Source organism: Chroicocephalus ridibundus, chromosome 6 (assembly GCF_963924245.1).
Source record: "Chroicocephalus ridibundus chromosome 6, bChrRid1.1, whole genome shotgun sequence".
Lineage (NCBI taxonomy): Eukaryota > Metazoa > Chordata > Aves > Charadriiformes > Laridae > Chroicocephalus > Chroicocephalus ridibundus.
This window is the reverse complement of record NC_086289.1, coordinates 70,139,264-70,243,867: the sequence shown is the minus strand read 5'-3', so window position 1 is coordinate 70,243,867 and position 104,604 is coordinate 70,139,264. Positions and strand designations below refer to the sequence as shown.

General features: G+C 40.3%; 3 protein-coding genes across 5 annotated transcripts in view; 1 reads left to right on the top strand and 2 right to left on the bottom strand.

Annotated features, from left to right (window-relative positions):
* Positions 1-20,677: 20,677 nt before the first annotated feature.
* LOC134517816 (uncharacterized) lies at positions 20,678-35,301 on the bottom strand. 2 transcript variants are annotated; one of them, XM_063339740.1, is made up of 7 exons: positions 35,135-35,301; positions 27,325-27,475; positions 26,154-26,247; positions 25,002-25,120; positions 23,974-24,116; positions 23,078-23,275; positions 20,678-21,283 (listed from the first exon to the last, which is right to left on the bottom strand). In XM_063339740.1, exons 1-7 carry the CDS (start codon positions 35,164-35,166, stop codon positions 21,172-21,174), a joined length of 849 nt encoding a protein of 282 aa, XP_063195810.1. In that variant the 5' UTR covers positions 35,167-35,301; the 3' UTR covers positions 20,678-21,171. The 2 variants fall into 2 exon arrangements, with proteins under 2 accessions (XP_063195810.1, XP_063195813.1); XM_063339743.1 differs by lacking the exon at positions 35,135-35,301 and adding an exon at positions 32,399-32,743.
* A 10,690-nt stretch (positions 35,302-45,991) lies between these two features.
* Positions 45,992-94,459, bottom strand: SERPINI1 (serpin family I member 1). 2 transcript variants are annotated; one of them, XM_063338817.1, is made up of 9 exons: positions 94,332-94,459; positions 72,251-72,518; positions 70,288-70,518; positions 67,387-67,581; positions 66,343-66,547; positions 58,444-58,541; positions 51,951-52,037; positions 50,584-50,673; positions 45,992-48,790 (listed from the first exon to the last, which is right to left on the bottom strand). In XM_063338817.1, the coding sequence occupies exons 2-9, from the start codon at positions 72,498-72,500 to the stop codon at positions 48,714-48,716; spliced, it is 1,233 nt and encodes a 410-aa protein (XP_063194887.1). In that variant the 5' UTR covers positions 72,501-72,518; positions 94,332-94,459; the 3' UTR covers positions 45,992-48,713. The 2 variants fall into 2 exon arrangements, with proteins under 2 accessions (XP_063194887.1, XP_063194889.1); XM_063338819.1 differs by lacking the exon at positions 94,332-94,459 and adding an exon at positions 76,866-76,885.
* A 6,237-nt stretch (positions 94,460-100,696) lies between these two features.
* Positions 100,697-104,604, top strand: part of PDCD10 (programmed cell death 10) — a 12,961-nt gene continuing 9,053 nt past the window's right edge. The window contains exon 1 of the mRNA XM_063339086.1: positions 100,697-100,834. The gene's annotated coding sequence lies outside the window, so the exon portion shown is untranslated. The remainder of the gene's footprint in view (positions 100,835-104,604) is intronic.

The following is a 104,604-nucleotide window of genomic DNA, read 5'->3' as shown; positions in this document are numbered from 1 at the left end:
GTCCTAAGGCCCTCCAGTGAAAAAAAAACAACACCAGAATCCCACAATAAAATTCAGGCCAGAAATACAGTGTAAATATTTAGTAGTGGACTTAATTAGTCATTGCAGCAATTATTTTAAAGGCTGTGATGAATTCTTGATCACTAGACATCTTTTAAAAGTCTTTCTAGTTCAGCCCCAGCTTGGGCATCACGGGGGAAGTCCTACTGCCTACGATAAACTGAAAGGCCAGCCAAGAGGAGCACGATAGCAGGCTCTAGCCATAAAAATACATGAAACAATAACACTCAGCGCAAAAAATAAAGCCCAGGGGAATTCATTCTGTAGGTCAAGAAATCCTCCAGCGGAGCTGGTACACTATTTCGGCTCCACAACTCACCGCAGTAAAACGACTGCTCCTTGCCCCGTTGCCTTGAACATCTCCGCGTTCATCGGGGAGTCGGATACCGCTTGCGGGCTGAAAGCCAGCAGGTGCCATCAGGGAACGTCGCAGCCCCGGCAGGCAAACAGCAGGCTTGGGATGCAGGTTTTGTCCAAATCTCTGCAATGCCAGCAGGCTCACTTAAGGCTTGATCTTAACCCCAGTGAAAAGTGAGTTGGCTAGCTCTCCTTTTCAAGCAAACATTAGAAAAATGGCTGTGATTAGGAATGAAACACACAGATACGCTTGTCATTGAAGTACAAACTACTTTCTGACAAGTTTTATCCCCTTTTGCCGCAGGTTTTCATGACAAAGGAGCCGCAGAGCGGTCATCGCTAGAAACGACCTTCACTCAGCTTTTTGGAGTCTGAGCACGTAAAAACGTGTTGACTGTGTGCACAGAACTTCTTACTCTCCAACATGCCAGAAATAAGCGTATATTGCTACAGCCAAAATATTTGCAGGGTGAAGGGAATGAGAAACCCGAAGCCGCACATCCGGAGCAAGATAAAAAGTTGCCCTCAGTACACCTGAGACATCATCAGCCTTCGGACACGCTTCCCTTCCTGCTTTAATAGGTCTTCCTAGCTCAAATGCAAAATTATTCATTATTTTCTCATCAGCATCACTTCTAAAGGGAATAAAAACCCAAATAACTTTGTCACGTCTGCTAAGAAAGTATTTTTAAATTTTGAGTAGAAGTTCAGCGTATTAAAGGGAATTACCAGCTCTGTTGTAGTCGGGGACTCAGCTGACACGATTAGCAACACCTTTGCTTGTTCCTACACGCCAAAATACACAACAGAAAATTCACAGGCACGTTGATATCAATTCCTTGAAACACAATCCCTGCGCTGTCATGAACATTTTGTTGGCAAAGCCTCTTCTCTCTGCAGATCTCAAAGCATTCTTAAAAAGTGCTGGGCCCTATGTGAGAGAGAGGCCCAGAGCCGAGGCAGCGCAAGTCATTTTGGAAAGGGGTTTTGAGAGCAAACCTGCGAACAGAGACCAGATTTGGCCCAGTTTAGCCCCAGAGTCCTGCTGCGCCTTCCCATCACGACCAGCAATATTAACCTGTATCTTCCGCGTGTTTTCAGCCACACAGCAAAGTGGGTTTATCAGTTCAAAAAGTATTCTGCAACAGACTTTTGACCTGGGGCTGATCTCTCGTGGTTTTACTCTTGCAGCCCTTGCTCATGTGAGTTCCTGGCCTTCCCTTGCATCATCTCTGATGTCAGCCAGGGCCTATGTGTTTCCTTAGCTCCATATCTACATTTCAACTGGACGAATTGATGCTCCCTCAAAATTGCAGGGGTAGCAAAACTACCAGGACATTTTTTCATCCTAAGTGCTATGTATGTCAGCCACATACGTGACCACAGCATCTCAAATTGCCTGGAAAACACTCGTGGTGCCCTCGAAGCCACAGAAGCAGACCCTCCAGTGAATGTCCACCACGGAACTAACTGGCTAGAAAAGCTGTCATTTTCATAGAGTTGCCTTTAGTGATTAACTGACACGATCCCCAACATTTCCATGTCCCTACGGACTTTCACAGGATGCCCACAAACAGCTCTGCTGCTTCAAGTTGGGTAGGAGCCCCCTTCCCAACCAACCATGCCAAGATGCGAATGCGCCCTTGCTCACGTATCTATGCCAACTCGTCCATCTCTAGGTGCCACCTACAGACTTACAACAGCTGGGAAGTTTCTTCCCAGAGCTTCTTTTATTTCATAAAATAAGCCATTGCTGCCTGCGGAATAATTCATCCAGTCCCACTCCTGCTGCCCACCACCCTACCATGGTCGGTGCTTGACTGAACTGAAGCAACTTTGATTTCTACAAACACGTGAGTCACAGGCGCTGGAAAAAGCTTTGGCGGTAAAGAGGAAAGACTCAAATTGACTACAGCTGGGAACGGCTCAGCCCTTGGCGCCTACATGAGATTTCTCCCCTGCCACCAAAACTCTCGGGTCATTTGTTTCTCTGTTTGAAAACAGACCTCCAGAACGGCCTTGGCCACCCTAAGCAACGACCACCCTCATTCTGCCGTTCTGCAGGCAACACACTCGATCGGCACCCGCTGCGCCAAGCACGGGCGGTTCTGCGTCCCTCTTTGGTCACCCAGCCTCTGTGATTCCCCGGTCACATGTTATAAAAACCTGCTGTCATGGTGCTTTTTAGGAACTCTTCTTTTTTAGGAGAACTGCTTTTTTAGGGAACTGCTTTTTTAGGAGCTCTCCTGCTCCAGGCGGCAGCAAGAAACAAACCTCTCCCTGCATCTGGGGCCTACAGGAAGGATGGGGAGGGACCCTTTATCAGGGAGTGTAACGATAGGACACGGGGGCATGGTTTCAAACTGAAGGAGGGTAGATTTAGATTGGATATCAGGAAGAAATTCTTTATGTGAGGGTGGTGAGCCCCTGGCCCAGGTTGCCCAGAGAAGCTGTGGCTGCCCCATCCCTGGAGGGGTTCAAGGCCAGGCTGGAAGGGGCTTGGAGCAACCTGGTCTGGTGGGAGGTGGCCCTGCCCAGGGCAGGGTGGTGGAACTAGATGACCTTTAAGATCCCTTCCAACCCAAACCACTCTATGATTCTATGATCTGATACTAGAGGAAAACCAAAATGTTGATTCTGGATCAGAGGTACCCAACAAGCTGTTCTGTGATTTCTTTATGTTTCTTTGTCCTTTTCCAAGGGGGAGAAGACAACTGTAAGGATGTGCTTGCTGAAAAACCTTTTGTGTAAAGAAAAATTTCAGGCCTAAGCTCTTGTGGCGTGCCACAAGTTGGAGCCTAGCTGTCAAGCAAGCCACAAGCATTGTGATAAATCAGTCACTGTTTCCTAAATGTTTGTAGGGAATCACAGAATCTTCAAGTCTTCAGCATTACACAGGTGGCTTACGCAATTCATCACACCTCCCTCACACAGAGGATGGGGTCAAAGACCAGAAGAAGATGGTCAGGGCTGGCCCAGCAGTACCTCCTGATACTAAGATGGTGGGAGATGTGGCTCCACAGCCACCCCCGGCTCCACCACCTCTATTTTCTCAAATGAACAGAAATATCTACCATAAAAACCGCTGCCACGAAGGCAGGATTAGGGGACCTCATGCATCAGAGGTCGGGCAGATGGGAGGGTCTGTGTTTACATTAGTATCTCTCTAAAGGCTGCCGGGTTTTACCATAAATTTGCATAGCATCCAATGGAAATGTCAAAAATCAAGGATTTTGGTTTACATCACAAATAAGTTAGCACAGGTGCTCTCCTGAAAGAGCTCATATTCATGTCAAAGCCAACCATTTTGCATTTGTCCATGAGGTGCAATTAAGACCTTAGCTATGAATTGAAGTAGATAAAAAAGGTGAGCTTTAATGAAAGGTTAAACTTCACAGGGAATTTTACACACTGCCTTCTGCCAAGGGAAGAAAAAAAAATAAAGTCCTAGGTGGCATTTTTGGAAAAGGCAGCATCCTTAATTAATGAACAAATGATATTGTAGGCTGTTCATCAGAACAAAATAGCCAAACCTGTGTAAAAATGAGATTACGGAATTAATTCACAGGCTATTTGGGATACGTTATTCCACTGGTGCCAAAGAGAACGGTAAGACCTGCATCATCCCCCTGCCCTGTAGAAAAGACAAGCTCAATCTTTCCTGGCAGGAGCCGCAAAGACCTTTCTAAAGTAGTAATTGTGGTGAATAACCCAGGTCAGCCCCGTGCGAGAGCCTCCCGATTGCAGAAGCCCTGCGCTGGTTGCGTACAGGAGATATTGCAGGTTGGATGTGAACAGCCCTCCCAACGTTACCGGGAGCCAATTTGCCGGTCATTTATTGTGACAGGTGAGAAACGCGACGGCTCCTATATACTAAGCCGAGATGGTTTATAATACCAAACAGTGTCCTCACACCCAAACAAATCCTACCTGGAATTTCGCTTTACTAGTAGTTCTGTACTGTAACGCCACCGAATAAAAATCGGTATCTGGGAAGACAGAGGGGATCAGGATACTCATGTAGAAGTCGGTGCGGAGCACAAACGGCAGGTGGACTGTTGCCAGACACCTCGGCACACCTCCAGCATGACTGACTAAGAGCAACAGCGGTGCCAATGAAAACTGCCGTATTTAAATCACAGCTAACCAGGGCCAGTGCCAGGAAATTGATATTTAAGAAAGATTACAGGAGTTTTGTATTTCACCAGAGGAATAACCAACAGGTATTAGAAATGAACATATGCAAATGCCTATCGCAGCAGCTACACCTTTGAAGGCTTGAGAGTGACCTCATGGCAGGTACTGAGCAGCACAGCTGTTTTATCAGCCACGAAAGGACAAGCTTAATTCAGCAGCAGCCATCGTGCTGGAGTGCCGCTGGGAACCGGGGGATAGGGAAGGGAGGAGAAGAGATGGGCAGAAGGAGAATAACTGGAGACATTGCCAGGGTTACTGCACCAGAAAAGGTGCAGGGATGAAGGACACAAACCCACACGACACCACATTTCGTTGGCTCTAGTGTCCATGGAGCAATTCGCGTTACCTCAAAATTACACAGGTAGGTGTAAAGAATATACAGGTATACAGGAACATATATTACATTAACAAATAGTTTATGCTGAATTGTATCTACCTGAACCTTGGGCAAAAGGCTCTTGTAGATGAGCTTAGTTCTGAGTTTCCAGCTACTGCCTTTCTCCTGCAATCTGCGTTAGACCTTCCTGGGCCCCTCACTACAAGAAAGACATGGAGGTGCTGGAGCGGGTCCATGGAAGGGCAACGGAGCTGGTGAGGGGTCTGGAGCACAAGTCCTGTGAGGAGCAGCTGAGGGAGCTGGGGGTGTTCAGCCTGGAGAAAAGGAGGCTGAGGGGAGACCTTCTCCCTCTCTACAGCTCCCTGAAAGGAGGGGGTAGGCAGGGGTAGAGAGACAGATGTCGGTCTCTCGTCCCAAGTGACAGGAGAAGAAGAGGCCACGGAATCACCATCCCTGGAGGATGTGGAATCACCATCCCATGGTGGAGTCACCATCCCTGGAGGTATTTAAAAGCTGGGCAGACGTGGTGCTGAGGGACATGGTTCAGTGGTGGGTTTGGCAGTGTTAGGTTAATGGTTGGACCCGATGATCTTAAAGATCCCTTCCAACCTAGACGATTCTATGAATATCTACATCCTACCGGCCTCTTTTACTGAAGAGCAGTAACATTAGGGGGCACAGAAGAGACAATTGCACTCCTTTACACCCCTTGGACTTCCAGATGCTTTAGAAGACATGGAAATGGTTCCACTCCTTGTTTTACTGACATGTCAGATGGCCACGTTATCAGATCGATTTGCTTGTAAAATTAGGGGATGTGGTGCAATAACAAAAAAAATGTTGAGATGTTTGCAATCTCGAGATCAATATTTTGATGGGGTTTAAAATAAATTTGTTGAAAATAATGCTGTAGTTTAAGTAAGTCTTTGTAGAAGCATTATAATTCATAGTGATAAATGTGCAAAGCCACAAACCATGTTATTCCTGAAGAGACATTGAGATTTATTCTGGAGAAAGTTTCTTTAAAATTAGAATATTGGACAGCCTGATACCCTTCTGCAGTTTAAAGATAATAGAAAAGTTATTTAGAAAGAAATTTCACATTGGTGTTTTTGTACAGAGATTCATAAACTCTACCAGGAGACATATTCAGCTCTGCTAGCCCGAAAACCAAAAAAAACCCTGAAGGATCATGCCGGTTATTTGGTGGTTCTGCTACAAAGCAAGGTGACTCAGTACAAGTTTGAGGAAAGAATATGCTATAGATTCTATCCTTGCTTCGATTTCCATATTGATTTTAACTGTAATTTAATTAGTAGTTCACCAGGTTATTCCGCACAGTGGTTCCACGCTGTCAGACATTCCCCTTAGGGCTTGTCCTCACAGCAAATGTCATTAAATTCCCTATTTACCTTAGTGCCCGCTACCTTCGCCATCCAGACAAATCTTTATGCCGTATTGCTTCAGTTAACAGGAAAAACTGTTGGTCTTCCATTACTTAAACGTGACACAGAGCACTGTTTTCCTCTCCTTTCTTACCCTGGTTTTATTTATACTATTTAGGTTTCCTGCCTTTAACAGTTGTTCTTAAGGAGGACTGGGTTTCCACTTCTTCAGGTGTATCCGCACAAATGGCACTGCTACCCCAAGCCTTCCCCTTATGCACTAAACTGCTTTATGGAGCCTCATGGATTTAAGCCCTTTGCAGATAACCTTACCATTAATTTAACCTAAGTTCAAAATTTGAGCTGCAAATATCTAATCCGCGTCATTAGTGGACCACCTGCATTATAGGACTTAGAATCAGTGTCGCAAGGAGTGAAGGAAAGAAGTGGGCATTTTCATCTTGTTGGAGAGCAAAGGTTTCTCACCTCGTAAACTATTAACTGTTATAGTACGGAAAAGAGGAGATTGTTTGAAATTTCTCCGTGTCATAGAAAACTGTTAGAGATTCACAAATATTTCAAAGAGCCCTGGCTTTCTAGAAGAGTTCCTTGGTTCTCTGGTGTGCTACAGATGTGGATTTTTTCACACCAGGTACAGCACCGCAGATGCAGGGATACGGATCTAGCGTGGGTTGACTGTATTTTAAGCATGAGGGAAAAATCAACATTGTTCTTTCTACCTGGCGATCCCATGCCTTGCTCAGTTGGTTCATGAGAACACAGAACAACCGCAATTTCACAAATTGATAATCTTTTTTTTTTTTTTTGTGATCGTCTATGCCAAATACACATTTACACCGAACCTGGTCCGCAGGTTTTGCTCGTGCTGCATAGTCTCTTGCTCTGGTCACAGGCAGCTGAATTTTGCTACTCCACGCGCCTCTTGCGGCAAGCAGCGTTCACCTTGAGCAGAAGTGCAGACTCAAGTTCCAGTTTTCAATAGTTTTTGTTTCCTTGCCCGCGTGAAATGGTATTTTTTCCTTCTGATGTTGTTTTCTTGGGACAGTTGTGCCCAGAAGCCAAAGCAGCTGCCAGGTTAGAATTGCAGGGGAGCCGGCAGAGCCCTGCCTGTCTGTTTCTGTTTACTGATCACTCAGCCACTAATTAACAGCCCATCTGTACAGCCACCCAACTCCACCCTGCATCTCCATGGCAAGCCTGGCAGGAGCGGCTGGATTTGCACCCCCCCCGGAGAGCTCAGCTCCCCCTCTACAGCCCACCAACTTCATTAGAGTGGACCCACGCAAGGAAAACACGGAGAAACAAAGAAACCAGGCTTCAGCCTTCCCAGGAGGGGCTTGGGTTGTTCAGTTCCTTCTGATTTCACGGGGACATAAAGGCCTTCCACATTTTCTATTACCGGACCCATATTCAATAATTTAGCCGCCAGCCAACAAACTGCATTCGTCCCCTGCGAGACAGGGCATACATCTAACTGTCAGAGACAGAAACCGTGAACTTGTAGAAAATTTCCCCCATCCCTCACAAGATTTGGGCCCATACTGGTATCACCTCTTGCACAGCATTGATGCGAAGTGATTGATACCTCGTCCCTTTTTAGACAAATCATTTACAATGTTCTCATAAGATGACAGACCGCTCCTTTACTTGCTCTTACCAATAGGCAGCAAACACGCCAACAGCCGAAGTAATGCAGTACCTAATAAAAGGATTAAGTAGAGAGGATTTCTATTTAATATTGTATTAGCAATAGCAGATACCTTCCCTGCCCGTTCTAACTCCCTCACAGGATACAATGTCCACGCTTGTAAGGGAAGCTTATTGACATCCGATCAGTCAATAAATCTGCTCTTGCTTTTTAATGACCCCAAGAGTTGTTTCCACTTGCTCGCATAACCTTACCAACAATTAAAACTCATAAATTAGTAATTGCCTTTAGGGCTTTTTATACCCTAGGACCTGATTTAGCTCCTTTGCAACAATTCTCTTCTAATTGTAAATCAAGACTCAGCCCAGGGCAGGATTAAGCCTCACCAAACTAAACACAGCAGTGCATAACAAATAGCCAAGAGATACAGGCACAACAAGACTCCTTCATGTGCACAAAAAACTCTGAAACCTACAAACGGTAGCAAAAAACCTTCTCAAAGGAAAGAGGATGATCCTGGAATTAGGACGCTAGCTTTGGGATGCGTGGTTTCGAGTCTTTGCTGCTAAATCCTACATATGCCATTTGCAATTAGTTTTCCTTCTATGTTTCAGTTTTCTGTCTGCGTAAACGGGGAGGACAGCACTTTGTTACCATACAAGGACTTGATCAATAAGAATATATTAAAGATTCATATATAAGTGCATTAAAGCATCCATGCTATGCTAATGTCTCCCATTTAAATACTATAAAAAGCTCAGTGGGCTCTTGACTGAACCATTAAGTGAGTGCTAGGCAAATCAGAAACGTCCGAGAAAAAAAACCCCAGAATTACATTCTGCTATGAAACACTGGGCAACTCCTATAAAAATCAATGGGACTGCATAGTAGTAAATTGCCGGGGAGATGAGCTTTATTTCATGGCTCATAAGTGAAAATGAATCCCTAACAACCTGTCAGTCCTGACAGCTTTGCCTCTGGAAAGAAGCGGCTTCTCAGGCGCTGCTGCTGCCGCAGCCTCCATCCCTTGGACTGGCTCCTTGGGGGTGGCAGCTCCTGCCCCAAAACAGCCGCCCCCAAGCACAAGCAGCCCCGGCCTTCAACAGGGAACCACGAGCTGGAGCATTAGCCGTGGGTAAGGACATGCCCATATGATATCTGCTCCCCAGAATACTGGGAGACGGGCAGAAAGGCTCTCCAGCCTCCCAGGGCTGACCCCCCCGAAAGCTGCAGTGAGGAGGATGCTGGCGTGAACGTAGCATCAGTCAGTCCAACCGCGCAAACACCTCTCTAAATTGTGGGGTTTATTTTTATGCGTTCTGCTCTCTACCAAACAGCCGGATACTTTAAACAAACAAGTTGTTCACTAATAATGGTATCACTCCACTTTAAAGAGGGAGGCGCAGAGGGCGAAAGCAGCCTGCCTGAAAACATCCAGAAAAACCTGTGACAAGGCTACAGATCGAAACGGGAGCAGGGCTCCCGCATGCCTTGAGACCTGTGCCCCAGCCCAGGGCCTAAAGAAAGCGGAGAGGTGCAGCGTTAGCTGCCTGGTTTTGTGTTGGGAAAATTGTTAACACATGGCAGTCATCAAATAAGATTGGCAGCAACTGTGGTGCTACAAAATACGTTACAAGAGGAAAAAGACGCATATTTCAGACGTAGACCTTGGTGTCTGCGCTGTGCTCACCGAAACGGTAGGATGGCTGAATTTGAGGTAAAACGCATATTAATATGCAAGATGTCCTGCAAATATAAGTAGCTTTGCTGCTTCCTTAGCTTGCTGGCAGAAGACTTACCCACCCCTGCATGCCAGAAACCTAGCATGTGCCAATAAGTTATCTCCTTTTGGATTACCATACAAATAACTTGTTTTGATGCTGGCTGTTCACTTAGGGGGCATAGTGCCATCCTCCAGATTCAACAATAAAAGCCAACAGGGGACCTACACAAATTAGCACTTTGTGGCCGTACCTAAAACGTCTACGGGAACAAGAGGTAAAATCAAATAAATTACATAAATCCCCACGGTTCCAGAAACAACACTCACATTTAACCATTGCCACCTACTTCTTCACATAAAGAAATTAAAACAGGCCTTTTTATCTGACAGGGAAAAGCACCAACTCCTGAAACCTTGAGATGCCAAACCATCCGAAAGCCAGAATGTATTTTCCCTCAAGCCAAGTTCTTCACCTTATCCTCTCCCCAGACTCGGCACTTGCCTTCCGCTCCCCCCTTCAAGCTGCCAACCTCCTCACGCAACCCATATCAGGCAGGCACTTCCATCTCTTTCTGCCTCATCTTTCAACTATTTTCCTTTTCCATAGCATTTTTTTTTTCTGGTAATGATTTCTTGTTACCCTCCAAAAGACATTTGAACCTGTTTTCCCAACTCATACAGCACAATAAGTTATCAGGAATTACATCAGCTATCAAAGGGCCAATGGACTTGTTCCTTCAAGGGCTAAATTAGTTTTATCACACTTTATCTGGGAGGGGGAAGGTTTAAAAATGTACTCTTCCAACAGGTTTTGTTCCTCATTACGTATACTGAAGCTGATCTTCAGCAGCCACTCAAGGGACCAAGGAAAGTCAGCTGCTCAGCACAGATGGCCTTGAACTAAAGGTCAAAGAAAAGAGCAGGAAAAATGTGGGAAAACTTTAAAACTATTCTTACAGGTGGCAGTTGCTGGCTGGAGTTACCTTTCTGTACAGGCTTTGCTGGCTTTGAAATGCCTTCTCAGTATTACAGCATTCAATTTAATTTTACAGGAATTTTTTTTTTTTTTTTTTTTGCTTTAGCTTTGCTTTTTGTTGTAAGTGGGATTTCTGGTATCCCTCAACAAAAGAAAAAAATATTTTCTTCATTGTGAAAGGATTAGGAAATACAGAGGGCTGAATTAGCTAAGACATTGTATAATATTAAAGCAGCCAGGACTCTCCATTAGACAATAAAAACTTAACAACAAAAGCCCTCAAAAACAGACTACGAGAACTATTTTTCCCTGTGTGTAACATCCTGATCCCCACTGGCAGCTGAGCAAACGAAAGAGCTATAATGGACATTATTACATCTAGGAAAAACGCTGGGTAAAAACCTACTATCTGAAGTCCCTTTCAGCTTGTCAACCGATACCCGAGCAAAATGGAGTCTATCATTTCTTCTACGTTATCACTTAAACACTGCTCTCAAACCACAGCTTAGTGCTGCATTCGGTGCAGCTTATTTCCAATGCGTTCCTTAATACGGAGATTATATGAAAACAGAGAAAACCGGCACCAAATCTCAAACATTTGTAAGACCCATCAGTTTGCGCTACCAATCTGGGCAAAGAAGCCTTTTGGGGACAGGATCTCCCCTTACCTGGGTGAGGCTGGACCAGACGACCTCCAGAAGGGACCTTTCCAACCTCAACTGCCCTCCGCCATGGCACTCACCACAACCTTTCCGAGTCGCCTTGTCCTGACCACTACAGTGTACTCCAGAAACAAGATACACCTGTGAGGCAGGCAATCAAGCCCAGCTGCCTTCAGCAGGAAAAAAAGATGCTTGATTACAGGATGAGCGCAAATACGCAGCATCTGGGGCCATCTGCTAACACCCCCCCCCCCCCCCCAAACCGAGGAATGGAGACATTGATATGACTTTATTTGAAGTGGGAAACTAGTGGGGAGAAACTTGAATTTCACGATTTTCTAGGAAGAAACGGTTAAACAAAGTGCAACAGACGGAGTTTGTGATGAGACACACGGGGTGCGTTGAGGAGCTGAATGCGCTCGGCTCTGCAGTAGTTGTTGGCAGCTCAGTATCTCTGCTCAGAAACGGCACCCTGTGAGTCTGAAGAGAGACCTTTAAAACGAGCATCCGCTTAATTTTAAGAAGCGCTGTAGTAAAGAGATTTTATTCCTTTGGGCATCCTGTGAAACAGAATTCTTTAGGCCTGCAGGAAGCCTGGAAGAATAATTTCCACCAAAAATTCCCCCCCAAATTAGCACAAAGTGGGAAAAAGGCACTTTAAGCCTGCAGCCTAAAGCCAGCTACCTCAGGGAATCTCTTTCAGGCTGGCAACAACAGACTACACCGATAGCAAAAAATCAACCATCGGGAGACCCAGAAGGGCTTATGGATGAGAGGAAGAGCAGAAAATTGCACCTGATTATTACTGTCAAAAAGTTCAGTGTTTCTCTGTGAAATCTGTGTTTCTTTTGGCTGCAGCTCATTCCACTGAAGAAAAAAAAAAAATCGTATTATTTTTCTAATTAATTTTAACTTTTGGCAGTTGCCCTCGGTTTATTGGCCAGGGTTTGGTGGCTGCTCTGCTCTCTAAAGTTCTTATTGTTGGATAGTCCAGGTCATATTATTTTGGCTAAGACAATATTAATTGCTGTGACAGTTTGCAGGGCTCATACAGACATCTATCTAATAGATAAGCCACTAATTCTCTGAATATCTTCTCTTCCAATCAATGGGCTTTGTTAAAACAGGATTATAGATTGAAATGAATAAGAGGAGATTCTATAGTAACTAAAATTAGCTCTAAGGGAGTTACTTCTTCAGGAATGAACCATGTACCAGCTGGTGACAGGCAGATTTGCCCTTCAACTATCTCTAGAGAAGGACAAGAGCTAAATGTATCTGCAAAACCCTATTCATTTTCTTTGAAAGATTGCACCTTGGCTCTACCACAAACAGCACGCCATCCGTACAGCCCCATCTCAAATTAAAGGATGCGTCTCCAAGTAAATTAGAAAAACAATTTGTTTCAAAGAAAGAGATGAATTACAGCTTAATTAAAACTACACAAGAAGGCTGGAGAAGGAAGGATGAATTCAGACCAGTCCTAAGGGAACTCCAGTCCTCACAGAGCTTTGAGAACAGACATTTGGGTACCATACATCATCAGCACAAGAATTTCCATTAGTTATTCCCAGGAGGCACGATTCTGCTCAGGTAGATGGCTTCAGAAATATACCTCTTTACCACAGCGTACTTCCCAGGCACAGAAATCACTCACTCCAAAACAAAAAGGAGCAGAGATTGAAGGGGAACAGGGCATCAGTCTGCTTCTGGAAGATTTAAAGCCACAGCACAAAAGACGTGCCACTCGCCCAGCATGACTGCACCCGTAACTTACAGCGCGGTAGCCAAAGAGGGTGTCTCAGCAGCTGGCCCACGGTGGAAAGCAGACAGTACTCTTGGAAAACAGATAAATGCCAGGAGAATGTTAACCTTCAGCCATACAGTCTTTCAAGAAACATGTTTAACAACTGCTTTTCTCCAGCAAAGTCACATTCAGTAATTAATAACCCAACTTTACAGCCTACAAAAAGATGCGTAATAATTAGCTTACCTCATTTAGCACCGTGTTTTCTCCTCCTCTGTTTCCACTCGTAGGTTGCTAGTTGTCCTCGGACTATTAGGAAGAACTGAGGCTTCAGCAAACCTGCCGAGGCTGGAGGAGCAGATCACAGTTAAGTCCCGTGGGGCAAAGCACTTACACAAAACAAATTCAATCTCAACGATCCCCGCTTTCCCAGCCACTCCGTGCACACCCTAGCCCTTCATCTACTCTTTCTTCGGAGGCTCCAAAGTTCAGTTCGCCAAGTTTTACCTTGTTAGGCAGAGCCCATGGATGTCTTGGTCCACCGGCTGTAGCTCGCTGTGCTTCTTATCTGGGCGTTATTTATACGCCCGTCACCCGTTCTGCTTTGTAGGAGATGGGTGACCTCTGTGCTTAGCTTCCCAGCGAGCCCAACAAAAACCCTTCCCACGTTAGGAGGGCTGCCTCATATCTGGAGAAAGCTGCATGGGCCCCAGGCCTGGAGGGCAGCATATTTTTTAATTTACAGCAGGGGGGAAGGAGGAGAGGGAGTAACAGGAAGACCAGTAGCAACTGGAATATGAGCACATCGGGAGTCCAGCTCACTTAATGATGGGCCTTACAGCATCCATACTGGATTCCTGCCCTTCAGAGGAATTAGGCACATGGAGGAGATATGCTTATAGAGGGAGAAATGGCTTTCAATTATACACAGATGTTTGTAATTAGAAACAGAAACCGAGATTTTTGTTTTCTCCTAATATTGTCATGTAATACCTTTCACTGTAGTTATCTTTAAAAATACCTACTTTCTTTCAGAGGTGGCTATATACATACATGTACTAAGCAAACAACCCCACCAGCCCCAAACCCTGGTCCTTCTCCTGCCCTGTCTAGCCTGCACATACTTTGAAGTTGCTTGACATTAAATACACACACAAATTTATGATGTCACATTATATTTTGCTATGAATGTAGATGTTTGGGATATCTGGGGCTTTTATTACTCACCTGGACTTTCTCCTCTGGTACGCACAACAGAAGACATTAGCTTTCCAGCCATGTTTATAGTTCTAAACTTGAAGATAACTCTGCAGTGTGCACTGCATCAGTCACAACGAAGGCACCGCAATACATCTTCTAGACCACCGAGGCGTCACCTTGTAAAGGTCCTGCTGGAGGGTGCCTCCTTAGCTCTGTCACAGCACGGCCTTTCCAGCCCTTGCCCATGCTGGGTGCTCTCCTCCAGCCCTAGGCAGTCCTCAGCCACCTGCCCCTCCGGTGTATCCCCGCAGCCCAGCTGGCTTCTCTCCAGCACGAACCCTCTCACCAGCCCTTTCCTGCTCAGGCTGCCCAGGCACAAAAACTCCCTCTGCACTGGCCCGTCTCCCTCCTTGGGACTGCGATCCCAAACGCCTGGTCTTGGAGAACCCGCACTACTTCACAGGAGCGCAGGCTCGGACCTGTAATAATTTATACCAAGTTTCCAGCAGGGTTGGTTAAAAAAGGAGTTCCTTTTTCTTCTCTTGAATTACCCGTTATGGCAAGGACACAGAGACCTGTACATGCTGTTATATCCCCTAGACAGCGCTGTGCAGGACTTCTCAGTGCCACACAACTATGCTCAAAAACTCAGACACCTTTCGTCATATGAACGGCTGCCGTGTGGCCCTGCCCGAGCTCACGTGAGCCGTGCTAACCTTACCCTGCATCCAGCACCCAAACTACTTCAGGCTTCCAGGTATCGCATGTGAAGATCCAGAACTTAAAGGCGGACTTAGGGCAGACCTGATTACGGCCTTTTCAATAATTGGCAGGCGTCTGTGGTGTAAATAAACCCGACTAGGATAAATGGGATTACATCTGCAGCGAAATTTGTCCTGGAGTTATTCCAGCACCTTCAAACTGACAAATATTAGGCACCAAATATAATAATTAGGCACTCTGCTAGCACTGTGAGGCTTTTCGGTTCAGAGTGCTTGAGTGTGATACTGTTACAGGAAAAAACTTAGGACACATCTTGTAATCTTTGTGTCGTGGGACACGATAAGCACTTTGAGCACTTCCCTCTGTAATTAGAATTAACATTATATGAGATTTTCTCTATAGGCATACATCTACAGAGAAAGAAAACAGCAGAGGAAAACAGACCGCCAATACTTCAGGTTAGAAGCAGTGGTAAAACATAAAGCTGAGTGAAGGAATGAAGAAGGTCTAAACTCCTCATTCTTTGTCTTTTAGACGCTGCTGATCTCAAAGGTCCTCCATTCCTCTACAACACACTCTGATGCAGACATCTGTCCTCACAAAGAATTCTGCCTTTTAAAGATAAATAGGGATAGCTCATACAGAATGGACATCGTTTGACCGATTTATTTAAACCCACAGAACTTTTTGCTCCACCAACGTTTTCGTTTTGCCTGCACAATACCAAATGCAGGGGTGGGCCTGGAGGTGGAACTGGAGGAAAGTGCAGGATCGACGAGCAAGGAGAGAACAGCCAGGTCTGGGAGGCAACAAAAGGCTCGCAGCAGCCTGAGCGACTAGAGACACCCTGGGCTAGAGTTTCAGGCTCATGGCAAGCATTAGCCCAACATGGTGAAGGTCTTTGCAGCCACAAGAGCGTGACTGAGCTGACACGGAAAAAGAAGCAAGATAAAACCTAGGAGAGTAAAGCTCAAAGATGGGTAACGCTGAGAAAAGGTGAGAGCTAAGTATGACTGAAAAAGGGCTTGGAGCCCTGAGCACAGATGCAGTCTCCTGTTTGATTTTCCTTGAGTTCAGAAAAGATGGAATTTTGTACATTTTACACAGAAAATTAATATTGCATTGAAGAAACATCTGACTTCATCATTCTTGCTTCTTAATAGGAGCATCCTTAAAGTGGCTTGGTGCTCAGGACGTAAAGAGTAATTATAGCAATCTATTAGAAAGAAAATAGACTGTATGTAGAGTAGGAATGGGAAATATAGTGCGTTAACACATAGTAAAAATGATCAGTATGAAAAACAAGCAAAAAAAAACTTGGCCTGGATTTCACTCCCCAAGGCTGACTGCACCGTTTCCTGTAGCTTGACTATTCATGAACTTTCTGGTCATTCCCAATTTGTTACTGTCCATGCTTGTCTCGTCCCTGCTATGGTCATTACATTTATTTTTATAGCTGGTTTTATCTAAAGCATATGTTGTCAATGGCCTTCTTTCCTTATCGTCAGTGCTTTCAATTACATAATGTAGCATGGTACCTGGCAATTCCAAAGCCAATGTTATCTTGGATGATAGATTACAAATGAAAAATGAATGCTCTGGGACATCTTAATAGCTTATTTCCCCCCGTGCTTCCTGCCAGCGTGCCTCTGCGTGTCTCATACATGTATCCAAATAGATCAAAACGTCCGTCAGTATATTCGCTAAATCAATTTTTGCTTCTAGCGCTGATAGCAAGGAAATCATCAAAAATGCTGAAGGTTCTTTACTGAACAGCAAAACTTCAGTGGCAGTGATCGAAAGTTGCTTTACATAGACCAGAAGGTATTTGATTTTAATCATTCAGGAAGGAAATGGTAAAACAAATGAATATACTCAGATCTTCAGAAGGAGGTTCTCCAGGGAAAGGGGAGAGTGTTCTGCTTCTCAAAGGTTAACAGCCTCATAGTGCCCTTTTTGGTAACCTGATCCCTGATTTGCGAGTAGTTTCTTCCCTTCCTTCCTTCCACACAGAAGAATAAAGATGTGTTTCTGCAGCTTTGATGTCACTGGGAGTTTTGCAGTTGAATTAAATGCGGGAAGGACTTTGGTAGTCACTGGTGTTTGGTGAGGGAATAAGCAAGCACTGAAAGCACCGCTGTCCTAGCCTCACTAATACAGAAGTACCACGAACAGAAGCTAGGGCAGACAAAAGACAACTAATCCCCTTCCTGGCCACAGGAATGTGGAAGTTGGTCCCCGGAGGAAGAGCGAGGCTGTTTTCAGCAGCAGCAGCCACAGCAGAGCCGGCCCTGCAGTGGGACACCAGCAGACTGACAGAGCAGAGCCCTCTGCGCCGGCTGTTTGGGGGTTAAGATGATGCAGAAGGACCAGGACCCACCACATCAACCGGATCCTTGCCCACAGCCTATTTCAAAGCATGTGCCAGGCACATTTCTTACAGATACTGTGATCTGAGAGTTGACAAGGACTTCAGGAAGTCACTTGTGAAGTCCTCATAACCGGTGTGTGCTCCAGCACAGGCAGGCTAAACTCTAGGGAATCACTGAGAAGTTATTTACTCTACGTAGATGTATAAATTTGGTCTTGAGCCATTTGCATTAACATTCGTGATGATGAATTACAGGCTTAACTGATCAGCTCTGATTTGCCTCCGATGCCGTCTCTCAGCCTCTGAAGCTCAGTGGAAGGAACTAAAAGAAGACATTTTTGCAAGGAAAGCCACTGGTTTCCTCTTCACTGTATTCACACCTACTACTTGTGCAGCAACGCACAGTCCTGGAGAAGGATATTGGCTTTATTGGTCTTTATTTCCTGAGTGATTTAAGTAATTTGGAACAATATGAACATAGGGTGTTTGTGTTTCCCGTTCTACAAGCTAAACATGTTTATGAGCAAACGGTTTTCTTTGAAATGCTCATCAGCGGTTGATTTTTTCTCTGTTACAACTCTATTTGCTTCCATGACCCATGTCCTGTAATACTTACAGGTTTTTTAAACCCCGCTCTGGAATTCCTGGGATCATAACAAATGGATTAAATGAAAAGTCTTGTTTTCTCTCTGTTCATTTAAGGAATCTGCCTTTTGATTTGATATTGCTCACTTTTTATTTTGTATTGAGAGATTTAGACAGAATAAGAAATGAACAGACGGTTAAAATGAGACCTGGGAACTCAGTTCTGAGCTCTGTCAGGCCTGGACCTGTCCATTGATATTAGGCAAGACTTTGGGAACACTTTGCTAAATTTTCATGAAATGTCAGGTTTGAAGGAATCTTTGTGAATAATTGGAAATTGATTTCATGATCCTTTGCTACCGAGCTCACAGGTGGTAGCTATTATGTTAGATTTCAGAGTGCAATCACAGCAGATGAAATCTCCAAAGCTCTAGCAAAATAAAGGCTCTACTTTTCTTCCATTCCTTCCAGATTTTCTTGAAGTCATAGACTGGGTTTAGATTAGACCACTCCATAACATAACTGTGGAAAAGTAAGAGAGTAAAACTCAAGAGTAATTTGCTGCAGGCCCATTTTTTCTAGAGTGAAGCTGAGCGCAAGTCTGGCAGGAAAAGAAAGTTAGATAGTAATAATCTCATTTAGAACCCAAAATGTACATTAATTTATCCCTGGTTTGGCATGAACTTGAGGCCAGTTTCAAAAAAGTTCCTGCTGCTGGGGTTTCTAGTTGACCGGTAATGTTGAAATGTTTCCAGTGTGCTTCGTTGGTCTTATGGCTGTTGTCCAGTCAACCAGCTGGAACCTAATTGCTCTTTTTTTTCCCAGTTTCCCATGTGACATTGCTGATAGCGAACATCTCATTTAAAGCTCATTGAAGCAAAGTGACTCAAACATTACCAGTACGTTCTTGCTGCTGGATGCACTTTAAATAAAATCAGCAAGGCTCCCCAGATATTACCTCGTATTTCTCTGAGATTTCAAAGCCAGACCATTAAAATAATGAAAGGAAAAATTATGAGAGTAGAACCAATTTCCTTTCCGGAAAGAATAAATCACTGTCTGTGCCTCTTTCTTGTGACTGACCCAGGACACAGGTCGAAAGAGCAAAGCCTCTGAGTGCGTTCCCAGGAGAGACTCGACCAGCTCCTAATTATATGTGCAAGAAGTGGGTGGCAGCTTCAAGAGGAGCTTGTAACTGAAAGGTCTGCCCATGAGACTGGGGCAATTTCCCAGCTCAGACTCACTTGTTAATGCCGAATTCTGGGAAGAGAGCCTAGTCCTCAAGTGCTTTTCGTTGTGATTTGAAGAGCGCTGATTTGAAAGCTCCCCAGTGTCTGTTACCTTGGGAAAAGGCTGCTTCCCTTCCCCGTCTCCAGACACACAGCCTCACAGCAGCCAGCGTTCAGCTGCTCGCTGCCGTCTGTCTGTCTCTGGCTGGGTCCGTAAGGGTGGTCCTTCAGGCTCTGTTTCCTTTCTGCTTTTGCTCCCTGCCTTCCTTCTGAGGAGATCGTGCTTTATCACATACGTCCTCAGTCGAAAGAATACATTTAATCCTTTTTTTTTTTTTAACCTTTCCATTCCCAAACACAACAGTGTTCTTTTTATGTTGATTTTACGTTTCAAAGTTCTGGTCGCCTTGTTGTTTTTGTGTAAACTACATCATCTCTCCTCTGAACCTGTAAAAGCTTGTTGCCATGTATTGTTGAACCGTACCATCTTGATTCTGCGGCATGTTTATGGAGGGCTTTGTCACAGCGTGGTCTGTTCCCATTGCTGGGGTGGACCACACTGGCTGGATCTAGTTATCAAACCCCACGAGTGTGTACAACCTGGGAAGGAAGCGGCCTGCTTCTATGAATTACAAGGATATTTCCTGAGTGTGAGCCCTCAACCGGACACCCCTTTGCAGTGGTCCGTTGCCTTTTTCATTTCACAGATGTAGAAAATACTTTGAGCTAGATACTGTTATACGTTCAAAATCTTGTGATCTAGTTTATGAAATACTTTCATCAACTCTTTTGACTGCTAGGCTGTGGGAGAGGCAAGGACAATCCTGAGAGAGAGCCTGGAAACTTTTCAAGCTGGTCATTTCTCTTGCTCTGATCCAATGCAGACATTAATAGGCAGCTGCTGCGACCTTTCTGCAGATAAGTCATTGCACTGCAGAGCTCTACAGGGCTGAGCAGTCATTACTCCTCCCCGTGCAACTGAACCAAACCGAGCCTGCAGCCAATACACAGCAGAGAATTTATTGACTGTCTCTGGAATTAGGCAATTCTGTTAATTGTCTTCATTTTCCAGGGCTCTGCCATTCTTTTCCTGAACCATTAGTGGCACAGCTATTTGTGTGCCAGCATGAGCTGCCTGGAAAAACAAAAAAAGCTAAAATTGAACCGCAAATGAATCAGAGACAAGGACAGATACCTCTCAAAGATAATTGCATTCAGATATCCTGGGGAGCCCTTACAAATCCCTTTTCAGCTTCCACAGCTCTTTTCCCTCATTGTGGCTTTGGTTTGAGGAACCTCTATTAAGCAACAAGACGTTCCTAAACAATGCCAGCAGTGAGTCAAAAGGCTTCTTTCCTTTTTCGTGATTTACTTCCCCAGTGCTCTCTAGCCATACCAAACTCCCAAGCAAAGACATTTTGCATTATTTTTTTATTTCTAAGGCTCTAAATGATTGGGGTGGCTCTACCTTTCCCATCTACAAAGTGCATTAAAGCGCACTAAGACACTGGTGGGAGATAAAGAAGGAAACTGCATAGCCTGTTCTTTTATTCAGGCTATTTTTTTTTTTCCTTTTCTTCACAGCCTGGATTTTAACCCTTGTACCATTTCCCACAATGGACACATGGTCTGAAATCGGGCGTGTTTTAAGTAAATGCAATGGGAGTCAATAATTGCGAGTTTTTTTCTACACAGAGTTCCTAGACAACAAAGTCACCCAATATTTTTAATACACCAAAATCATGACACTCAGTATATACATTATGTCTTATTTACATGTCATTTATCCATACTCACTTGAAGTCTGTGGTATCACAAACGTGTTAAAAAAAAATTTCTGCTTCAATATCGCTTTGATCAGAAAAAAATAGTAATTTCCATGCACAGGATTTATTGTATCTTTTAAGTGAGGTGATTCTAGCACAGCTGGGATCCTACAAAAATACAGTGCTAGAGTATAGTACACATTTTGAAAAAAAACCTGGTATCTGGGGGTGAACAGTCCTCTGGCAGTTTTGGGATACCATCCAGCATTTTCAGATTTGGCAAACTGGAGAACACACTTAAAGAGAGACAAAAGAAAAACAGAAATTGAGAGAAATAATCTTGGGAAACACTGAGAACAAAGTAGACACTGATAAAAAAACCAAACAGTAGATTCAAACATACCCAAAATGTATTTGTATTGTTGGAAATCTTGATTTGTCATTCGTTGCAGAATTTATCTGATAAAGAGCTAATTAAAAATTTTCAGTTTTCACTCTGTTTTATATCATATATTCACACAAGTTTTATATCCTCAGACTGGGTAAAGCACTGCAAGTACCTACATTTTTAACAGAGTAGAACCAAACCAGTTGTCTAATGCAAAAGGAAGCTGTTAGTCTGGGCTGAATTTCCTAGACTGTTGAAAAGTGAAGGTTCAGACTGCAAGAAGTGCAACGCAACTTTTATCTTCCTGTGATAGAGGAATAGGGCGAATCTTTCACACTTGTGTTTCTCCCAAAGAAAAGAAGTCCTTTTTTTTGTGGGCATGCCAACCTAAATGATTCTGTGATTCTATGATGCCAAACCAAAAAGAACGGCTCTACCTCCAAATATACTGTCCCTTTTACGCAGCCCAGCAGGATCTCTGACCTCGGCCATGAAGACTGCTGATGGAGCCATAGCCCCCCCATAAGCATCTATCGTGGTTTAGCCTCAGACAGCAACAAAGAACCACAGGGTGTTAACCCACGCACAGGGTGTTAACCCACGTGCTGTGGTATTTGCTCCTGTGCCTTTTGGAGGTGAGCGTGGACTCCAGCGCTGTCAAAGCGATGCCTACTGGAAACTCTGAAAAAAAGCCTGCTGGAAAAAGCCTACTGGAAACTCTGAAAGGTTTTTATTAAACACTTTCTTTAAAACTTCTCTTTTTTTTTTTTTCCCCCCTCCCAGGAAGAGATGACATCTTAGACACACGGTGTAAGGTTTATCTCAAAAATATCAACAATGCCTTCTGTAGATGGCTGATGTGACTCTGTTTGTAGTGGGGAAAACACGCAACCATGCAGATTTCTGGAGAGTTCAGAACGAACACGCTTCATTCCCCTTTCTGACCTGTGTGCAATTTTTTTTCTTGGCATCAGGGGTTTGGCATCAAAGAAACCGGGGAAGAACGGAATAGGGGTGGGTGTCAAAACAGGCGTGAGACTTGGAATAAATTATATTCCCCTGAATTCTCTACTCTGTCTCAGATTTGAATTTTCATTTCTAGTGTCCGAGGCAGCTCTGTTAAGTCTACATTACACTGCACCGCCTGCAACATATACCTGCACTGAGTGGGGTGTTTAAGGCAGTGCAGCTTCCACAGTGCTGCCAGAGAAGAGAGAATCCAGAAAAATCAAATGAAAGTAACTTAGTTTTCTCTTGCTTTAGCTCCCGTCTTTCAACACATCCTTCTGATTCCATCTCCGACATGTAATGCAATTTAGACTCCTTTGAGAATACACAAGGGATGCAGTGAGACTGAAAAGAGTTTGAGTAATAGGTAGTTTCTATTAATAAAAGGGAATCTAATTTATCTGCCCTACTCACTGTCTCTAAACTTGATCCATGGACTTAGTTTAGTCCAAGAACTGACAGTCATGTGATTAGAAAGCCTCCTAGGCAGTTTCTGAATATTTGGTGGCTATTATCAGATACGGGCTCACCAGCCCATGTTCCTGGAGCATTTATGATAGTCGAGACTAGGGGAAAATAAAAAAAATTGCTCAGGAGAGCTTGTTGTATTTGAGACCCTATTCCTTTTGAACTTTCTCACAATCATTTCTTTGTATTGTTGAACTTTGGTTGGCTATTGGATGGTAAGACTTACAGTTGTCTGTATCTTTCTTGAAATTCACAGGGATTCCTCTTGAGTATAAGGGATTCAAGTGGAGTATGTCTGAAGTCTGATATTCCACTTAGTGTCATAATGTTATTTTCAGCGAGTGATAAGTGTTGAATCTGAGGTATCTTTGGCAGCTGTTTGAAGGATGTAAAGTGGTTTTTATTGACATTTAGTTCTCTGCATCTGTAAAGTATAAAGCATACGACGTCACTGATCACATCTGTAATATTATATACCTGTAAGCCAACACAGCGATGGCTCTTCACGTAGTCGAAGTCATGGCAACTTAGGGCTTCCAATGAGAGATACAAGAATTTGATTCCTCGAGACCTGCTTTCACCCTAGTTTTACATTTGTGTAATTTTTGCCTACCCATGGACTGCAAGATCAGATCCCTACACTTTATCCTCTCAGCTTTCTTTGTATTGTACACATCATTATTGTTGTTCTCCATATTACAGCTTTCCATGTACCCAGACATATGACAACATAGTAGCAATAAATGAATTGTAAAAAAAACAGTTGTCGTGGTCACATCTGGCCTCTCTGCTTGGGTTATGTTCCACCATCTCTTCATATACATTCCTTCAGTTTTCAACAACCTTCCCTTTTAGCAAAACTGTCACTGAACTTGATGAGACGCATGAATTATCCACTAGGAATAAAGAAGACATCACCTCACCACCTTATGGAGAATTTTCTACCTGGGAATGGCATGAACTCAGAATAGCAATATACTGATGGATTCTAATGGGGATAATACCCCCCAAAATATCATATTTTGGCAGTTCTCAAGAGTCTGCTCCAGCTATTACCAAAGTAAATAAAAGTTTTGATATCTATGATACTGCATAAAAATAGAAACAGGACGTTTTGTCTACCTTGGCAACCTTATGGCACTTAGGTCTGTCAAAGAATTGTCCACCAACCAAAGTTTTTCCACCCGAATTAATCTTCGGAGAATCCTTTTGAAGTTTTCCACCTGGTAAAGATCACCCAGGTCCTGAAATGAAAGGTTCAGCTCCTGGCAAGGAAAAAAAAAAGAGAAATCACTTCTTTTTTTTTTTTGTTTCCCTTGCTTTCTAATAACTATATCATTACATCTTTCAATGTGACAATTAGTTAAAAGGTGAATCTGCTTTATTATGGTGCTTTTATACCAATTTGTGGTGCCAATTGACAAATTCCCCTTAGAATCATAGTGATGCACTGCATGATTCCTTGCAAGTAAAGAAGAAAGAAACCGTCTCTTAAGCATGTGAATCTTACCGCCCAGCCCCTCCTTCCCCATTGTCTGGGCACGCCTGTGTGTGTGCTCTGGGTGGAGAATGCAGGACTGCGATTGTGGCTTATTGGTTTGGCCTCTCGATTCATCTGGAAAAAAGATGCTGTGCAGTAGCCAGATATCGGTGCTCCCCAGTGTTCACGCACAGGGAGAGGCACGATCCAGAGCACTGGATCTCAGTGTTAGATGAAGTTACTACCTGATCTTAGGGAGGTTATAACTGGCTGCTGATCAGAACCAGCAGTAACGTAGTACCTCCAGCCAAAAGAACTGCTCAGGCTGGTATAAGGAGGGAGTGAAAGAGCTGAAATTAATCTGGTCCATTCTCTAGCCATTCATTTACCATTAGGCACTGAGCAGGTAAGGAACATCACTAGTCCTTACATGGCCAATCATAAATGAAGCCCCATCACAATACACGGCTTTTACTGTTTCCTCTTTGCACAGGGCCAGAACCCAAATTACAAGATATTCCAGTGTTTCTTCCAGCTTGTAAAAACCTCCGGTTTACAATGTCGTGGTGCCAACCTGAGCTTTAAAGCTGCTAACTGCAAGGAGCAGCTGGCAGGTCATTATTTGTCTTATTTTCTACTACGGTACAAAGAGTTAATGAGAAAGTTTTACAGCACAGTTTTCCCAGTTCTCTTGCAGTTTCTTTTGCCGCTTCTCTGTGTCAGTTGCTTGTTTTCTTTTTTTCACAGTATGTTCTTCTCCTCTGAGAAATAGCTCTTCTTCTGAAGGCCCTGCTCAAAAAAAAAGATTTACAATAGTGGATGTGATACGGAACTGGCATTTAGTTACTTGCTGAAAGATTATATATACAGCTGGGAAGATATCTGAAATGAAGAAATATATATAATATTATAGGTGCGTAGGTTTCCAGGCTTCTAAGAAGTAAATTAATGTGAAGATTTTTCTACCATTTCTGGGCCCATAATTCAGCAAGCGATCTAAGGTCATGATGATTTGGTACCTGCTTACTAAGTGACATTTCTTCTACAGCTCAGAATAAAAGCTTTTTCTAAATGGCTGAGCATAAGCATCTGAGTTCTAAAATACTGTTCCTGCATATTCTTTCACATCCTATGAGTTTATACACATGGTTATGTATTTATCCTTTAATTGTCCTGTGAAAGGGATATGTTTGTAACTTCCAATCCACTGACAACAGCTGTATGGATAAATAGCCATACTCAAAACATCATTCATATTAAGAACAACACATGCTGAAGACAAAGACTTAAGGTCTACCAAAACGCTTAGAGCTATGGACATCTTCAAATTCTTACCTAAGGCAAGGGCAGTGTGGAATTTTTCCACTGTTTAGCCCCAAACATGCAAACATTGTATTTTAAAATCCACCTTTTATTCTCTGTTCTTGAGTGTGTCTATAGATTGTAATTGGGCCAATTCAGTCTTAAAATTAAATATATGTGCCACCATTGGCAGGACTGGCTTTCACTCTCATCTTCTTGTTTGACTATTGCATGCTGAACGGTATTCAAATGCTAATGAACTTTTGAGAGAAGTAATCAACACCGCATTAAAACTAAAAATTTTCAAATTACAGTTCTGACTTTTGTTTCCCATTTTCAAAATGATGAAGGGTATTTTCCTGGCGATTAAAAAAAGGAAACATGTAAAATATAGGATGAAATCCTGCCCCTTTTCAAAACAATGGCAAACTCCATGATTTAAGCTCATAACATTTAAGGACATACAATTTGAGTAAATAGAGATAAAGCTGAAACATGAATATGCCTTTTTGATCTTTACCTTCTCTCACTCGGGGACAATGAAGTTGATTTCCTCGAACATCATGTTCTTCTATGTCACACCAGCCGAGATACTTGAAGGAATCAGAAGGAAGCTTAGAAAAAGCAAAATAAAGATATAAAAGAAACCGTTAAGGTTTTTCAGTTTCTGGCAGTGTATTTACTTCTATTTCTGGCCTTATTACAGTAGAAATAATATTCATGCATGTTTACAATGCCTTCTGCCTTAACATCATCTGGTGAATAGCGAAATGATATATGGAAGTGAGGATACAATGGCACGCATTTGTGAATGCACATGCACGTGAACACATTTCTGGACAAGCTTACACACGATATATCCTGAAGGCAACGGAGGCACTACATCTAAATCCAGAAAACCTCCCACTGCGGTCGAGATTACGAGATTTCTGCCCGTTTTGCTTTTCCACTAAAACATACTCTAAGATTTCCAAGGCTTTAGTCTCCCAGGAGGGAGCAAGGAACAAAGTCTCTAACTCTGCCTGTAGCACACGGAGTAGGCGTGATTCCTGTCGTGCCCAACAGACACAGCGCCACGATTGCCTACAGTGGGGCAACGTCTCAATGCAACACAGCTTGGCATTTCCTCGAACTTGCAGCATTTCTTTCAGTGGAAACCATGATGGTGGAGTTGAGGGAGGGGGAGAGATGGAGCACGCGCCCCTGACTCATCCCCTCCAGTCAGAGCTGAGCTATACACACATATCCAGAAGCTGGTAAATGTCGTGGGGATTCACCCTTTAGGTGTAGTTTACCAGAGCCCCTTCTGGTTTACTTCTGTGAATTGGCTCAAATGTTGGAGAGAGATATTCTTGCTGAATATCTGTATTGTTACCTTTCATAGCACTCCTGGTTATGACATTTTATAGCAAATGTACACAGCCTCTTCATGATTTATATTATATACTTGACCATTGCATCCAGTTCTCTGCCTAGTGCTCAAAGGCTTCCTGGGCCACTGAGTCAAATCCCTTGCTGCTGCTGACACCATATCATATAATCTTATTTATAATCTGATCTAGCTTTGGAAGATAAAAGGAGGCAAAACCTAATCAGCTTCAAAGCTGAGGAAGAGATTTCAGCCTTAGTTACTCTTTGTCAGTGTCCCTCTTCTATAAACTTGCAATCAGACTGGTAAGCCAAACACTTACAGGGGAAAGTAGCCCAGAATCACGGTTCTGCCTGATGAATCCTCTGGTTTGTAATAAAACTGGTGGAACGGTGTGTGTATCATTTAGGATGGAGCGCCAGGACGAATAGGTTTTACAGAACCTTTGATTGCTTGTAGTCAGACCTGAGGAACTAGAGAGGAGATGTTAAACAAGTAACCAGTTCTGTTCAGAGAAATGCAAACAATTTTATAATGGCAGAAAATACAGAGAAGCAAGGGATAGGACTTACCACCAGACAATAGCCACGTGATCCTGTGGTCAAACCATAGGGAGGGCAATCCCCTTCAGTCCCTTATTGGGACTTCTGGCCTAAGTACCATCTACTTACACGTACGAGGCCTTCACAGGTACGTCCAAACATTAGAAAGAGGAACTTACGGGCAGTTTGTTAGAAATACTCAGTCTTGGAGAAAATGACGACCACAACTTGTTCCGTACATCCCCTTCTATCCTGTGGAGCCCTGCTTTTATGGATCCACATTGAATGAAAAGATACCTCAACTGCATATTTATTTTAATCCCTTGAATGTGTTTTAGTAGAATATCAAGGCTCCAAAGAAGAGTTGAACTTTGTTCAATAAAGTCTTGAAGTCATGTGTTTCTGTGCTTTGTAGTTCACTGCCTAAGAACACATTGAAAAGTACATTTTATGTACCCCAAATGATGCAATTTCTCCAATTGTGCTTCAGAGAGACTGAATAATTTGCGGACTAGCAGCTGCAATTTAGAAATTTATCATGGAATACTTCAAAAACATAATTTTAACTTAGTAAGTGTGTGCATACAGCACTATAATTTGACTTTTACTGTACAAGCTTGGTGAGAGCTTGCCAGAAAGTATCAGATGTCAGTAAGTATCATTAAAACAATTACAGTCAGGAGTAGAAATGGAGAATGAAAATGCAGCTTTAAAATGGTCTAGTGAGGATGGTAATGAAAGTTTCATATCGAGTGTAACAGACAAGGTAAATAGAACATCAGTTAAAATTTACGGTTACAGATTATTGGCAAATAATCATGAAGAGACGTATTCTGTTGACCTTACCGAGATGGTTTTGCCTTTTTAAAAAATCATCAAACCCCAATATTACATCTTTCCTGGTTTTTGCATGAAAATAACAGCTATTTACTTGGGCATTTTTAGAGGTCATCTTTAGGCAAGCAGGCCATTTTCATGTGTATATGCTGCTACAGATCAGCAGGCAAACACACATATAGCAAACCTGTGAAAACAGGACTTACATTTGATCAATATTAAATAAAAAAGAAAAAAAAAGCTTCTGGGAAGTCTTGCTTAGCCCCATCTTGGCATTTGTTTGCTTCTGCTTTCTTATATGTTAAATGAGGTCGTATCAGAAAAACATATAGAAATTATTTTATATTTACAAAAAAGATCTATTATCCTTCTCAGTTTTGGAAGCAATTTGTTAGGATGTATTCAAATGACTATTTATAAATGCAAGACACTTGAAAACCTACCTCCCTGTCAGCTAGATACTACCTCCTCTGCTGAGACATGAATATACATTCCTAGTCCCTTGAAATGTGGGATAAAACATTTCAGCTGGACCATTTACCATGATATCTATTCTGATCTTTTGGCAGAAGCCCACTCACAAAATTCTGTATCGGTGATAGAAAATAAAACATAAATTTCCAGAATCAATATGGGGTAGATATAACTTTTCCAATCAGGTGGGTAGTGAGATTTCTATTGGAAAGAGTGACAGAAGGAAGCATTTTTCATCTCAAAACTGCCCGAGTTTAATAAGCACCAGCTGGACCCTAACATTATGTCACAGAAGATTTTTCTGAAGGAGCAAGTGCGACACTGCTTTTCTATCCCTTGCTTTGTTTTCCTTACTATTTTGCTGCAAAATTGATGCAAAAGAAATGGCAATGAATGAGGCAGGATGCAATTCCAAACAATTACAGATCACACAATACATGAAAGTAATAAAATTTTCTGCCTTGATTGTGAGGCCCTTCGGCTGGATATGAATCTCCAATGACACCTCTGGGAGCAGCACACTAGATTATGTCAAGCATTAGGGGGGAAAAAAATTAGATTCATGATGTCTGTCCAGGCTGAGTCATTTCCTCTCACTTTGCCTGCAGTGAGAAATTGGTGGTTATCATAAATCATAGACCTAAATTCTTCTGAGAGAGGAATTAATTTCACTAATGGAAACCCTCTGTGGCAATACTGTTCCTCCATTCTCTCTCGTCTTGGGGAAGGAGGGGTGCGGGGCAGGTATCTGTGATGTCTTTTAAGCAGAGATACTTCACCATATTTTAAGGATCCTATAAAAGAGATTGGAAGGGAAACTTAAAATTGTAAGGGGGGAAAATCTTGCCTGTAACCAACTTCTAATTTCTGAGGCTGGTCCTCAGCCTGGTTGTTCACATCGTGGCTACAGTTTTGCCACCAATACCAAATCCACGCACAAAATTTCAGAACACTCAAGTCAACATTAAACATCTAAACCCTCCATCTGGTTAAAGTATGCTTTCTCCCACCTAACTGCTGTTGCCAGCCTGCAAAGCCAGGCTTAGCAAATTTTCTTGGCTCCCTCTACAGTCAGTGGAGACAAGTGGGTACGTGCAGTTACCCACTTACTCAGCCCAGACTTGATGCCTATTATTTTGAGCTGGCATGAACCACAGTCCACACCGTCTACATGAGGAGCCTGAGCTTTCCTGAGAGCGGACTCAACTTCAAGGCACCTGAAGTTTGACGAGGAGGATCCTACCTTAAGAAGTGCCAAAAGTGTGCTTTGAAATAGCAGGACTTCTGATCAGGGAAGCTCAGGGAACCATTCTGTTCCACGTAGCATCATTGAAATATATAAAATAGCCATATCACCAAAATAATTAAACAAACAAACAAACAAAATTGTACACAGCAATTCTTTTCTAACACCTTGGAATCCAGAGTGCTGCATATGAGCTGAATAGAGGTAGCGTGGACTGTGGGGGTAAGTGAAAGTACCCATGACTAACCCAATATATTTTATGCTTTTTCCTCAGCGGAAGTCCCAGTGGGGAATTAAGTGGCTGAAATATTTTGTAAACTGGAAGGAATGAGAACAGAACAGCTACTGCATTTTTCAAAGCATGATTTATGAGACATTGGGCCATATCTTGGAAAATCATGCACTCCTATCGAGTTGCCTGTTAGAAGTCACACATTATCAAGATGTCAGTGTCAGTCCTGTGTCCGTGAAATGGGTCTGCTTCTCCTCCCACTGACATCTTGGCAAAATTTTCATAGGCAACAAAAAGCTCTAAATTTTCTAACAGCAGTGCAAGTACATTTGAGTCCAGCTGAATTTAAGGGTGGAATAACAAAAGCCCATGAAGAGCTATAGCTGAGCTACTTCTGAAACTACCGAATTGAAATATATTCTGAGTGAAAAACATTCCTCCTGTGTATTATTTTAGATATTTGGCTGTTAAGAAAAGACTGTCAGTCAAAACGCTCCTTTCTCCTAATATAACTGGCAGCCTCGATAAGCAAACATTTTAGACTCTACAGCACAGGTTCAGCTTTGCCTCCTTGAAAATGGCAAATGGAAAACTCAGCGGAATAGGAGTAAAGATAAAGAAGGTTATAAGCAAACTCTTGCAATTGGGATTTGAAAGGCTTTTGTCCCAGTGTTTTGAGCAGTTCTGGGGTCTGGACTAGCTTCCAGTAGTCTTATCCCCAGCTACTTCTCACGAATCAGCAGCCATGAGCAGGCTTAGCTTTCACTGAACCACCGCTGCTCTCCCCATAGATCTGAAATGCCCGTGATAAAAGATTTGGGAATAAGTAGTAGGGCTATTTATACTATTTCTTCACATATTAAAAGTCAGAATTCCTATGATGCTTGCTACAGCTTCGCATCCCATCAAATCACAGAACATGTATGACGGAAAGGCCCGTGCTCCCGTGTGGTTGACCTCAGTGGAAGTCTGGTCACTTTGCTATTTAACAGCAAAGTGCTCCAGCTCTTTCAGTCCTGCTTCTATGGAAGTGAAAAACACGGACCATTCTAAAGGAACCAAATCTAAGCGTATATTAAGCGCATCTTTAAGTAAAAGAAAAGAAATGAGAAGCCCAAATAAACTAAATAAAGGGCGATAAACCCTCCCAAAGTGAGGAGTTCTTATATCTAGGTCAGAGCTGCTGATTTTGCGTAGGCTCTAAGAGAGCTGGTTATGGATCTGTCCAAACCACTTGCACAAATAGCTGTTTGCTTGCACGATACAAACACCCAGTTATTTATGTTGTCTCAGTCAATTGCACACGCCAAAGCTGATCAACAGAAATGAACTGCAGGCTTAACTTACAAACACAATTTGTATAGGTATTTAAAAGGCAGCAAACTCAGAATTCAGGTTGGGCTTTGTTCAAAATGCACACAATTTACTGCTGCGTAGCAGTTGTTGCTTGTATGCAAACATTTATTATGAGAACTCTCTGAACTTGGAATAGTAGAGGACTTGGACATAGTATTTCCATGCTCTATTACCTTTCAATTATTTTTATACGAGTTTTATGAGACATTATGCAATATTTTGAAGCAGTTCTGTTGAGCATAATTTAGTGACAAACACACCTGTAAGTTATGGTTACAATGCATCCTTGCTGTTAGCTGTATCATCAATTATCTTGCTTTATGCATCATAAAATTGCTCCCAAAAAGACATAATTAACATAATTAGGTCTTATCACCATAATTATACATTCCTTCTATATCAACTAACATTCCATGCAGCTCTTCATGGATCTAACTTGCAACGATACAAATTCCACATCTTAATCGATGTACCTTTCCCACATTCTTACAGCAAATTACACATTTTTCTCGAGACACCTTTTGTCTTTCAGTAATCAGCCAATGACAGCAAGAAAACCCCCATTTTTCTTCCTGTTTTCACTGCACCACAATCTCCATCGTCAACATTTTAAAAAGATACTCAATCCTGTAACACTATCTTTGTTGTCAAAGCATGTCAAGCCAGCTGTGCAATGACTACAGTTACGTCTCCTCTTTCACCCTCCTACCTTTCAGACATGTCTTGCTGTTGCATAAAATCCTCACATCTTGCATAAGGCTATTTGTCTACAGTCAAAGCTTATCTTCCCATCTTTGCCCCTGCATAGAGAGGTAGTTCAACATCCTCTGAAGAGAGGTAACCTGCAAGGATCCTGGCTGGGGCTCTATGGATTCACTGTCTCCAAGGAAACACTGTCACCTCGCAACGCAGTCACGTTAGGAGGTATTGTTACCGATCTCTTAAGCACATCAAACAAATTCCTGTGCTGATCTAGCTGGTATCAATGAACCGTCTTTCCAGAAGGTGGCTAAAGATAGGTTGGTGATACCTGTAGCAAGATATGCGACCATCCAGATGAATCTCTGGTGTGCTCACTCTAGCAACTTCACTTTTCTGAATTGCTTTCACAGGTTTGCCCACATAAAGTTTATCTTTACTTTACCTAAAAGATCCCTTGCTTCATTAATGGCTGTTAAACACCTTATAAATTTATCCAAGAACTTAATAGATCCTTAAAGAGTCTCATATTTTATGTTAGGTTCATGAAAGTTCTTCGTGAGCATTTCTTCACTATGTTGAATGTCCTTGCCTTACTTGAACGTGCTCAGCCATTTTATAAACAATCTTCCAGGCTTCCTTCTTCAAGTTCGCATCTGAGAACGAACACAAGAGACTCTTCTCTTGGTGGGAACCGACAGGTCAGTTTTGTGTCCATTTTTATATTATATTTTTCTTACAATACTAAAGCTACAGAGTCTGAGAATAAGTCTAGTGAAGCTATTCACTTTAAAATGTCTTTGACAGAATGCTCGTTTGCTTCACTCAGGCAAAGCGTAGACGCTGGCAGTGTGCCACTGTTGGAATTGCAGCAGCCCAATATCATTACGGGCATTGGCTAGTCCCTGCTGAAGTTTACAGATGGCTTTTAAACTCTAACGGTAGTTACGGGAACCAAGTTTCAGTGCTGTGCTGTGTAAGGTTATAATAGAGCAGTCAATCATGCCCTATTGATCTGCATCTCCTATATTACAGGCATAGCTCCTTCTTCACTTGAGCTCCTAGGCTCCATACTGACAGAAGAAGGGATAAATAGATTAAGATCAATATGGAAAAAAGTACAGAGTAAACCCCTCTGCCCAGGGATATTCAACTGGAAATACCATATAGTCACAAACCTCAGTGGTTCAGACTTCCTACCTTTCAATTTCTTCACAGAAAAATTATTCCCTATCCTCCCTTTCCTTCTCCTTGGTCATTATAAAGGCTGATCATTATAAAATCTTTCTGTATAGAAAGGCATGTGCTTTCCCCAACACTGACTGAAGTTCTCCAAAACACTCTCTTAGAAATTCTGCTGGCAAACTTCACTCTGCCAGTAAAGTACAGGAGCATAATGTTTATCAGAAAATTTCATCTCCTATGCAAAGGTATTTTGTGGGTACAAATGTTGAATTGTCAGGCCACTATCTGAAATTTAACAATGTAATCATTCCACACAGGTTTCACTAAAACTTTAGGTTTATTACAGGGTGGGCCGAGGACGGGGTATTAAGAGTTTCATCAAGCCATTTCAACATATCTCTTCTCTACCTGCGAAGAAAAATATAATATTTCTTTCTAAATTAAAAAGGACTGTAATTCAGGGCCTTTTTACTTACCATTTTCCCTCTATATATAAAATTAAAGGTATTAGTCCATATCACAGCCTAATGGGCTTCAGATCTTCTACGGCAAATGCATTCCTCATAAAGCATACAAAAAGTTATCTATCTGCTATTTCAGTGAAATGACATATTTAAGACGGTGTTGGCCTTTCCATGACAAACACTGTTTTTCAGATCTTTACAACTTGCCCATTAAAATTCTGCCAAGAAATTCAGCAGCATGTCCTGTCCCTGCAAGGAAGAAATAATTTTTCCCGCTTTATCCAATTTTGACCAGTAATTCCGTCTTTGAAATGGCTGAGCGGGGCAAATACAGGGTGGGCATCAGTCTCCACCAAGAGCCTCTCCTATCAACATTCAACCGATCGGATGCTTCCCTGCATGTCCTACGGATACAGCTGGTGCACTCCTGAAATATGTATGAACTGGGCAGAATGCGTCTCGTCCTGAGGTCTGATTAACGACGGAAACAAATCAAATTATTAGGACTGCTGTAGGCCACAAGAGGCCCTATTGTTCTGGGCACTGTAGAAAGCCAGGAAAGTAGAGTTTGCTCCAGAGAGTTTGTAGTCTAATTGAACAGAGTAGACAGACAAAGAGCAGGAGAAAGGGAATAATATTATCCCTCCCCCTTTTATACAGAAATAACTGAAATGCTCAGACCATGAAATCCTGGTGCTGTGGTAGTCAACAGCAAAAATTTAGTTAATATGAATAGAGTCAGCATTCACACAGGATTCACAGAGACTGACTTCGTTAAGATCAGACTAGATGAACAATCTGGCTTTAAAGTCTATGCAGTGAAATGTCCGAGTTTTTCTGATCTGACATTATGTTAATCATCCTTGAAAAATACTTAAATGACAATTCTCTATTATAACATTTTTCTGATTCAGGGATACAGCAACACTCTGAAAAACAGTTTGTTGATGTAATTTCATATTCTTTATGCAAAATTCTTGTGTTACTTAGTGATAGCTTGATACTTACAGGTGATATCAAACCATTAGGTTGATGCCACCAGTAAAATTGGATCTGACATAGCAACAGCAGAAAGTTAAATTCTATATTGATCTTACCTGCTTTGACTATATCCAGGAATCCATGGCATTCGTGTTGGATGATTCACTTATATAGAGAGAATTTCTTTGAATATTTCATTAGAATAATCTGTATGGATACTCATAGGAAGCACTAGAAAAGGAACACAATATTAAATGCATGTATGCTCATCTGTGCTTCAGCAGATAAGCAGGCACACTTACATAAACTGGTTATTTTCCTGAGTTACCTAGGCAACAAATTTCTTTTTGTCCTGCCCATTCAGGATTGCAGTAAACTATTTGACTCCCACTGGTAGGACTTGGAGAGCATTCACAGGGAAAAGCCAAGTACAGCAGAATAAAGCCTCGGACAGAAGCAGAACAGAGTTAGTGAAACATTTCATCAGGGTTACCAGACAAAAAGGAATCAACAACTGGCTGCATAAATAATTGAAGTGAAAACTATATATGTCTGGTTTTCTAAGGTGTTATAAACCCATGACTTCCAAGAGGGTTGGAGGGGCTGTAACCAAGCAACAAGTACTGAAACTTGGTCCTCTCTTCTGGAAAAACAATGGGCTTGCAAGTCATAATGACAATATCTGGCACTGAAGATTGGGTCTTTCCATTGATTTTATGGTCTTTGGATCAAGCCATAGAGAGAGATGTTCATGGAATGAAGAATGGCATTTTTATTTGGCTTAGGAGAGACTTATTTCAGTATCAAATCTGACTTTTCTAATAAAATGTAGGTCAACAATTTCTGGATGAAGCAGACTTTTTCTGACACTAAAGAAAGATCACGTATAAGTAACGTTTTGAGATTTTTTTCTCCTCAAAAGTATCTTTGCAAAAAACCAATAGACATAACTTGCCTTCTCTTGCGTTTGGTCACTTATCTGGTGAAAGAGAAAACAAAATCATATCCGAAGTGAAGTTGGTGGCATGCAGCAATCCTGTTGTGTAATCCTGATGTGTAATAATGATTTCTGCCATTATATGTCTCACTGAGAGGAGATATATTTCCTCTTTCATCTTAAAACATGGCTTTTTATATTGAATAAAATTATTGCATCCCTAATCCACAGATGCACATAAGCTCACGCTTAACCTCTTAGCCCTTAAGAGTAATGCCACTGAATTCAACTGGAGCAGAATCAAGCTTGTATGTGTGTACAGAAAAAAACCCCAAAGGTATCTGCCAGATATCTGCCAGATTTTTCACAAGAGATTGAACCGAACATTTCTTTACAGAGGTCATGGTTTTGAGCTCATTGAAATTGATAGGCAAAGTGCCATCCATTTTAATGAGCTTTCTGTCAGTCTTGAGTTGTCCAAATGCCGTTTCTGTCTGATCCTCGGAATTTGAAACATCCTATCCAAAGCTGGCAAAACAAACAAGGTCAGACATTTGACGAAGACACCCAGCGATGAAAACTCTGATACGAGGGCAGTCTCATTTGCTTCCATCCACATCTTTACTATGAATTTCATGTTTCATCTTTCCATATGTTAATAATTCCTGATGGAATACAACATTCATTAAGTACTTCCTAATTTATTGAACGTAAGTTTCATCGGGTAATTTTAATCATATGAAAATGATTCTAAATTCCTTTTGATAAACAATTTCCTGTTGCAGTCTTGTAAGCTTCCTTTTACACCGTGTCATGTGAAGCGGTATCTCTGGTTATTCTCCTGTCTAACTTTCATCATTGCAGATGCCACCATATTTCCATAAATTGTTGTATTTATTTATGTAACTGCTGCCAACTGCTAAGGAGTTATGTTTCCTTTTTTTTTGTGGAGAATTGATTACCTGAATTATATTGAAAAAAAAGTTTCACTTCATCCGTCAAAACCCTGCCTTCCTGAAACTCACGTCTTGCAAATGTGGGAATACTTAGGAGTCGCTAGAGCACTTCTTTATTAAACTGGCTTTACAAAGTTGTCATATGTTAGATATTTAAGAAAAATAGGCATAATCTCTCTAAGTATGGAACGGGAAAACTGCTCATAATACATTTGACTCATTCAGCCTGCCATTATCAATACCAGCAGCTTTTGAGTTTTTTATACTGGGCAGCCTTTCCCTTGCCTGAAATAATTTGCACCTTCTCCTCCCTTTCTCTCCAGTAACCTCCTGCCTGCCTTGTACATCTATTTCATTCACACGCGTAATTATGTTTAGTTGTGGGCATGCACACACAATATACTAAACTCCACCTGCCCAGCAAACCCATTTTACATGCATATTTCCAGGCATTTGTATATATATATTTGTGTGTGTGTGTGTACACACGTGTGCATGTTTGCGCACACATACGTAACTAATATGCAAAGACAGGCAGGGGAACAGAGTGTAAGTACTTGTATACAGATGAAAATTTCACGGAAGATCACCGAATTTCAGTACAAATGTGCTTTAAAACATATCTACTCTCTTTCAAAGATCTATCTGTTCTTACTTTTGTTTCAATGATACAATATATTTTACCGAACTACAGTTCTAGTTGATGCTACTCCATTGCTGGGCCAAGATGGTAAAAACTACCCAGCTCTTCATATGCTGAGAAAGGAGTGAAAGACCAGGAAGGCATGCAAAAGCAACACAGATGAATGACAAACATTGTTTAAAATTCAGAGACACCTGCCACCACTGCGGCTTGAAAGAAGGAACTTAGAACTATGAACGTGTATTTATTTACAGACATAAGTTGTTCCTGACATCTCTGATTTTTTTATCCTTATTCTGTCCCCAAGTCTTATTGCCAAAAAAATGTAGTTCAAATGAATGTCTTGTTATTCGCTGTCTGCAAGGATAATAAAGATGCTCTCTAGCTGAAAACACAAAGCAGGGCCTCCTCTGATCACGGGGGAAAGAAGGGAGAAGCATTATGAGGAGAGCCAGCTATTTTTATTAAAGGTGTTTTGTTCGTGCAGCTTTTGTCAGGACATCCAAATAATTTGCTCCCACTTGCTTTTGGTTGGAAAAAAATGGCAGCCTTGTGTGACAAGAAAGGAGAAACAGCCTTGTTTCTCTACAGTGCCTCTTTTATAGGAAGGAGACAGACACGCTGTAGCTGTCCACGATTCCTGCGTTTAAAGCTAGAAACTGGCATGTCCTGCCAAGAGAAATTAAATGCAATGAAAATGTGTTTCTGGTCAAAGTCAGAGACTGTATTTGCTGTATCACGGTATGTGTGTCCTGAGGGCTACAGGATGTTCTCCTTTCAGCAGTACTGGGGTATTTAAGCATTCTTGGGACTGATTTTCCATTGCAATTCAACAGTATTTGTACCTGCTGCTATACAGGTGTGAGTGCTGGCCCCAGCAAATGGGGAATTCCTGAGTAACAAGCATTTTGCATTCACAAAGCACAGGTATAAATACCTGTTTTCCATCAGGTTTACTGACTTCAGTGGAGAAGGCATTCCTGACTCATATATATTCAAAGACAAGAAGATCTTAAAGTATCTCCAGCTGGATGACGCACCTTCCGCTTACTCTACACACCACCACCTTTCCACCCAATTTCTGGTACTGTAGGACAACAAATCTGTTGGCGGGGCTTCCTAGAGCATGTGTTTGTAATCACTGATAAGGGGAGTGCACCATCAATATGCATTACTCTTTCCTGCCAACTGATTAGTTTCAATCAGGGACTAGTAAAGGCAATCCACTGGCTTGGAACAGAATGACTTCATCCAGTGCCTCTCTCTGCTTTAACTGTTTTCATCCAAAATCCGCTCTGAAGACAAAGCTAGATTTTTTTTCATGGGTTTGTGTCCCCCACCCTTACATTTTGCATTAATAGAGATGAGGTGATATAAGCAGCAGCTTTTCTTTAAGGAAAAAAAAAAAAAAAGATTAAAACCCATGCCATTCAGATCCATCCTGATCTTTGGACTTCAAAGAGGCTATGTCCACTGCTGGCCTAGAGGGGGTTATGAAGGTGCTGTTAAACTACTTTATGTCACCATATTCTCCAGTCACAGACCTGCCAGGCCGCTGAACTAGTCTCAAACATAAACTAAACCCATCTTTCAGCTGCTCCACTTCATCTTGCTCTGCCAGCTCCATGCTGGATTCCAGCCGTTGGGAAATAGGAATTTTCTTTTCTCCTTGACTCACACTAGGGGAAGAAGGGGGCCCTGTCTTCAGCAGGAAACATTATGTGCTGTTGTTGCTTCTTCAGGCAAACAAATTTTATTAAAAAACTAAGTGACCGGATGTAATTCCCTTGATTAAGGTAGTTTAATATTTATACTGATACTTGTGCTTTAACATGCTCTTTCAGGCCTCCGAGTTTTTGCAGCTGAGTTGTGAAAGCTCAGCAGCTGAGCTTCAGTAATATTCCTCCCATTTTGTATGCTGCCTTTGCTGTTTTGTAGAGCTGCCGAATACAAAATGAAGCTGCAAGAGTGTGTTTGCTCCATAGCTAGCAAGGCATGAAGCACTTCTTTCTACAGCTGTGGAGTACATCCAGAATATTCATAACAGTGTCGCAGGAGATGTGATTCAATGTGTGACATTTAGCATGCTATTGTGTGACACCAGATGATTAATGCTCTCAGCAAAACACAGGCTGGTTTAAATAAACAAAATTAAATATATTTTTATGATTATAGAAATCATGTGTTACATCTCTGAGAGAACATCAGCTGCTGCTTCCAAATGCTTCAAATTCGTTGGCTTGTTTTTAAACGCTTCGATTGTTCACTGGATTTTCCTATCACATAAATCCATTGACACTTTGGCCCAACAAGGCGAGTCGGTGATTTGGACAGTAGCTTGGGACACAGTGGGTAGCTGCACACCAGTCTCCATCTTGTTTGATGACCAGCAATTTACAGCGTCATATTGTTCCCATTTTCAGCCTTAGAAAGACATCATGAGAGCTTAAAAGGGCGGGGACCTTAACCCAGTGCCAAACTAGCAAGATTCTTCCTTCCCTGCCCCAAGGGCATTAGACCAACTGTACTTGCTGGTCACTCGGCATGAGGGTTACTTTCTGTGTTCCAGCAATGTTATTTTCTGTAGAATGAGTCGCTTGGGCTACAGTCAAATGGGTGGATGAGAGATGAGTCCAGCATGCGCCCTGGCAGTGCTCCAGCTGCACATTGAAGCAAAACCGTGTGATTCAGACCCCTATCCCCCTGCATCTTCCCATCCACGGGAAGGAAATGCAGGCGTGCAAACCACTAGACCATCTCACACGCTAGTCAGGTCTTCTCTTTGGTGATCACAGGCACAGGAGCCGAGGGGAAGCCAAAAGGAATACCAGCTCCACAGCACAGGCAGAGCCACCACCTCTCTTCAGATCTCAGATGACAAGCAGGTAAAATAGCATTTTCCTACACAATAGCTTTGCTCATGTGAAGAAAAATTTTAACCTTCAGGGTTCTAGGTAAGTTCTGAGATGGAGGGCAGGAGCAAAGACTGTGATTTCAGACTCCTCTGCCAACTGTGTTGGGAAAACCTGAGTCATAAGTGCTGCGTCTGTGCAGTTTAGAGTAAGTCACCAGCAGCATTATTGCCGTACGTACAATGGCGTGACACACAAAAGCACACCACTGTCATAGATCCCCCTTGGTTTATTAGGAGATCATGTTTTCTACATGTCTATGCTGAATGTGAACACACCTGCAAAATGAATAATCTCCAAGCTCCATTTAAAAAAAGAGGCTTTGGACAGAAAATCTAAAAATTAAGCAGGGCTTTACAGCGCCGCAGGAGATACAAATGTAAAACATGTTTTCCACTTGAAAACCTTTGTCTATGAAGTTGTCAGGATTCCTGTGGAAACAGCGAAGACTTCAACCTGCCTTTTTCCCAAATACTGTTCAGATTATCATGCTTACAATAAAGGCCAGAAAATGGGCAGCCAGATGGTTAATGGTCCTTCTGAAAAATAGCCTTCTATGTCGCTTTTTGGAAGTCACTTGTCATGGAACTATCATAATATAATCTCTGTATACTTGTCGTTCATTGAAGGAAGCATATTTTAAGCAAGTGCTATCAAGGCTAAGAGAGCCTGAATTAACTTGTCTTAAAGATACCTCTTAGTGCACTGCCAATAAATCTAGCGCAAGTTGCTGCATCTAGAAAATACACGCAAAGGAATAGAGGCAGCACGTAAGGGAATGAGTTCTGCCAGCTCTGCAAATGGGGGTGGTGGCTCCTCTTCAGGGCCCTCGGGGTTGACAGGGGCCGGGTGGCTGTTGAGCTTTGCCACTGCCCGTTGTGTTAAACACCCATGTCCCTTTATTTCCCCAGGATTCTCTGCCTTCATCTGTCTACTTGTATTTACCTTGCACATTCTCTACGCAACGGTTGTAGGCAGAGGAACATGCTGCCAACAGCCTCGGGGGGGCCTGAATTCATCTCATTTAACTTCAGGGGCCTAAAGAGAGGAACCTGGCCAAGCCAGGCTCCCTAAACAGTTACATAGAAAGGGAGAGAGGCAAACAACCTTTTTATTCCATTATAGGCATCCTGAGCCAAGGAAAAGTTTTCCAGCCTCCAAACCAGGCAGCATAGAGTGGTTTCATTACTTTGTACTATCTGTGATTAGAAGTCCATTTCATATTTTCAGGTAAGTGGCCTGAAGTCATTTTTGCGAATTGGGCAAAAACTGAGTTCTTAACACAAAATCACAGGAATGACGCTTCCCACCCAGTTCTCTGTACTTGTGCTTCAGGGCACAGCCTGAGAGAAATCTGCACGTGGCCCCAAAATGACTAAAACTACAAAAGACTACAAAAGATTTAGAACAGGCTCCAGATGAATCTGATTAAGTTTAGCTTTTTCTGATGATGCTCTTTGCTATGGGTGTTTTGGACACTACATGATTGTTTGCTTTATTTAAACATTTAAGGTTATGGAACTAGACATTCCCTAATTTCTGGTCGGAGGTAACTGCCCTTTCTCCCTTAGGATGGCTTACGCCTACCCTGTTGTAATCATGATAGTGAAGAACTGGTTATGTCCTCAGCTTTTCTAAGTGCTCGATACAAGACAAGCTATTTTACTCATGGTTCCAAGCTCTCTGTCCCACATGTGTCACGATTCAAAAGGTCAGCAATCACGAGATCACCTCCTCAGAACGCTTTGTTCCATAGATGTATACGCATTAAACTTGGAACAACACTGGAAAAATAAATGAATTAGAAGTATACAAGGTTAGCCTGTTCTGCTTGCATCTTACGAAGCCGTAGCAGTAAAAATAGCACTGAAACAGTGTTACAATTCGCAAATAATTTCTGTTCAAAAAATCTGAAGTGAACTTATAAACTGCAGCACATGGTCTCTGATTTCTCTTTTTTGTTTAGACTAAAGAGAAAATTCTGTAGAGGAAAAAAAAAATCAATGGAGACACATATGTAAACCAGGCAGCAGCAACAATAGAATTGGCCTCTTTTACCTATCTGTGGGTTTCACAGAGGGCTCTAATAGCAGCTTGGCTGATGAAGACATATCCTTGGTTGAGTTGGCAGGAGAGTTTTATATGGTCCCGCTCCTGGAAAATGACAGACTGTCATTACACGCTGGTAACTCCAAGCTGCAGCCTAACCCAAAGAGAAAGACTCCCAGGAGAGCTGATGAATTTTAAGACTAGTATTTCTCTTGCAATAAACCTGAGAAATTTTATTAATTTCTGTGCCAAACTATGCTGGCTTTCTGGCTGTTACCTTTAGAAATACGCCATTTACAAAGTATATTGACAACTACAAAACCCTCAAATAAATAGGCTGCTGGTTATTGATGAGATATGGCTTTGTCCAGACCATGATCCTTACAGGTCTCAGGGCAAGATGGACTTCTTGAGGTCTTTTATTTCTTGGCATGTTTCGGCATATTTTTTTCATTCTGTTCAGGCAATGCTATCATACAGTTACTGCCTCTAAGTATTCCAACAGTGCAAGTTGCTTGGTTTTAAAACGTGACTCTTAACAAATACACGTAAATAGAGTAAAAATGTTAAACTGTGACTGGGTCTAAACTCTTTTGGTAGCATTAAAATACTTGAAGGAATGGTTGAAGGCCATCTAAACAAATTGTTCTTACAGAAAAAAACCAGAATTTTTCCATGGCCAATTCCAATCCCTTAATGAGAACACAAAAGACATGATTTAGACACAATCCAGATTTCCCCTGTATGTTTTTTTTCTTCCTTAGTTAAGAGCATTTCTACACAAATACAGAATCATTTTTCTGTAGGAACGCGTCCCTCTGTTTGTCCAGAAGATAACTCTTCCATAGGGAAGAGAAGATGTGTGCTTATTAGAGCTAGACAGTAAAACAACTTGTTATCAGCAAAGCATGGGTCATACCTGAAGTATCATTCCTATTGTGATTCAGTATGGCTGAAAAGATAAAAACTCAGGCAACGGACTAAATTCCCCAGCTGCAGGAATAATTTCAATCTATTTCCTCGGCCAGGTCCTTGTAGACCTAGAATTTTACTACCACTATCTGCCAGATTAGTTTCCAGAACACAAGTGTTGCAAACACATCATTAAGAAAAAAAAAATTCAGTCTATTTGATCGCAGTTGAAAGTGGAGAGTTCCATGAAGTTTTTTGCATACCATGCTTTTTAGGAACAGCTGCCAACGTTTTGAGCTTTGCTGTGCTTGGTTTGGAGTGGCACCTGTCTGAGAATGACTGGCTGCCTGACTTCCAGGCACAGCCATTAACAGAGTTTGGAGCCTGCATTTGTAAGGCGATTTGGAAAAGTCTGAACAATTTCTAAAATAGCGAGCAGAGCTGAGACTCACCTATTGTTTGGATAATACATTTATCTTCACCACTTTTCTCCATTTACCTCCCTGCCAGAGTGACTGTGAATAAGTCTGATATTTTTCATTAGCTTTACAGCCTTGACTGTGCTAGTGTATACAAACTGCAGTTTAAACTGCATTTTATTACATTACTTTTTATTCGGTTTGCCTAATGCCTACAGCAATTGTTCCACGATTCAGGCTTCTAATTAGTGCTGTGAAACAAAATTCATGTGGATATTGTTGTAAGAGCAGTACTATATAAAGAGAACATCACTCGAGAAGCCCTGGTGGATGGGGGTAACATGTAGAGCTGCTCATGAGTTTTACAGTGCCAACTACGTTTGTGTTTTGCAAATGGTTTCTCACATGTAACTTTGTCTTATAGCCCTTAACCAATGCCAGCTGGAAACCAAAGACAAGCTACTGAACCAATTAACAAAGGTCCCCAGTAAGCAGGCAGAGTCTTCATTCTATAACTACTGCAGCTTGACCCACAATTCTTGGGGACTGCAGAAGGTTTTATAAACTAAATTAGTCTACGATTTCTCATCAACTGTGTTGGTAAATACAAAGTAGCTCACAAGAGAATTCCAATCACTACTTGCTGGTATTATCTGAATAACTAAGGCACTGTTTTCCTGCTCTCTAGCAATGTGTTCTGAGGGTAAATCATCCATCTATTTTTAATCTATTTTTAATCCATGTATTTCCATTTTCCACTGTAGGGACAAAACCAAAAATTGCCTATTAAAAGGGACAGAAACAACTCAAGAATTATTTTGTAAACATCACTTTTGGAGTATGCCTTGTTGCTTTTTTTAGAAAATCCTCATAGGACAAATACTGCCTCCTCCCCAGGAAGAGAGCAGAACACCTGACAGTGGTGAAACCTCACTATACGAGAACGTGCCAGGAATCTGCTCATGCAGAAAGTCTAGTGACTGCATGTAAGTGAGCAAGGGAGGGGGGAAATAAAAGAGGTAAGCAAAAAAAACCCAACAGAATAATAAAGCCAGCATATCAATGACTTCAACCCTAGTTGTTTCTCTCTTGTAGTCAAGAAAACATGTCTCCTATTGTAGCACTGCCACTCTGAAGTAAATACAGCACAGCTCTACTGCTGTTCATCGAGATGGGTTGAAAAAACCCCAAACTTCTGCTTTTACTTCACCCACACCAAGAACACAATGCAATCATGCAGACTATGAATTGCACAAAATTTCCCCTATGAGCAATGAACTTAATCCAGCAATCTGTTATCAAGAATCAGAGAAGAGTTTACAACACAAAGCTGGGTTTTTTTCTTTGTTTCCACTCCCCATCCCAATCATTAATCTCAGGCACCTGGGTCTAATTATGCTCTCAGACTCAAGCAACTCTCATTTACAAAGACTTACATATAGTTGAGTCCCATTCAGGATATGCAGCTTTCCAACACTCCTGTAGGATTACTGTCAATGAGAAAGTACTTCTCAACTTCTTAGGATAGAGTGACATCTTGTGGTTTCTTCTTTTGTCCATCATTGAAAAATAAAAATTAGGCACAAAAGCGTTGACTAATATTTTTGTTTGTTTGTTTCTGGTATAACACTAAGATCTTATTTGTTTGAGTAATATAATGTACTTGATTCACAAAAACTGATTGGCTTGGCTTTTTTAAAGTCAGTTTAGCTCCCATTAAGAAGTATAGGCGTTATTGTCTTAAACAACAGTTTACTTTGTCATCATCAAGGCTTTTGGAAGAATAATGAAAATTAGCTTGAAACAGCAACCAAAACATTCTAATTCATGCAACATGACAAATTTTGGTTTGAATGTCGTAATCTGGAAAAACTGTTTGGTGTTCATGGTCATGTAGAAGTGGGACCTTATTTAAATAAGTCAATCTCTAGTGGAAGCACCACCACTAAAAGGATTTGTAGGGAAAGTACTCTTTCCAATTGCAGCTCTGAAAAGCATTTCCACCTGGACTCCAGTAGATGTATGCAAGACAGACAGAAGATGACAGCATTAGGGAACTGCATCTCACAATTAAATTCCACCTGCACCACAGAAGGATCTCAGTAGACACTGTTACATCATGGTCACTTACACAGCACAACTACAGAAGTTTCAGCAATTTATTTTCTGATATAGCCTCCAACACAAAATACAATTTTTTTTTTAATTTTTTTTTTTAAGACTATACACCTAAACTCACATACGAGCCACTATTGACAAATTCCCCTTACCAAAAAAAAATCCAAAGGCAAAATTATTTTGCTAGTTTTGTCTTGAAAAAGCAATAGCATCTTTGAAAACAACATTATACAAAATCTATTTTAAAAAACACAATGAAATATTATTCATATACCTCTATAAATTGGTAACAATACTTAAGATATCACTAGTGAAAAGCAGTATTGTTTGAAAGCTGTTCTCAATAATCTACAACTAACATCTTTGCATAATTTGCAATAGATCAATTCATGTTGTTGAAAACCAGGTAATTCTCAATTTTCAAGGAACATGAAATGGCTATTTTGCATCTTTAAGGACTAGGAGAGTATCAAGTGAAATAACTTGTGTTTGCACTTCTGTTTCTGCTGGTTTTCCTACACACCCATTGAAACAATTGTCAGAATCAGATTTGGAATATGTGATTCTCCATCATTCCACTTATGCTCAGTCTAACTGCTAGGGAAGTCTGTGCACTTGCCTGATATCCTCTATAAATACTTCTGACTGGCAGCTGTCCTTCCATAATTCCATAGCTTTAGTTCAAATCTATCTTCAGTCCTTCCCTTGGTAAGAAGCATCTACGCTGCAAGGAACTAATGCAAAGAAAACACAAAATTGGTCTGGAAGAACTTTTGATGGACTGAAAATAAACATGATTGAGGGCTGTCATCTGCTTTCACACGTCTTTCCAAATCAGAACGAACGCCTCAAAAATTAGCGTGAAAAAAAATGTAATAGCTTAAAAATCAGGCTCCCCTAAGTTTAAAACTACAAGAGATCTTTAGGATTTGGGTCACTTTTACAGACATTAGGTGATGGTTCATAGGATCATTTAAACATGAAGCCCTTGTGTAACCCCATGTCAAAGAAGCTGGTTTTACCTGCAGTGAGACTAATTCTATATCTTGGTACAATTCGCCCCAGCTCCTTCTTAGAAGCACTCCCTTTTTTTCCCCTCCCAAGCATAACATTTTTAGCTATACAGAAATAAAATTACAATTTTTGTCTAAATATGAATAGAAAAACTGTCTCACCAAGTCCAGACTACAAACTAATGAGGGTAATAAGCAACAAAAATACACTAAGGAGCTCCATTTTTCTTCTGTGCAACAGAACTAAACAATTCAAGGGGGCAGGGCTAGAAATGTGTTCAAATGCCCTTTCTCCAAGGGAGCATAACCAGCCTCCAAGGAGAACATCCATCACTTTGCAGTTTGACCTGCATGATTTGCACCAGCAGCATAAAAAAACCAAAAGTGAACAATGTGTCAAACTTTGGAAGTTCTCCTTGCATGAATAACTTTGTGAGCAATATCTATGCTGTTTAGAAGTGAACGTATGTATGCCAGAGAAGCCTGTAACTAAAACTGAAGTTCAGCCAATATGCATTTGTTCCTACAGAACTCAAAAGACAAAACTCCAATTGACTGAGAAGAAAACCACTTATTATCCAAAAGTTTGTATTTATGATCTGTTTCAAAGCAGCTCCTCCCTTCCTTTCTCCTATTCTCTCTTACCTTTTTAAAAACTTCTGTTCTCTTTACATTTTGCACAATGAGAGAAGAAATAATTATATGCCTCTTTGGTGACAACTGGTACTTCTCGTCCTCCTGTAAATGGGAAGAGCAACTAATTCCCCTGCTAATATTTACTTGTGGTGTGTGTCATTGTCCTCTCTGTCAGTTTATTCTCAATAAAAAGTTAGGGAATAAAAAGAATTATGCTGTTCCTTTAGACATTTATGAATAGAGCATTTGTAGATGTTTAAAATTAAGGGTGGTGTTTGTCCTTTTTTTTTTTTTTGGCTTTGAGAAAGATCATTCTAGATCCCTTAAGAGAGATACCGCAAAGCTTAGGTTAAAGTAGAACAACCACTTTGGGGGAGAAAAATATGTCCACACAAATGACATTACTATTCAACTATTTTACTTCAGTCACATACATAACTATTCTACACTGACTAGTCTCAAATATTCATGCGATCAAATTTTATTGGCATCAACAGTCACGGAAGGTGAATTGCAGAGTCACATGCAGCTGCGTTCATAAAGCAACATTTTAGAATCACATGTGGGAGAGTTCACACAAAGTCTACCACAGTTATAGTATAGAATAAAATCCACTAGGCTTAATTTGTTCCATTAACTTTGATGAGACAGCATATCGCAGTCTGTTTACTACTCTTACACGAACAGGAAATGATCACATTTTCCAGATGTAGTTCTTCAACTTTACGAATTATCATCAAGGTTTGCCATTTGCATTATTCAGAGCTGCACACATTCCGCTCCTGTCTCATTGATCAAGTCAGTCTTTGGACTGTAAAAAAATTACAAATAATGGATTCGCAGTTTTTTGCTTTACAATTCACTAGAACAAGAAACAGTTGTTGACATGTACACAATTTTATTTTAAGGACACGGCAATCACAATGACAGAAACAGAACTATTATTTTAATACTGTAAGCTTTCCTCTGGAAACTGACTTGCACACAGTTAGATCTTGAAAGCATTTTCAACAGTATCTTGGGGGAAAACACAGCAAACCTTAAATATATTCACTTCAAACTTTATGTGCTTATCTCCTCTTTTTGGTAGCTGGTGACAGTTAAAGCTCTTCAAAGTCATGGCCACTGGTATTCATTGCTTCAGGGTGCATTACCCTTCCCATGAATAACACAGTACCTGTGGAAAAAGTGGGAAGGGAGGGTGGGAAGGAAAGATGTCAGAACCAAAAGGAAAAGATGAGGTTATAAGATGACAACTACTGGGAAGTTCTAGAGCATGCAGAACACAAATTTTAGAACTTGGTAGCCATGAAAGGCAATGGATCAACAGCCCCAGAGAAGATATTCTCTGACTATCTTCATATTCAGAACTGATACAGTATGAAGAACAACAGTGAAATCCTCTGCATTTCAGTGCCCCTCTGCTTGTTCTGAAGGCTTGATTGAAAATCCACCAGAAATCAACACAAAGGTTCACTTTCATTTCAATGCTTCTGATGAAGGCCCATGAAGTACTGCCACTGGTGCCAAGTGGTTATGACACAGTACTGGTTTCTAGGCTGTCAGGTTCCAAAAGTGGCAGCTAACCTTAACTGGAGCTTGAACACCTAACCAGAGTAACCTTCACCATCTCTTCTGATGTTCACATGCCTGTGCTGCTGGACAATGTTCCTCACAGAATTGAAAGTGAGCCCCAGAAGCTCCACACCAATCAGTTAACGATTATTAACAGATAAGTACTTTGAGTTCACAGCTTTTCTCCACATTAGAGCATGCAACCCACAACAAACCCTCTATATGAATACTGCTCCCCTACACCATTTAGTCACCATTCCCATCTTTCCCATTTCATACATTTCTACCTAACCTGTTTAAACACAGTAATCAATCATGAGCACTTAGGATATTCTTGAGAAGGGTAACCATCATAGATTTTTTTTTTTCCAAAATGTTTCCAACTTTAGATTTCTAGATTAGTAACGAGCTTTCAAGCTTTGACTATAGCTGTTGGCAATTCCTCTTTCTTCATGCAACAACAAGGCCCATGCAACATTAAAAAGTGCTATCAAGCTCTACTCTCTTCTGACTGAAACTTTTCAGGGAGATTTTTGTATATTGAGTAGGGAAAAGGTCAGATACCCTCTTACAGATGCATTTTTGCCTAATTATATGTCTACAACAGCAAAGATACTCAACTTAGTTTTCATTAAAAAAAACGCTAAGAGTTTATATCATGCCTTGCACACAAGCGATCCTACCTAGCTGGACTGTAAGCATTACTGCAATCTAAATGGTTAAATAAACACCGATACCTATGGATGGGGATCTCAAATACACAAAAAACCTGTCAGACTGCACCTATCAGAGTTTGCTCATAGATCACGTAAGATACCACAACACAGACACCCATACGTGGGTGCACAGTAATGTTTTGTCACCCAGTCACATCCACATCATTAAGACATATTACAAATATGAAACTAAGGAATTCCTTAGTCATTGCCCATTTTGCTAGCGAGTGCTGCTCTCATCCCTTGCCTGCCACAGAACACTTCAAGAGCACAACAGAATTATTCATAGCTCTAATATATGTCTGTTATGCAAATCATTCGGTACCGGGAACATATCTCACTGGTCTTACTACAGCCAAGCTCTTACGGAATGCAGTGATTATGGATATTCAGGGCCGTAACACTGTGTTCTCTGAAGAAAAACGGTGACTTTTTCTTCCCCAGGGTTTTTAATCATGTAATTTTGGATATTTTTCAGGATTATGTCAGATTTTGGTGTCTTACTTGGAGAAACATTAAGGGGATATAGAAAAGGTCAGTCTTTCAATATTAGGTATTTTAAGACAAATTAAGGAAAGTTCATAATATCATGCCAGTTCACTGATGAAAACAGACAATTTTCTTTTGTATACTTGACGATGTACTGTGAAAAACATGGAAGAGTTTGTAATATTCTCACCTGTTCTTCTGTTTCTGACCAAAAAGAAAAAGGGATGATCAACTATAACCTGGGGATACAGCACTGCCATTCTGCTAATGGCAATCATTCCTAAAGGAAAAAGAACACAGGCAACTTGTTAAATATCACTGCACATTCTCCTCCTCTTCATGATAGCAGAGATACTTGTGAAGCACATGAGCAGACACTAAAGTCCCACACTCTCAGATCTAAGTGTCACCAAGAAATAGCATGAAAAATCTAACTGAAAATGAAAGAGATCTACAGCGTAATTGCACACCTATTTATGCTCTAAGAATGATTAACAAGGAAGAGTGGCACAATTTCCCAGGCTGAGCGAGCGGCTTATAAATTATAAGGCCCAGAACCTTAAGAGCAGTTATGACTCCTGCTCACTTGTAGAAAGAAAATGCATTACACTAGACAGCACTGCTGACCTGTTTTAAGCAGCTCCAAGCCTGCAGTGGATAGCAAAAGGTAACCTTGAATAACTATGGAATATGCAACAACTAAATGGGCTGATCTTGCAGCTTTTAGCTTCAGTCTTTAAATAATACAGAGGCTGAAAGTAAAATTAACTGGAAATCAGGGAGAATTTGACTCTCTGTTATTTTTATTTGGAGATACATGGATTTCTCCAGGATGTTGTTATTATTTCTCAGTGTTTCATTTGCTTTTACATTTTCACTGCACTGTTAATAAAGACTCATGCATGCCAGTAATCTCTGTCCATATTAATGTGACAATTCAACCCGGGTCCCGATATTAATGACCAGGGAAGTCATTCTTCCTTTCCTCAAAGGCTGGTACAAGTAGTGGCAATTAGAAATCACTTACTGATACATATTGGCAACTAACTAACTTATTTTAAGGAAAAGCATGTGATAGCCACCTAAACCAACCCACTGGCCTCCTAGCATTAATAGTGGCCAGCTATGGTTTTGCATTTAGCACTTTCCATCTTGCATCTCCGTATACAAGCTTATTAAAATTAAACTGCAACAACTCTCAGCTCCTTCTAACTATTCTGGGTCAAATGCCTCTGACCATCTCAATTAGCAGATCAAAAATTACAAATGCTTAAGTTCCATAAAGAAAGTATAAATTGCAGTCTGTACCCTCCTGACAATCAGAAGCAAAGTAAAGAAGAGGTTTTCCACAGGATGCTCAAAATTCTTTGTGAAAACACCATGTTAAAAAAAAAAATGCTAACACCTTTAGTTTCCAAAATTCTCTTCTGCAAAGCAGTATACTTGCTATGCTGCGTCTTCATGTTATGTGCTATTTAGCTTTCCTGGCTCTACAGTAAGTCAGTTTTAAAGAATTAATTAACACAGAATAACCAGATATTTGATTTAGTCAGGTACCTGAGGCAGCAGCAGCTTCTGATCCTTCCTCATTAACTTCTAGAAATGCCTTGTGAAATGCCTTTGCAAGGTAAAGTTCTTTGTTATCTGGAGAGGAAAAGGAAACATATTTCAAATGGCTCAACAGTAAGATTGAAGTATTTAAAAAAAACCCAAGCACCACCAAAACCCCTAACACTACCGTCCACCTTCTATACCGACTGGGGAAGGATAAGAGCTTTGTGCATAGGAGTTGCATTAAAATGCCTCCTGACGATACCTTTAATAGCACCGTTTACCTCGCTTAAATTTGGAGTACTCTCCTACACTGTGGGTATTAGAACAGCTTGGCACTGCACAGAGCACCTGTATACCAGACAGAGCAAAAGACAATCCTTGAACACAAGGTTTTGAATGCAACCAGGAAAATTGTGTATTTTCTTTCCTCTTGTCTTTATATTTCTTTCTTCTTGTCTCTATATTTCAAAGAAGCTGAAGATAAATATTTATTGCAAAAAACCACCATGGAACTAGGTTTTCTCAGTCTTGTTTCTTTTCCACCCTTCTTTGTCAGTATTTTAATTTTGATCCTTCTTAAGCCTACTCCTGCTTAAGTCAGCAGATGTTTCGTTACTTTTCTTCTGTGGCTAAATGACCAGACCTACTGGAATAGCCAGCACCTTGGAGGAAGCAAGACACACAACACCATTTAATCTGTTTGATTAAGTTTCATCAGAAAGACACAACAAGGATTCGATATACATTTATTGTACCTGCATAAAATCCACAGTAATGACAGAGCACAACCAGCAGTTAAAGGAATAAAAGCTTTCTCAACAGGGAGATACACAACCATGAGAATCTGATCTAACCACCCCAGTGAGACAGCTATACCATGTTGTATTTCTGATTCTTCTGACCCTGGTGTTCGGTTCAACACCAAAACTCTAGCTGAAGGCTGACTAAGGAGGGAAAGCTTGTGACTATTCATCTAATTGTTACCCATTTATTTTGGTTCTGAACTGACAGCCGCTAGTTCTAATACTAATGCAAGCCAAAACCACAAGAGACATTAGTTTGAAATGTCTTTCCCCAGCAGGTCTCATTAACTGCTACACACACTCAGAACTGAAGTAAACCTCCTAGGTCGGCTGCTTAACTTAAATCTCATCAACAAAAGCCCCAAATCATTTCCTTTGGGATTGTCTGTAGTAGAACATACTAGACTACTAAATATTGTACTAGTTCTAGGCTTCACTTCCAAGCCTTCAGTAATACTCCCTTGAAAGCCAGGATGAAGTTTCCACAGTGTTACTTTAAAACATGGGACACACAGCACCACCTGGAAGCTACGCACAATTCTCACAGCTTTTGTCTCCTTAACTGTTAACAGAAAGGCCACCTGAAAACACAACGTGGCTGCATTCTGACACTAGCATCACCTTTAAGCCTCAAGCTTTACCTGTAAAAAATAAATCACAAGCTAACTAAATACTACAATCAAGTGTTAAATAATCATCCCCTAAAGCTTCCATTCCATTATGGACCCATTAGACTCCAGTTTTCAAAAAAGGTTTTAGAACAAACACTGGATGTGCATGAACATTTACATATGCGATAATGGATAGATACCCAAGGCAAAAAGAGTATCAGATCCACGCACAACTCCTGCATCCAACAATTCCTGTTGTGTGTGTAGTGTCTCATATTATGTGTGTGCCGCCTTTGTAACGTCAGTTAACAGGATTCTTGGTAAGTTTATTGGTCACTTCTGCCAATTCTACCTTCCAGGCAGCTGTATTTTGCTATCCTTGCTTGAGACCACCTCAAAGCTCTATTGAGCATTTGAGCTATACAACACACACCAAAAGAAAACAATAATTTTGCAGCCTTTAGAGAAAAATGCTGGTTTGTAGTTCCTTATCTTAAACCCAAATAATTTTTTTATATTTAATAAGAGACAAAGAAACACCCACTTAGCCTAATCGCATATTTTGATCACATTTTTGTTTTTATTACAGCACTTAAGCCTGCTCCTGTAACCTGTAATATTCATGGCAATACTCTGTATTTTTGCCCTGAATACTTTACTTTGTATAGTGTGGTAGTGCTTATGGTACTCCCAGGTATATTTCTGGTGCTTCACACCTTAGAAGATGGGTCTCCCATCTGATGAGCTTATAGACCATAATTCAGACAGCATAAACATTGTTAACGTTTACCATCTGGTATAATAGTAGGCCTACTTGTAAACGTATTCCAGAACTGAGTATTAAAAAAGCCCAACAATATTTTGTTAAATTGACAGGAATAGAAGAAGCACCACTGCAGATGAGGCCAGTACGCCCAATTAGTCTAGCACACTGCTCCAGCTATAGTATCATTGTTGCTTCAGAACAAGATACAAGAAGCCTTTCAGATGAAAACTACAGCACAACTTACAATGAAAAAGATCCTCTCACCCAGCACATGCCTCATACCCTAAACCAAGTTTCTAAACCACAGAATATACAGAATGACTTTATTCTGTCATGTAGTATAGACTATATGGGGTTTGGTCTATATACTATAGACCAATGTAGTATAGACTCATAGGGTTGGAAGGGACCTCTGGAGATCATCTAGTCCAACCAATCTAGTCCAACCCTCCTGCCAGAGCAGGGTCATCCAGAGCAGGCTGCACAGGAACACGTCCAAGTGGGTTTTGAATGTCTCCAGAGATGGAGACTCCACCACCTCTCTGGGCAGCCTGTGCCAGGGCTCTGCCACCCTCAAAGGAAAGAAGTTCCTCCTCATGTTTAGGTGGAACTTCCTATGCTCAAGTTTGTGCCCATTACCTCTTGTCCTGTCCCCGGGCACCACTGAAAAGAGCCTGGCCCCATCCTCCTGACACCCACCCTTTCAGTATTGATAAGCGTTGATAAGGACCCCCTCAGTCATCTTTTTTCCATACTGAAGAGACCCAAATCCCTCAGCCTTTCTTCTTAAGAGTGGTGTTCCAGTCCCCTCATCATCTTGGCAGCCCTTTGCTGCACCCTCTCCAGCAGTTCCCTGTCCCTCTTGAACCGGGGAGCCCAGAACTGGACACAGTACTCCAGGTGCGGCCTCACCAAGGCAGAGTAGAGGGGGAGGATGACTTCCCTCAACCTGCTGGCCACACTCTTCTTGATGCACCCCAAGATGCTATTGGCCTTCTTGGCCACGAGGGCACATTGCTGGCTCATGGTCATCCTGTTGTCCACCAGGACTCCCAGGTCTCTTTCCACCGAGCTGCTCTCCAGCAGGTCAGCTCCCAACCTATACTGGTACATGGGGTTATTCCTCCCCAGAAACCTGGATTTTCATAAGAACCAACACAATTTGATTGTTAGCATCTCAGAAGAGTTCCACGGAGATTTAGTATCAAAGTTTAAGCTTTCCGCAGGACCCTAGATACCCATTAATGTGTGGGAGTAATCTGAGACTTGCTTCTAATGTACATGACTCCGTTAGCATCACATTTCATTTGCCATTACACTCCATATGCTTGCAAACTCCTACTCATAGCTGCCAACTGGTTGCTCTGCAAGTCTCGTTTTAAAAAAGCATGCAGGTTTATTGTCTTTTCTAGCTTAGGTTGTCCCAGAAAATTTATACCTACCTTGGGCAAGACTTCGAAGAACTATTTACTGGACTGGTGCTCTTCTGACTACTTTACATTGTGAAAGTAAGTCATTAAGATTACTTCACTGCTAACTGAAATGCCGGTCACCCTGAGGTTAAAAGCAGTTGCCATTTAAGGCATTATACAACAGTAAGGAATCTTATAATCACTTGAAAGAGAAGGAGAATTTTAGTATTGAAATTAGTTCAAGGGTAAATCCTAAGTGGTGTCAAAATACTCAAGTAGCAAGTTTACAGGCTGTGTAAATGATAAAATTCCAAATACCACAAGTTGTTTCAAGATTATTTTGAACTCTTGGTGGAATCACAGATTCAAGTAAAAGCTGTCAAAGTCTTTTGCTGAAAAAGTGAGAGTCAGAATACATGCAACTAGACAGCCAAATAGGAATGTACTCCTACTCATTTGTGTTAATTGACAAAGAACTTAATTTCTGCAAGACAGTAACATTTCAGATGTGCATCTGGATTAATACTTTCTCTTTGGCTGCTCATAATCCAGACACACCAGAAGGTAAAGTTGACTCATCCATTTCCATTTTTCAGATTGAGTGCAAAAAGCAAAAAATTCTAAATATTGAAAAATAAGTCTGTAATCCTGCAATTTGAGTTATATCCACTAAGCCCACATAGAATTTCACTGAACTCAACAATCTGTGCCTGGATCTGATTACAGGATTAGGGTTGTTGTTGAAATTGCAGAAGGCTTTCCTTGACAATAATCCAAAGGCAAGAGCAACAGAAGAGGGGGAGGAGAGTATTTTTAAATGCAACAGAATTTCTCAAAAAAATCTGCTTAGATTTTCTTTTATGATTTGCATCTTCCTAAATTAAAAGTGTCCAGACAAACTTTTTGTTCAAGTATCTGCATTTAAGGTTTCACGAAGTGACAAATTTTCCAGAGGGCTGATGCTGAAGACGCACATAAGCTTCTGGATTCAACTTCCCTGTTATCTGACATACTATTCGGGTAATTGCAAATGCACACTTCAACATCTTTATGACTTTTACCCCCCCCCTTCCTCCCCCCTTCCCATTTTACATTGTGAAAATTAGATACAGGAAATATATTTTGTATTTTAACTACTTAAAGTTTCATCTCCATAGCATCAACAGTAGGGTTTTCACTGAAGACATTAAAAACATTTTCTTATTCTTAATTTACTGAATGACCTTTTTATCACCTGGTGGCACATGGCCTTTTAAATGAAAAGCAAGAATGCTATAAGTAAAACTCATGAATTCTCTCTGTATACTGCTGTACATTACTTAATAAACAAGTTAATCTTTAAATGGCAGAGGAGTTAATTCAGCCATGCAAAACATGGTATTTTGATTTTGTACAGTACAATTGTCAAAAATGTAAAACTTTAAACGAGTCATTAGTCACATGGATTAAAACACAAACACGTTCCAATCTTTCTGCTAAACTCTCGGCTACAGAATTAGTCTCTGATATATAGGCGAATTTTACATGAAACTAAGAGCCAAGCGCAACCTTTGTGGTTCAGTCTCCCCCGTGTATTTTCCATTCTCCTTAGTACCTTTTCCTCAAGTAAACACTTTTCTATACATAGACCAGAACTTACTGGAAAGCTTACTTTTCTTTGGGGTGGCAGAGAAATTGAAGATGTTTTTCTGTGAGAAAAGTGGTATTTTTTTAAAAGAAGGATTTTTCATTTATTCAAATTCTTTTCCCATTGGCTAACTTTAGCTTTTCCTACAATTTCACTGGAAAAGTGAAAGCAGCAGAACAGTGGAATAAGCTACACGATACACTACAAACAACATTTCAAAAGTGAAAAGGATATGAAAATCACAAACATTTCTGCTGTAAATTTTAGAGGAAGGTTCACCTTCATAACCACTATTTTGAATAAGTCACACAGGTGTGATTGCTTCCAGAGACAGACAATTAAGAACAGGTATTTCCCATCAGCTAAGGATCCACCTGGCTGATTAGGCAGTAACCCACACAGCAAAAAAAAAAACCAAAACAACCAAACAACATATAGGGAGCAGTATATAAGCATAAATTACAAGAGTAATCACAGTAATCTCACACTGGGGCATGCTTCTAGATAGAGAACAACTGTGTTTGCCAAAATTCAGGTCTAGACCATGCTAAATACACTGCTTGTGCAGCTACTTTTACACAAAAGTGAAACAAATTTCTCAGGCAAAGATGACTCAACTTCTATTTTGTGCGAGTTCAATACCTTTTAGGAAGCATTAAAAGCAGAAATCTCTCATTTCCACCTGAATTTCTAAATGGATTGGATATTTTAACTTCTGAAAATAAACTGTTGACAGTGTACTGAAATACGCAAGCAGCATATGTGACTGAATTGCTTTTATCTCAGAACTCTCTTTCCTGTGCTGCTTCTATACAGCAGGTATCTGGGGAGATGACTAATTGTACAACAGCTTAATGCTCTTAATGCTGTGAACAAATAGCCTCTGGAGATAAAAGATGACAACTCCCTTGATGTGCGAACCCCATTTGCCATCAAGGCACTGAAGCCATATATTGCTCTAACGTGGATCTGCCTCTTGCATAGTATTACACTTTCCCTACATTTCTAACGCGATCCAATTCTGAAATACTGAGTGAACTTTCACAGGCCAAAAATTCCCCACCCCACACACACCCCCTGATGGATTTGTCCCCTGCCCCATCTGCTCCTACAGTGAGCACGTTCTTACATTATGCAAAAATCCCAAAGGATCAAAAAACTGCCAGCAGATTGGGTTTTTTCCTCCATAAAAATCACTCTGAAGATATTCTCGGTTATCTTTAGGTGATTTTGGTACTTCCCCGCATACCTTGAGAGACAACACAAGAAGCCCTTACCAGACATCCCAGTGAGGTCAGCGCTACTGCTGAACAGCTCTGTAATTCCGAGACCTCTCCAGACATCTTTCAGATCAATTTCCTGTTCTACTGTGAACCTGGAGAACATAATAGAAAATTACAGAAAGCCCACAATGTAAGCGGTACTTGTTGTTATTAGAAGGTTAAAATTTCTAGATAATGACAATTGAAACACTGAGGGAAATAATACAAGGTAGGAGATCCGGCACTAATAGTATGGCATAGTGACACCTTCTACGCAAACGCTTACTAACAAATTAGTTTACCTGCACAGCTGGATTTTTTTCCCTAATGCAGAAGCAAACAAAAATATGCTAATGCTATATACAGTCTAACCATAAAACCTCAGTGCAAAATTATGCAGTAGCTGATGTAAATGCTTCCTTTTTATACAGAAGGTTCACTATAAAAACTGAATTTAATTGTACACATACTAGAGTAAGAAATAGGGCAAAGGACATCACAAATTTCAGACAGCTGTTGGCAAAGAAGTAATAGGGAAGTGAGAAAGATGCTCCATTTAGATGGCAAAATTGGTGGTAAAATTTTAATTGGGTTTTGATTGTAAGTAAACAACAGGGAAAACAAATAGTTGTTAGCGCAAACGCACACGTGAGTACAACCTGGTAGAATTTCAGGGTTAGCTTGCAAAGCCATGTTCTAGGGTACATCCCCATGCTGGAAGGACAAATTGAAATTTATCCTGAGGGCAAGACTTTGGGCAAAAGCTTGTTCCATTTACAAAGACTTCTTTTCAAACATTCTAAACGTTATGCTTGGTGTCAGTAAGACAAAAAAGACTCAGATCCTTTATGTATGGCCAGAAACAAAGAAACATGTCAGAATAATACTAAGAATGACAGCCCCAACAAGAAAATACCAGAAGTCTACAGACAAACACAAGAGACTAATTATAAATGTTTGTTATAGGTGACTTATGGGCTCTCTGTAGAACGACCAAACAAACTGTTAGTGATTTAAATTACACTGACAGTGACTGGTTATAACTATACAACACAAAATATATAGTCCATAAGGTGCTGTTAGTTTCTCCAGCAAGTCAGTCAGTCGTAAACAGCTCTGCGATTACAGCGCAGTCATTGGTGATGGGTCTTACCTGTGCTACAACCAAAAACAAAATCAAATGTGCTTCTCTGCAATTTCTTGTAATAATTCTTTTTCAGGACTAAACTTCCTCAACTACGTGGAGGAACATGTTCTTTTCAGAAGACAGTATAGGTCAGAACTCTGAGCAGAGAACAGCTGACCAAGAGATGAAATGTATGATACCTCGGCACGACCAAGCCTTAGCAGCTTGAAAGAGAATAATCTGGATATCAAAAGACAACTGGATAGAAGTCAAATGGATCTTCCTCCTTTACAACATTTACACAGAATGAGAAAAATCCAGTACACAATCTACATTCATAATGAATATAGAAACGCCCTAAGAAGCCAAAAATCTATGATGGAATAGATATTAGTCATTACCCAGAGAAGAATTTTATGCAAAATTAAAATAAGATCTGGAGATAGTTCAGGATCGATAAATCACCAGTGACACGACAGCCCAGATGAATTCCAGGATATGCCTGTAATAAAAACACAAGAACTGATTCTTGTGATTTTATTGTTTTGGCAGTTCTCAAAAGAATCAGAAGAGACCAACAAACATTTATGTACTGGAGGAAGCTTATGGTGTTCCAGCATTTTATACATCAGTCAGTGTGGCAGCATTTAAAAAAGGAAAGAAAAGATGGCATTAACTTAATGAATGAGATGTAGGTACGCAGATGAGATAACCTGCATACAGCCAACAGGACTGTAGGAAATGGAAGTGTGTCCTGTTGGCTTTCTTCTTCAAGAGGAATCATTGCTCACTTTCCTCTTAGAAAGCTGTGGACACCCACACTAGTCAAAAACCATAGGCAAGGAGCTCTCAAGACCTTCTGCACAATTTTAACTTTAAGCTAAGAGACAGAACTGCAAGTTGCTCGTTCATTCAAATTTCCCAATGGCTTACAGGCTCCCAAACTGGAGACTAGTTTAACCTCACTACACGCTTGTAATCTAAGTCCAGATCTATTTTAGTGACTTAGGTAAAAGCCCTAAGAAAGATGAATCACGAATTGATTGCCGATGCCAAAGTTCACTAGAGTTAAACAGCACAGAGGTTCTGTCTGTGCACACTGAATAAACCCAGAAATACTTCCTTCTACAATAAAACTATATTAAAACATTTTGTAAAAATACATCCAACTGTACCTATCTTACAAACATGCAGAAAAGGCAAATTAATGTTAAAATGCATCTTATAAAAAAATCAGTGGTGCATTTTTCCTTTTTTGGCTTTTATTTCACCACAATTAGTATTAAGGGTATCAAGTTTTCAAGATAAATTGGCTATTAAGTAGCAATGTCAAACTAGTAAAGAGTATCAGGATAGGACACTAGCAAGAAAAGTCTGCATGAAAAACAGAATCTGAGGTCACAAATAGGAAAAATAACTGCAAACAAGCATTTTTTCCAACTGCAGAGAATGACTGTAAGATATAAATGGAAATTAGGTGGGTTTAACTCTCTGGACCGCTAGACAGAAAACACACGTATCTGCTGAGCAATGAATCATGACCCAGAAAGCAAGCATGACAAAAAGATGCTTTTGCATACTAAACAAGGAAGAGGTTTGGCAGATGTTTTTGAAAAACAAAATAAACCTGTAAAGGCCCAGCTGACTATGCATCTGAAAAAAGAAAAGGCAAACAGGTTGATTGGTTATACTGCTAAAGAACACGTACATGAATGGTAGCAGCAGCCCCTTATTTACTGATAGAGGTTATACCCCGGACTCAAACCTCTGGAAAGGCAAATACTGACCAGGTGGATGAGTGAAGGTCTCTACAATATCTATAGAAGCGAGTTCCTCCTTTTTATGACAAAGTAGACCGAAAATATCATATCAGCTGTATAAATACCAAACTATCCCTTTACAAAAATAAAACTAATTACTTCCCTTCTTCCCCTTTTAGTTTTTTCATATGATAAAACCCACTCTAAACCACTATTCAAAATAGTATCTCTGCTACTATCTGCTGAAGAGCAGTGAGAGTTACAGCTAAGCTATTAACGACATTTCAATTATTTTAGCTCATCAAAACTAGCCTCTTCTGAAAAATAATAAGGCTGCTTTACTCTTTGAAATATAACTTCAGGCGATGCGAACCGATGTAAACATTTGGTATGAGTTATCCTCTAGTCATATTTGGATTTCTTTGTGTTCCTTAGTGATGTAAGTATTCAAAATCAAAGCTGACAACCTAGAACACAGAAGAGACATTCAATCTCATTTCCCCAGCCAGGCATTTGCTGTACCTCCAGACTTTGGAAATGCCAAGCTACATGATACCAGCCCTGACACATGGTTATTTGCAGTGTTTGTCGCATATAATGAACCAGATGCTCCTGTTTTTTTTTTTTTTCCACCATCTTTAAGGCGTTTATGATGCTCAAAATACTATTGAAAATCAATTTCAATACTTCAGTATCAGAAGTCATGGAGTAGTTGCAACCAGGAACATTAAAAACCACAAAAGGAAGTCTGAGAAAGCTCAGACACTGAAGAAACAATGAGGTATTTTCACCATAGGACCAGAACGGAAAGACTGGTCTGCTGAGTCCAGAGGAAAGCTTCTGTACTCAAGCAATTCTAGAAGGTTCACAACACGTGTTCATGGATATATGCTTCTACAGACCTCCTTAGAAAGCACTGAGCTGAAATATATTAATAAATGATAGTGACTGCCTGTCAGTTGCTAGCCAAAGTCAAGGAGAAGCAAAAACAGGAGTTAGCAACATTTATTTTTATAATGTTCACTTGCAAAGTCGCTCTGCTTCCTACATGTAAAAAGCAGTCCAAACAGCTGAACAAAAATACTTCCCTTGATTTCCACCCTTTTGGATCTCTCCCACATGAAATGAAGAATAGAATAAGATGCTTAGGAAGCAGAATTAGATTGAGAAAGTAACAGTTGTCTGGGAAGTTTAAGCAGAGAACGATGACATTTTAATGAAATTTAAAACTTATACAAGCATTAATTAAAATGATGTATTTATGTCATCAATAATCTCCTTAGGTCATGTATCTGAACCTTTAGGTTTTGGTTAGAGCATTAACTTTAACATACCACATCAGGCCATCTTTCCTCTATTTTACAGACTTTCAAGACAAGAAAAGATGGCTTCGTCTCGTATGAACCCTTCTGAAATGCTGAATTTTTCATTATGTTCTTAGACACTCAGGATCCACAGAATCAAGAAGGATTAGGGTACGCTTTCTAGTTACACAACAGAGAAGTGAACTAGAGCCTAGCGTGATTCATCCCAAAGGCTATAATTTCAAAAATTACTAAGAGTTCTGAATGAGCGAAAGCACGCAATTCCAGGTTTTCAGTATTACATTCTGCAGAACAAGAAGCAAACAAAGGAATAGTTCCATTGCTTGAAATCAACAATATTCTTGCTTGGAGGACAAGCCCTCAGGATCCGAATCACTCTTCTACCCTAGCAAGCAGCCCACAGTACAAAGCTGCCAGCTGATGTCAATTCCAACATTTTGATTGGAATTTCAACTAGGTTCTCCTGAGGTGCTAGAACTAGCCTGCAGGATTTAATAGCCTGAAAACAAACAAGCAAGCAACAAAAAACCCCCACTAACAGCAAAAACAAACAAAAGCCCCCCATATAGCTGCTCTGACCAGGTAAAGCAAGACAGGTTTTGGTTCTTTCTCTGGCAAGGTCCTTCCATCCAGGGCTAACCATGGGCTGCAGAAGTTGGCTAAGAGTGTATTTCAATGGGACAGTTTTATGCCTCTTCCATGACTGTACCTCAAGAACAACCTGCACCGGCCTATTCCGCATGAAAAGGAGAAAAGAGGAGACTCAAGAGGGCATGTTAAAAAAAAAAAAAAAATAGAGAATGTCTGGGGTTTTTTTGTTTGGGGCTGTTTTTTCAGTTTTGTTCAGTTGGGGTTTTTTGGTTTGTTTTGGGGTGGTTGAGGGTTTTTTTGAGAAAAAAGAACTTATCATTTCAAAACAGTCTAAGGCAATTTTAAAATATTTTAAATGTACAAAAAAAGCAAGAAGGTCATGATAGAGAGTCAGGCATACTGGAACAATCCTTAAAAGGAGATCTGCAGACTGTAGCACTCTTATTAGGTACTACTTCCTCCTATGCTCTTCAGAGAATTTATGTTAGAGAGACAGCTTTGCAAATTAGATTCATGGTCTGTTTCACCCCTATGCAAAAAGTGGATTAAAACGTTGATCACTTTAGTCTGGGTTAAGCTAGAAACAATGATTTGAAAATGAAAATGAGAAAGTATAATTTAACAATTCTGTACAAATCTCTCCTTTGCTATTAAGAGGAATAATACACAATTTCATTTGCACACAGATAATGCAGACAGAAATTAGAAAGTTGTGATTAACTCTGTTTTGGCTAGTCGTTCAGGTCCTATTACAAATGTATAAGTTTAAAAAATGTTCACTTTATAACTGGATAGCATTTTTCAGGATATAAAAATTTAATTTTATTCCACTGCTTTAAATTTCTCAGTGGACAGAGCCTGCAGGCCACATTTCATAACATGCCTTTCTGAGTCAGAGCATAAAATATTTATGAAGTGTTTATTTAGAGCACTGATAAAATCCTGTACATCACCTCTGAATCCCTAATAGAAATCCAACACCTTGGGAGCATGCAATTGATCTTTGGAATGTTTGTAAGGAAACGACAGTATTACTGTAGGGAACTTCAAGCTCATGACAGTTATCTTTTATAATCTGAAAATACTGAAGGTAATCAGCACCTGGTTGTACCTGTATTGCCTTTGTATAGCCTTAATTCACAAGTGTTTACCAAGTTCTTTGAGGTTCTTAGATAAGAGCAACAGCCATGACAACTAGCCTGAGGATGGAATAAATAAGGATGTTTTAGGACCACGCAAAGCCTAAGCCTCCAAATCATGTCTGAGAACCTGGCTACACAGAATCCTGGAATCTCTGCTTTTGGTTAAAAGCAAACAAATCTCAAAACTACCTCTACGAACTTAATTCAAGTCAAACATAATTAATATGTTTTCAACGTCATTCATGTATTTAACTTTAGATACCTAAGCTTCTTAAATTTGGAAGCTAGTTTTCACAGATTTCTCTATATAATCAATGGAGATAGACTTCTGTTGTGGAACTCACACCCTAGGAATTCTTTGAGAGAAGATGTCCAACTGCAGCACCTGACACACAGGCTGCAAAATGTTCCAGTTATAAAAGGAAAGCTTAAGGGATGGAAGAATTCTCATATTTTACTTCTCATGAGCTTCTAGGTACAGTTTGCCCAAGCCTGCAGGAGAATTACCGCCTAGGAGAAAGGCCCCTCTTCTGCATCTTAGTGGACTGTTAATACTAAAGCTCCTGGGACCTGAAGCTCCAAGAGAAAAACAAACAAACAAACAAATCACAGGAATACTGTACAGTAGATTCAGTTTGTATAAAACCTGCAATGCAGCTCTTTCCTGCTCTCCTTTCTTTTTCAAAGAAAATGCTACTTAAAAAAGAAAGGAACTCTTACTAAGAGACAGAGGAAAAATAGCCCCAAAATGCTGCTGTTCCCTCACCACTCTGACTGCAAGCATAACGGTTTTAAATAGAAGTGGAATTCCATCTCAATTCGGAATCAGGGCACGCTGACAGCACCAGTCCGTCTCAACCTAATTTATCCTGGCTAGCTTTGTTTTATTGTGCTCAGCTGCAGTTACCTTATTGGAATGTGGTCTTTGCTTTGGAAAGGAAGCTGATAAACCGCAGGGATTCTTGCCCTGCTCTTTACATGTGAAATATAACAGACTCAAATCCCCATGTCACCTGAAAACAAAGAACTATTTTAATGATTGAAATGATTCACTATAGTTTATTTTCTCTGCTGCCATGTACCTGCTGCACAGTGCCACGACAGTAGAATAAATAGAAGTGATCCACATCAAACTTGTGCCATATTTCTATACAAACACTTCAATGAAATCATTATGAATCACTTGAAGGACATCATGATCCAACTATACATTATTAGTGACATTTAGTAGTAAACAACTCTGCTACTAAGTCAAGTGTAGGGCAAGCATGAAAAATATTGGAAGGTAGATGAAGTAGAATTCTAGGAAAGATAACTAAGTGGTATGTGTGAGCAAATATGCCACTGAGAACACACAACTTATGTCTACAAATGAACTGACAGAAGTTTCATCCTTTTTGGTAGTAACGTCTTGTTATTCTATTGCTCCTTTTAGGAAAAAGAAACCAGCAGTTATTACAACTAAGAAAAAAAAGACAAAAGACACAAATTGACTGGAATTACCTCTCAACACTCAACCATTTGTATCTACACAGACACACACCATTAGAACTTTTTAAATTAGCAGCACATAGAAATCTAATTAGGACCTAAATGAAACTTTTTAGCTGCTGTTAATTCAGACTTGCAATATTTCTATGGCTCCTGTCTAAATGGAACTTATCCCTAATGAGTTCTGCAAGACTCTGAGCATCATTCAGGGTGGATATATTCCTGCTGATGAAATTCTCCTTTCTGGAGCTTACATATGAAAGAAATGCAAATGCAGTGCTCATCTGCTGCTCAAACAACCATGGTTCTGCACTGCGCACCCCCTGGGCTTTCTTGTGAAAGCAACCTTCACGTGGGTGCTACATAACTGCAGACTTGATCAAGATGTTCAAGTTTTACCTACTCTGCTACTCCAATCAATTTGAATGCAGTTCGAATGCAGTCCTTCCCTGTCTATTGACATGAGAGCATATTCTCACCTTGGTAAATACACTTCCACTTTTTGCTTCTTTACAGAATTAGCCCATTCATTAATCAATGAGGCTTTGACCAGCGGTTCCAATGTGACCAGTGGAACTTCCTGTCTGGAAAGAACAATCATCATACTAATCTCATCTCCCTCATATGGTATTTCCAGAACTTGATAGATGCCACCCGCTTCATTGGAGCCATCACTGAACTCTCCTACAAAAGAAAAACAACCAAAAAAGCTATTAGAAGTATTTTCTTTTGTCTTCACTGGAGTTAAGAGGAAAATAGAAGGCTAATACTAGGCAGTAATTACTAGATACTGCAACTAACAATGACCCTCTTTATTCTATTCTGTATAAAATTTATTCATCATAGGATTTGAGGCTTACAGCTCCTTTCTTAAAGGAAGCAAGCTAATGCAATCACGCAGTTTGTAGATAATCATATTTCTGAACCCATTACCTAACTTCCATTGGTTAGACAGAGGAAGTTTTAAGTTATTAAGGCTGCCAAGACTTTCATGGAAACAGGCAGAGGTTTTTTTATTCAGGAGAGATAATTTGTCAATCGTGAGACTGCCAATGCTAGACACTGTAGAACCCACTTGGAATTCAAGCTCAAGATAAAGTAGTTCTGCTGTTCAAAGAACCCCTATTTTGCCTTCTAAGGATATTACAACAGTAATGAGAAAACATTATTCATTTTAATATTTAGCGCAGCACAAGAAAAATATTTTAGTGAGAAGGAGGACTAGCTCAAGGATTGTAAATCGGTTAGATATAATGGATAAACATTCTGAAGTCCACCATGTGGCACCAAACACATACCTAAAAAAGTAATCAAGAAAGAGGTCGTTATAAATGCTTCCATCTAGTTATAATACATCAGCAAGCACATTACAAAAAGACATCAAAATCAGAGTCCCTTCACTGGGCAAACACCACATTTAAAATTCTAGGTGAAAGAACAGACAACAATACAAATGAGTATTACTGCAACAAAATTATTAAGGGAAGAATTATTAGCTTTAAATTGCTAAAGCTCCAACTCACCATAGTAAAACTCTCCCTGCTGGTACATCATTGGAATCTGCACTTCACTTTCATCATCTTTAGTGAAGGAAAAAGTTCTTGTATTTTCAGGTCTGAACTGTGATTTCCAATTGCCTTTAAAGTAGATTGCGTTGATGAGAGCCAAATGAGTTAGAGCACCAAAATCTCTTGAAGACACAAAATCTTTGATCATATCTAAGAAGAAAACCAACCGTCAGTCTGCATGTCAAATTGAGCATTAAATCAAAACTTAAGACAGCTTGAAAAATGTAAGAAAATAAAAAGCTGTGCTAACATGTAATTTCCAATTCAGATGTTCCATTAAATCTCAAATTAAACTGCCAGTGTTTTGTAAACCTAAATCACAGTGTAGGTGCGTAAACCCTTCCATTGAGTACGTGTTAGTCAACTGTGTCTTGATCACTATGTAAATACACACCACAATGAAACCAAGTGGAAAAGGGGTCACATATGGAATGTTTACATTGGTGCTATAAGACAGTTCAGCATCATCATCTTCAGGTCAGAAATTCTACAAAATTTGGCTCCAGTCCAAAGAAGCACTTAATTGGTTGCTTAATTTAAAGTGTATAAGTATACCCATTGGAACTTCACCTGGGCAAATTTTGAAGGAAGCATTCAGTTTCAGTAGTGTCCTACTGACTTCAATGCAAGGACTAATCATAGAGAAAAAAAAAAAACAAAACAAAACATAAATTCTCCGCATTTGTTCCACTGACATTAGCTCTTGAAAAGCAAAAGAGAAAAAACATCTAGCATCTGCTCTATTCATGGGAGGTATGTCAGCTGAGCGTGGCAGCTGCTTTGCTCCTACTCCTCAATAAGTCATTTACATCACCAGAAAACAGTCTGTTACCTGCTTTAGCTCATTTTAAATGGCGTGCTTTTCAGCAGAATAATTTCGAGTTTGTTAAGTTTCATGCACTGACCAGGTTTGTCACTATTCTTGAAGAACTACAGTCTACTTCTGACAGCTTTCTTGCTCACTTCTATTTTTAACTGACAATGTAATACGAGGTGTTAAAATAAACACATTCATCAGTCTGATTATTACTTCTTAATCCATGGTTTAAAATACAGATTAGTTTTGCTTTCTGGAGCACATGACACCGACTAACTGGTGTGAAATTTGTGTATCGTGAGGCAGTATTTCTTCTGGGTTGCTGTTGGTACTTCATTTTATCTAGAACATTCTTAGAAATGAGATGTGACCCATGCTGCCATACTCACTCTCCATGGTTAGAAAAAAAAGGCAAAATTAAGAAAGAATACACTTCCAGTTTTCCCATTTCTATTTGGTACATCATATTCCCTTATATTTTTATAGCCACTTCTTGTTAATACACTAATGTAATGTTCAGAATTTTTCTGGCCAGAGAAACCTTGACAGTTATGTTTTCTGCTCTGAGCATCCCATCGTGCTTAACATGCTGGAATTGGAAACCTGCCTGTCTTGTACCCCTTTCCTAATGAGAAAATAAGCTTCCTCCATCAGAGCTGGCAGGCAGGAGAGAATGAGATCTAGCGGTCAGAGACTAGGCTGAGGGACTGTTACTATCGCAACCTAATGCTACGAGACCCACAGCTGCCTTTGTTAGGTCTGCACAGCTCCTTCCAGGGCAATGGTTATGAGCTCGGTCAGCACATGTGGCAGGTGTTAAGCAGGAGAACTTGCTGTTCTTTCTAAAAGAAAGTGAATTTTACTTTTCCTTCAGAGACACCAAGTTTCACTGAAAATACTCTGCAATCTACTGCATCGCTTACATTGCCTCTATTTTTGTAGCTTGAGATAAAGGGCAAAATTTATTATGAATATAATAGCTGCCGTTTTCCCTTGGAAAAAAACCCAGATCATTTCCAAAATGGAATAAAAGCATCATATGAGGTGTTTTTCCACTTTGGTGCCATACATTTCCATAATGCATTATGGATTCTTAAATGCTCAGACTACATGGTGATTTGTTAATTCCTTACAGGGTATTCCAGTACTTTCAAATTTACAACGGTACAACTGATGTTAGAGCCAGACCCTTGTTGAATTACTCTTAAAATATCAACCTCCGGAGTGTGCCAGATGAACTAGAATGAGATTATGCTTTGATCCCTACAACGGGGGACTAACTTCATTCCCATACTTCGGGACTCTGCATGTATTCAGAAAGTGTCACATCTTTGGGATTCCACAAGCGAAGCAAGTATTACATCGTGCACATCTGAATATGCATATTTACATTGATAATCTTTTGCTTACTTCTCTGCTGCAAATTTTTGTTGTGAAATTCCGTTGACAGTCTTCCTAAAATCAGCTACACTCTCAACATTCCTCACATTGGAAAAGATTAAATTACAGGATCTGATATTGTGGTTCAAAATTATCTTTTGTATTGCTTAGTATTCTGTTTCTCGGCACCTTGAATGATGAGTTCCTCAGAGAACCAGCAATACTCCACACATCTAACTCACAGGCCAATAACTCTTTTCTAAACAATTTTTCTGCAGTTAGCAATAGCACTTATCTATTTTTTTTTTTTAAATTCTGAAATCACTATTAAAGTACTATTCACATGCCAACCATTTTAAAACATTCTGCTTCAATAAATGTTACGGGTACTTTAAGATAGTAAGACAGGGGAAAAAATATTCAGACACATACTACTATATGATTAGCAATGGCTAATATTACTTAAGACAGATGATGCCTGCAAAAGCAAAAAATATAATTTCACAAAAAGCTGATACTAGAATTCTTTTTATGGGAGGCGATACTTTAGTCTCAAATGGAACAGATAAAAGCCAAGGCAACAATTCAACAACACTGTGTAACTTTGGAAACACAAACACTTACTGCAGGAAGTATATAAAAGAATCACATGGACTTACTATTTGTATGATTCTCCACCCACTTGTTGATGTGGGTAGCTACAGCTGCACTTTGGCTGAAGTCTATATTCTCAACTTCAGCTTTAAAGTATTTTTTCACCAACTGCAGAAATTTGTCACTGATATGAAATCCATTCTGTATATAGAGAGAGTTAGCAATATTCAGAACATAATGACTATCTTCAGTAGTTGCCATATCAGAAAGGTCCTTCAAGAAGGTAAACTCTTCACCTGAGGAAAGAAAAACAGATTCAGTGTTTCAGAAAAGAAAGTTATTCCATTTTTTTTTTCTGCTGGAAATTCACAAAGACTTTTTCTGCCAGCAAAAAGAAGAGTCTTTCTTTTTTTCTAAACCTACACACACCTTCAGATCTGAAAGAACAATCTACAAGACAGAACATATTATTTAGAGCTTATTGTTTTCTATTACATATAATTAGCATAATTAACAAGATAGTTGGATCCCATCACAGATAAAGCTATCAATGATAATCCTTTTAATGCCAAAAGAGTAATTAAATTCTTATAAGTCACACTTTTATGTCTTGCCACCACAAATTCTTAACAGAATTTTTCTTACATCCTAAGAGCCAGTTGTTTAAGAAAAAAAAAATTAACTTCAAGCTTTGAACCTAAGGAGTTCTCTCTGAAAAAAAAAAAAAAGCTCTAGAATTTTCCAGGATCCTGCGTGGGGTAATACTGCATCATTTGCTTGGGTAATGAGGAATCCTGAGTAGGATTAGTTTGCTTTAAAATAGGAAGCTTGTACTGTTGCATTGTCTACCTGAAACTGAAATTTCCAATTTAAAAAGAAAAAAAAGACACAACAAAACAAACAAAACCTTAAAAATTGAATGCAATGATATATTCCAAGCAGAAATCACTAGAGTATTTACACTGCATACTACTCATACACAAGAACAGCGAATGGCCCAGCTCAAATCAACTGCCTAACTTCGTCAATTATAGCTGAAGGATAATTTATCAGTGTTTTAGAGACAAACTGTAGAACTAAAAATGTGCTTAGTCTCCAGAGAGGCGTCATCTGTGCAGTGGCACTGCTGAACGCTGTATTCAGAAATTCCTCCCCAAGATCCTTTCACCGAAGGCTTAAAGTCCAGTACGTAATATGAATTAGAAATTTCATTCAGGTTTCAAACCAATTACTTCGACATCAAAACTTATAGAAATTGCCTCTTCAAAGTCCTTTTTTGCCCTTCACTCATCCCCTCCATTTGCAGTCATAGTACAGTTGCTTGCACTAACAGACTGTGCTTGCACGCCACAGCGTACACATGACTTGGCTCATCCCAAACTACAAAGGGAACAGTGTGGTAGTATTGTTCTCCGCTAAAGAAATGCATCCTGTTTCTCAGAAAGGCTGATGGGAAAACGTGGCTTATCGTGGTGAAACAGCCAAGACCCTTATATTTCCTAAATCAGCTTGTGTATCTGTATGTGACATTATGCAATGCAGACAGAACGTTAATGACACAGAATTAGGATAAAGAATCTACATACAAGAACCAAACAAGTTGTGTCAGAGACATTTCCAGTTAAATTACAAAGATTTTCATATTTTCTTATAAGCAATATTGCTAAAACTGCTGCTTTCCTTTTCAGATTTCATTATAATCCCTAAAAATGATGTTCCTAAAAATCTTCTTCTAACTCTAGCAGCAAAGGCATCCTTATTTTGCAGACGGAAACCAAGATCAACAGTTAACTGCAATTGTTTAAGATTCAGATACCCAAGCCAGAATTGTATGTTAGCATCTCTTAGTTTATGCAGAATCCATTGAAGCATGCTTCAGCACGCTCAGGCCATCAAACAGGATGCCAAAAAGCCTACTGATTAATAATCCACAGACATGACCAGGCCACTTCCATCATTGTTCAGGCATTGCCATCTGTTTCTTTAAGACAAAAAGCTCCATAGTAAAACATGACTAAAAGGTCTTACCATTTTTTAAGCTGTCAAAACCCAAGGAATGTCGAATCTCCTTCAAAGTGGTTCCATGGGCTCCAAGCTCTACCATTCCCATGGCTATTGCAATGCTCAGAGGAGAGAAAAGAATATTCTCATCTTCTCTTGCAGCTCGCAGCTGATTGTAAACATTCACAGAAAGCTCAGCAATGGTTTCATCAGGAAAACTTGTCTTGAATGCTTTGCTTTGCAAAACAAGCAAAGACAACAGTCCAAGGAAATACATGTCTTGAGATTCTAATATCTGCAAGATAAATTTCAGAGAAAATAAGTTAACCTTGTGAGAGTAATAAAAGATTCAACTCAAGAGAAAAGGGAATAGCAAGCTCTTAGTTTTAAATCTGTGTGGAAAACCAACACTAGTTATGGAGTTCAATGCACAATTCAGTTATCTGGCGGACAAACTAATACATACACTGAAGTAATGATCTATTTTCAAAAAAACAACCCATTTAATTATGTGAGTTTATGCTTTTGAAATCTTTCAGCAACAGATTAACAAATCATAGCTTCTACGTTTTGTTAGACCTCAAAGACATAGCAACGCCTTTCCTACTTCTACATTTTAATTTTCCTGTTGTCGTTGATAAGCAATGCTGATCTGGAATTGGTACATATTTCTCTAGTTTTTCCACCAAGGAGACGTACAAATTCGTATTTCTTTTATTTGACCTTCCAGTAAGATGCGACTTATTCATCTAAATCACTCTAAGCCCCAAACTGGTAAAACTATTTCAAGCACTGTAAGAGAGCTTGCTGACACCGGTGACAAACAAAATGTACCATGATGTTGCTCAGTTGCAAAACACATGGCAAGCAGCCAAAAATTCTCTGAAAGAAAAATAAATCATGCCTTAGTTACCAAATTAAATCCCTTTTGTTAGTAAATAATGGCAAAAAGTTGGTTACTTATGCTAGCATAGAGACACCACCTGCTCAGAGATCTTTAGAGGATAAAGCTACTGTATACACCAGTAAGAAAGATCCAGGGGAACAAGGGAAACAGGAAAGTAAACTCAATAGAAAAAAGGGTTACCACTAATGCTTTTGAGTAGTCCATCCTCCAAACTTTGTTATTCTGCGTCAGTAAGCAACAGTTCTCACTCTATCACAGTTTACCTCATCACACATCTACTGATATTAAAATTCCAGCTCCTGGAGCACTTTATGTATGTCTCCATCCTTCTATTTTTCCTTTAAATTTCATGCTACCTTGGCATCTGACCCACTGCTGCCAAGTGTCTTGGGCCAGAAACACCAAGCCAACGGCACTTGCATTTCAGTTCCGTCTCTTTGCCACATACAGTATCTCTGACACGTAACAAAGCAAAGATTCTTGAAGCAGTAGGTTAGGCAGCAGAAGACTAAAAGCTTTAGTCCAGAAGTGTTTACATGTTGTGCCAGTCTGCAGGGCTTGTCAGCATGGGACAAATTCGTGTGAATGCGCTATTCTATTGCTCAACTGAAGGCAATTTGCATGCAGCCAGCCCAAGCGCCTTATGCTTCCCAGCTCTCCCGTGTCTGCAGTTACCATGGCTTTCTATATACCTGACACAGAGACCCTTACTAAGCATTATACAACACTTATATTATGCATTTCATCTTCAACGGACTATCTAGGATTATCTAATTAGCTCACACAACACTGATAGATAATTTAAGCATTATTACTCACATTCTATAGCTGAGAAAATATAAAAAGCAACAGGGTACACATACGTGCCTTGGCAGCAACTAATGCAGTCACTAGTTAAGATTCTTCCTGTCCCCTAGCCGTGGATCAGCCTTTTATTTATTTTTTCACTGAGACAATTAAACAGATGAACCAGTGCAGCAATCACACACGCTTCAGGGGAAAAGCACAGGCTCTTAGTGCAATATGGTAGCTAGAGCCTTGTTTCTCCCCTGCCCCACATCTCCTTTCTGATAATTGCTTCCATATATATAAGAAACATGCCCCTTTTCTCAATTTCTAATAAGCCATCCTCTATGTTGGCATCACTCCATCTCTCTGGACTACCTGATCAATCTCCCTCCGATTCTTAGCAAGATATAAAAAAAACAACAAAACACACTCCACCAAAGGATCTTACTCCAAGAATGGCACAGAATAAGTCATATAAGCCTAAAGCACCAGCTTCATATTGTGCTTATTACTTGATGACTACATATTTCAGTACACTTATAAAACTACTCAGCACTTCACTGCCGCCCAATGGAAAACACTTCAGTCTGAGCCATGACCATCACTATTTATTTCATGAAGACCGAGACAATCTTTTTGCAGTCCAAAAATATTATAAACACGACACAAACTTCCCCAATAATTGCTTTTCTTAATAGCAGTTAAATTTTTTTTAACCCGTCCATTTATTATTTACTTAAGGATATTAAGGTTGCTATTATAGAAAATAACTGGATTTTCAGTTTTCTTTGTGATTCTAGGCATTCTAGATTGCTTTATTAAAAAAAAAAAACAAACACACCAGAGCACACATCTCTCCTAATGTTACATAATAAGGCTTCATTCAGCACATCACTGTGATAGATTGAGCCCAGGTATTATTGATTGATTATGGGTTTCAATATTATTATTGATTATGGATTGAGAGAAGCCCTGAGGAGGACTTGGGGGTGTTGGGCGATGAGAAGTTCAACACAAGCCGGCAATGTGCGCTCACAGCCCAGAAAGCCAACTGCATCCTGAGCTGCATCCCCAGCAGCGTGGCCAGCAGGGCGAGGGAGGGGATCCTGCCCCTCTGCTCCGCTCTGGTGAGACCCCCCTGCAGTGCTGCCTCCAGCTCTGGGGCCCCCAACACAAGAAGGACATGGACCTGTTGGAGTGGGTCCAGAGGAGGCCACAAAGATGATTTGAGGGCTGGAGCCCCTCTGCTGTAAGGACAGGCTAAGAGAGTTGGGGGTGTTCAGCCTGGAGAAGAGAAGGCTCCGGGTAGACCTTAGAGCCCCTTCCAGTCCCTAAAGGGGCTACAGGAAAGCTCCTTGATCATGGAGTGGAGCGATAGAACAAGGGGTAACAGTTTTAAACTGAAAGAAGGGAGATTTAGATCAGATATTAAGAAGAAATTCTTGACTGTGAGGGTGGTGAGCCCCTGGCCCAGGTTGCCCAGAGAAGCTGTGGCTGCCCCCTTGGTGTTCAAGGCCAGGCTGGATGGGGCTTTGAACAACCTGGTCTAGTGGGAGGTGTCCCTGCCCAGGGCAGGGGGGTTGGAACTAGATGATCTTTAAGGTCCCTTCCAACCCAAACCATTCTATGATCAATCTCTGATCCTAAAAGCTGTACAAGGCAAGAAAGGCTTATAAACTTACGTCACATAGGAGGTCTATAGCAGTGTCAAAAGCTGTACACAAAAAAAATAGATAAGCAGAAGCTCATCCTTCTTTCGCTGAGGATGAACCCAAAGCATCATCATTGCTAGCTGCAAATTCGGGGAATCTCAAATCCTAATCTAAGCAAACAAGTTGCATTGCTCACTGCAGATGCAATTATACAGACAGCTAAATTTCCCCCCCTGCCCCGTACCAAGAACTGCTGGAGCTCACTTTGAGACCTGACAAGGTTACAAGAGATGTAAAATAATCTTCAATTTTTAAAAAGGAAATTTCCCCAGACTTTTAGTTGCAGAGGCAGCTATTCAGCCCTCCATCACTGATCTTTGTCATATGTGCTATTGCCAGACAGGCTTAAATAATTGCCAGGGGGAAGGAGAAGGAAAATTTATACATCTTAATGAAGTGCTTAACGTGTGGGCTAGACTATTTGAATCTAAAACCCCCACAAATTACATACGAATCAAAGTCTTCTTTCTTCCTGACCACTCCAGAAAAGCTCTTCATGTGAAATAATCAAGTTGTAATATTTTTCATTATTTAGTTGGACAGAAAAAATAGAGTAAGTATATAGATGGAGACAAATAACATTTATACTGAAATGCTCTTACAAGGCAAAGTACCAAGCTTAAACTTAGTTTTTAAATACATGCTTAAATCCCACTCATGGCAATGCAAGAGGTTAAGCTGTGCGGAATTAAAGCTCCCAGTAGGAATGAATTAAAGCCAAACAATTTAGATTTCCCCTCCCTGCCCCTTCCACATCACTTTTAGTCTAGAGAGGTTTTCAAATGGAGTTCACAGTGAAGTTCCCCATACAGATGTCCAGGGAAAAGGAATAGAGTTAGGGAGGTGGGAATGAGCACCCAAGTATCCAGAGGATGTGACCAGCCCTTTTACTGGCAGTGCTCTCAAGGTATTTGAGAAAATATGGCTTTCTCCCAATGTATGAATAAGAGTACAAATGCAAAAGAAGATGTTTTAAAGCAAACTGAAGATCTGTGGGTGACAGTCAGTGGGGAGAAGGCTCTAAAACAGAACAGACATTTGATGAATCCTTGCCAGCCAAAGTGAAAATGGTCTCATCTTATCCATCTAATCTGAGATGTCTGTGGTAAATTCTTCAGTTCAATTCTTCTTGCACTTCTGGTACAGGCGTATGCTGTTCTACTGACAACTGGGAATCCAGCTCTTAATTATCATTCTAGTCATAACAGTTACTGCTTCTCTGATTCTGCCTTACTTTAGGCTATATTACTTTTCGTTTTATGCTTCCTCATGCCTCTTCATGCAGCAGGTCTTGATCCAACAAACAGCTGAGCACTTATTATGGTGCAGCATGTTCTCAGCATGTCTCTTCAGTTAAGAGTCGACGGCACTCTGTTTTGTCTCTGCAGCAGCACAGAGAGCATTTTTTAAATTGACTGTACCCTATTCACAAACATACTTTAAGTGAAGGAAATGAAGCTGAACATTATGTAACGTATGTCCAGGAAGTTAAACAATTCCCATGAGTATCATCAAACTTTTTAGTCAGTCTTTTTAAGACTCTTCCTCAGAATCATCAGCGGTACAGTCTGTCATAGTTGTTCTGCACCACTGAAATCTAGTTAAATAATACTGCATCAGCTGAAAAGGAGTCAAAGTCCACATTGAACAATGTTTAAAAAGAATCAAGAACCATCAGTTTAAAGTGTTACTGCATGCATTTTGCATATATTGACTACCTATATGAATGAAAAAAGCTGTTAAAATTACCTTCACTCAATCACACAGATGTTAAGATCAAAGATACTAATTTCTCATTTGAGGGCTAGTCTCTGACAAAGTCTAAGTTCTGCTGTATTTTATCTTAATTGATGCATGAACACCACTGGCAATCAAAGAATCAGCGCAAATAGACAAACACTCTCCTTGCAAGAGCCTCCTCTTGAAAAACAATTGTGTATCACAAATCATCACTTGCTACAGAGGTTTGTCAGAGCATTAGTTTTGTTCTTGCCTGCAATTGTTCTCAACGAAAAAAAAAAGCAGCAACAGAACACTAAGCAATGCAGTATTGCTTCAAAAACCTGAGAAACACCTGTACCTCCAGGTGAGACAGTATTGCACAGTTATACCTGTGCAGGTGTTATCTGGTGACTGTTACCACAACTTCAATGTAAATCGGCTTCTCTAACATACATACACTTCTTTATAACACTAGCTCCACTCAGTTTGACGTTCCTACGTGCTTCTTTTGGTGTTTCTGCTCTGGGTACAGAGACACATACCTGTTTTGTCTGGGGGCTTCTTTTGCCTTTGGACACTGCTCTGTATGGAGTTTCTTGGAGACAACTTAAATGATTGATTTTTTTCTTATTTTTTTGTCACTTCCCTCACACATTACTTAATAATAAAAAAGAGATTCCAGATATATGTCGTTCAGTAGGTACTTGCATTGAGGTCATGACTAGTTCAATTCCCGGAAACCTTTTCATTCCAAATTTCAGAAATCTTCTGTAAAGATTTTATCAGTCCTGAAATTCAGCCTACCATATTTCCATAACAGGTCACAACCAGCACAGTCGAAGGGCTGTTCATTTGCCCTGTGGCAAGCACAGATGTACTCCTGTACACGGGCAGAAGGAACAGCAGTATTAACAGCGTTTGAAGAAAGATTCATAGGCTAGAATACAGGACTGATTATCTATAGTTCTTGCCTTTCCCCAAGCATAAGGCTGGAATGACTAAGAGGAAGTAGAACAACATCGCCCCCTCACACCCACAAACCCTGAACTACTCAGTTCATTACATATGCTTTCAGAAAAATGCAAAAGGGGCAAGCATCCTCTGTAAGCCAAGATATTTTGAGAGCTATCATATCAACAGACTCAAACTGAGTTCACAGACATGAAGTACCATGAATTTGGAAACAGCAAGAATTGGACTCAATGTAGGAAGGTGCCAAAAATTCAGTCTTGGGTTGAATTCTAGTCCCTCATGCATGCCAGACAGGTTGAAAAAAGGGGTTATAATTTCCTTGTCTTTCGCACCTTTAAAGATTGTGGGTTTTATAAAGAAACTCATTTATGCCTTTAAAAACCTACAAAATAAAACTGTGATATATTGCCTTAGTTCCTCAGCACACAGAGACTAAGCTAAGATTAGTTGCCTTAAAGATTACTCTTGGCTACATGCAAGCTAAACACCAAAGGTGTGGGAAGCACAAACGAGGAAAACTGCTGATTCTTTCTGATCAGTGTATAAAAGAAAAGCTCGGGAAGAAAAGCAAGTGTGGTAACAGGACTGATTACATTCTCTCCTGTAAAGAAGAGCATCTGCAGTTACAGACAGAAGTCTGGCAGGACAATTTTATAAAGCGAAAGATGAATTTACTTAGGGAACAAGCCTGCTGGTCAGAGGAAAAAAAATACTATCTATGTATCTAGGCAGGAGCTAGGTGCTTCCTCCTTCCCCTGAAATACAGCCCAAACTGTATCATGTTTGTGACAGATTAATTATGAAAGGATAGACAAGTTTGGTGAAATTCAGCCACTACTGCTTTGCCAGTTAGTAAACATGACAATTGCCGCAGGCACCTTTACTCTAGATGATTTCTTATTGGCAATCTTATCAAACAGTACAAGAGCACAAAAAGACTGCATAACTAGTAATAACAACTTAGAAAATCAACACAACTCTCCTCCAAAAAGAAACCAGTGAACACCAGTTGAGCAGGGGAGATGCACTGAGCAGCTAACAAGATCATTAGCTGTTCACCAGGACCAGCCGGTGGTTGTCATGGCTACCCTGAAGGATGTGCAGAGGAGGTACACAGCAGTGAGGAAGAGCTCCTGGACTGGTTTAGGCTTGCCTCGGGCATGCTGCCCTGCAATGAGGGGGAGAATGTGGCTGCTATCACGAATCTGAAGATTCTTGCAAATCCACTCCATCAGTTTGTACTCTAGAGCAATATAAGAATCCTTTCTTCAATCCTTTCTGTTTTGTGCAGGGATCTAACCTTTCAGATTTTGATTTATTTAAAGATTGGTCATAAATTCCATCTCCAGCTAGCATTACTGTTCTCACACCTGGAACATTGTGGTTTTACCTCCAGGAAATCCTACAGAAGCAATGTGGCGCTTCCTCCCATCAGTTTGCTTGCTTTGTTCATTGTCCTTTTCCTCCCTTCGTTCAGCTGCTTTCTCCCTCCAGCACCAGGACTGACAGACAGTGTACTGTGAAACAAGGCTATAACCTGAGTTGACTTAACCTGAAAAAGAATTTCTTTTACATAGTAAGTGGAAGCGGGCAGGTATACAGCGGGCAGCGGTGCAAAGGCTAACCTCTGTAATCAAACATCTAAATGGGAAATCTACATCCTACCAAGTGCTATAAGGGTCTACTTACACAATCCATTAGGACGTGCTTACACGTGGAGCTGAGATAGAGGAGAGCCTGCCTGAAGGTGATCGGAGGTAAATGAAAGTACCAATTCTCAGAGCAACAGCTATGCAATTCATAAGGTATTACTGCTTGTAGCCAGAAGAATACACCCAAGGAAATGGAAGAATAACTAGTCGTCCATAAAATGTTTTAAGTTACAGCTATCGTGGACAGTACAAACAGTATTTGAAGGCACCTACAAAGTACTTTGATTATTAGAAGTAGTTCGGCTATTGGAAGTGATGACAATCATGTGAAATTATACATGCGTCTTGATACCAGGCAGGCACATAAATGCTAGCTGTGACTTGTTACTTTTGCCAACAAGTCAACTCCTTCATATTAGGGTAAGTATTTACATTTCCTGTGTCGCAAATATGTTTATCCTTAGCTTATATGAGCATACGACCTTGTCAAACAGAGATTCTACAGGCACATCTAGAATCATTAAGCTTGTCTGAATCTGTTTCAGAGATGTGCAGCGACATCCATATTTCAATCTGCACAAACATTAGTAACAAAGTTATGGGATTTTATCACCATCTGTCAATTATGGAGTCACTGCCTTCTGGAGCAGGAAACTTTGAGGTTAGTTTTATCAGAAAGCAGCACAACAACAACATATCAAGTACTGGGGCATTTAAACCTCTAGTATATGGTGACTAAGACAAAGAAGAGTCATTCTATAAGAAGTGTTTGGACCATACTAAAACTTTGCACTCCAAGACACAGCAAAGCATGCCCCTCAGGATTCTTCATGCCTATTTTTTAAGTGACCCCATAACACCATCAGCTTCTAGAAAACCTGAACGGAAAATGGAATGAAAACTTTTATACTGATAATTTCTACCATTAAATCCCAAATGTTTTTAAACTTTCATGGAGCTTGGCACCAAGTCACTAACCTGCTGAGGCAATTATGCAAGCCGAAGTTGTCTTAATTGAGCTTCCTCAAGCATAACCCCTCAGCTCCAATTAAAAAATTAAAAGAGATGCCGAGAAGCCATGTCCAAAATACTTAAATTTGAATAGCTTAAAGCAAACATCTAAATCCATGTCAACAATTAAGAAAAGGTAGTCTTACTTCAAAAAACACTACTGTAAGGCCTGCAATTGTGACGATCCATATAAGATTTCTCTATTTGTTTCTTCTGTCTACAAGAAAAAAATTTTAGAAATTTTTTGGCACAGTGCTTTTATTTGTGACAGCTACAATGTGCCCCACAAAGTAAAAGCTATAAATAAGAGAACACAAAACAAACAAGCTCTGTGAAGGAGAAAATTTGAGGTATTACAGAATTTGTGGATTCTAAATGCCCAGGACTGGAGGTGTGCATGTAGCCCTTCTAAGAAAGTCAAAGCAGCCTGACTGGGGAGAGCTTCAAGGCTAGAGACTGAAATAAAACATTGGATCTGCATTCAACAGAGCAGAAGTCAAGTCCCATAGAAGCAGCTTAATCTGGCACAGATTGTTTTTTTTTAAAATATATTATATTTATGTTTCATTGAGGGTTGTCAGCCCTGGACACCACTCTGAATGCGGTCACTCCCAGGCACATTGGTCTTGAGGTGAAGATGTTGACCTTGATTCACTATAGAAAAGGGTAAAACTGGCTGAAAGAATCAGAAAGAATCAGTGTGCTTCATTTCAGAAGCATCAGTTATGCTTCTTTTGATTTTAGACAGCTTTCTGTGTATGCTATATAACTAAAAAATTAAAACTTAATATACCATCAAAACAGTGCCTGGATCTCAACTTCTTTGTTTCACTTTTTTTTTTTCTTTTGCAATAAGTTTAAAACTTGGGGCATCTTCTTCAATTCAGAAGTGAAATACCTGGATTTCCCAGAAGAACAGAGCAAGACACAAACAGAAAGGTCCAAACAGGTGCCTCAAAGTTCCCATACCTTAGACCCACCAGCCCAGCACTGGGAACCTCCTCTTAGGACTGATTTTACTGTGGAAGGAGGGACAACGCCCAGACACAGGAGGTGATGTTCATCTTAGTCAGAGGCTCTCAAGAGCCAATTCTGCCAAGTTCTCTTCTGGGATTTTTTTTCTTTTGAATGAACAGGCCAACGTAATACTCCAGTCACAGTCCAACCATCTAGGGAAGATATCCTAAATGAGGCCGTAGCACTATTTTTTCTCCCTCAGATCTCCTTAGGGTGGTTTGGGAACGGAAGGGAAAGGAAGGGTGTGATCCAATTCTGCAGCAGTTGTTTTCTATCAGATGCAGCAGAGAGCACACACTGCAATCAGTTATTTTAGATACAAGAACTTCTTGCCCGCTCTTGCATGTACTGCGAATTCCCTTACTCACAATAAGTCACATTTCTGTTATGTTACTGTGAAATTCAGTTGATCAGCAAGCTCCCAGAAGCAAACTCCCAACTATAATTTAATTAAAAGGGCAGTAGCTAAGTTTCACCATATGCAACTGCCAGATGCAATCATTGCTGTTTAAGTCTAAAGGCGATATTACTGCATGTACTGGAGCGTAGTTTTATAAGTGATGAAAGCTGTCACTTATGTCACAGATACCGCTGTAATGCATTATGATATTACAGTTTCACCAGAACCAAAAAATATTAATAATACATTTTGTGAAAGCATTTACAGCAAGTGAGTTTGGAATACAATGTTTTAAGTGCCATACACTTTCTCTTGCAACTTCATATTTATGCATAAAGTCACTTGAGATATGTTAAACTCTATACTTTTCCTGGCATTATATAAGCGCTCATAGCTAATTTTAAACCTTCAAAAGTTGGAGGACTGAAGGACACAACTAATTAGGGATAAACAAAAACAGAACAGGAGCCCTTCACTATTTGGTGATTCACAGGAATATGGAATACTGCATCAGAAGTACCTTAAAATTGCGTCTCTTTGGAGGAGACTTGCTGAATGCATTTCAAAAGCCAACCAACCAACTCAGGAAAACTTTTAAAGGTGTCTAATAAAATGCAATGAAGAATGATAATCTTTAAATCACCCCAAAATAACTAAATAGACAAGGTCTGTATTAGCTGTGAAACAGCATTTCAAAAGTTCAAAGCAGAAGTTAATTCTTCAATACATTGTTCAGCTTCCTTCACAAGGACTTCAGAAGAAAAAAGATCAGGCTACGGATATAACTACGTCAAGAAGATGAAGAAAGTTAATTAAAATGTGTCAGGATTTCAGAGAAGGAGTCTATCACTTCATAAACTGAATGCAAGTGTGACATACAAACCAGCTCGCTTTCCTACCAAACAATATTGGCTTCAGACTTGCAATCAACATTGGGCTGCATTTACATTTAGGTAATGTCACTATTGCCAAGAGAGTTATTATTCACTTATGTTAATGCTACTTAGATCAGAATTAGTTTCTTACAGTACAGTAATAAGATATACAGATTGATTTAGAAAAAAACCCAGAACAATTAACCCTAGCCTTAAAAGTAGATGTTATACCCTGATTAATTACAAACAGCAATTCATCATTACAAGGATTGTTATTTATAATGCACAGACACTGTTCTCTAACACTTCTCAGCTTTATATTCTGTTTCTGTACAGAAGATGCAAGATTGCAGCAGCCGCAGCCACTGGTGAGCTTCCAGCCAGCTACAATTACGCTTAGAAGCAACTGCATGTATCAGACAGACTGTCATGACAGCCGCAAGTCCTGACAGCCAGCAACAGAAGGGTATTGAACGCTGGCCCAGGCTAACCCTGGAGCACAGCAGCATGCCAGCAGAGATCCCCCAGCCACCCCGCCAGCCCTGGCACCTTCCGAGCTGGCAGCTGCTCGGGAGCCAGCCAGGGGACCGCGCTGGCAGAGGTGGCCAGGCCATTACCATCCAGTTAATAGAGCTGTCCTGGCACAGCAGCTGAGGCTGGACAAGACCTATGAAAGGCGGTTCTTAAAACCAGTTGAAAGGGCTGTTTTGGCAAGTGTGCTGATGACCAACAGAGCCACAGTTGATACGAAAATCAAAATGAAAACAGCCTGTAAAGCTGGTTTTGCACAAAAACTTCAGAGACAAAAGGATGAGAAAGAAGAGTCGCTCAGAGGGTCTTTACTTCTGAAGCAGCAAAATGGAGTCAATGAACAAGTATATCTCATCAAAATCAGTAACACTGAGAGAAAAATTTAGCACTGCTATGTAAGCTTCACCACTTCAAATATTTCTCTAAGATAACAGCATAACATCTGTTACAAAATAAAAGACTTTTTTTTTTTTTCCTAAAAGCTACAGAATAATCTGGATGCCAAATTCAGTTACCAGCAGGATTTTTCACTCTGTATTTCACACAGTGGAAAACTCCAAACAAGGCATATGATAAGAATTTTTTTTTTTTTTTTTTTTTTTTACGTGAAGAATGCTGATCACTGATCTTCCCAGAGGAGTGAGAAGCATGGGAAGACCACATGGAGAAGAAAATTAAACTTCTCCTTCCTCCTGCCCTAAGGCCACTTCCAATTCTTGCCTCTTAGGCATCAGCATCATTGCTATCTGCTCTGCTAGTAGTTTTTATATATTTTTCAAATATTTTCATTTGTCCCTCTTATCTCCATGATTTCTTCAATTCCAGAACTCCAATTTTATGTTTGCATCTCTGCAAATATCTTTTTAAAAAACTATGGAAACCAGACAGGGCATTTGCGCGATTACAGACACCAATACAGGCAACTGATCAACTCACACAGCATCTAGACAGGAGGGAAAATCAGCTAGCATGACATAGCAGACAGAATCGCCCCTAAAATTCTCACTTTTTTTCTCCATGTCATCATTCAAGTCCTTCCTCCCTCTTGCTTCTTCATAAGCATCCATGAACTTACCAACTCAAGAAAAAAGAAAAAAAAAGGGAACAGCAGTAGCCCCATGCTGCTCAAACTGGGTGAGCTGGCAGGGCTACGAATACAAGAAGTGAACTCAGCGCCCTGCATGTGTTACTGAAATAGTTCAGAGCCAATATTTGGAACAGCAGCAGTTTCAAGGGATAAATAGGAAATTTAGAAATGGAAAGAGAAAGGCACAGAGGAAAAAAACCAGTCCCTGCTGTGCAGGTATCTTATCCACAACTGAAGATATGCAACAATCAAAGAAATGCAGCTTCTTCAGTTAGAGGCAAAAAACAAGACTCATTTTACTTGGAGGAAAAAAAAAGGAAAAAAAACAACAAAGAAAATACTTGCATTTTTTTTCTAATAGTTTTGTTTATTCTGGCCTTGGAGACCTATAGCTGCTGATATGTCCCTCTTGGCTCACCATGGATGAAACAGCTCAGTTTAGAGTCCAGTAGTCAAGCTGCGACTGGAAGGTGGAAACCAGCCTTGAAGTGTGCTTCTGCGGATCACTGTTCAAGCCTCATTGGTTTGTGTTTATGAGAACTGACGCTGTTCCAAGTATCCTCTCCATGATGAGCCATTTAAACAACACATGTAGGGAGCTGAATTTGTCTTAATCTTGCTTATTCTTCCACACAGAGAAGTTTGTATCATGTTAGATTTGATTCTAAATGCTAAAGCAATTCACGTGAACAAGAGCAATCATGAAGCACTGAAGAAACAATCCATTTCTGTTGTTCACTGGCTCACATCTGTATAATCTCCCTGTGGTTATATGAACACATTTGTGGTATGTTGTACAGAGGGTGTTTGGGGTTTTTTTTGTTTGGTTGGTTTGTGGTTTTCATGGCTTTGGTTTAAGATTTTTAAATGGGTTTTTATAATTCAAAGAGTCCAATACCTTACAGAAAGTAATCAAGTCACTTCCAACATCCAGAATGAAAAATGAGAGTTCAAACCTCATTGTTTCCCCCTCCCAAAAACAGAATACCTGTTTTCCAGTAAGTCTTAGGTGTTTCCTCTAGGATTTCCTATGGCAAGTTAATATTAATTCTACTTTTTGTTAGAGACTATAATACTACTCCCATTTTTGTATTACTAGCTATGATTCATGCGCGTCTAATATTTTACATTGGTGGGTTATATACACATTCTTATTAAAAATTAGGTTAATCTTTTTTAATTAGCTTGGCTTTGAAAAACTAAATAGGCTAACCTCAATTCTTCTGCCTGTATATAAGATGCCAATTTTCAGGCTTTCCACAAGTTATCTTATTGTGAAGTTGTTAAATAGGCAAGGTGGACAGCTGTACCTCAAAGCAAAGAACTTAGACCCAGTTTGTACCATCCAGTTCCATTAATATAGCCACAGCAGAAAAGATATTTTAATTTTCAATCAATATCTCAGCAGCAGACTCATTAGCCAACAATCAACTAGCCTTGCCTCATAAGACCTTCTGGAGCTGGTGCAGCTGTATGAGAAGTGTTGCCCAAAGCGTGCACATTTTTTTAGTTATACACCACAAAACAGCTATTCTGTTGAATCCAAATACACCTCAAAGTGTAAATGGGCAAAAGCTCATCTCTAATCACACAAAGAATCTGTTAATCCTTGAAGAAGTACACAGAGATCAACTGTATGCTTTGTGTAAACTAGACTGTATACCTCAGCCACCTCTAGCTTATCATCAGATAAAGTTTATCACTGTGATACGCGAGATACTGTTCGACATTATGTCTAGCTCACCTCTTAGAGGAGAAAAGCAGGCATGGTGGTAGAATGTAAAGGGGTAACATTACCACCTAAATTTCTTTCTAAATTTATTTCTTCTTGTTCAAAGTCATCCAAGGCAGAAGACAAGGGCTCTTTTAAGTGAAGAACAATGCTCAAAGATTAGTTGTTTTAAGCAGTAAACTGCCTAAGCAGGTGAAAGCAGCTCAACTGTATAAAGTGTCCTGTTTGACATTCAATGGCATGGATTTCTACATGGCTTAAAAAGCAAACAGTAATCAGCCAAGACATCAGCTTCGTGCTTGTTTTCATAAAAATATAGGGAAGCCAATAGCAAACAACAAACCTTAAACAGGGCACATGCCTTTTCTAGCTCCCAAAGCCTGCAGTAACTGAGTCTATTAATAATAATGGAATAAAAATTCACTACACATTTTTTTCCCAATGCTAAATTAAAAAGCTAGACTTTAAACAATCCAGTCTTCACTGTATATAGAGTTGTAATATTCACATATTTATTGTGGCTACTAAATACAATAATAATGATGTCAAACATGACCACGCACTTGCCCAGGTAAGACTTAAATTTATGTCTCTATATAGCCAGAAATTAATAGCCTAACATTTGTTTTCCCATGATTCATGGGGTTTCAGGAATTATTATGATGTACTAGGAGGCGCAATGAAAGGCCTAGTAAAATAATGGATTAAGAAAACTCTCAGTACAGCAGAACTTGAAAACACACTTATCACAGCTGTAATTACAAGCCTGAATGGCCAGAGCTGATCCCCAACCTCAAACACTGCTTACACTCCCATTCAATGACTCTGCATTAGGAAAAAAATCTTTACTGTGGGTTTATTAAACAAACATTTCCTTGTACTTGTTTTAAAGGTTCTACTAGTTTAACCTGTTTTTATAGAAAGAATCAGACCACGACATTACAAAATTAGAGCACTAACTACCTCAAAGTCCTCAGGTTGTTCAGTTTTTCATAGGTCTCGCCACTGTCTTCTTGCTGAACTGCTTCAGGAAGGAAACTGCAACCATATTCACCTGCTATTTGACATCAGCAACTCACCATTCCCTCTAACAATTGCTGAGATTACTTTATCCAGGAATGAATCTTAGAAGTTCTTCCCTGTAACATCCTGATTAAACTGTGGATGTCTCAGATAATGCATTTGGTTTATGATATTGCTAATGAATTGTCAAAGAGGTCCAGATGGTTACTGTGAAACAAAAACAGTACCTTTCAAAAAGCAGAAGTATTTTCTATGTCCAAGTAATTTTCTCCTAAGCTTGACTGTGACACCAGTCTAGCACCTGCCTCAACTAATTGTAAAGAATACAATTCTTCAAGGCAGGTGCTTATTTTTTAGTTGGACTAACAATGATGCCAGTTGAGGCAGCCAAGTATAAAAAGCTCAGATTTTGTCAGTTGGAGATGTTTTGTTTCAGTCTCTATCTTTGATATCAATCACGCAGGGAGAAGGAAAAAAAGGAATTAAAATACTATTCTGATTGTGTACACACAGTGGATGGGACAAGAAGTCTCAAACCGTAGTAACAAAATGTCAGGCTGGACTTTAACAATAGCATTTTGCTTGCAAAGACAACAACGATCTGGAATAGGTTGCCTGGGGAGGTCTCTCGATCTACCCATATCCACCAGATCCCTTAAAGAAGGTTAGACAAGCACGTCAGGAGTCAAGAGACACTTTACTGTGACTTGGGAAAGCAGATGAACTAGAGGAGCAAGTTTCAAAGTTCCTTGTATACAGCATACATTTTCTCCATCCTCCATGTTCTGAAAAAGACACAGGTACATACATGTATACATACACATGTACATCCCCACCTGTACACATTCTATGGCCCCCTTTTAAGAACCATAAAACTATGTACCTCTCAAATACAGAAACCCAGTGCTGACAAGGACCTTATCAACCTAACGAATAATGAATAACCTACCTAATGATCTCACATAGAAGATGCATGAGAGGGAAAGCAAGAGAAAGAAGACTATATAAACCTGCTCACGATCTATGTTCGACGCAAAATGAAACAACCGTTAAGGGAAAGCCAAGAAAGGCCCAGCTCAAAATCTCTTTTGGTTCAATGATTTTGAAATTTTTTGGCCAAGCAGGCAAGTAAAGTTCACATCTCTGTTCTGTATCAGGTATGGAAACACAGAAGTAGTCACCGTTTTGAGTTTTACGGCTGGCATATAAATCCCATGAGGAACCAAATTCTGTTCACTATCTTTGCTTTTATTTAAAAGGCCTAAAAGATTATGGATTTTTTCCCTTAGCTTGAACTAATATTACAAAAAAGTTAATTACACAACAAAATTATGTATTTAATGTCCCAGGGCCAAGTCCCCATATGTCCACAGGGAGCATTAATAAACATGATTTATCTCACTTTACAAAAGTTGTGATTACCATTTTTCAATAACTGAAGCTATAAGCAACCTGATACTTCTCATACCTTATGAAATTGAACCAAAATGGCAAAGCCTATTTGAATTTAGTTCAAATGCTAGTTTATTGTGAACATGTTCTCTTTTTGTTCCTATATGTAACATCAAAATTCAGGGCTGGATTTCTGAGAGTCCAGCGCACCACGGCTCATCTGAGAACAAACAGAAGCAGCCAAGCACATGTGATACCAAGCCTCTATTTTGATGCCTAAATGAGAGGTAAATATTCCAGGGTAAAAAAACCAAACAAAATGAACACAAAAAAATGTACGCCTGCTTATTTTCAGAATCATTAAACTTAGACTATAAGTAGAAATGCATTTCAGTTATTGAACACATGGGAAGTATTTAAGAAGCTTCCTCTATGGAATAGAAAACTTCACAGTACTAGATATTTCTAGTCCAAGACCCATTAAAGTCAATTCACAGACTTTGATTCTATCATATTTTGCACATATGAAATCTGCATGCATGCATTAAAAACCTTCCTTAAGTTCATAAAATTCTTTTTTTGTAATAAAAAATGTAAAGTCTTTTTGAGGAGAACATAACCTTACTGCAACTGCAATCCAACATACAAAGTTGAAAGACTCAAAATGAAGATCTTTGGTTGCTGATACAGGAGGAATTTAGAGATAGAACAGGCATTTTGTTTTCAAATACAAGAGACCAGCAATAAAAGAATAAATGCTGAAACCACCTTGATATGTAATAATACAAAACCCATTGCCACTTGGTGTTTTTACCTCAGGAACCTGATGCCTTTGTTACGGGTTATTGATATTCTGCTTCTGAACTGCTACTGAATTACCACCAAGCTGTCAGCTCCCATTCAAATACTGGCCTGCTGCATCTTTCTTATTTTGAAGACAGACAAAATAGTTACAAATTGGTATGTATCACTGTAGACTAGCAAACCCTAATATTTCAATTATGAGTGAAAGTGGAGAGATTTCTACAAAGGAAACAAAATCGGTAACTTTTCTTGCCATACAGACATGATGGCTACAGTATAATTTAACATAAAAGTTTATGAACTGTGTGCTAAATTATCTTCAAGTATAAGTCTTCCAACAAAATACACGTATCATCAGCCTTTGATAGGCTTAGTTTGATGCAGAAACATGCTATCAACTCATCAGTTAATCACTTCCAACATATCAGAATATAGGAAGGTCTAAATAACAACTTACACAGCATTATTAGTGCTTGCAATCCCTGTTTGCATTATCAGATATAATAATGTTATGATTTTTGAAAGGCATTTTTACCACATAAAGGCTACTGCTAATATCACTATCCTGGGCCTTATTACTAGAAACTTCTAAAACATAAACAGTTGCTCATCCACTATATGCACACAAGACTGGCCCAAAGTTAAGTCTTATGATTTTAATAGTTATTCAGAATTAAAATATTCAGATTTTTACTCAAAACCAAGAAAAATATCACATTTACACAGAAACAGTTCATCTCAGGTGAATCTGTTTCAGAGGCTACAGCCCAACACTACTCAAGCTTGGAAATATTCTAAAACAAATTTAAAAATGTACCAACAAGAAAAATAAGTGATTTTCCTAAGCATTTCCATAGCTTGCATAAAGACATCAATTACCATAGCTTGTCTTCTAAATTAATGATTCACAGTGATGGATTATTCATGCAAGTCGGCCAGCTGAACATTATACTTTGACTCTGGGGGGAAAGTATAGCATGTCTTAATTAACTATATTTTGTATAAGCCAGAAGACAGTCAGAAAAATTTTATTTCTCTAGTCAATCAGGTAAAATGTAAGAAAATAAAACTAGTCACAATCTAAATTTGAAAAAATCTTCAGAAGTCTCCATCTATAATCCGTATTTAAAGTTAGCTAGCAAGAGCACATTGCTTCAAGTGAGTTCTGTAATGTAGTTCCAAATTGGTGCTTTGTTGAACGAACTGACTTCAGATCTACTCCATTTAAGCATGAAAAAAGATGGACATTTCATGTTAACATGCTGGCTTCTGTCATATGCAAAACCTTGCAAGGCTTCAACGATGGCACAATTTGTTTCAAAAGGACATCAAGTATTTTCACAGCCTTGACTGAAATTCAACTCAACACTGAATTTTTCCATGAGTGAACGATACATTATTATCTCAAATATTTTCTAAACGAATGCTGCATTCTAGCAGCCTGCTTGAACATACATAACATTTATGTGATGTCTATTGATGATATTTGTTCCTTTGATCAGGACAGTGCAAAACACCTCCATAATACAAACAATATCTAGGATTTGCAATTGTTAGCTTTCAAAGTGTTGTTCAATCATTGCACTCAAAGATTTACAAAATAAAAATGGGAAGTCTGTGATAAATGCTGCCATTTATCCTTAGAGTAAGTAATACAAATGATCTAATATCTCTCAAAATCTATACCAAGCTGCTCTAGGACAGCAAAGACCGCCATGCCTGATGAATTATACGACCACCTAGTTGCTTACATGGCTTATATACAATACATTAAGGTTGTTAAAAGTATCAATCACATTCAAATAGACTTTTACCTTTTAACGAACTAATACTCAGATGCCTCACACTCTTTACTGGATTTTGTTTTATGAGTAGGAAGAGTCTGTTTCTATTTTCATTTTATATTGGAGAAACGCAGGTTAAGTATAGGTTAAATGACTTGTCTACTACCAAAGGATCTGAAAACAAGCAAGCTCTTTTTTCTTCTTCCTTTAAAACTATCTTATCAATTGGTGTTGCCTTCTCTGAGCTCCCAGGACAACCCTAGAGCCTTAAAAAGTTTCATTTTGTCCTTGTTCTCTTGGTGCTTCAGCATTATTTCTGGGGATTCTTCTAAAGCCCTACAATTCCTAAGGAATTAACTAATAAATCAAAGATAAGGTAGTAACATAGATATGGATTAGGAAAGGATGGCGAGTATCAATTAAATTAGTCTCTACCAATCCTGAAATGACAAATTGTGGGAACACATACTATCATAGATTTGTCTCTATAGGGCTTTCACTACAGGTAAAGATGATACTGTATGAGACCTAGCTCCTAGTAACAATTCTTATATGCAGATTTGAATTTATGTTGCTTTCCTCTCCTTACAAATACAAGATATGCTACTGTTCTTGTTGAGCAATATGCTTCCATCACTTCAAGATTTTATTTTCATTGTGACTGAGTGGAGGTTTTTCCTCTTGAAGCTAAAGGCTATTTTGCTGTCACTTCATATATGAAGACCTGGTATCAGTTATGTCAAATTCACAAGTGTACTGTGTTTTGATATTGTATGCACATTTTCCTCCCTCACATTCCTATATGAAAAATTACTAATGGCATTTTTTCGCTTCGTGCATATCATCCCCTCAAAATAAATCTATTTACAGTCAATTTGTTTCTTACTCATTTTCATGGATATGTTCTCTATACACCCTGCTGCTCTATATCCCCCATAATTAGACATTTCTCCTTGCTTGTTTTTCTGATATTTGTTTTCCTCAGTATCTTCTTGTAGATCTAATAACCTGCCTTCTTTAGTATTTCAGCACGTGCATGGTAGGGAGAGCAGATGGAAACTGCCAGTTACAGATGACACCAAGTAGCTTCTGTGCAAGCAGAGACTCCAAAAGCTCTAAAATCCACAAGGGGTTTTGTACTACCATGACATTTTCTATGCCTCAGAGATGCTGAGGAGGACTAATCAAAGGCACTCTGCTACAGGAAAATGAGAACAAGCATGGTTGTAGCATGCAGTGACTACACAGGTGACAGTGAACTGAGGAGCTGCATTCAGGCATATGCAGCACAGGACATTTCAGAACCTGTCCTCAGGAAGAAGAACAAGAACACTTAGAGCTACAAAGCACCACAAACATTGTTTCAGGCTGCTTAGTCCAAACAGGCATCATCCTTCTACTGAGAATGCCACCTCATGTCTTGCTGAATTCACAATATGTATTTAGAAATGCTCTTTACACACCTGAGGGGCAGTGGGAGATGTGGGAAGAAGTTATTCATCAGCCATTCTCTCATCTCAGGCTTAAAAAAAATAAAAAATATTAAAAAAACACCTCTGGACAAGTTCACATGGGGGTGGGATATTTCACGGACTGCTGTTATTTTCTGCCTAAACTGCTAGAAATAAAACTAACTCCTGTTACCTCTAAAAAGAGAGCCACAGCTAGTACTCCTCACAGTTCTGCTTCCTTACAATGGCATTTTCAGATGGCAGAAGTAATGAGGTGGGCAACGTCCCTTCGAGATTAAAAGGAGCAAAGATTTGTATGCGGACACTGCAGGAGCACAGAGCACCACAGGCGTGGCAGAGGAAACGCCAGAGGACATGGAGGGAGATCTCTATGGTCAGGCCTGAGCATTGAGGGAGAGTGATAGAACAGGCGAGCAGGTAAAGAGGGAAAGTCCAATTCTGATGCAGAGGAATGACCTAAAGCAAAGGCAAAACGTTCCTTCCAGGCTTTCACTACTATCAGTTACGGACAACACAATCCCTATCTGTGATCACAGAATGGTTCAGGTTGGAAAGGACCTGAAAGATCATCTAGTTCCAACCCCCCTGCCCTGAGCAGGGACACCTCCCACCAGACCAGGCTGCTCCAAGCCTCCTCCAGCCTGGCCTTGAACACCTCCAGGGATAGAGCACTGACAACTTCCCTGGGCAACCTGTTCCAGTGCCTCACCACCCTTGCAGTAAAGAATTTCTTCTTGATATCCAATCTAAATCTCTCCTCTTTCAGTTTGAAGCCGTTACCCATGTCCTATCATTACACTCCCTGATAAAAGAATCCCTCCCCATCCTTCCTGTAGGCCCCCTTTAGGTACGGGAAGGCTGCTATAAGGTTTCCTCAGAGCCTTCTCTTCTCCAGGCTGAACAACCCCAACTCTCTCAGCCTGTCCTCATAGCATAGGTGCTCCAGCCCTCCGATCATCTTCGTGGCCCTCCGCTGGACCCGTTCCAATAGGTCCATGTCCTCCTCTCTGGTGAGGACTCCAGAGCTGGATGCAGTACTCCAGGTGGGGTCTCACCAGAGCAGTGGGACAGAATCACTTCCCTCGAGGTCACCACCTCCCTTGGGTCAACATTACTGCAGGATGAAAATGAGATCATAGCAACCAAAACAGTGTTGAATTAAAAGGGTTCAGCTCCACATCTGCTCTGTTTACATTGCAAGCACTAGATGTTGTTCTGTGCAACACCTTGTCTTACTTCTCTTAAGAGATTTTCAGACGCTGCTGTCCTCTTCTTCCCAGCTCCTCAATTTGCAGACCTCTGCTAATAGTTTCTTTGGATAGGGAGAACTGGGAGAACATAAGTGTTCATGAATTCTGTGACAGGACTACTCGTGGCTAGAGACACAAGGGGAAAAAAAGATGGTCCATAGCACAGAGTCGTGAAACAAGATCTTATTTTTCACGCTAGACCACAGAGGTATAGCAGGCACAATAAACATGAAACTAAAAGTCTTTTCTCTGTCACCTTCAACTTGAACATCAGCTTTGTCAAATATTATCTGAACATTTATTTTAGAAGTGTGGAGTCAGCTTTAGTTTTTTACTTTTTTTTTAATAACCAAAACACCTGCTGCCTGTAATGTTACTGTGAATAAACAATGTTACTTTAACAAAAAGGTTTTTATACACCATATGTAAGTGCACATGCTTTTAAAGACAAAATAGAATTACTACAGCATTTTAAAAGTCCATATCCAGTTTAATAAGAGACTAGTTTATTCCTCTTTAGTACTTGTAAGAATCATTAGACATCTTCCAACTCCCACTAATTACTTTGGTTTTGGCAGACATTACTGCTTCTTTCTCCTGCTTTTTTGAATAAATCTGAAATTAACAAGTCAATAAACTGACATATTTACAGTAAAAATAACTTGGCTTCTCTCTCTTGTTCCTCCCACTTTTCGTATTTCTCTTTGCAGATGAAAAGGTTGTCGTTTACCTACAGGCTTTAGGTATACTTACAGCAGTTTGGATAGGGACCTAGCCATCTTCCTTTACATCAACAGGATGGCAAGTTGAAGACCTGATATTACAGTGAGCTGTTTGTGTTGACTTACATTTTGATTAATAGCTTTAAATAGTTCGGAAACTAGAGCAAATGCTTTTTTTTGAAAAAAGACACCTGAGAAAGAAAACATGAGTTGCTTCACTGAACTCAAATTGCTATGTGAAGTACACAATCATCAAATGCTCCAAGAACTGCTTTAATTTAAATGTGGAAAGAAAAGCATTCGAAAAGGACAGTTTTAGTGTACCAATTGAAAAAAGTGTCTTAAATCTTTAAACCTATATTTTTTCGAACTACAACTTACATAACTGAGATGTATGGGGAAATCTGGGGCAGTGAACATTACTTCAGATGTAGAAGCAGTTACAGAAAAACGACATTTTGCTATACTGTCAAGAAAGGAGGCAGTCTCCAGTGGCTAAGTGATTGTGAGGAGTTCAGACAGGCTGTCTTTTGCAAAGTACCCATGCTCCTAACATTACCTTGACATGCCGAGGTCAGTTAAAAAAAATCATGTTGAAAAGTAGATGCCCAAGTTTTCCAGCTTACGCCAAACTTCTACAGGAGAATCAAGGGTTGGAATGGCATTGCCGCTCAAGAAGTACCAGATGCAAAGCGCAACTAGTGAGTAAGCGTTTGGGCATATTATTTTATTGCGAAGGCATTTGCTTTCCTGCAGTGTCTGAGCAAAATTCTTGGAATTCAGTCAGAATTCCGGAAGTTAAACAAAGCGTTAAATATGTTTTTCAAAAAAGTTAGAGAGGAAATTACAGTTTTCTCAGATGAAGTCCCACAAACCCACTGTGTATATGGAAACATGGATGACAAAAATAGCTAAAAACAGAAAAGCATGGGAAATGAAGTTCTTCTGAGCTTTGGAGAGATCATTCCTAGCTAACAAGTGCTTGTTTTTGTATCTTTTAAGAAATCCCACTGCATACATGGTACAATTTCATTTTCAATTCTGACAGAACTAATCTTTCTAGAAGCAGCCAATTGTCCGTTAGCTCCATCAAGTCATCATGAGTTTAGAATTGTCAGACATACACAGCAAATTAGAAATACTTTACATTATTAAGCAACTACTCATTTAGATGTAATGGTGGAAAAACTGCAGGGCTGAAGTACGTAAATAAGGGGAAAGATGTCTTCCAATTAATAGGCTAGTTATTTGGTTAAAACTGAATACAGCCACATTGCTTAACTACTTCTAGCTGAAATATTATTTGTCATCATCGATTCTTCCTGAAAGAATAGTCTAAGTCTGAAAAAATACTTCTCAAGAATTATCATAATATTTAAACACTCAACTAAACCAAAAATCCTTTACAACACAGGAGGTCAAATCTTATTAACCCAAAAGCCAGACACATATTTAACTCAGTAGCTTGTATTGATACAACATTTTCTCTTTTCCCATCTCACAGCTACAGCTGCTTTTCAATGACTCTAAAAGACCAAAAAGGATGAAGATAACTCACACAGCTTTTATCAAATTAGCCACAGTCTGCAGTTTTCATAATCATTAGCTTTGAAGCATATTAAAAAAAGCAGAACATGACCTTACAGTCGATATTTCAATCACACCACGTAAGAACAGTTCTTTATCATACTTACTTTATTAAGGCCACCAACCCAGATGCTACTCAGAACTACTCAAAACACCAACAGGCAGCAAAGAACTCTGTTGGTGCACAGCCCAGTGAAGCCTGGCAGTGACCACACTACAAGGAAGTTCACTGCTTTTCAAATGCGGAGTCACCAGACAACTTCCAACATGTAACTGGGATTTTGGCTGGGCGGAGGGATCAACAAGAAGCTGAAAGTGTGTATGTGTACGACGCTAATAGGAAAAAGAAACTGAAGCTTTTAGTTTTAAAATAATGCAATGTAGTGTAGCTTTTACTTACTAGCAAAATCCACAGATTAATCTTATCTACATTTATGTTTAGTAAAATATGTAATTACTTTTTTAGAAATGGAATTTTGGGGAGGGAAAAATGAAAAAAAGATGACATGGCATTCTTTCAGTGAAGTCAGGAAATTGAAGAGATTTCATACAGGCATTCATGCTACTTGAATTCTCACAGTACTGTGTTGTTACAGACCTTCTCCAACATAACCCCCCTTTCTAATGACTGTACTAAGCTATTTGCACTGTAAAAAATACATATTCCTAATGTCATTGATATAATTTACTTACATCCCTGTCATTCTGTAGTGCTTTAAATATCAAGTACAGAGGGAAAATAAATCTAAAACTTTACCCTTATAATTTGTGGGATTTTTTTTTTGTGTCTTGAAGTGAATAGATCAATTATCTCCAGCACAATTTTACAAAGACATTCAAAGAAAATGTGTTGTTCTGTCAAGTCAGTTGTTCAAGATTCAGTATGTCCTTTCCTCCTGCAGGAATGCATATTACATTATTTCCACCCCAACCTCCGCTAACCTTTTGTGATCCGGTTCACAAGACTAACAGCACTCAAAAAGACAGAAATTAAACCCAAAAATTTGAACGATATTTCCAAATTTAAGTTAACTACTTTGGTCTTTCATGTATTTGAGGAAAAATCCAAAGTTATCACTAGTCACAGATGACTACATAGACATCTTTCCCCCCCATCTGCCCATTATACTGACATGTAACCAGAGATACTGACTGTAGCAGAGATATGCAAGTGTACATAAAATAAAAACAGGCATTAATTTTTAAATCAATATTTATGCACCAATTTTTAACATTATTTTGAACAGACAAATAATGAAGATGAGGACAGCCTAAAGACTGAGTACAGGACAGACATGCCTTATACTAATTCATATTCAGCCTATGTTTTACAAAACCAGAGTAACGTATTCCCTACACAAAACACGGATTGTCAGAAATTACGTTAAAAGGTATTCAGCCATGCCAAAAATGTGTCTTCATGGGTGATAAGCAACCAAAAATCATATTTGAAATTTTGAGAAAAAAAAAATAGATATGCTAGTTGAAAAGGACTTTGAAGAGCTAAGAGTAGCTAGCTCTTGGCGTGAAGAATCCTACTAGCACTAACTCCTCCCCACTGCTACATTTTGTGATAAGTAAGATTATAAATTGAATTAAATTATTCATAAACATTACATTTACATCTACAGAATAAATTTCAAAAGTGTTATTACAACGATGTTGTGTTCACAGACACCTGCTCCCAGAACTCTGCCAGACTACGTATGAACATATATACGTTCTTCCCTATGAGAGGGACAGATGAGAAGAGGAAACAAGAGACCAAGTCTTAAGAAGAGGCACAGAAACACACCACATCAGCACACTCCCGCAGGAAGCAAGTCACTTAGCAGCTTAGACATGTATTAATCCCAGGCCATTTTTGGAATCAACTTCAGCCGGCAGTGCTGCAGCTAAAGTGTTCAGTAGGCCAACAGACGCACAGGACATTGTGTGCTTTCAACAATGAATATGGAAGTAGATGAGTGACAACTTCATGAATACTTTCACATACACGTGAACAAATCATTCAATGAAAATGGCAGATGGGGAGACGAAGTCAAAGCAAATTTAAAAACTCAAACCTTATCTCAAACCCAACTTAAGAATTTGAATACATAGGATGGAAAGTCTTGTGAAAATAAATTTTGGAACTCAGGACTGCACTGAATAGCAGACTTAACATTGCCATCAGCCTTCGTTGTGTATTAACCTCTTAAATTGCCCTGTGTGATTTTGTAGACAATCCATACCTTAAAGAAAAAGCCAACAATCATTCCTCCCCCTTCCCTCACCTCCTTGACAATTATTCCTCATTGCACTCAGCCAAACCACAACAATTCTGAAAAATACAATGGACATAAAAAATAGGAAAGTGTAAATCTGGTCCAAGACTTCATTGCTTAACAAAAAGACAGAATCTGGAAAAGTATCACAAAATTGAGGGAACGGGATAGCATATTGTATTTTAAGTGTTAGCACTGGTATGACTGCAGCTTTGTAGCTTTACACAAAAATACACTAATTTCACTGAAAGGATAAAATAGCACAGACATGCATTTGGCTCAATCTACGCAATGACATTTTGGTAGAGTGTCCCTCACCTAAGCAGAATAGCATCATTTTCTGTTAGACTGAAATACTGATCACATCAAAAATGATGAGACAAGAATCGGGGAATCAGAGACAGCAGTCGATTAGTAATACACAATTCATACACACTACGCAAGTTTCAAGTAGTCTTTTAATACCAAGATGTGTGGAGTATTTGATATATGAGAGATGATACATAGATCTAATTAAAGCAAAACAAGGTGGTGTGGGAGGAGAAAATTCAGTACACATAATAAAGTACAAACACCCGGGTCCTTTTTTTTATCTTTTTTTCCTTTTTTTCTTCTTTTCACTCACCTACACAAAGGTGATGGGGACCAGTAATGTACATGGATACATGCACACAATCTGTCTGTGGAACGGACAGACATCAAAGTCTTCCCACTTTGTCATCTCACTGCCACAAGAAGCTACACCCAATGTTTGACAAGTTTAATACTTTAGCTGTTCATTCACATGTTCTGATTGGAATTCATGCATCTTATTAGTGTTAGACAATACTGATCGGTATTAAAAAAAAAAAAAGCATTCTGATGCATCAGAGACACAGATACAAATCCAACACGTTAACAACTGAGCTCGTTTTAAGTATAATACTGTCTGCAGAGCACTGAACAAACGAACGGAAAGAGCGTGACACAGAGGAGAGAAGCCCCCTCAGAGAAGCCCCCTCAGAGAAGCCCCCTCAGAGAAGCCCCCTCAGAGAAGCCCCCTCAGAGAAGCCCCCTCAGAGAAGCCCCCACCCGCCCTTTTCCAGCACGGACAGGTTTTTACGAACTGCTGCTGCCACACTTTCACAGTTCAACTTGAAAACAGAGCGTTCGTGCGGAGGCGCAGCCGCTGCGGAGCGGAGCTGAGGGAGCCTGGGCTCCCGGGCGGCGGGAGCCGCTTCCTCCCCGCCGCTGCCAGAGAGACGAAGGACGACCCAACGCCTGACAAAGGTTTGGGGTTTTTTTTCCCCTCCCTCAGAAGTTCTCATAACGGTGGGGAACAACGTCCATTCACGAACGCCTCCCTTCAGCCGGCTCCGCTCCCACCGGCGGCCCCTCGCGCGGACAGACGCTCCTCCGCACAGCCGCCGCCCAGACACGGGTACTAAAACACGCCATGAAAAGCTTGACTCAATTTAAGAAATAATCCGGAGCCACCTCCCAGCACACGCATAAACACCCCCGGCACCACCAGCAGCGAAGGGACGAGCACACTCACCACCCCGCTATTCCCGCTGCTGCTGCCGCCGCCGCCTCCCACCCGCTGCTCCGCGCTCCGCCGCGGGTGTGCGCCCGGCGCTGCCAACGCCGGGGTAGTCTCACCGCCCCGCCGAGGCCCCGCCCACCCCCGCCGGCCCCACGCTCCCATTGGGCACTCCCCGCGCCTGTCTCCGCCCCGGCGCCGCGTGGCATTGTGGGGCTCGTAGTCGGGGCCGGAGGACTACAAACCCCAGGGGCGCGCGCGGCTGCCGGTTAGTTCCGGACAACGCCTGGTGTGTGGTAACAGCGGCGGACGCTTCCTCCTCGCGGGCGCTTCCGGCGGGGCGGCGAAGCCCACTCGAGAGCTCTGCGGGTCGGGGGGGAGGTGAGGTGCTGCACCGTGCCCTGCCGCCGCCCTTCCCTTCTCAGCGTGTGCCTGTGGAGGAGCGAGGGCGTCTGGGGCGGCGCGGAGGGGGAAGGGGGGTGTCCGCTAGTGTATTTGCGCAGGGCCTGGTTCGCCCTTCGGGGCTGCGCCGCGCTGGGAGCGTAAAACTCTTTCTAGCATTGGGGCCTGTCGGGGGGAGGTCAGGGTGGGTGGAGGAGCGGCGGCCACAGGTGAGCGCGGCCTTGGGGCCTCGCCGGGTGGGGAGGGCGGAGGGTGTCCCGTCCCCTCCCTGCCGGTGAGAGGGTCCGGCCCCGCTTCCTCCCGGCCCGGGGCGAGGGCCTGCCCATCTCCCCGTCCTTCCCGCTGCCCTTTGTCCCCTGGGGCCTTCCCCTGTTCACGGTGGTGGGAGCTGCCCGGCCTGAGGCCCCTCGGCCTGGGCCGAGCCCCGGGGGGGGCCGGCCGGGCCTGGGAAGCGTAGGCCCGGATGTGTTATTATTTTTAGCTCGTCCCGCTGTGGGAGCGGAGCGCTGTCAGGTGGCCGCGGTCGGGGCCGCCTCAGGTAGGGGAGAGGACGAGGCTCCTTCCCGCAAACCTCCGCTCCCTGCCGGGCAGGGACGGCGGATAGCCCGGGCTGTGCTCCCCTAAGTCACCGAACAGTCTGGGGAGAGCTGCAGCGCTTCGGTGTCCCATTAAACTACTCGCTTAGCTGGTGCGTTGGGTTAGTTCCCTTCCTGTAGCTTACACATGCTGGGGCACAGGTAGATGGTTGAAACGTTGGGCCAGGTTTCTGCTGTTCCTGTTATCAGAGGAACTAATTGCCCTCTGGTATTTGTTTACTTGTTGGAGTGTATTTTGAAACTGTATCTTTCCTCTTAGTGTTTGATAGTGTAATAGCTTTGCTTTCATGTTCCCAAAGAGGAAAATAAGAAAGAGAAATGGGGATATTTTGTCATGATTATGTACGCCGAAAACCATTACCTGCTTCAGCTATACTGTATAATAATCTTAATCTTGCTAACTAGTGAAATTGGGGCATAGTCCAGGAGGCTGTACGTTCTTATGTGGTAGACAGACACAGAAGCTGGGTGTATTAGGATAGACTAAATCACTTCCATTTTGAAGTTCAGCATTGCAAAAGAATATGAACTAAGTGTAAGCCCGACTTCAGAGTAGGGTTGGATTTTGTTTTTTAAGTTGATACCATTCTAAAAATAGACATCTTGGGTTTAATGCACACTTGTATGATACCTAAATTAGTCATATGAATGGATCTTAAAATAATAAAATGCATAAGCAGTTATGCTTTATCAGCGTGAACTCATCTGTAAGTGGCTATTATATGTGTGTGAAGGTGTTTGAAAACTGTATATTTTAGCAAGAGGCATTTAAAGGTACTTCTAAAGCTTCAATGCTATTTTTTGGTGATATTTCCTTTATTAACTCTTCAGTGAAATATGGAACTGTTGGAGTAAAGTACCTTTTTTAAGTTTCTTGTTATCTTTACTGATTTTAAAATACAGAGATAGTTGTAGCAGTTTATCTGTATGCCAATTCAAATTAACTCAACCATACTGTCATGAAGTTACCTCAGTTTTAAAAAAGAAGCAAAGTAGCTCTGTATCTGAAACACAAAGCCTTCAGGCTTTGTACAGTATAGTCTAAATTGTATATTGGGAAATAATGACAATCTATAACTGAAATACAGTGCTGGCAGATAAGTTACCATCTGACAAGGAAAAGGAGCATGGGGTGGTTTTTTTTATTTCTTTTAAGTGACCATTAATAAGGGAAGCTTAATTACCAAGCTATGCATGAGGTGTGCATATCGTTAAAAAAGCATACTCTGCAAATTTTTGTCCTTCTGTAAAATTTGCAACTGTAATTAGTAAATTACCTGAACTCCTGCCTCCCATGCACATTGGTCTTGCAAAAATTTGGCTTCCATTTGTCTCTGAATTCAGGATGGAATTCATGGTGCTGTTTCCCTTTGCCCACTCTTTCTTTCTGAACTGAAATTAGTTTTTCTGGTAACAGAGGGGGCTCAGATCAGGTTAAAGGTAAAACCTCCCCTTGGATCCTCACTGCAAAAAGTGGAGCAGAACTTCGTGGCACTAAGGAAAGTCTTTTCTATCAGAAATAGAGCTGTAATTTTTGCTAGAAGTTAACCACTGAAATAATCTGTTAGATCACTACCTCAGGCCTTATTCCTCTTTAGTACTTTTCTAAAAAAAAGAGTATTAATGTCTAGGTGCTTAAAGTTTTTTGGATCTAAGGTAGATGGAGCCTGCAGAAGGGAATAAAGACAACATCAGTGCATAGGTAGACCTACTGATGACATAACTGAAGATTAAAATCCTGCCAATTGATACCTAGTGTTTCTGTAGTTTTAAAACTCTTTAAATGTTGTAATCATGAGACTCTGCTCTCTTCTCCTTAAATACTATTTCCAAAGATAGGGTTAAACAAAGAGCTTGCTTTCATGGAATCCTTGCTTGTTTTCACCCTGGCCAATGAGCAGATGTGGGTTTGGGGAAGATTGTGGCACTCTGTGATAGTTGTATTCTTGTTAAGTAGCTCTGCAGTTCTGCTACTTCATTTTAGTGCATGACCAAAAGTCTGTCAGTAAATGACACAGATTAGAGAAAGCAAATTATCACATTAGATGCTGATAATGGTAGTTGTACGTTTTGGAAGTGTGGTTTTTCCTATTTACCCTTTTTGGCTTACAGGAATTTTATCTTAATATAGTCTTTTTCTGATGAAGTTCAATTGAATGATTTAAAATGTCATTGGATGGGTATGAAGGAATAGGTCTATCAAAGAATCCTTCCAAACTAGTTCCTCATCTAAAATGTACCAGTTCGCTCAGTGTTTCCTGAATAGCTGGGATAATATTTTGGTTCTGGAACTTAAAGGTTAGAATTTAAAATTTATACTGACATTGAAAGTATATATTCCATGTTAGTACATCTCTTGGAATGCAGCTTCATGTGTTCGATGGTTTAAGACTGAGCAGCAGGATTGTATTACTTGGCATTTTAGTGTAGTTTTCAAATTTAGATTCTCTTTAAATTCCCTATATCGTTCTGTACATTCTCTCTCATGGCTTGTTTTCATGTGATGATGTAGCATGAAGCATGACTTCTAATTACATGTATACAGATTTGAATCTATGGGATCACTGTAAGAAGAAAGATCAGGCTTGCATGTAGAATAATATTTGGCAGCCTGTCTATTCCAGACCGCATATCCTACTATCTTCTCCTTCTCTTCCCCCTTAGACCAATTAACAAGTTTGCCAGTTAAGTAACACCTTTTTTGCATTTTACAGTAATTTGCCAGGATTTCCTGAACCACACAAATATGTTGTTCTGTTCTAATAAATCACCCTCTCATGGAATCTATTCCATTTTTTTTGAGAATGTAAAAACCCAATTGGCAGGTGAAACTAGGGTAAATTAATGTCAAATAAAAGACTCTCTTGAGGTTGTAGTGAACTGAAGTTAAGCTTTTAGAAGGCAGTGTTGCCATAAAGTTTGGCAGCTATGCAGATGTCTGCTTTTGATCACATACCAGAAGAAATACTGAAAGCTTCTAGTTGCTGCATGATAATGTGCATTTAGCTTTGGCTTTACTCAGGCCATTTTGAAGGCTGGTGGACTTTCTAATAATTTATCTAAATAATAGAACAGAAGCTTCAGGTTTCATGGGGTTTTGGTTCATAGTCATGTCTTCTTCAAAGACATTTGTACATGGCTTAGCGCAGCTAT

Excerpts from the sequence above, each read along its gene's own strand:
- LOC134517816 (XM_063339740.1), bottom strand. The coding sequence starts at position 35,166 with ATGCCATGGATTCCTGGATATAGTCAAAGCAG. Across the intron at positions 24,117-25,001 it reads AGAACTGGGAAAACTGTGCT|GAGCTGAACCTTTCATTTCA; the intron begins GTAAAACTTTCT and ends TTTCCTTGCCAG. Across the intron at positions 21,284-23,077 it reads CAAGAAAGATACAGACAACT|TGTGTTCTCCAGTTTGCCAA; the intron begins GTAAGTCTTACC and ends TCTCTCTTTAAG.
- SERPINI1 (XM_063338817.1), bottom strand. The coding sequence starts at position 72,500 with ATGTATTTCCTTGGACTGTTGTCTTTGCTTGTTTTGCAAAGCAAAGCA. Across the intron at positions 70,519-72,250 it reads TTTTGACAGCTTAAAAAATG|GTGAAGAGTTTACCTTCTTG; the intron begins GTAAGACCTTTT and ends TTCTTTCCTCAG. Across the intron at positions 52,038-58,443 it reads TGACCTCACTGGGATGTCTG|ATAACAAAGAACTTTACCTT; the intron begins GTAAGGGCTTCT and ends TTTCCTCTCCAG.